This window comes from Homalodisca vitripennis, chromosome 4 (assembly GCF_021130785.1).
Source record: "Homalodisca vitripennis isolate AUS2020 chromosome 4, UT_GWSS_2.1, whole genome shotgun sequence".
NCBI lineage: Eukaryota > Metazoa > Arthropoda > Insecta > Hemiptera > Cicadellidae > Homalodisca > Homalodisca vitripennis.
Window position 1 is genome coordinate 88,908,013 of NC_060210.1, and position 144,179 is coordinate 89,052,191.

At 32.9% G+C, this 144,179-nt stretch overlaps 1 protein-coding gene across 2 annotated transcripts; it reads right to left on the bottom strand.

Annotated features, from left to right (window-relative positions):
* Positions 1–4,603: 4,603 nt before the first annotated feature.
* Positions 4,604–79,492, bottom strand: LOC124359731 (attractin-like protein 1). 2 transcript variants are annotated; one of them, XM_046812719.1, is made up of 24 exons: positions 79,236–79,492; positions 54,713–54,913; positions 50,044–50,172; positions 40,736–40,932; positions 40,226–40,399; positions 37,790–37,869; positions 36,403–36,544; positions 34,585–34,713; positions 33,514–33,697; positions 32,911–33,207; positions 31,769–31,927; positions 31,473–31,659; positions 27,379–27,501; positions 24,631–24,786; positions 23,229–23,412; positions 22,503–22,679; positions 21,395–21,538; positions 20,182–20,331; positions 19,904–20,068; positions 18,913–19,129; positions 16,313–16,391; positions 13,565–13,690; positions 11,345–11,459; positions 4,604–5,778 (listed from the first exon to the last, which is right to left on the bottom strand). In XM_046812719.1, exons 1-24 carry the CDS (start codon positions 79,469–79,471, stop codon positions 5,645–5,647), a joined length of 3,885 nt encoding a protein of 1,294 aa, XP_046668675.1. In that variant the 5' UTR covers positions 79,472–79,492; the 3' UTR covers positions 4,604–5,644. The 2 variants fall into 2 exon arrangements, with proteins under 2 accessions (XP_046668675.1, XP_046668674.1); XM_046812718.1 differs by lacking the exon at positions 27,379–27,501 and having other exon boundaries at positions 79,236–79,490.
* Between the last annotated feature and the right edge of the window lie 64,687 nt (positions 79,493–144,179).

Here is a 144,179-nt window from a genome sequence, read left to right on the forward strand (position 1 = left end):
CAACTTACAAGAATAATTTATAATAAACAAAATATAACTCATTATTTTTCTCCATGTTTCGGCAAGTGAACTAATTCCATTTACAAATTAACTACTTAAATTGAAATCCATAAATGTGTGTGTAAGATTGTTAATATAAGTAACAGTAAATTTATCATAAATTAGTTTGTATAAACGGTACAAGCACTACTCTTAGGGTAGCTTTTATGATGAAAATTAATGCATGTTTTTATTTTTGCAACACTAAAAAATTGTCAATATCTCTCAATAATATAATTTAATACAAAGATTTATTATTTATAATCTTGGTATCAAATTTGTTATTTATTATTCAGTAAGTTCAAATACACTCATTTATTAAATAGCATTATAAATCAATGCAAAGGATTTTTATAAACCACGTTTTGAATCTAGAATATATTTTTGAGTAAATTTAAGGAAGTAACAAATAACAATGATTGCAATGGTGGCAGTTTCCGAAAATTAAAACTAAAGTTTTATAATTTTAATGAGTAAACTATAAAATATAACCAATTAATAACTAATTAGGAAGGAGGGGTAATTCCTTTACAATAATAAAAGTAAACATACATTTGTGTATATAAATAGTTAATTCTGCTGGAGCGACAAATAGTTTTTGTTTCTCAGAAATCTATCCCCAGCACAAACACATACTCCAGATTTCTAGGTCTGCTAGGTGAAACGACATTTAGGCAGGGCCAAAGGCAGGGAATCAAAGAAAAAAATGGAATAGGTAATAGGAAATGTGATATGTAACCTGTCAGTACTCTCATATAGCCTTCTTAGGATACATCCAACTTATACAACCTGCTTAGGCTACAACTTATGTTTTTGGACTCAAATATTTAAGAATAGAGTAAATAATGTATAGACTGTGTATGTCTATTGTGTGTGACCTAATTACATTGTTAGACCAATTGTTCCTTAGAAATAGTCACACGTAAGAGAAATGAGAAATTTACTATTATAATACCAGAAAAGAGTAAGATTAGAGCCATATCAATAACGACATGGTTCAGGATCTTTATTGAAATATTACTTTTTCTAGTACTGATCATTAGTCTATTTCTATATATCAATAAATTTTTTACTGTGCAGTCTAAAGCAAAACAATGTCAAATATTCCAAATTTTATTTGTTATTGAAAACAGAATATTTTAAAGCTATATCAAGAGTAGCTATTATTTTTCTTTATAAGAAGTAATAATGGGGACAGCACTGAATTTTGATATAACACTTCTCTGTAGTTTAGTTCCGGTAATCTGGAGCATGATTGTCATTAATAATTTTCTCATAGTACATATTACATAAAAAATGTAAAATTGTCTTGTTTAAAAATATGTTATAGCTAAAAATTGCTGTCAAAAGGTATCTTCAAAATGACAGTGCTGCAGTTTCTGATCAATCACATAACAATCAAAACAGTATTTTATTTTAATTATCACAAAATATAAGAACCCCTTCCATCCTCACTGTGAGTCAATCACTTTTGCACTAATAAAATAACAATAAATTACAGTACAACTGTAATACAATTAAAACTTAAAATTTAAATGAGTATAACGTCAGGAGAGTTTAACAAGATACGTATCGGCCATTATTACCTAATTAAAATGTTAAATTGCAGTTAACGTCACCAGAAAATATCTAGTCATAAATGCGTAGTGAATACTAAGCTTATGGAGATAAATACACAGCAAAATAAATAGTTCTATAACTTCTGGAAAATATAAAAAACCTATTTTAAAATATCCACACACGGAAGAGCCTTTTATAAAATTGCTCTTTTATATACAAGTCTTACATTATTTCTTATGTACATAGGGAAGGAAAACACACTTATGATAAGACGGACATTTTGTCTATTTTATAAACACTGACGAATTGGTGATGTCCAAATGTCTTAGTGAACAATGAGAACAATGTCATGACTGGTTTGATTGTTAAAACAAATGCAACTAAGCCTCAAAAACACAAAAAAATATCTACCTATCTACATTAAAGCTTAATAAGGTATTGATGCTTAAGCATGCATTAAGAAGACCCCCATTAAAATAACGAATTATTCACAATAAAATTGTAATCATACTAAAATTATTATTGATGTATAAATTCTCTATGTAACTTGTCAAATAACATAGGTACTGACTCAAGATTTTAAATTTTGGAAAATATATTGATACTGCTAGGACAGCAGTTGGCACAAACTGGCAAAAACCATTATATATATATATATATATATATATATATATATATATATATATATATATAATTGATCACAATAAGTTTGGTGGTTGGCACAATTTGTAATTAAAACTCCATTACTTCTTTCAAATTGTTTTACTAAAAAAGCTACATCTGTGAGGACCAATGGAGGTTTTACCCATGAGTGTCCAAGAACCATTAGTGAAGATATCAATAAGTAACACTTTTATCTCACAGCCTCTTAACCCTGGAACTGGCAAACGCCCGATATCGGGCGTTTTAGTCGCATCCTAGATGGCAGCGCCCGATATCGGGCGTTTTAATACGTCTTTTATTTCTCAATATTACGTACTTAAAACACGATCAAAGAGTATCGGTATTGATACCAATCGAAAGAGGAAGGTTCAATTTATGTAAATAATACACTAATAAATCATTTATCGTTTCGTTACACGTCCATACGTCTTATAATCTCTGACTGTTTGTTTACGTTCTCCCGCGTACCACGCTAGTTGCGCGCGCAGCGATGAGTCAACTGGTTCATTCGGCTATTGTTATTTCGTCAGCTGCATGGTGTCCTGTCTCTTTTATTGTTTGTTTGAGTTCTTTGTAATGATGGTTGTGTTTATTACACAATAATAGTAAGTTTTTTGTGCGTGTTTACGTAATGGATCGTAATTTCCACGATCGTTCAAGTGACATTCGAGAACTAGTTGTACATTGATACCAATCGAAAGAGGAAGGTTCAATTTATGTAAATAATACACTAATAAATAATTTTATCGTTTCATTACACGTTCATACGTTTTGTAATCTCTAAACTGTTTGTTTACATTCTCCCGCATACCGCGCTAGTTGCGCGCGCAGCGATGAGTCAACTGGTTCATTCGGCTATTGTTATTTCGTCACCTGCATGGTGTTTTTTCTGGCTTATTGTTTATTTGAGGTCGTTGTAATGATGATTGTGTGTATTACACAACAATAGTAAGTTTTTTGTGCATGTTTACATAATGGATCGTAATTTCCGCGATCGTTCAAGTGACATTCGAGAACTAGTTGTACATGAAATAAGCAACGATGAGGATTCCGATTTAGACATTCAATCAGAACATAATTTAAAAAATATATAATAAAAAATTAAAAAATAGAAAATTAATATAAACTAATAGTTACAAGATTGTACAAATCCAAGTGAGCTTTGAAGTTCTTACTTTTGTTGGTAAGTAGCACTTTCGAATGTCAGTGTATGATTTTTGTATCATTTACCACATGTAAAAATAAATACCTTATAAACTATGTGTTGTTTTATTTTTACTCAGAATGAAATGCTCTTCCTTTTGTATATTTTGGATTTTGCGTATCACTAACAACAACAATTTTACAAATCAAAAACTTTGAACTAACTTTTCTTTTTTCTAAAAAACATTTTTTCTCCGAAGAGGTAGAGTAAGGGTATTTTTTTGTTTCAATTATATTATGTGAAAAATGTTCCTTGAACAATGCTGAATAAAGAAATATATAATAAGTTATAGGTACTTTATAGTAAACATGTAATAATAAAATAAATATAAGGCAATGTATGAAGTACTAAAAAACTCTGCCACTGAGAGAAATATGACCGCCAGTTCCAGGGTTAAGAACCGATAGTATTGGTTCTATAGAGGACATTTTGGTTAGCTATGACCACGCTTCTCAGATTCCTTCTATTATATGGAGCAACATTTGAAAACCGTGTTATAAATTAGAACTTGTTGCAAATTCAAAATGTTTTTCAGACTTTTGTGTTTCTACATGCTAATGATTCACAACTTATATTTTATTTAAATTAAATGATGAAAATATAATTATAAACGATTTATTATTAATTAATAATTGTAATTTTTGGACTTAAGACAAATTTCTATTTTTCACACAGTTTTAAACTAATAACCCCTTGGGATGTGTAGATGGTATCTAACAGCCTTCTTAACAGTCATTAACAAAGTCCATATTTCGGAGTGTATTGCATGTTTAATACCACACTGCTTATCAGCGTAATTAGCTTTTAATTAATTACTACTGCGACAGTAGTGTGACATACTCTAAAGTTACTGATATATAATTAAAAAGGAGAAAAGCATAAATTAGCGAGTCTTTTATTGAACATTACATACATTGGCGTTATGATTTGGCAGAAGATGAATTAGCTATTAACAATTTCAGCTGGTGAATACCAGGAAAACATGAGTAAAACAGAAATATTTCCCACTATTACAGTGAAACCAAACGTTTGGCAGTTTGTATTTATAGTAATTGACATATATTTATAGGGTATTATGTAACTATTAGAACATCTAATTCACAAGTACTAACAGGAGTTAGCTTATATGAGGAAACATTAAATTGATTATACATACAAACGGAATTTTAATAAAAGGACTGATTACAATTAATATTTTTCAATGACAAGGGAATTTTTATTATTAAATGAACGTCACAACAAAGTTGATTTTTATTCCTTACAATTTTACTGGTAACTAGGAAGAGGCCAACTGAATTCAATTTCACTCAAATTGTTTTCACTCACCATATCTCCATTAACCACAATTTTCCTTCTAATATTAGCAAAATTAGAATTTATAATGTAATATATTGCATTGATACTTTGACTTCTTGTCTGGCATAGATTACACACAGAGAGATAAATCACACAATTCTTTCCTTGCCTAATCGATTTAATTAGGATCACCTAATTTAATTTGATTGTCTTGTCAGCGTTAATGCTAGTGTTGTATCCGAAGGGGTAAGAGGATAATATTCCATTATTAAATTTTGTCATCTGCCACTTTTGCTAGCTATCCAGCAACTTCTAAGATTAAATGGTAATAATACAACTTTGTCGTCCGAGCTTATTGATTTATCTCTTCACGTATTTAATCACTGGTTACACTACAACACACCGATCTGTATCATACATTCACCATAGTGCTAAAGGAGTAAATTAATTGTTACGAGGACCAGCTGCAATTGTTATTGTTTTCCTGGTTGAAAACACCAGAGCTGGAAAGGACTTGTCATACATCACCTCCAGTTCTCTGTATATACCACTGACAACTGGTACAAAAGCAATAATCTATAATCAATTCACTAGTAAATAAGTTTAAAATTGTTTGATAATATATTTAAGAAAGTGTTTACTTTTCTTTAATTTAAATGCAAGGACATCACAAGAAGTAAGATTAATAGATCCTCAAGACTAGATTTTCAACGAGTTAATTGTAAAATGTTAAGAACCTTGTACCAAACACTAAAACTCTTAAGAAGTCTGATGTGAGTCAACGCCCAGTTCCAACATTGTTCTCAGTATTCACAACGCTCAACTAACTACATTATGTTATAAATGTACATCAGTATGTTACAATCTAGTATATACACAGGGTTACATGCAGCTGTCAGGGTGTTGACTGGAGAGGGACTTGCGACTTTTTGTTTTATCCGTTTTGGTCGTCGGATCGAGGCTGACCTTACGAGGATTGCCGAGTGTGACCAATGCTGATGCTATCGCCAGACCCGCTGCAAACACAACCAGCAGGATTGTAGATTTGATTACAGATTATACAAGTACATTATATCTTTTTCATCCTCTTCTTCTTCCTCTTGCTATCCACCATGCAAAGAATTACAAATTATTACTGTGCCAAGTTTTATATATATGTATTACAGTTTTTAAAATTGTCTTTACACTTTATAAGATATATGTACAACACAGATAAATTGGATATGGTAAATGTTATATTAGAAAAACTACAAAAAGTCATTTAAACATGGAAATATAACAGTATAACAAATTACCTAATATGGCATGGCATATATATATATATATATATATATATATATATATATATATATATATATATATATATATAACAAACTGTGAATAACAGTGAAATGCTTTATATCTTAACCAAGTGGTGATAGAGTTTTAAAATTTAATAAGGCTTACTGACCATGCCATATTAGGTAATTTGTTATACTGTTATATTTCCATGTTTAACCCTAGAACTGGCGGTCATTTCATCCTGTAGTGTCGGGCTGTTTTGGAGCTTCGCGCAAGGGTTTTTTAAAAAAATTATTAAAAATATAAAATAAAAGCAATATAAATAAGAGTATATATTTTTGTGTTCAGAATTAAACGTAGAATTGCACTATATTGTAAAATTAACCATCAAAAATTTTCTAATAAACACTTTTTTTTAATCAAATATAAAATTTACGAAAAATATTTCTTAAATTTGGGGGGGACCATACCTAGCAAATGAAGTTATAGTGAGAAATATTTATAAGTGAGATAGCCATTCTGTGTCAAATTTTATCTAGTTTCTGAAAAACATAAACATTATACACATTTATGAAAGCATCATAAAGCTATAGAACAAAAAGCAGCGATGCGTATAAATTCTGAAAATCGGGTGTACACGTAAGACTTTGGTAAAACAAGTTTTGCTAATACATTTATCTATGAATACATGTTATTTTGCATATTTTATTACTTAGAATAAAATAGAATATAAAGTAGTAATGAAATAATTACCATAAATTATTTTTTGAAAAGTAAAAAAAAGTTAAATTTTGCCATTATTCAAAAATTTTGCCAAAAATTTTCATTCAGCAAAATATAAAATAGTTTCTAAAGCTTGTACTATATCAAAATTTATAAATTTATGGTTTATAAGTAATAGGAAATATTATGTAGTTAGAAAACTATAAATATAACTAAAGATATTGAAAAAATATAGAATAACCCAAACAGTTATTATATATAACCAAAGAAATTACAGGAAATATATATTTTATTGTGAAAACTATCTATTTACAAAAAATAAATAGTTACTTCAGAGTTAAAAGAGTGCTATAAATAACGTTTAGTAAGTGAAAACAATAACAAACTATGTGAAATGAATTTTAGCCAAGTCATTGTGCCATAGCCTACACAAAGCCGGTAATTTCTCAAACATATTTCAGTAAATAGAAATTGATTTATTCTAAAATGTATATGTTTACACTACTACGACATCAAACAACACACTACACATTAAATACGACACTAAAACACGTGTAAAACTATTAAAATTTACAAATATCCACAGCTCGGCACGAAAGTAATACAGAACGGCAGCGGCAATATGGCGGTCACAACAAACGGCGTCGCGTTTTCTTTTACGTTCAAAATAACAAGCTTGCTACGTCATAACCATAATACAAAGAGGAATAAAACTCATCTGTTCCTTAGCATTTTTTCTTCCCGAATCCAATGGTGCATGAATTATATCGATACGTTACCGGAGTATATTATAAAAAATAATTATACGGGGGAATGTTTGATCGACAAAATTTTGACGGTTAACACCACAAAAGCGGCATTAACCGACATAATTATGTCGATTAACAGTTCTAGGGTTAAATGACTTTTTGTAGTTTTTCTATCACCACTTGGTTAAGATATAAAGCATTTCACTGTTATTCACAGTTTGTTTTATATATATAAAATGATGTGAACCATCAAATTTGAAAAATCTATTAGTTCATCCAAAATATATTAAAGATAAAGACAACAGTCAAAATGTAAAACACAAATGCCATCCATGCAATAAACCACGCTGTGGAATATGCAATATGATGTAATCCACAAACTATTACAAAACCTGCGTTACACAGAAAAAATATTCTATTGTAGAAGACATCACATGTAATAGTGAAAATGTAGTCTATAAATTATCCTGTGAACATTGCCCTAAAGACTACATTGGCAAAACACCTACATCACTTAGGCTGAGAATGAACAATCATCGTGCCGATGTTCGACATCAAAATTTACTTAGACCCGTATTTGCACATGCTGTTGAACACATTAAAACCTTTGAAAATTGTTTCTCTATAATTGGCATCAAGAAGTTTCAAAATTATGAAAATAAAGAATACACAAAATTATTACTAAGAAGATATGAACAAGCAAACATAATGGCTCTTCAATCAAAATCACCAGTTGGATTAAATGTGAGACACTATTAATTTAAATTTATTATTCAAACATTTTATCTATCTCTGTGTTTAGGAAAGGTTACATGTTTCAATACCATATGTTTTGTTGTTTGCAATGTTTTTATAACTTTCATTCTTATATTTGTTTATATTTCATTTTATACAAGCTTTTGATAATGTTACTGAAAAGTTACGAAATATTAAGCATTTCAAGTTGAAGAAACGTGTTTTGTTTTCTCTTATATATATATGCAATATAAACAAGTAAAAGTGATCTAAAATTTTAAATAAATAGTGTTACAAGTACTCACTCATCAATTGAATAAAATGCTTTATATTTTAACCAAGTAGTGATAGAGTTTTAAAATTCGCACAACATTTATTGTAACCTAACTTCTACATAACAACTTTGTGTAACTAACTCCTAGAAATTTGAGGAAAACTAAGTGAGAGTTCTGTTATTGTGAATCGGCGGTGTATATATAAAACGGGTCACTTAAAAGTTCCACACCCCCTATTAACTTTCTTATAAAAAGAGATGGGGAGATTTACTTTAGGAGATGTGTACATGACCAACTGAGGAGTTTTTTGACATTTGAAAATTTTTGACCCCCCCTGTCCCCAAATGGGATATTTTGGGGATTGTCAAAATATATCTAAATAGGAACCCCTAGCAATTGATACCTCATTTTAAAAGAAGATGAATGGCACAAACTAGAGTTCTCTAATGTTACATCCATCAAAATTTGGTGGCCAATTAAAGTTTGAATTTTTTATAAAATCCCCACCGTTCAAATTATATTTAAAGGTATTGTTAGGCAGACAAAACATTCACTCACTAGTTTTTTTGATAACTTAGGACACAAAATCATAAAACAAGTTTTTAAAAGAATCAACAAACATCAACTACCATGATTAACATAGCGTTTCTTAGGTTTTGTTTTCTATGGTCCCACTCCCCTAAAACAAAAAAATATATAAACAAGATTCAAATTTAAAAAAAACAAAATGAATTTTACTTATAAAAGTATACATAGTAAAAAATACAGATTTCAATGAAAAATGTATATATCATAAAAGAGCTCTTAAAACTTCTTTTAATTTTTATAAAATACCCGTAAAAACCTGGAAAAGTGGCCTCCCAATAGAGGTAATTTACTTGCCAGTTCTTGGGTTAATATTTGAAGGTTATGTTAACTCAACCAAAATCAAAATGAGTGTTGCCACCATGTACTAAGGCTACTGTTGAAGTGGATTTGGTGGTCTCAAGCATACAAGGACTCTTCAGAAAATACGGGACTATCGTGACAATTTTGATAATCAATTTTTACTGTCGCTCCTTGTAATTTCACAATAACAGTTTAAAATGTGCGACGCAATGAAAAATCCTGTGAATTGTGAAGTGTGATCGGTTTTTGTTAACTAAGCAGAATAAACCAATTGAGATTGCCAACACTGTGAAGTTTATGGGAACAATGTGATTGCTGAAGGTGGAGTGTGTCAGTGGTGCATTAGGTCCCACCCCCCTAACCACACACCTAGTATTCCTTTGAGTGCTAGTATTTATTGAGTGGGTGTACTGAAAAGTGCCAGGTATTTTTCTAGTGGGTGCACCTAGAAGTGTCAGCCCTTTTGAAGACATTTTGCAAGGTTTCAGTAATAAAATTCACAGTTTGATTATTTAATAAGCTATCAACATACTTTTTTTGTACTTTTCTTCAAAAACTCTACCTAATTAACAGAAAATAATAAAGTTATCATAAAATTAAATTTAGTAATATCAAAAATGGACTAAAATTCCAGAATTTATTTAAATTTAATTTTTTAACCTAATTATCATTACCAAAAAAATCATTTCCTTTTCTTTGTCTATAAATCTTGAAAAATGTATATCATTATCTTCAATAATGAGTGAGTTATACAACATTCAAGAAACTAATGTCACATCGTTTCCAGTAGCCATGTCAACCAAAAATGTTTATATGTGAGTTCTAGATTGATTTTCGTTAGTCATTTAATTGGAAGTGTACTATAACAATTTATTTTGAAAAGAACAGTTCTTCACAAACAATTTAATATAAAATTATGTTAAAAATATAAAGTTTTCGATTTTTAGTGATTTTTTTAAAATCGGTAAAATCGAACGTTGGTACTTTTCAGACAACTTTTGACGTCCAGTAAAATTGGACGTTGGCAATTTTCTGCCAACTTTTGACGTCCAGTAAAATTGTACGTTGGCAATTTTCGGCCAAATTTGACCTCCGGTAAAATTGTACGTTGGTACTTTTCAGGCAACTTTTGACGTCTGGTAAAATCGGATGTTGGCATTCAAAGGGCTAAAAATGGCTGAACTAAAGTGCATGATGACAAACAAAGTCAACGACCAACCATTGTAAGGGATGAAATTGTCTCTTAAGTCAATAAGAAGATTAAAGAGGATCACAGATTCACTATAACAGAACTAATAAGTTTTCCTCAAATCTTCAAGAGTTTGTTACACAAAGTTGTTATACAGAATTTAGGTTACAATAAATGTTGTGTGAAAATCAACACACGGCAAATCGGACTCGATAAGTCCTGGATGCTTTTAAATAGGTGTTTCCATGTCCGCTCGCAGTCCGGACCTATCATCCAGCAACTACCACCTGTATCCAGCAATGAAGACCTAACTTGTAACACAGCACTTTGATGATGACCTGGTGTAACTACCTGGTTGAAGTCTCAAGCAGAAGAATTGTATACTGCTGGAATTTCAAAACTAGTTCACCATTATGATAAGTGCCTACATTTTTATCGTGACTATGTTTAAAAATAGTATTTTATTATCACTTTCAAATGTATATAATAAAATTTGTTTGTTTTACTTTGTTCTTTGTTTATATCAAAACGTAATCTACTTTCTGAATAGCCCTTGTATAACAATTCAACAATCCGATAATTTTTAATAAACTTTACAGTGTCAACTTACTGAAAAAGAGAGCCTTAAATTTTTGCCTTAGTTAAGAAAAACTTTATTAGATAACTATTTAAGAAAGGAAGCTTGGTATACTTTGTTAACATTTGTTTCAACAAATTGAAGTTGATAATAATTTAAGTTTACCTGATTGGCCCGGAGGGGTGAACCTCTCACTCCCTGTAGGCAGCCTGACCAGCAGAGACAAGACGGCAGCTCTGTTTCCACAGCAAGGCTCCAGTGCGATGGGGCTCGGAGCGTCCTATCATAAAAGTAAAAAAATCCCTCTCAATTTATTTCAAAACTTTGAAAAACAGTACTCCAAAGTTAGTACAAGTCAGAATCAACAATACTGCTTTCATTCAAGAGCCTGCATTGGTATCAAATCTAACAATCTACATAACATTAAGTATGCATTTTTATAACAATTACGAATATACAATTGATTCTGCCATATAACCTCACACAAGGTGTTTTTGATACAACAACCTACGAAAACAAGTTTAACTCATGAACTAATTCTATTAACCCTATGCACTCGAAAGCAATATTTATAGTTTGTCCTCGGTGCTCGAATGGCCAGCTGTACTGCCCGCTGACATTTCCGCCTCAGCTTGGTTTTAATTTTTTACGCTATGTCCTGGCTGCTCGAATGGCCACCTGTACTGGCCAGTACAGAATACGACCATTGCTCGTATGGCCAGTACTACTGGACACTACGTAAACACTTTATTATTATTATTTTAATTTATACTTCTATGTCAGGCGAGTGCTGTAACCTATCGAGGAACTCTTAAACTAAATTTGACATCTGCTGACAATGGTTTCCCGCCAATTACATTTCTGCGTAGAAGATTCAGACAACTCATGTTTCGAAGGTCAGTCACCCTCGTCCATTACTACTTGTTGTGTGTTCATTTGACTTGCGTTTCGTACTGTTTGATGTTATTTAGCAGTGAATTTTTATTAATTTGTAAATATTTGTAAATAATAGTTGAATATCTTTATAACACATCTTTCATAATAAAATGGCAGCTGTGCAATTTATTATTTTGTAAATAGTTAGTGTTTACATTTGGAACAGTTCTTTTGTGGTAGGCTTTGTGAACAATACAATTTGTTACGTTTATTATTTTGTAAATATTGTATATTTTTTTAATAAATATACAATGGATGACTGTTTACGTTCTGATGAAGTTAGAAATATATTGGCCGATGAAAGTGACATTGATGAAGACAGTGGTTCTGAATACAATAGTGATTTGGATTCCAGTTTCAATGAACAATTTGAAGATGAACTCTGTGAAGAATTGGGTGAAGACACCGATTATCGTATAATGGAACAAAACATAAATGATGAAGAGGATATTCAAAATGAACACAGTGTGGGAGAGGACAGTGGTGAGTTGTCAGTAGATGATACAGATAGCAGTGAAGAAAATATACGGTAAAGAAAATTCAGAATGTTGATTAAAGAATTAGTGGGAGATGTAAGAAATTCAAGGAAAAGAGGAAGGCCTTCCACTTCAGATGAAGAAGAAAGACTAAACGGAAAATTGCACATCCCATATCCACTTGATGGTGGCAAGACTAAGGACTGCGTAGTTTGTAGTGATAGGAGACTTGGCAAGGACAGAAAACGCAGCAAATTTTACTGCAAAACATGTCCTAACAACTCAGGACTTCACATGGGATTATGTTTTAAAAAATTCCACTCCGCCAAAAAGTTCAAAGACTAAAAATGTTGGAAAACGTTTTATGACTGTGTCATATGTAAATATCAAATTGTAATTTCAGCAATTTATTTTAATTATTGAATTTAAAAATGTATGTATAAAAATAACATTAACAAACAGTTTGTTTATCTTAGAATAAGTTAGTTTCATTAAAGTTGTTCTTTAATTATCTATAAATGGTGTTTACGTCATTTTTAAATACCTATGTTTCTAATACAAAGGTCATTTGAAAAGAATTACGAGCTGGCTGGGAAAGTATACAAACATGGCGACTAGCTGGGAGTGGAACTAGCGCGGCCAGTACTACTGGCCATTCGAGCGGCGAGGACAAGCAATGATGAAACTAATAACGGGCTGTCTGAAGACGTTGCATGGCCAGTACTACTGACCATTCGAGCGCAAGGGGTTAAGTGTAAAATGAAATAAAAAGTTAGTGATAGTGAAGATCATATAACAAAAAATTACATAAATTTTTGGGATACCAGTTGGAGAACCATTTCACTGGCAGCAGGAGAAGTTGGCAAGGTTTACAATCATGTAATTGACAGCAGGGGTAGGTGGGAAGGTTTATTTTCTGCTCAAATTCCTCTTATGATGCCCTCAATAATGTAGCACACAAACTAAAACTTACTTTTTTCCGCCTCCTAAGCGTATTGTTGACGGCAGTGATTTCTGCAGAAACATCTCTCTTCTCGATCTCCACCAAGACCTGAGAGAATGGGCGACTGGCCATCTGTTCCATCTCCACAAACAGTCTCTGCAAATGAACCCAGTAAAATTTACTCACTGACACCCCATTCATTAGTTAGCATGGAAAAGAGAAGCTGGAAAACCAACGATCAACCTGCAATCACATACAAGAGCTGATTTTTCAACCCCAAATGAACTATAAAAAATATTTCATTACTAAAACCTGAATAGAGTCTAAGTTTATTTTACATAATCACCAAAAAGGTTAATGCATTTTTTACTTTGCAGCAGTAATTTTCTCGTGCCCTATTCAATACCCCATGGATGAAAAATATATTAAAGTACTTAGTGTTTATTAAAATATAGGAATTTAAAGGATTACTGCCATATTATTTCTATTTTTTTATTATATTTGTGATATTCATCATCTTTTCCAATGTTTGAATTTAATTATTTTAAACAAATAGTGTTGTTATAAGATAATAATAACATATTTATAACCATAGAGTTATATCATTTTTGAGATGAAGATCCTTTAAATTGACTTTTAATGCTAAATTTCACAAAAACAAATAATTTAAAAATAAAATATATAAAAATAAAGAACTTATATTTTTGGTCTTAAACATATACTTTTTATTTCAATGCGATTTTATTTTTTATCATTTGTACTACGAGTATAAACATTAAAAAACACGCACATAAGACAGAATGTACTTTTACATTTAAGGACATCTTCATAGGAAATTCTTTCTTTGTTTTGCAAATATAATCATAAAACAAATATATTTTCCTATAGTTTTTATAAAATTGGAATAATGAATAATGGCCAAATTGATTTATGTTTTAAAGCCATTATTCATACTCAATTATACTCATTTATTACTGGTAAAGATTACATGGCAATTTGTCATACAATTGTAAACACATCATTGTACACTTCAATGTTAAGAGCAATGCAATCCTCCAGTTCGTCCAAACCTTTAAAAGAAGCAATACATTAAATAACTAAAAAAATCAATTAAAACAAATTAATTAATTTAAAAACCCCTTTACAACACAGATAAAAGAATTTCCTAAGATCAACGATAATTGTTTATTTATTTTAATTAATCCCAAAAAACTCACCCACTTCATAAAATGGGTGTTCCAAGAGGAAAAAAGCTAATTTGCCTTTTGAAAATACCAAATGGCAGTGATCTTAATTTATTTGGCATCGCATTTCATAATTTTGGTCAAAGAGATAATGTTGCTAATGAATATTGTTTGGAAGTCAGTTTTTTGGTTATAATATTGTTTGCGCTCCTTGTGTTATATTGGTGGATGTTTTGATATGTTAAGTTGTTTAACATAGCCATATAAAGCAACAGTTTATACACAACTAAACAAGGGACTATCATAATATGAAGTTCTTGAAATTTTTGTTTACATGAATCTTTATAACTAAAACCAGAAATATAACGTACTGTTTTTTTTATTGTTTTTTTTTAATGTATTTCCTCATATTTCAATACCATAGACCAATTGAGAGTAAAAAATGCATAATATACCATTTTAAGAGCTTTTAAATAATAATACTAGGAGCTTATAATTATTAATAGTAATGTTTTTACTCCCAGTTGTTCTTCAAAATATAAACTCTGGTTTACAAGGCAACTTAGGTTACTTTATTAATTAACTTATTCATACACATATTTATAATAACATACAAACTTACAAGAAATAAAAACATTTTAAAGTGTGTTTATGGAGTAATCAAACTTTTATCTTATTTTTTTTTAATGTTTTGTGACCCACTTTCTTACAGATTGGACAGCAATAGATTGTACCCACGGAGTGCAAAATGGGAAAAAGCCCATCCTTCCCAACTCAAGCCTTACTCACAGCAGCTGAAGCAAGCTGTCCTGTTGTGTACTGTGCTCACTTCTATGAATTAGCTTACGATTTACATAATGTGGCCTTTATGTCAAGATTACATTATGTACTATCAATCGAGACAGATAGAATAAGGCAAACACTCCTTAATGGACAGAACTTGATCAATAGCGTGATTTAACAGCTCTACTACATCCAGAAACTTATATTAACTACATGAATACAAAGTGGGAGAGAATTAGGAACAATTAAGTGTGCAGTTGTCCGGATGTTTTTATTGTTGTAAACTCATGTTGTTGTTATATCTTATACTTTTGTATAAGTGAGTAACACAGTAGAAAAAAGTTGTTAAGGTTTATATTAAAATATTGTACCAATCTGTACAATGTACTGACAGTGTCCGAACACCTGATGAGACAATGAGAACACCGGATGAGACAATGAGAACACCTGTTTATTTAGATTACTCTGGATGGCTGCTGGGTACACCACACAGAGCTTTTTTGTTGTATAGGTGTCTCACTCAGCTGACTTACGGACACACCTGGCATGGCACAGCTGCTTGTTATTCTATCATTCTTTGCTATATTAATGGTGTAGTATTAAAGCTATTTAGAACGATTGTTATACTTATATTTTGGTGTACATTTTATGTTTATTGGTAAAAATAACCACGTAGTAAAAGAAAATATAAAAAGCCGATCTAATCTGTCTGCGGTGTTTCCCGGTCAGAATTCCTGAGCCGAGCATATTGTTCTGTGGCAGTAAAAACGTTAAACACAACGTACTTACTACCTCTGACGTAAAGACTTACTTGTCGCCTCCTGTACATGTCGTACTTTTGTTTGATCTTCCAAAGTACTGCTGCCACTAGTAGCAACAACAGGAAACATCTGCAACAACATTATGAATTGACTGAGAGGCATTTAATAAAGATATGAACTTGAAGATATTATAATGAAGTTTGGTATCGGTTGTTGTTTACACTGAAGAACAACAGAACAGGAAAAGCATTGTAAGATTAAGTTATGACACACTACCTGGTTCTATAGTATGGAATGAATGGCCACTCTTGTTCTCTTACCTTATTGCCCTGGCATGTTAGAATTGATAGCAAATCAGTTTGAAACACCTTATGTAGTTACACCTAACACATAAGGTGTTTGATACACCTTGTTAGTTGACATAATTCAAGATTATGCTGATATATTTTACATAGGCATTGTAGACAAGAGAGGATTAAATACAACTGATTAAATTAAATTTTGTTAAATTAACATCTTTCAAGCCTGTAAAATAAATTTTTATATTTCATAATTATAACTTGTACGTGAAAATAATATATTTAAAAACTTATGAACGATAAACTATAATAGCTACCATCACTTGTATAGTTTAGTTTGGACTACAAATTGTACGGCAAGTGGACCTTATTTCTTTTTTAAATTTCCCAAAGTAATAAATGTCTTTGATTACTCAGTGTTTATAGACTGATTTGCTTCTATAAGTAACCTTGAAAATATTAATAATTATTTGGTAAGTTCTACAAAAATATAACAGACCCTTTTATCTTAGGGCAGTTAGCACTTTCAAGGTATAATAGTTATGAAATATAATTAGAATCAAACATAATTATGATAATATAAAAATTGTTTTACATAGTGGAAAAATGTTTTCATACACAGAAATTACATCCAGGAACAACAATAAATAGGAAGATTTATTTTTTTTCAACAAAGCTTTGTTAATTTGTATGTTTATATTATGATTATTTGTACTGTAATGATTTATATATTTGATTGTTCTGTGATTATTTACTCTTCTAGTTTGCATTTATTTATATTCTAATCTTTTGTACCCTGTTGTTAAACTACTTCTACTGGTTCAATTGGCTTTACCTACTTTTGATTTTTGGTTTGCTCCTTTTGATAGTCATTCATTTAAAGTTGCACTATGCCACATCCTATACTGTTATGTTCTATCTAACAAATCAATACTAAGAAATCTAGTTTTGATTTGGAATTTTAATTATTTTGCTATGAAAAGTAAATCAAGAATCAACCAATCTGTAAAAATATATATATTATGAGGACTGATTTTTTCCCTCTGATCTTCTTTTTCATCTCCATATAATCAAGAGATGAACAGAAGCCCATGTCTGCACATTAAGTGCTTGCCATCTCCTCCCATCCCACACACTTCTGCTGCTGCTGGCAGGTCCATTGTGACAACTGTAGTCAAGCAACAGTTGCTGGATAATGCTGATATGGTCAAGGGTGACCTTAAGAAATTTTATGTTAACAGAAATGTGTATTTCTGCTGAAATTTATTACAGAATGAGCAGTGCGACGAAACAAACTTATGAGTCACTATTTGACAAATTTAATTCAGTGAAATTGTGTAAAATTTCAAAACATCTTTTACACAAATTAATTTCCAATCGAATTTACTATTCCAACTACTCCATGTGTCAGCATAATTAATTATTAAATTTATAATTGTTATGTACACAATGAAATTAGTTCAAGTGAACTGAGCAACATTGACAAGAAAGTATTAAAATAATATTTTGGGGAACACATATTTTTAAATGTAGGTTTTAGTAATTTAATTGAGGATTGAAGTGCTTAGAAGTATTTTTCATAATTATTACTGTAAGGTGTATTATTATTTATGAGAAATGGGTGACTCATGCTGCACATGAATTATTTTGCTTACACAGTCATTTCACAGACATGTACAGGTATGTTCCTTGTTCGCTGCCAATTTTAGCTGCTGTCACTGTCTGCTACATTTTTATATCAGCCTCCAAGCTACAGGGTAGATATTTTTCATGTTTTGGAGCTTTATTGTATATTAATAATAAGACATTTGTCATTTATTGGTCTAAGTGAATATAAAAATAGTAGGTAGCATGAGTGAAGGTGGTTCATGACACTCAAAAGTAAAACACATACATGTGTTGTGCACCCTAAATCAACACAATTTGATAGTTACATCAATTTACTTAGCACTAACCAGGACTAAACTATCACACGCCAAAGTCCACCAAAGTCATGACTCGCCAGTAAAACATATTGCACCTTTTTGAGTCGTGTGACTCAGGTTACAATATAAGATTAACAACTTTACCGCAGCAAACATGTCAACAACTGATGATAAAACCGCATTGTACATTTCAATTTGATAGTTAATTTTTTTACTCAAAAATATTTCTTCACATAAAATCTCACTTCTATAATGAATCTACACAATTACTCCAGGAAAGAAATACCACCTGTTTTCTCATTTTTATAAATATACCTACTATATAAATACTGTTAATAGTGTAATTTAATAAATGTGGTCTTAGTATTCATTATCTAGTTACCGAACTTTAAAAATTGAAGTCTTTAAGTCAATGAGTCTACTTACGATGAAAAAGTTATGAAGAATTGCTGCAGGTTGAGTTTAGGATACTGTGAGAAGGAGATCTGAATCCAGAGCGGGGGGTGGAAGTCATACACGTACACATAGAACGTGGTGAGGGTAACGTTATCGGACACACCAAAGTGATGGTCTGCCTTGGTGAAGCGCCACCGGAAGTTGGAACAGTTCACGGCACTCAGCATAGCCTTCTCCCCATTTGTGGCTGAAAAACAGTAAAACTGAGATTACTATCCTAAAATTGTAAACATATTTAAATGAAAGATAATAAAACAAACTATTTAAATTTTTTGTTCCCAGTGAAACCCTTATTGGTTTTTATACTTGTTAAGGTGAAAATTACTGGGTAGAATTACTCTGTACCTGTCATTTCTGTCAAGAACTCTGTTTTATGACAGTAGATGGGGTAACCAAAAGAAATTGCTTTTTTTTTGTTAAAAAGCTAAATATTTAATCTTTTATTATATGTTAATGTCTGTATGTTATGAAAATGAACAATTTTCCAATATGGTAAAGGTAAGCCTGCTCTTCATATTCTGTCAAAACTCTTATGTTACAAACTGACTTTTTGACCACGTTAATCATTAAAACCCATTCTACAACTTATAATAAACATTTTTGTGGCTTTTAAAACTTAAAAAAAATAAATAAATTATGAGAATCACAATATGTACCATATAGCACAATTTCTAAGAAAATAACGTATTCGGGAAAAAAAGATGTTAATTTCTTCCAGAGATTTTAAAGAGAATTTAAAACTGAGTGAAGGAAACAGGATTTTTCTGGACGTATGCCATCGTTCAGTGAAAAAAAAAACAAAAAATCAGTAACACAACACTGTCATGAAACACAATATAGTTATGAATGAAATACAACACTATTGCTAATACAACACTACAAGCTTGACACCCAGGAACTTGTTTAAAACATGTGAATCACATTAGGTTCTTTGTTATCAATTACTTTATCCTGTGCTTACCAGTTTTGATGGTGATGTTCATCTTGGCCATGACAGAGCAAGTGATGCTGAAGTCAGCATCCACATCAGCCTTGGGTGGGCTGTTCTTGAAATTGATCTGAGTATAGTGGCGGTCATCCTTCTTAGACAAGTTGAATGTAAATTGATAGTCAATTGTCAAATCATCTGGAACAAAAAGGTTTGATCAAAAATGTATCCAAGAAACTTTGCATTTGATTCAATACCAATCAGAGAAATAACAGATTCACTATAAGACTATAAGTCAACACACAACTCACAGAAGCAGGAGCCATGGTTGGTTGGGTCGCCGTGGTAGTGGTTCTGGGTATCACATCTCTCACAGTGATCCCCCACAATACCCTTAGTGGTGCAGTAGCACTTGCCCGTCTCGTGGTCACATAGTGAGCCATGGTCGTTGCACTCACACGCTAGACAAAACATTCATTGGTCTCAAAGAATTTAAATAAATAAATCACTCAACATAATTCTGAGCAGAAACTGGGCAAGCTAGACATCATACTGTTCTGAAAATGGTAAACTTGCACAACTCAAGCATACCTTTTGAATCAGTAAAACTGCAACCCATGTATTTAAATTTCGATATTATAATTTCTTAAATTTGCAGCTATTGTACAACAAGTTTATTATTTACTTGTTTTAACACTTACAGTGCAGGATTTGGAATAGTCAGCAAAAATACTGTATACTCAAAAACATGTAAAGAAATACTAAGAATGAAACAAGACATTAAATTTCTTTAATTTTCAGGTTTGACACTCAAATAAGTACTAAGAACTTCCCACATTCAATGAAACCAAGCAAACTAAAAGAAAACTTTATTTATAACGTATATACTATTTTTTTATTAAATTATCACCAAAACCTTAAATATTTACCATTTTTATAACAACTTGCTATTTTTGTCAACTTGTGTCACTGCTACTAAATGTTCAGCTTTATTTGTACATTATATAAAATGCTTAAGAGAAGGAATGTTTATTTGTAATGAAAACTTAAGTAAAATATGAGTATAAATAGGAAGTTTTGTATTTAAGTATATTTTTTTACATCCGGTAAGCCAGACGTTGGCAATTTATGCATGTTTTTAAAATGACCTGTTATCCAGATGTTGGCACTGAAGGGGTTAATTCAAAATCAGTATCAAAGATTTACCATTTTTCTCTTTAAAACTATCCAGACCATTTAACTTGATTCTGCATTCCAGCTATACCTCTAGTGTTTGATTTACATATATATATATTTGTTAACTTACAATAATTTTGTATCAATAAAAAAAGAAACAAAATATCTTATGAATATATAAAATTTATACTGAAATAGTACATTTGTTTATGCATTGTATTGTATAAACACACTTCTTGAAGATGCTAAACTTTTTACAAAATTTAAAGAGAGAATTCTACAAGAAAAGTAGTATTTGTTAATTTGTTCACATATTACATCACTGACATAGAGATACAGTATACTCACGTATGCAGCGCCCTCCGTTGACAGGGTTGCCATGGTAACCGGGCACACACCGCTCACAGTGGGGTCCCTGAGTCAGGTTGGCACACGGCTGGTTACACAGACTGCTATTGTTGGAACATGTGCTGTGACCATTACACTGGCAGGCTACAACATGCCGTACACTCATGTATTTCAGAGTTTGTGAAGTAAAAGAAGAAATGACAATAATGGTTTGTACATTTTACTTTTCGAAAAGTAACCTTCTTAAAAAGGCTTAAGTCTTCATACACAGCTCATTTTGATCAATTTTACTGGATTTGTGTACTAAATTTAATTGTTATAAATTAATGTTGAAATATTTTACTTTGTTTTATATACATATAGATTGTACTGTTTGATATATTTTCAATGTTTTAGGTAAGTTGACACTTTAAGAACCAATGGTGAGATTTATAATTATATTACTATAAAATATGTTGTTACAAGCTGTAAACGTTGAACAACAATGTAACACATATAGTATCTTTATACACACTGTATGAATTTGTTCAAAAAGTAATAATATTCCATATTTAATAAATTAAAGTAATTAAAATAGTGGGAATAAGACAGATTTTGTGACAACAGAAATATTAGCCTAATAATCTATATATTATGGAATTTCCCTGTAAATCATTATCTCAAAAACCATTTGAGATACACAAACATTGTTTATTACAAAAAGTTTAGGAATTTTATTAGCATTCCTGAACATATTAAAAAATTGTAATGGCCGCAATATTGGAGCAAAATTGCGTAACAAGCTTGCTCCAATAGTGGATGTGGCTAGATATTTATAAGATAAATTTTTGTACAGTTATAACTTGTTTGGGCTTTTTTAGAACAGTTATCGGTTCCACAAACCATGTTAATGAACATTAAGAGCATTGTCGGAATGTTAAACAACGCATAGTGCTCATTGTAGTGCACTAAGGAAATATATATGTATAAATATAATCACAATGCACTGAAATTGTGAGGGTGGGGCCGGACATTGGATTCCTTATATCTTTGTTGACCGTCAGGACAAAATTGGGTCGAAAGGTTTAATAACAGTAAACACCAGTAGAATCATGACAAGGTTACTCACTGGGGCAACATGTGAAAAACCACTTGTTGTTGGGGCAGGTGTGGGGAGGATGTGGTCCCGTATTGCCCCCAGGTAGACAATCCCCCAGCCCCGTACCCGAACCATCATCACACCAGCCACACTCTGGATCATCCCGGCACTGGAAACATGTCCGGAAAAAGTTGCACTGCGAACGACCTGTACAACAGCCAAAATATGTAAACAACATAATCGCTTAATACATACCTTAGGGTGAAATCCAAGCCAAAAAAAGCTATTTTGCATGTTATAAAAGATTAACTGGAAACAAAGAGATAAACAATTTAGAAATATTGGTTGATTATATGATTTTTAGGATAGAGTTACAAGACCGACCATTTATAAATATCAGATAAATTTAAAATATTTTCAGAGGTAAAGGTAATAAATTTTAGTTGTTGTTGTTGAACTATTGTACAGTTAAAACAAATAATTTTTTTACATTTTTTCGTTTACAGTTTATTAATTGATTTACTTGATTTACATCATCATATATATACTTTTTAAGCTGAAAAAATAAACTTTATTCCCTGTATATTGAGGTCAGTCCAGTAAAGTAAGACAATACATTTGGATCATAAGTCCAAGTGGTTCCAGCTAATCTTGCAACAGAAAAATTACACTTTGAAAAGAAATTTACCTCTGTATCGGTTAGAAATTTTGTACTTAATGAAGTTCTCTTTTAATACGAAAGACAATGTAAGAGACCTGCGGTAGCTCTGCAGCGAGCCTGGTGGGTGGTCCACTCTCGACATTGGCCATACGGAAAGCTTGCCGTGTACGCTGTCTTGTCCACACACCTCTCCTCATTCTGACACCAGATACACTCCTCCACTGTACAGTTCAGGCAGGTAGTCAACTGAGAACAGCTGTTGGTACAACCCACCGACTCCTAACAGACAAAACAACATTTTTATATGTATTGTGAAATGTTGCAAGATTTTCAGTCTAAACTAAAAAAGATTGCAGGATTTAACAATATCACTACTTGAACCATCCATTATCATCTGACAGCTTTCTTATTATATGTGATTTCTGTCATTCACCATTTCTGGTAAACATTTCTGTTTCTTAGCAGATATTCTCCATCAGCATATATTACATTTTCTAATATGTAAAGAGCAACTACTGTCATAATTTTCAAGGAATTGAAAAGCATCTCTGCCACTTTCCAGGTGATCTAAACCTGTTAGAACTCTGATAGCTTTTTTCTGGACAATCAGAACTATCTTTAGACTTATTGCTGTTGTTACCACCCCACACAGCAAGGCCATATTTTAGATGAGTTTAAAATTACAAAAAAGGCAAATCTATCAGTGTTTGTGTTGAGAGGATTTATTTTATTTTATTATATATAGTCTAATATTAAGTTTCTAAGTTAACACATTCACGACGTGTACCCATCGGGTACACACCGGGTTTGCGTGAAGTGCATCGAGTGCCCGTTGGAGTACACTATGCTATGTATTTCATATTGTGTTTTTATTGATTACCGTCTTGGTAGTTAGTTAAATTTGATCCTGTGCTAAAATAAATACACAAGACTATTGTGTACCTCGTCAGGCGCACAATTGCTTAATTTTTATGGTAAATTAATTTTGTAGGTACCTCTTAGGGTGCACAGAGAAACATTGAACAAAAATCATAATTTTTTTGGAGCAAAATTGCAAAGCCTACATACTTTTCTTGTTATACATTTAACAAAAAAATTACATTTTTGTATTATTAAGGAATGCAATGGCATATTAAAAGTCCAGAAATAAGCTGTTGTCGTGAACGTGTTTAAGACCTGTATAAGATATATACAAGTAAGATATTCAGGATTTGTACACTAAGTGACTATACGGCATTCATTCCAATTTTAGAAAGAAAAAATGTATTTCCATTTGTTCCTCTTCCTACTTTAAAAAAACCCAAAATCAAATATGTGAGTTAATGTAATCAGTGTGAAAAAACTACTCCCATGTATCACTAACCATCAATGTATAAACAGTGCAAATGAAGAATTAAAAACCAACAGGATAAGATTCTCGATTCACAGGATGACACTTTGGTGGCATTGCCTTTCAGCGCAACCTTAAACATTACAATGAGACAACTAGCAACTGACCTGCTGCTCATCGAGGGTGAGATTGCTGGCAGCCTTGCAGGGTCCACCGTAATGCCAGTGACAGAGGGGCTGGCTTGCACATGCCGGGCAGGAATGGAGCTGGCTACATATAGGGTCTAACGTCACTGGCTGACACTCCATCTCCGAAGTCACCGGCTATCAAACACAACATTTTTAGCTTACTGCTTTAGCTAACTTGTCCACTTCTTTTATATTTAAAAAGATGAAAAACAGTTCAGCCAAAATGGCCTGAATCCACAAAATTTTACATGAATCTAAGAGTATGAATCACATTCAAATTCATCACTTTATGGGTTTTGTTTAACCTAAGAAATGCAGATATTTGAATTTTAAATTATATTATTTATTATTTAAAAACATGTTTGGTACGGAATCACAATTATATTAAAATTCTAATTACAGAATCATATTTAAATTAACAGTCTGCTTTTTTTATTAAAAATATTTAGCCCTACATGTTTAATTTTTAATACTTAGAAATTGATTAAGAAGCGAGTCAAAGCAGAAAATAAACATTTTTATCCTCAAGATTTTTTAAGAGTCATCTTCAAAAATGTCTACATCTTGAAAAATTGTATTATTGCATTAGCAAATATTAATGTTTTTGGATGCTTCTTCAAACAATGAAATTGAAAACAAACATTTCAAAACACGTTATGTCTCTTAACTGACAAAAATAACCCGGGTTGTGCAGCGTATCTTTAAAGTGGTCATGCTCGCATATGAATTGACGGTTTTAATTCAAAATAGTACCAATGAATTGTAATAAAAATTATAAATTAATTATATTTTGTAAATTTGTTAACTATACTGGTTTTTACAGTGACAGGCATCATTTGGTAAATATTAAAGTAAATAACACAATTAATTTGAGTTGCTCTCTTATATGTCATAACCTATGTAAGAAGGTTAGTATCTGTAGCTAATACAAAGTAGCGGCTAGCGGCTAAAAAGCACATTTCTCGACCTATGTTACAAGACTTTTTTGTTTGAAGTCATAAGTATTAACAACCACAGAAGTTTCTAACACCTTTTGACGTGACAACGTCTTAAATTAGGTTGCGGCTCGGAGTCACTCATGAAAAAGTGTAACGCCCGGTAACGTTACGATGCCCGTCTAGTGGGTCCGCCGCACGGGATAAAGCAGATAACTGTGGGTCCGCCGCACGGGATAAAGCAGATAACTATGTTTATTCGTGAAAATGTGGAGTGCTTAGATTCGTCATTTACAACAACTACAACAATAAAGGTAAATAATTGTACACTGATATTTCATTATCGTAAACTATGATTGATTGATTAATTGTTAGATTGACACAAAAGTTGAGAAACTGAGTTTATAGGTTATGTCATACTATTGACAAGTGTTGATAGTGTTAAGTAAATTATTAGTTTAAATCACTCTGCAATCAATCGTAATTCAGTCGATTGAGAAGAAACAGCGCGTATTGCTAGTCAAACATTTAAAATAACAAATTATAACCTCTAACCTGTCATAACAGTGCGACCAAACAAACGAACTAAACCGACCAATCACCACGCGCGGAGTTAGAATTTAACTGTGTTTAGCAAGAATTTCAAATTCCAATTTTAGTAAATGTTTTATTCAACTTTACCATTTACAATAACAAATTTTAATTAATTTCAAATTATGTACAATGTTTTAGTAAACAAAATATATTTCTATAGTTAAAATTTGTGCAATTCTTATTTTCATTCAATTCCTTGTTCCTATTGTGCAATTTAATAATATTCATATCAATAAATATTCTCTACCGAGAAAAAGACGTTGTCACGTAAAATCTTCGCCCGTAAAACCGACTTTACAGGCAACCATAATTTTTTTCTGAACACCCTGTATATCGATATGTGTACAGCTCTTTTGAAATAAAAAAAAATTAAAGTTTCTAGTGTTATTTAAAACTATTTAACTTACTAAATTAATCACAGTAAAAATTTTAAATCAACTATTATTATTTTCAAAATTCATAAAAAAATAAATATTAAACCAATTTAAATTTGTGGAAATCTAGTTATTTTTTATTTAAATCTTTTAATTTTAGTATGATTAATATTATTAATATTAAATCATTATCCTCTTTTATTTTATTAAGTATATTTTGTATTGCAGTTATCAAAAAGATATTATAATGGAATTATATGTTAACTCATTTTTAGTTAGAATCAGTAGAAACATTTACTCTCCTTCTTTTTTCAATGGCAACCAGTAGAGGAGAATCGAGGAACCATTAAATAACTAAATGTTGCATAAATCTTAGAATGTAACATATGACCAAGCAACACACAGCGTCTATTAGACGTGAACACCTCCAAGCATTTGGTATTTTAAGCACAATAAACAAAGATATGGCTTTCAGGACAAAAGCTTACGTATACATCTGCAAGTAGGTTAATATTACTGAAGCGAAAGTAATATGAAGATTCTAAGTTCCATGATAAAAATCAGTTTTTAAAAGCAATATTTTAACATTTATTTAGCAAGATAAAATATCAAAGCACTGTTAGAAAATGTGTTTTAGATCATATTTAACACATATTTATGAAAAGTAATAGAATTATAACATTTTTCAAAATATAAATATGAAGTTTATATTTAAGTAGCCCAGAAGAAACCAAAGATTAGTTTTGATAGAGTTAGTTTTGGTGATTCCCTTGCTTTCATGCAAAACACTAAAAGCACACTCCAAGCACCAGCCTGGCCCATACCTCTATATTACTTCCATTAAAACTCTGAACAGTATCAATGTGCTTAGAGTTGTTTTCAGTTCTGTTCATTAGTTCTGTTGTTGTGCTTACTGAACCGTTAAGTGCTTCTAACACGATAGGACCCTACAACATAATAGGTCAAAGAAGGATGTTTTCCATGAATTCACTTTAGATCCTGCAGTTGATCTTCTTCCACAGCTAACATCTAGAATTTAATATATAATTGGAGTGAAAATCTATTGTTACTTTATGCAATTACAGGACATATCTACACAAGTTATTTTAATCATAAAGAATTGCCAGTAGGCATACTTAATTTTCTAATATTAGTCGAGTGAGCTAAAGTTTTGTTAGCTTATAATTGCACCTAAATATGAAATATATCATATTATGGGAACAATCTTAAAAGAAAGAGTTACAAAAAGAGAATACACCAACAGTTCATAATTATATAAAAATTTATTTTTACAATCATATTTGCCAGTCCTGTTTGCCAACTCAAGTCAGCTCACAAACTCACAAATAGAATGTTACTGGCGGATAAACTACTAACAGTACTATTGTGCTACTATAGTATGTGTTACCAGTGTCCAGCCAACTTCAATCATGAAATTTCTGTACAATTCCCATATTTTTCAAGTAAATATCTTTAAATTTCAAGGACAATCAAAATGAAAACTGTAGTCCTCGTGAGTTTTTCCTAAGGCTAGATTTACGCAGAACACTCACAGCAGTGCATGTACAGATCTACAAGCAAAATATTATTTACTGAACTATGATAATTTGTTACTTAGGTAATCTATCTATGGTTATTCATAAATAAAGAACACAAAATCACGTTTTCGTGATCAGTAATTTACATAATGCTGATCTGCTATCGTCCAAGAGATATGCAGCAGATTCACAGCGATCTATGAACATAAATCTAATACTAACTGCAAACTATATACAATTTAAAAACTCTTAACTATTTATTAATAAGATTATCTATTTACAATTTTTCAAATACAAAATAAAACAAAAACGTTTTTGCAATGGTTAATTTTATACTAATGATAAGCCAATAATGAATGACACAGTGAGTCTTCCCAGATTCTATTGTCGAATTTCGTTGATTGATTTTCGGACCTGAATCTTTCTTGAAGATTCTGTAGATTCGAGATTTGGCTTTGATACATTACTAGTTATTACCACATTGCCAAAAAAACAGATGCTTTAACCCTTTTAACCCCGACGTCCATACTATTCGGACGTCATAAAAAAGGCGTCAACTCCCGACGTCCGTATAGTGCGGACGTGCACTTTTTATTACTTTACTGGTCACCTATTTCACCAAATGCTTTGAAATTTCACAGACTTGTGCAAAAAGATATTTTGCATCGAAATATATTAGTTTGTAATGGTTTGACTTCGTATTTTGTCCGTCTGTGACTGAGCAATTGCAGTTCGTCTCGACTGACTGCTCACGCTTGTTGCAGACAGCTGTATATCACGTGGTTGTGAATATTCCGTTTTCTTCACAGTTTTAGGTTAAAGCAGTGTAAAGTACGACAGTTAAAGTTTAGTTTATTATTTGTTTGATTTCAAAATGAGTAAAAGACATCGTTCAAAGTCTCCCGTAAGTGAAAATACACTAATTAGTGACCTAGTTGCAAATGGTGTGGATGTGATTAGTGACGACGATTTGAGTGATGTATATCTTGAAAATTTACATTTTGTAGTGATGTAAATATTGTTTTAAAACTTTTTTAAAATTTAGATTATGAATAGTTTTAGTTATTTTGTCAGAAATAACTTTGGTTTTATGTTTATTTTAAGTACTGTGAATTTCAAAGGTCTTGTTACATTGCCTTGCCCAGAAATGGCAAAAAGAAAAATTTACACGGCTTTACAAAAACTGATGTTACTCCACTTGTAAATAAGGTAGGCCTATAATTTTTTGTTTTATTTTATTAAGGAGTAAATATATCATAAAGTAAATGGGTATTTTTGTGTCAAATATTTTTTTATCTATATGGTTTCCATGATCAAACTTGAAATTTTTTTCATTTTTATTTATTTTTTATATATGTATATGTATGTAAAAAAATTAATTTCGGAATAATAATTTTATTTGTATATTTCTGTAAGCTACATGTATAAAGAAGTAAAACAAAAAAGAATTACCTAAATATCTTAAAAAATAACTGAGATGAATTTTTTACAAAACCCTTACATTTTGTCTGAAAATGGCTTGGGATTTCTGGCACATCACTTGATTTAATGGCCGGGGTTAAAAGGGTTAAACAGAAAATTTCTGTAACAAAGTCAAAATTCACGATTTTTTGGCAATTTCTGTGAACCATCAATTAAATCTCTAACTTCTCTGAGACTTCCGTGTTTGATAGACACACTGCAAGAATAACCAGAAATTTTTCCCGGTCTATCATGAATAAATCACTTTTCCATTGCTTTCTTCTTATTTTTAAAATTCCCAGACTAATCCCGGTCACTAGACACTCTGCTATAGACATAGACGGACTAAAGTGATCGGCCGGTGGGCCGGCGCGATACCATACTTTCACTGGTGGCGAGTGGCCTTGAACTATCAACTCACCTCACAATCCTGTACCCTCTCTGTCACACAGCCGGTGCTGTCCAATATCTTTGAATTTGATCACAAAAAATCAGCATTAGATGTGCTTTCTTTATTGTTAACTTTTTACACATTTTTCTCAAAATTCTAGTACATAATCCGCATTATTGCTATACATAGCAAATTTAAGTACAATTCTCGCATTTCCTGCATTCTGGACATCCTGATTATGCCATGATCATCCAATTTGCTGTGTCAGTTCAGCTAACGTCAGACTGTGTACACCCAAAGGCTTAAGTGCCCAAGTATGTGTCATAAATTGTCATATATTGAAACAAATTTCAATTGAGTTAAATTATGAAATTTACAACAAACCCACTTTTGAAGACCATACTAGAATCATCTAAAAAAAGTTGAAACCCATTTTAACATTTTAGTTGACCAAAACCCAAAAATGTTTTAATACTGAATCAAGAATTTATCCATCTCTTTTTATTATATGCCACCAATCAATATCCTAATTTAACTTTGTTTTAATTTGTTCTTCTGTATAAATATGATATAGAAAATATATTTAAAATATTTGATTTCCAATATGAAACATCCAAAGATGAGTAGGGCAACACTTGTTGAGCGATGACTCTAACAATTCTTGGTGTATCAAACAGTTAGTGAGTCAACAAATTAAATGATGCTTTTACATTACCTAGATGAATTAAAAATGTAAACTTTTAATTCATATGTAAATATCAATTATAATCTTAATTAATGTAATGCTCATTACATTAAACTATGTATTATATAATTGTCACTAATGTTTAATACCAATACTTTTCAAAAGAAAATTGAATTGAATTTCATTGGACAATTTATATTTTAACTGTTTAATATTTTGGATCTCACATCAATTGACGAATAAACACTTGATTATTTTCCCTGTTTAAGCTTCTTACATGTCTAAAATAAATATTGAAAAAGATTATTTTATGTAAAGTTACACTTCCTTGATTCCAATACCAATGATCAAGTCAAGAGTTTGATTGTGCAGTAATGGAACAGATTCTTTATTTATGCTGTGCAGATTCTATATTTTGTACATGTTAGAAGAATTTATGTGATAGATTTTCTAAGCATACTTAGTATCTCAACGTAATTTTTAACTATGTATACTTTTATAAAATTTATCTGAAATTCAGATTAAAAAGTTTATGGTGAATGAATTGTGCACAAATAAAAACTTTTCTACAATTACATTTTTTTAGTATGAGCAGTTCAAAATACATTTTTGTTAAATATCTATTTTTAGTGACCAAAAAGCCTTCCACTGACTTCCTCAATTATAATTTTAGATATCCGAGGCCATCTATAGGAACTTTTTCCTTTTTCAGGTATGATGAAAATTGTTTAATGTTCTATCAAGTTTTGTAGGTTTCACTTGACGGAAAAACCACAAATCTCCAGGGTAAACCAGAGAGTTGAGCTTGATAGGCTCAGTCTATCTACTATGTGAAGAACTAACCCTGGTGGTGGAGTAAGTGCCGGTATGAGGGATGGGCTCCTTACAGCGCTCCTCGTGGGTGCACGTGTTAGAGCCAGGACACCAGCCGCAGCTGAGAGATGTGTGGACGCAGGACACACAGTCAGTAACAGCCTTACACGTCAACAGTCCTGTGCGTTCCAGCGCTCTACCGTGCTCCGGGCACTTCCTGGAGTGTCATATCACAATCAATCAAATTAAAAGGTATATTCTTATTTCAATTTAATCTCCACTTCAGTTCTTATTTTTATGAGTAGGGATTTAATAGTTTGACTTACAAAAGGATGTCTTTCTCCTTATCGTTAATGACGTTCAAGGGCACGGCACTGAGAGGTTCACAGCGGTTATGTTCCGAGTGCCAGACACACTTTACTCCCACTGTTGTCTTGACACAGTTGGCAGGATTGGTTAGAGCAGAACACACTCCAGGCGTGTACCTGAAAGATAGCCACACTGCCATGTAGTGAAATACCTATAAATTTTATCACTAATTTATTGCTTTAGATTAAAAAAAACATTGCCCTTAACAATTTTAAACAATATCAAAACTAAATTTGAATGATACTTATAAAAAAGAATTAATTTTATGAATCTTAAACTAATTAAAAAATCTAATTTTTACCTCGACATTCTGAAAAACTGAATTTAATCCTAATCAATGAAAAATTAATAGATTTAAATGATATTCTAGAAATAGAAACTGATTAATAACATTGCAGATTCATGGAGCAACTGAACATAATTTAAAACCTGAAACAGTCAGTAATGACAACTATTAAAAATAATAATTGAAAATAGTTATTATTACTTATTGAGAGTAATGTTATAAAGTATATTAGGGCATTACACTTTGGAAACACTCAATTTCTATCACACAACGGAACAAGAGGTAACTGAACTCAATGGTAAATGTACCAAAAGATGAACCTGTTAATGTGTAAGTATCACTTTTATCTGATTATGCTACTTCAGTCTGTATTGCGCTTTCTAAAACATTTCTGTTCAGTGTGTCACGCTATAGTACATCAGTTTCAGTTAGAATCAGAAATTTACTGTCACATCCATCTGTCAGGATGTTTTTTTTTAATCTACCTTGATATTTTGTTCAGGATGAGAGGAGAACATTAATTCAGGCAAGAAGTTCATTCATGGTTTGAAGTTTTTTTTGACAATGGAATGATTGTGAAGGAACTGTTCCAGAATTTGCCATCTTTCAGTGAAACAAAAAAGTCACTAACACTACATTTTGAGATCTGCAACAAGTAAACGAAGTATTACTGATTTTTATGTACCACTGAAAAATGGCAAATGTCCAGAAAAATTCTGTTTCCTTCAGCTTTCACATTGTGAAGTTTATACATATAATTTCAAACTGAATTAAAAACAGTAGTACTTAAATTACAAAAGAACTGTTACTTACTTAAGCATGTCGTTCAGCATTTGCCCGTCAAAACCGCCGTAGATGTACATGCTGTTCTCGAAGACGACAGCGGACTGGCCAAAGCGAGCAAGGTCTGCTCTGAGCTCCACAGGAACAGAGATGGACGACCAAGTGTCACAGCTTACATCATACGCCAAGAAGTCGTGAGAGTAACACTTGGCACCGTGCGAGTGGGCAGTGTCGTTGTGTGTGTTGCCACCGAACACCAACATAAGTCCGTTCAGAAACACAGCAGTGTGGAGGAATCTAGCACTCGTCGCTGGCATCAGCATTGTCCTATTCCCAACATGATTAGTCATTAGATAGTTTGATCTCAATCTTATTTTAAGCTTATTTAAGATCTTTTTATAGCATTTAAACTATGGAATTAATTCCAATTTATTGTGTAAATATCTTTAATCTATTCCTTAGCCCTAAATCTTAAGATTTAGACTTAACAATCGCTTCAAACGATATATTTTGTGAATTTTGTAAAACTACTGAAGGTCACAAGATCTTAGTGCAGTACTTTTTTACCATATCTTCTGTCTGTTTTATGAGCATAAAGATATAGGATTGTACTATCGGAAACTTATCACTCACCAGACATGAGTAAATGGTTCGTACGCGTAGAGAGACTGAGATAGGGCTGGCGTGGCATTGGAGTCATAGACCAAACCTCCGTACACATATATCCTCTGTGTAATGGAGTCCCACGCGCTGCTGTGTCCGTAACCCCCTTTCACTGAGAATCCCTTGGTTTGGACTATACTCCAAGTCCTCGTACCTGTTCAACATTAAATAATCAAATAAGTACATTCAACTTCTATCCATAACATATTATAACATTCAGCTTACATTAAATAAAAATAATTATAGTACGAGACATATTGTTGCAAGCCTGGAGATTTGGCTTTATTATTTATTAATAATGTAAAGAGATCTCAGTTTTATTATTAGTATTAATAATTGTAATACAAGTTCTAATGCAAGAAATTAATCTTCTATACTCAGGTATATATATATATATATATATATATATATATATATATATATATATATATATATATACATACACACACACATATAAGTTTTGTGTACCATTTTAACAATACAATCTCCTATCAAAAAAATCAAAAAGAAATAAAAATTACTAAAATCTTATTTCCAAAACTGCTCAAAATGATTTTAGAAAATGTAAATATTTAAATTTAAAGACTTGAGAAATGTGCTAATTTCAATATTTTATAAATTAATAAATATTGATTTATACAATATTCAAAATTCATTGTAAAGAATTTTTAATAGATTTTAAAACACAAATTTCTTGAAAGTGAAAGACAATACATGTCTTTATTTTGGTTTAAATTATATTTTACCAAGATTTTAAATTTAATATCTAATAACTTTTGAAAGGACATTTTTAGATGTGGTATATTTTTATTCCTTGTCATAATGGTAGATATCTAAACACAGTAGACAAATTTTGCATAGCAGCAGACGTATTTTATAACTACTTTTTAAGCCAGAGTAGGAACCAAGTCTCAACACTCAGGAATTATTCAAATATTTACCTTAAAAGCCAATAATTAATTAATATTTGACTACCCCAAAAAATTCAAATAGAGAAGTAAGAAGAGTTTCTATTAAAAATTACGGTGCCACAGGACTTACCAAAATGGTACTCTTGTACAGTGTTCAGATAACCATATATGGGAGAGTGCCCAAATATTACAACCATTCGTTCTTTCTTCTGCTTGTTTGTGACTAGAGTGGCTGTGTGTCCTGCCGAGTTCAAAGGACCTGTAACAGGAAACAAGTCACTCAAACTTAGGAGATTCCTTTAAATGTGGTATATGCAAAAAATCAATTGTTTTCCATTATGTATGTGAACTTGAAAATAACCACAAGGACAGGTTTTCTTGCGCGCAATATAGAAGCTATAACTAGCTGGTAAAATCGTAAAAATTCGGTTTATAAACACAATTTTTTAAAAATTTGATAAATTCTCAAATTTGCCACTGCCAACTTGTGCTTGCTTACAATCCTTCTATGAACAATTAAAAAAATGTTTATATAGTACTTCAAAAGAGAGCAATGTGCCAAATAAAAGAACAACATGAAAATGAAACTTTATTATAAAAGAATTATGTGTTAGTAGTATTAATTTTTGTCTCAGAGAATATTGCCAAAATGGGTGAAGGTGACAAGGTTAATGTTAAAAGAGCAGGTGCCACAACAGAACAAAACCTGTTCAATTTCTGTGTTGAAAATTAAATACTGATTTACAAAATTACATGCCCAAGATAATGACTTTTGTATACTCCATAATGCAAGAACGTAAACAGGAACAAATTTTGAGGGAATCAAGATGTCTGATATTTTCCCGTAGTGGACAGAAAGTAAGGCATAGTCAACTGTCCATTCCCCATTTTGTTCCTTAAAAAGTTCTTGACCCGTTTCAATGTTAAGAACGATCTTTCAGCAGTAGATGTCAGTAATACTAAATTATTAAAATAATAATAATCGTTTGCTATAAAAGCAATTGAAAAATTTGAAAATTTGGAGGGAGTTCAGACTCCTCGCTGACTACGTCCTTGCCATAATTAGATGCTCTATATATTTGTATTTCTAGCCTATAGTATGCTTATAAATTATCCCATCAGGTTTTGCCAACTTAAGGATCTTCCTCTCTTAAATCATCCAACTAAAAATTGACATTAACCCTTTTCCGCTCGCAAGGCATGAATCGGCACGGCCACCACATAGCCACTGCAGCTTAAACGGCACGCACTGCTTTATCTACTAGAGCCGATAAGTGCTGCTCTCGAGTAGCAATATGTTGTACTACTACGGGTTGTTTGCTATCAGGAGACCATTCACTTTACTTTTACAGTAGATTTATTCCATTATTTTGCTATTTGTATTAGTTGTGCGGAAACAATGGCGGGTTGTAGTCATACACTTCGTGACAGTGAAATCGATCACGTTATTAGTAGTGATTGCGACGATTCAAGTGAGTGTAGTGATGTACCAGAGCTTTGTGAAATGGTTGGTGGCATTGAGAATGTAGTTCGGAGTGATCACAGTGGCAGTGATGGCGAGCCAGACAATGACCTTCACCAAGTAACTGCGCAACAAACAATCCCACGCCACCAGCGCCCAGCTGTCCGTGTGCCCCCTCCCTGGTCTCGTACAGTCAACTTCATTGAACCAATATATAGTAAAATAATTAATATATATAATTATAGTGAATTACAATGACAGAACATGTGTAAGTTGAGGCGCTGCGTATTTTTACCGAGCGCGACCGGCAGAGCGAATTAATTGAGGTTAGAAGCACCGTGAGCGCCTGGAAACAATGTAAGCGGGAGAGGGTTAACTTTAAACTGTTGACACATAAAACACATACTGAGAAGCAAAACGAATTACAGCAAGGCCATTTCTCCTCTTTAGCCTCTTGTTTCTCACATTGGTTATTATTGTACATACCACAAAGAGATGTAGAGTTGCCTAAACATGGTTCCGCCTTGACTGTGATGTTTTCCCAGGACTTAGCACTGACGTCGAACGCCCACAGCTCACGACAGACTTCCCCTCCCAGTTTGACTCCTCCATACATGTAGATCTTATCCTACAAATCACAGATAATTTCAACGGATTAACAACTCAAAAGTAATAAGAGGCTAAATTTATCAGTGAAGAATGAATTTAATTCAAACTAAATTTCAAAGGTGTTGAAAAAAAGAGAGGAAAAGGAGAGCGATAATAAAAGAGAAAGCTACAGAATGATAAGAGATGAAATAGAAATGAAGGAATTGGAAATGTTCAAATTTTTAGCATAGTCCAATTAAATATCTCTTGGACTTTATTTCTCAGGCTTATGCAACTTACACTTTTTTTTAACTCACTTTTAGCAACTTAACTGGGTTTTTTAACTCACACTGCACCAAGTCATTGTTAACACAATTAAAAGCTTAAGATAATATTTCTTTCAGTTTAAAATTATTTTGGTTAACGTATGAAATGATTGAAACATCTCAAATTCTTTTGTACTTTGTTTTAGTTTATTTATTTATTTTTGTAAGGAGAGGTCTATTCCCTTTAAGCCTTATTTTGTTCACCGTCATGGGCCACTGACCCATGCAAGGATCTTATTAAACACAATAAGGGAGAGATTCAATATCGTTCAAGGCTCAAGAGGGATACAGTTTTAAATTTGAAAACTTAAATGATGCTGCCTTGGCAGTCTGTGCATGCAGATAAGCAGCTGCCAAATGTGAATAGTTAACAATACCTGTTTAATTAAAAGGATGTTAAAAGTGGAACATTTTAAATAGAGGTTTATTAAATTACACACCCAAGATAATGACTTTAAGAGCTCCATAATTTGACAAAGTAGTTTAATATTTTTTTATATAATTCTAATATTTCATACTCCAAACAAATTTGTAGCAGGGCTATCCAGTGCAAAAATTAGATCCTATGAATTGTTACATATTGAGTTAAAGTTACAATTTGGTTAAAAAGCACCAAAAACAGGGATTTTTTCATTGTCAATGACAAAAAAACTGGAAGTTACTGTTTGTAAATAATTTTCTTTATATGTCTGAACTACGAAAAAACAAGTTAACTTATAATGTAACGCCCATTAATGCAGTTTTAGTGGCTAGTTTGTCGTTAATTTACAAACTCAGCTACATAAAAGATTTGACCTGGGAGTCTCTTGTACCAAGGATGTTATTTGTTTATATAACTACTAATCAAATATCACTTTCAAAGCTGTTTCGTTTTCTTAAAAAGACCTTGATTATCAGAGTAGAAGAGTAAAAAAATTAAACAAAAATATTAACCAGTACAATAACCGTATTCTACTTACCCCAAACAACACTGCTGAGTGGCCATATCTCGGTTTGGGAATGTTTCTACTTTCTAAATGAGGTGTCTCCCAGACATTACCTGTAAATAATTAACATAGATTGAGATATTACCTATATAACATTAAGAAAACTAGAGATGGATTGGTTCCGAGAGTAAAAAACTGATGGCAACATAAGTTGGCTTCTAAATAACTACATACATAGAATCAGAAGTACCTTGTGGAAGTGTAGTGAGTGTGTAACATGGATTGGAAGGTGTAATCACAAGGTCATATTAAATGTAGAACAATCTTTGCAGCCTTATAACAGATCTAAATTAACCCACTGTCGAATCTGTCAGACTTTTATAAAACAGACATTTATATAACAATTATTATTTTTTTAATAAAATATAGTACTTTTGTGTTATTTATTGACCATTAAGTACCTAAAAATCTTCAATTGATATTCGCACGGTTACAAAAGCGATATTAATATTTCATTCGATAGAGCTGCTGTCAACGAATGGATTGTCAACACAATTTCATTATATTAACTTATTCATAGAATCAAACTTAAAACATTATAATAATATAAGAAGTGTTTAACGAATGTCTGAAAGTTCATCAGTTTATGATAATACCATACAGCTAAATTAAATATTATAGTGCATTATAGCTATATTAAAGTGTGATTATTCTAAAAAAAATAAATTGAAACTTGCTTTAGTTTAGCCCACGGCATTTCATGTTTTAATATATAAATTACATAATTAAACTGAGCTAGAAGTTAATAAATAGAAGTGACTAATAGATGGGTCCAATGACAAATTTCCAAATTCAAATTTTTATTTAAATTGATCTACAGCAAAAAGACTTATTATATGAACTTGTGTCATTGACCACAACATCCTTCAACATCACCAAACTCTAGATTCAAGATTCAAGATCTTTATTGGCCATTAAATAACATTTTCAGTTACAATAGGCTTCGTCATGAAAAACATTTGAGATAAAAACTAATTTACTTACTACTAATTTAGTTACAATAACCAGATGTATTTTGTAACAGATCAAACATGTTGCACTTCATATACTTGTCAACAGAATAAAAAGCTTTTGTCTTAAGCCAAGTTACAATCCTTAATTTAAACTTATTCTTTCAAATATCTTTCAAATTGATCCAACCAGCTCAGGGGTTACAAATACCAGTTTAATCAAAACATCACAATTTGGCAAACTCAATGTAGGGGGCTTCTTCAATCATCTGTGAGACACATTGCTCAACTAATTGAACCATACTAGCCTAATCTTCGTTTTTACATGTCATTTCTGTAAATATTGGTAGTATTGGGTATCAACAACACACGATGTGATGCATATTATAGGTAAAATATTTGCTTTTATCCTTCTTCTTTTTTAAACATTACTGTAATAAAAGTAAACCACCCTTTTCCTTTCTTATCAAGCAATAATAGTTTACCTTTTATTAAATCATTACTCACTTGATGTGACCTAATGATATAATTACATGTTTTGGATACCAGAAAAGGAAAAAATGCAAATTTTTGTCACAGTGGCAAATTGTAAACAGGTAATTTGAGACTCGTTATGGCCCTTACCAAACTTAAATATGCAGAAATAGAATCTATTTTCAAGAAAGGAAGTAGGCACAATCTAGAAAACTACTGGCTAGTATCAATGTTGTCTCATTAATGTCACATTATCACTATAAATACCACAGATTTTACATTGAATATTTTTGGACGGTCAAAACAAACAGTAAATATAACCTACTGACTGCTTCCGTGACGGGTCTGTATAAAGCCAGAATATCAATGTATATGCACTAAGTTGCAGTCAACTTACTCTGCAGTACTCTACTTACTTTACAAGTATGCTTTGCATATTTTGCGTAAGAATGAATGTGATATTATTTATACTTGTAAATTCTTGATTTCCAGACACAGTCATATACCAGAAGACCTCTGAAATAGTAATAATACAACAACAACACATTCTCACTTATTCACCACATTTAAAAAATGTTACCTTACCAATATATGCTTATCTTACCAATACCCTACATTTCAATATTTTTCGAACACATTTTGTAAACAATGAACAGTATTAACTTTTCATATGATATTTAATTGTTATAACTGCTTAAGGAAAACCTGTGTTTTAGCAAGCAGCTGTTTTAAACTAAGCAAAAATACTCTTATAATATTAACATTGAGGTTAACTCTGGAAACTGTAGAGAAGATCCCTGTAATCAGAAATACTTCAAATCCACAAAAGACATCTAGACTGTGAGCTCTCAAATTGATACCAAATATATATATACGATAGTTTTAGATACTTAAAGTTGGCTTACAAAAATCAAGAAATTCTTTTAATAATATGGTTTTTGGATAAATTAAAATGTATACTTTTCTGACATTAGTCCACGCTTACCATTAAAATCGTAAATGTACATCATCTGAGAGCGGTTGTAGGACTCGCCCCCGACAATGTACAAAGAGTCTCTCCACACCACCGCCGTGTGGGAAGCTGACCCTTCAGGTTGGAAATCTTTCGGTTGCACCACCTCCCAGTAGCCAAACTCTGCTACCTGACTGCAGTCTTCCCCTGTGTGCATATAATAAACTTAAAACTGATAGCAATAATATCTCAAGTAACAGTGTTCCAATTCTGAATATTTCGTGCTCCTCAACAATCCAAAAAAAGTGCTTTAGGAAAAGCCATCACTCTAGAGACACCAAAAAACACTAGTGAAAGGTGAAGCAAAAACATTTTGTCATCATCGAGTTTATAAAAATTGTTCAAACCATTCTGTGATCATCGAGTATATGAAAATTGTTCTAATATATTCTGTGATCATCAAGTGTATGAATATTGTTCAAAAACATTCTGTGATCATCGAGTGTGTGAAAATCGTATAAAAATATTCTGTGATCAACAAACCTTTGTACTTGTCGTCACAGTCACAGCGGTGAGCCTCTCGATTGCAAACACCATTGCTGTAGCTGCAGTTATTGGGGCAGATCTCCAAGTCACATGCGTCACCCATGTACATGGCGTCACAAGTACACACGCCGTCCAGGCAGACCCCGTGACCTGAGCAGTTGACTGCTGACTTGCTGCTGGGGCACGAGTTGAGTCTGGAACACACACCAGATCTCCTTAACACTTTGTACCCTGAGCCCGAGTATAGGTCGGGCCGCGTCGGCAGCGCCTGCTACCGGCGCCCGAGTATACCTCGGGTCTTGTTATTTAATTGTATTATTTAGCTCAGTCAGCTTATTTTTGGATTCAAACATTTTTATTATGTTCATTGGTTGTCTAAGTTCGTATTTGTTGGTTTTGAGATCCCTGGGTCACGTTTTAGTAATGAAATACGTATATTTATCGTCGTATTACAAGCGAGTCTAGACAGCTGATCGTAGGCGCCGCGGCTGATCGTCGGTACTGTCATTTTGCTTTGTAGTGTTTCACGTTGTGTTTTGTTGTGAGTCTTAGTGATGCCTGACTAAGTTTTCTACAAATCTTGCTGACAAATACTGAAGCAAATGTTATTATAATGTATTCTAAATGTGAATTTAACTGTTTGAAAAAATCAGAACTTTAGTTTCTTACTGAATGAAGTAAAGGCAAATGTAAGCAATGTGAGGTTATCCGTGTGTTTTGTTTTGTATTTACACTCGCTTTGTTCTTTCTTCTCGACTTTCCGTTGATTTTTGTTTATATTCTTTACTTATTATGTTCGAGTTTAAATAATATGGGTGATGAAATCAAAAAGTGATGCAATTCGCGATCTTTCGTTTAACTCCGAGTCGGAAAATAACGATGATTTTGAAACACGCCTGGTACCAAATATTGATTTTATGAACGATCTAAACGAAAATGTGCGAGATCCTGTATTTCATTCAGACCATTGTGCTTTAAAAATTACCATACTAAGGCGAACTACCTGAACTAACAAGCTATGTAGCAAAAACTTTTTTGTATTTTTTTACATAACATTCAATATTATGTAATAATTTTATTTTGAAAATAAACTTTATATTTGTATACATTAAAAAAAGTATGTATCTCTGTCTTTAAAAAGATATATAGTATGAGCTTATAACATAATTACTGTAATAACACAGAATTCTTTTAAATCATCATAAAACCCCCAGGGTGCCACGCCGAAACATGTATTAAGGGCCCAGGGTACAAAGTGTTAACAATCGTTTGCATGAATTGCTAAATTCTACAGATAGATATTTAACATCTTCAGGTAATAGTTCAGCACTCAAGTTCAAGATGGCAATTAAGCTTGGAACTTTATTTTAAGCATATTACAATACAAATATGTATACACTTGGAAAACCGCCATTTCTTAAACTATAAACTACAGGAATTCAGATCTACAGGAAGATTGAAAAATACAAACGGCCCTCGTATAGTTACATTCACTCAACAAAAATCTGTATTTCAGTAAATTAAATTAGAAATAATAATAACTATTGTGAAAATATTTGTATGAGAATAACAAATAATCTAATGCAAATTTGCTGTCCTCTAACAATTACTGTGGCATCAAAGCCTACAAAAATTTACTGGTACTCATGCAAGTATCATTTCTAAAGTGGCCATAAACAAAATCTTTAATTTAAAAAAAACACTATTAGGTCTAATGTTGAAATCTTTTAGATTATGATAACAATGTTTGGCTTTAATATGAACCGTTGAAAACAAAATCATTAACAAAAAATGTTTTAAACTAACATCAAAACGTAATAAATATTTCTAAGCTATTTACAAAACAACATTAATTCATTACTGTGGAAAGAAAATTGGCGCCCGATGGAACTATATGTATAGACAAGGTTTTTGGTATTATAAAAGCTAACGGTGGCCAATTATTCTATTAGTACAGAGGAAAATTGTCTTGTCACTTAACTAGTTGAGGAAAATGGTTATCCAACCACTGAATAGAACTTGATTGCTGATAAGTATGATGTCCGACAGTGCCTGTCTATCAAGCGCTTGGCATGGAAATAGATGTATTGTAAAAGGAGACATGTAAAGAAAGATAACAAATGACATAAATCCATAATTAAAAGATAATTCTTCAGTTTTATTACATTTTCGGCTAAAAAGAAAATATCCCCATTTTTACCCAGATTTTCAAATGTTTATGCACAGAATTAATATTTACAAGTTTCATGATCAATTTATTTTATATATAAATATATAAAATAATAGTACATATATAGTTACAGTTTTATATATATATATATATATTTCTTGTGTGCGTGTATGTCACTGAACTCCTCCTAAACGGTTCGACCGATTTTAGTGAAATTTGTTGTGTCTTCAGTTGGATTCGAGAATGGTTTTGATTTACAATTCAGTCCAATTTAAATTATATATTTAGTCAATTTTTATTTCTAAACTGTTGTTGATATTGGAGTGTTTTATATTGGATTTGACAGACTGCGCTACGACACATGATACAATGTGAACTGATACTTAACAGCTGGTAACACTTTCAGCTAAAGTTCAATAAAGAGGCAGAAAACTTTGTTTACATTAAAATTTTAGAAAATGTTTATTATTGTAAACTGCTTGATCAGTAGTGTAATGCAGATTGCAAAGACGAAGTTATTATCTAATTTTAAATTTTGATTGCACCAATTATCAATAAACCATCTAATGCCATTGAAATGCTATTTATACACTGTTATAAAAACTAACTACCTTATTGTACAAAGCTGTGAAAGTTTGCACATAAGGTAATCGAAACTGGTTAGCTCCTTTGACATTATGAATGGCATTTTTACTGTAGTTGAAGGAAAGCAAATGGTGATAACACACTCCTGCCCTTTTACTAGAAGCATATACTCTTATACATATTTATTAATCGGTAAAAATATCAAAATCACTTAAGCATCAAAATGAATCTAAGTTGGAACCCGAAACCAACATGTAAGACCATTTTTTTTTGGTTAGTGCAACAGCAAAATTCAATTGTGGAACCGTAAATAGATTAGACCAGGAGTGAATTTAAACGACTGGAACAGACTCATATTGACTGCAGCAACTTTTTAGTTGTATGATACACTTACATTGAGACAAAGAGGCAAACTTTTATTGTTATTGAAATCATAGGAGAACTTCAATAAATTATTATGGCATGTTGGAGGGAAATACCAATCTTATAAAAACTGTTTCACTTTACGACTTCAGGATCCCAAAATACTGTTCTTAAAACTTACGAGTGACTCAATAAATTGTCTCAGGACTGTTTATTATGTCATAAAACAAGAATACATGAATATATTGTCTGATTTTCCAAGAGGAAAATGCATGTGAAACCGCGGGTAACTGCTAGTGTATGTATATATTAAAGACATATGTACTATAAAATACCAGTCATATGGCTGAAATAATATACAATATTCCATATTTAAACATTTTTGAAGAATCACAATAGCATGAAATATTGTACACAAATTGTACAGGAAAAACGTTTTAATCAATATATCACTATCAGAAAATGAGCACTTTGAGTATTGAATTTTGATTACTATTAAAAAAACGATTCTGAATGTTTAACTTGTTCTTTCATTTTTTATCTTTCTGTAATTGTCACAATTTTATGCTAAGAACATGAGAATACAGAGATCATATTGAATGCATTGAATGAAGGCTTATCAATAAAAACCTTTCAGATGTAAACTTGCAAATATTTTGTCACATTCTTTTGTAGGACTTAGTAGTAAGAACGAGTTACATTTTGATCAATTACAATCGTTCTGATTTCAATTTTATTTGAGGGAGTACCTACAAGTTCCCAGAATAGCTCTACTGTGGGCGGGGCTTGTACAATGCAAATTTCTTCCACTCCATGTTGGTAGTGCAACTAATCGCCATTTCAATGCCACCTGGATTATAAACCTAGCTTCTTCTGTAATAACAGTTTGTGCTGTTGTTAGTTTGAGCTATTTTCTTTTTTATGATGACAGGTTTGAGTGAACAGAGCGCAATTGTGAAATTTTGTTTCCAACTTGGTAAAAATACTATTGAAACTGGCTTAATGTTGAACACAGCTTACAAAGATGCTGCTTAAAAAGTGTACAAGCGGATTTCTCAGTTAAAAAATGGCGTCCATTGAGCCTCGTTCCAGCCTTCCTCAACTGCCCAAACAAATGAAAATGTTGAGAAATTGTGTTTTTTGATTGTCAACTGACCATTGATCAAATGTCAGAGATTAGTGGGTTATCTTCGAGCTCAGTTTGCAGCCAATTTTATCTGAAGATTTGGGAATGGGAATTTTATCTGCTAAATTTGTGCTTCATGTTCTGACTGACAATTAAAAGGAACTGTGAGTTGATTTGAATATGTCTTGACTTGAAAGAATAACTTACAATCGATCCTGACTTCCTATTGAAGGACATTACTGGCATTAAGTCACGGTGCTACGTATATGACAGAAACAAAGCAACAGTCAAGCCAATGAAAGACAGCATTGTCACCCAGACCAAAAAAGTCATCAAGTTACATTAAACTTCAAGACAATACTATCTTCTCTTTGATGTGAGAGGGGTAGTTCATTCAGAGTTTAGTTACTCCAGGTTGGATCGTTAATTAAGCTTTTTTGGAAGTTTTAAGAATGCGCTGTAGTATTCATCAATAAAGACCTGATTTGTGGCAGACTGAGACATGGCTTTTCCATCATTAACATCACACCCGCTCACACAGTAATTCTCTTAACAATTTTTTGACAAAACATTATATGGTTCTGCTTCTCCACGCACCTTACTCATCTGACCTCACTCCAAGTGGAGGAAACAGTATGTAACTTCAACATGTTACTTGTGGAGTGCCTCAAGGCTTTGTCCAGGGCCCCTTCTTATTTACAGTTTTTATAAACAACCTACTACTTGACTTTGTGCCTAACAGAACCATACTCTCTGCAGATGACACAACTCTTTTAACATCTGGTAATGATTATGACCTGAATAATATAATATTGGATTACATGAGGGAAAGATCGCACATACAGTTTCATGCACATATACTAAAGATGAAGGAAACAGGATTTTTCCGGACATTTGCCATCGTTCAGTGAAGATCAGTATTATTACGTTTCGAGATCTGCAATCTGATCTCTTCTTCAGGTAAATAACTAACCTAACACATAAAATTACAAACTAGGTTAAAATAAACAAACCATATCAGTGTTGTGACATGCCTAAGTCAGGAATCACAACCAACATGGTGTGTGTCAACTTCACTAACTTAAAAACATGCACTTAATAAAACACTAAACACAACACTAATTATTAAAACTAAACTACAGAATACAGGTCACAATACGTCTGTATTCGTCGACCTACCACTAGAGGCCAATAGCAAATTGTGATCGTCACAGCAGAAACATGATGGCGGCAATAAAAAGGAAGGGGGACAGGAATGGGTCCTTTTTCATTATCGTAATGCAATACTAACATTGCCTAGTATCTACATTTTACAGAGCATAGTTTATATCAAAGTAAATCTGGTTCATGCTAGATGAACTTCTTAAAACCATACTGTGACTTCACATTGGTTTATTAAAAATATCTCATCTGTTTAATACTTTTGGTTTTCTTTTTGCTTCATTTTTTAGAATTGGCAACCAAAGTGGCCTAATCCCAGGTGACTGATGGTTGACTGATTAGTTGGTCTGCCAATTCAATGCATGTTGCCTCTATAATTTCCTTTAAAAAAATTTGGTTTCTGATGTATTATGTTGGCTTCATCCCAATTCATATGATGGTCTTTGGACCAAATAAAAAAATATACTAAAGGTCAACCAAGAAAAAACAGAAACAATTATTTTAGTTTAAGTAGTAGGACAACAGACTCTGAAAATAAATCAGTTAAGCTTTGAGGACTTAAGATTTTACGCTACCTGGGGTGCTCATACCAACTTTTTCTGCTCCCACCTTTCGAAAGTAATTTTTTGTCTAAATAAACTTAAGTTATGTACAAGTTCTAATTTACTTATTTACCTATTTTTCATTTTTTCACTGACACCTTTTATACAGCATTATTCTTTGGGGCAATTCTGCTGGTGCAAAGAAAGTTTTTAAATGTAAAAAAAAGCTATCCATAGTATTTATTTCTTTATAGAATTAGACATACTAACATTGCCTAGTATCTACGTTTTACAGAGCATAGTTTATATCAAAGTAAATCTGACCATGTTTAGTTTAAGAAATTCAGTACACTCTCATAATACCAGATCTACAAATCTAATTGATGTGAGATACACTAGGTTAAGAAAGTCCCGACATAGCTTTGTCTACATTGGTACAAATCTTTTCAATAGTTACCTCATAATGAGGAAACAGTGTGCACTGAGAACTTTAAGAATGTTTTGGTTCAGTGGCTGAAAATGAAAGCCTTTTATTCAGTTGAAGAGGTGTACCTAAATTATTTTAATGATATTGAATTTTAAACTAATTTTAAAGAAATTTTAAACTAGTATTATAAGTAAATACTCGCCTTCGGCTCGCTGGGGGCTACGCCCCCAGGCCCCCATGATGTGCGCTTGCAAATTTTGGGATGAGCGGTTAAATTTACGCTTGCATATTCGGGGATAAGAGGGATTTGGTGAATGTTAAAATTTGGACATGAGGTCATGCCAGGAAATTCCCTGGGGGGGGGGGGGGTTTAATGTTACCAGGGGTTAAGACATCAGGGGGTTGTCTGGTCATACCAGGAACGTTCCAAGGGTGGGTAAAGAGATTTGGTGAAGATTATTAAAATTCGGACATGAGGTTATGCCAGGAAATTCCCTGGGGAGTGTTTAATGTTACCAGGGGGGGTTAACACATCAGGGGGTTTAATGTACTCAGGAGGTTATCAGGTCATACCAGGAAATCCCCGGGGTGGGGTTAATATTACCGGGGGTTTAATGACACACTTGGGCCTATTTTAGAGGGTGTTGTGTCTGTGAACATAATAAAATGCCTCTGTCCCTATCTACTATTGATGCTTAGCTAACGCTCAGCCAGTTTCTAACGTGGAGTTGTATTCACTCGTTAACGTAGCAAAGCAAGTGCAAACTGAATCTGGAATGAATTATACAATATTAGTCACATAATAATTTAAAAACTCCAAAAATTGCCAATCTACGACAAATATTTAGCTATTTATAGCGTTTTTTCTGGCTTATTAAAGGGACATACAACAAATAGTTGAATTACCTTTTTTGTAGATCCCATCAATTGTTAGTCATAAAAGTTTTTAGAATTAAGGTAGAACTAACCATTTGGCCGCTATCGACTCTAGAAACAAAGTTATTAAAAAGAAATTACGAAATATTTACATTTATTAGCCGAACCAATGGAGATAGAGCAAAATGTCACTGGACCTTTTTTGTAGATCGCGCGTTAGTTAGTAATAAAATCAAATTTTTATTCTGTGTGCTACAATTAGGAGTTTGGTGGCAATAAAAACCCAGAAAACAAAATCTCACGTAAAAACTTAGAAAATCAATACTTTAAAAACGCGTTATACGGCCAAAACCATTGAGGGTAGGGCTTAAAAGTTACATAACCTTTTTTGAAGATCACGCTATTTACTAAATCCCACTGAAAATTTGTTTTGAGCTACGACCAAACCGTTTAGCCGCTATCGAGCCCGAAAGGTAAATTTTTAGGCGAAAAATGTCAAAATATTTTAATGTAATCGCGTTTTGCGGCCAAACCAATTGAGATAGAGCAAAAGGTCACTGGACCTTTTTTGTAGTTCACTTCATTTCTGGACCATGAATTTTTCGTCAGATCGAAGCTAGCTCCAACGGTTCGCCCGCTATCGGGCTTCAAAGGAAAGCCTGCAAGGCCAAAAAACAGGGTTAACTTTGCGAATATTTTTTTTTTGAGGGGTTCAAAAGTAAAAAAAATCCGGTTTTCAGACTTTTCCCGGAGGTTTAACCCTCTAAGTGGCAAGCGACGTCTCAGACGTTCTATTTACGCCGCCGTGACCTGGCAAAGCGACGTCTTAGAAGTCGCTTCACATTGCCGCTTATTTGCTAGGCAACCGATAATTATTTTTACGCCTAGTTTGCACAGTTGCGTTCACCAACTAAATTTCAAATACATTTCATATAGTATCATCAACATCACGATGAAATAATCAATGGTACTAACTGAAATAATCCTAAGTTTTCTCCCGCGGTCTGTGGCAAAAACTAGCTGAGTAGGCCTACGTGACTGTTTCGTTTCTCTTGGCTTGTACATATAGCTATATATTTTCTTTATTATTATCACATTGTCTATCTTTTTGGTTTTTAATAAATTTGGCATTGTTTTTACGATCTTGTGTTAGTTTGTTTATTCACTGTTTCCTGGTACCAAATTTCATTTTCAAGTTTGATCACAAACAAAAAACTAAAAAAAATAATAATTTACTGTAATAAACTGATCTGGTAGATCTGTAAAAAAACTCTTTCTCTTCAAAGTAAAATATAGTATGCAAAAATTCTACAGCATTTAGGTTGTTTTTTTACCAGTTTCAACAAAATAACTTTTTTGCTATTTTGCAAAATTTTTTTATTTTTTTTAATTTTTAAATTTATTTTTTTATAATTTTCAAACTTTTTCCTTTGTTATTTGTAGGTAATTATTGTTTCTACCTTTTGTATATAATGGATTTTCTGTAACTATGTGTTTGTTATTTTTTACAAAGTGTCAAAGTTACAATTTTAGTTTGGTCAATCAAAATTTTTTGGTTTTTCACATGATAAGTCCAATTCAGGTTTCAAGAAATCATTTTATTTTGTCATAATATGAAAATTCAACTCTTTCCGAAGAATTCAGTATGCAACATGACTAGGTTAGAGTAAAAAATATATTTTTGGTGAATTTTTAAAGAATACTCTTCAAAGTGGCCAAAAAGAGCTTGCCACTGTGGAAGTTTAGCATCGCCACTTCTAGGGTTAAAGATACGTGCGACGTCGTGCAAAATTTCACGTTTCCAGCACTTCTGGAACTATGTTAGAATTAGTATAATTATATGTCAGTGAGTTACACATGCGGCTGTATATATATATGGGATTAATCTAGTTATAATGAAATGTGAAAAATGATGTAGTCTAATTCATACCAATCCTGTGACATTGTTAATGCTTATTGTGAGACAATAATAAACATTCTTGATTCTGGATGGTAAACAGGATATGAAAGAAGGTTGGATACATGCCCCTAGGTCAGTCAACTACGGACACATACCTGTAGGAGATGTTAAAGCCAGTCATGTTGTACGCGACGTCACTGTAAAAGTGAAGGAGAGCCGAGCCCGAGTGTGCCACCACCTCGGGTATCCTGCGTATCGCGTACGCATCCTTGTACATGAGTCCACTGTAACATACCAGTGCACAAACTAAGAACATACTGACTACAACAGCCATACACAATATCGTAAGTCAACGCTGTTACAATTAGATACCTACTAACCACACACTTTACTTTAACTGTAATCAGTCTACTGATAGACAAGGACTAATCATACTACTTAGTCTACAGTGATTGCAACATGGTAATCATAAATTTTAATAACAAAAATTACATTTTACTGCTTGAAAATGTTTAGTGCTTAGTAGAAATAAATTAACCCATATGATTCCGATTTATATTGACTGGGTGTCATGCCAACAACTTTCTGGTAATTTCCTGACAGGCCACCTATAGAGAGGTGGACGTATATTAATTAAAATAATATAATATTTTAAACTAAAATATTACAAAAAAAATGTATATTAAATAAAATTTATTAAATTATGTTTTATAGGAAAACATATTTGTTTCATCTGAGACAGAAATTCATTTGTGTTGCACTTGTTATTCTTGTTTATGTTAAACAGGATAATTAATAATTAGATTATAGTTCTCGAAAACTAAGCAGTTTACGACAACCTTTTATATATTTTACACACTGATAATGCATTTGAATTTTTTTTGTAAATTGCATTATTTAAAAATACAAATACAAAGTTTTATAATAGTATTATATTACAAGGTAGGAATATGCCACACCAAGTGTTGCATTCGTGGCTTCGCTGACGTAGTACGTAAAATTTCAAATTTATGGAGTGCTTATTTCATTTTTGAGATGTCATGTGGCAGATAAACAGACACGCAATCATACAGAAAAGAGATTGTTTACTTTCCTGACAGACAAAGGAGAAATTGTGCCAGCCTACTAAGTGATAGGCTTGTGATGCTCAGCAAAAAAAAAAAAAGAAAATGGATAAAAACAGACCTGGTATTTTCAGCATAATTTTATACACGCTTACTATAAAGGGTTACCAATTTTTTGTAACAGCCTTGGTTAATGCAGCGGCTCGGATAATCAGACTTCTACTTTACTCAGCACGTTGTTGATGAAAGTTTTTAAAAGCCTACCTGAATGTCTAAAATGGTTAAATACAAAAATCACCAATGGACTTTTTATTACAAAAATAATATCAATAACCATATTAAAAAACAAAGAAATTGCATGAAGTAAAAACACCAATTAATGTTGTGTTTCACTTTGTTAATGAAACAATGATACGTGTTAACTTAAGAAGTATGGAAGATATCAAACAAAATTCTACTTACAAGAATACATGAGCTAACAACACTACTTTCCCAGATAATAATCATTCCTATATCATTAATAAGGCACTTGCAGTAACTGACATGTGTTTTTCTGTTCCAGAATATACTCATCTGCCATCAATGCCTCACCTGTTTCGAAGACATGATATTATTCTATTATTCTACACCAATTTTAAATATTGCCACCATTCTATACACAAGTTTCTGGGTAACACTTGTATGTACGCTACCTTATCTGACTATAATAATTAAAACATTCTTTTGTAAACATTCTTCTTTTGGATATGAATAAACAATTACTTTTTAACAAGCATGACAACATGGATACGCAACAATATATATATATATATATATATATATATATATATATATATATATATATATATATATAACATCTCTCTAGCATTACTGTTGGCATATATGTATATATATATATATATATATATATTGCCATTTGAAGTTGTTATGTTGTGGTGTTACAGTGTTACATGTAGTACAACAGTGAACGTGTCAACAATAATGCTAGAGAGATGTTGTAACACAAACACAGGTGGCATCAATCAGCCTCTATACAATGCCACAGTGAATATGTTTACAGAATGAACTACAACTAAAGTGGTAATGTTTTAAACAAACTGATAGGAGTGAACATGTCTAGTTATTGTTCCAACCTTATGGCGATAATGTCAAAGCTATTGTGGAATGTGTTGAAGATATGAGTAACGTTACATTTTGAAATAAACACTTCATGTGAATAGTCCATATTCTTCACAGACTTTTAAACATGACTTGATTCTGAGAAATTACATAAAAATAATAGCACACAAAGATATTTTTTAAAGCCTAATTTCGTTATTAGATAGATTTTTAATATGTTTTAGTACACAGAACCAGTACATTTTGAAATAAATAAATATATATATATATATATATATATATATATATATATTGGTGTTTCCTATAACCTTGAATGTAATAAAATTATTCATTTTCAGGATATTACAGTTTGGTTTAAGACACATGTTTACTAAATACTTATCACAAAGTATTTCAAGAACGCTTTTGAGGGTTTAAAATAACCAAGCTTAAGCACCAAAGAGGGGCAGAAAACTCAGAAGCCTGCGCCAAAAGGACGTAGGTGGTGCTCTTATTAGTATGCTAAGTGGGTACCAAGGTCGCTGCCATGATTTGTAATCATCCGAACACCTAATGAATGCTGCCCACTGGCTTCAATCAAGTCAACAACAGCAAGAAGCACCCATCCCTACATATTATCATCATTCTCTTCACTACAATATTTTCCTAAATCATATAAAGTAATAAACTTCATTTTTTAAATTAAAAGGAGATTTGGTTTTACTTCATATCAAAACATGATTATGGCAAATTTATTTATAGTGCCATATTTAATTTCATAAGATCTGTGAGAGAATACTAATGGTTTAATTCTTAATTTAATTTAGCATTCATCTTTTCATCTTACTACTTTAAATATTTTACACTAAAATAAATAAGCTTTTTTAAGTAGCAAACACATTGCACAACAATAATTTGAGATGTTTAACAATTTATCAGCCCAACACACCATGTTAAAATACACATACAGAACATTAACTCTGTTACTAGTTCAATTATGGATCAATGGAATGTGTAGCCATCAACCAGAGATAACAGAGTGTCTGGTAACTGTTTTTGTGCTCTTAGGTCAGCAGTAAATCAATAACAGAACAGATAAGGAGGACACAAAACATGATAGCTGACTTGAGGTGGATCGTGGATCAACAGACATGGATAATTTTAAAGTGATGTTGGGTATTCAATTAATTATTGTCCACTCAAACCACCGCAGTAACTAATATAAGTAATATAAGGTTACACTTATGGCATTATAAAGTAGCGTGGGCAATAAGCATGGCACCATTGCTATAAAGCATTGAACACTTTTATGACACAATATTTATTATTTACACATAACACACTACATTTACTATGACAGCTTTCAGTTACCAGTTTCAGAAAACAACAAAACTGTTACGGGTAATAATTTAGACACACCATTAGGTCTGAAAGATAAGTAGAAAATAAAATTGGCACTGAGAGTATATTGAAATCTAATGATTACATTGTGGATATTTAACAAACATTTAGTTTCAAACATAAAGAGAGTTGATGTTCTGGATTTACCTTCATATATTTTTGGAAACAATTTTTAAAATCAAACCGTTCTCCTTTATTTATCAATTTTATAAAAAAAAGGGAAACATTAGCAATTTTGTGCCAAATTTTGAATAAATATATATTGTAGGATAAAATAAAGTATGTGATATATAATCTAACAAGGTGATTGTGTTGATTTTATAAATTTACTAAATCTGCAACTACTAAAATAATAATAATATAAAAAATCAAATAAATATATAATTATATATTATCAATGTTGCATAATACATTAAAAAACTCCTCGAATTGGAACTTATTTATCCCTGACTTTGGCATTTAAATTAAATACCAATATCCATTGTCAAAAACGACCACAATTAATAAAAATGTCATCAATTTTTTTAATTCCCCATTTTGACAATAGGTTACAACAGCTGCTACTTGAAAATGCTCCAATTTTGAATAAGATCTAAAATAATAAATCTAATATCAGCCTCCAGTATATGGAATGCAGCCACAGTATTAGTCAACAAGCTGGATCACTTGTGACTCCCTTTGAGTGTGGAGCTGAGGCGCTTGCTTGCTTGCAACTTAAAGGACATAGTTTATTATTTCAGTGAATTATTTCCCATAGACATTCCTCACAGTTTGATGTGTTGTGTTTTTTGTGTACTTGGCTAAAACACGTACAGTTGTCATGGTTTTATGTAATATGATCATAGTGTATTTACTTAAATATAAGGTTTTAGAAAAATTGTTTTGCTTTTTCATTAATGAAATATTTCAAATCCTTATGAAATTCTAAGTGTAAACTTTTAAATATTCAAATAAAATGAATATTAAAAATATATATATTTGTATATGAAAAAAAAAAAAAAAAAATTTCTTCAAAATAAAATTGCAAGACTTTATTGAATCAAAATAATTTTGTTGGATGGACTGGTATACATTTTAGAGAAATTTACATCAAACTCATCTGGCTAACAATAGCTAGGCCCTATCTATATAGATTTTAGAAAACTATAAAATTTAAAAGAGTTAATTAAATTAACTATAAAACTAGAAATTTAAGGTTATGATGATATCTTTTGTAAGTTTAAAGTGACATTCAGACACAATAAAGTTGCAACAAATATACCTGAAAACAGCCAGTAACGGCGAATGGACAGAATCACCATCAAATACATATAAATGGTCCCAGCCGCATTCAGTAGCAAACTCCTCAACATGGAGTCGGATGGAGGCATTGTAAGGCTTGGCATCCACCAGCCAGCTGCATTTGACATCAATGGAGTAGTTACCAGCTCCATCGTGGATATGGCCAGACAACTGTGATAATCTGTGACAACAAATAAGTATAAGTGTTCAACTTGCGCACAATATAAAAACGAACTTATACGAAGTTAGATGCTCGAGTGCATTGTAAGGGTTGGGATCCATCAGCTAGTCATACCTGACATCTATGGAGTAGTCAACAGAACCACTACAAAAATTAATTTATAATATTAGCAATCATATAATTGTTAGGAATCAGCCAATACAAAGAGATAATTTTTACATACGTAGGTGCTCTAAGGCTTGTAATCTGCCAGCCAATTACACTTGTAAGAATGGAATTATCAGCTTCATCAATATTATTCAAGGTGTGAAGATTTTTACAATTTTTGTCAGGAAATCTTAAGGAACCTAATATTACTAATTAACCGTCACTGAGGTGTGTAGACCATTAGAATCTGCCTGCACAATTCTCACAACTATTCTCCTACGTTTTGCTGGGATGATAAGCAATTTCATTTTCATAAAAACGACAATAGTTACTGAATAATTTTTCTGCCTAGGAGCAAGTTGGGGTTGTTTATTTTTACAGAATAATTTAGCATGATTATTATTATTTTATAATTATAATATATGACAAAAGGTGTGGGTTTCTCCAGGTTATTGAACCTAAGGAGTGAATGTAAAATCTTAAATATGAGCATAGGCTATATTGGAAAGTGGAATTTCTACAAAATTTTATTTCTATAAGTTAACTCATTACATAGAAATAGCATATATCCATTTTGATACATCATCCTGACTCTGGCTACTCTCATTTGTATGATTCACTCACTATGTTCAGCCAAGCAAAGAAATAAATTATTTCAAACTTATACAGTTTCCAAACTTTTTTGACAACTGAATATGTTTGGATAGTTTTAAACATTTTAATGATAATATTTCAATTTAAATTAAAATAAATATTCTTAAAAATTTTATTTCAAAAATACTTTTTTAAAGTTTTTCTGTTCCCTGTTTTAGTTTATTTTTTTACATATAATGTAGGTAAGTGTCATTAATCCAGCTAGTTATCCTTTCATATTTTGTTAATAATATGCTTAAAGCAAAGATATTTTCAAGAAATGGTGTTTAAACAGAAATTTTTACAGATGGGTTGTTAGAACCAACTAAGCTATCAATCAGTGTTTGTGTAATCATCAGGATTGTTAGCTAACAGTGTGCGTGTTTGTGTGTGTATGTGAGGCCTTCTACACTGTAAGTATGTCATGTTACAGGATGAATAACAATTGCTGTTTTACCCATGACTACACCGTAGTAAATCACAATACAAACAACTGACCAGTTTTTCACATTTATACTACAAAAATAAAGCTATGCAGTAGAAAAGCACAAAGGCATGTACATGTATACTTCCAAATTACAGTACGGTATTATAACATTCTACAATGTTTAAATGATGTTGAGCATATTATTTCCGAGACAGTACAAATTTTTCATTTTGTGAGGTGTTTAGTCATAAAAAGTAAGGTAATGAAACGTTTTCAGTAATATGTACACTTCACAAGCATTCAAAACTTTTAACTAGTAACATTGATATGTGTTGGTTGACCCTCCTACTGGCCAACGACTCATTTTAAGTTCCTCTAGGTTTATTCTGTAATGGTCAGCATCTCATTTTGAGTTGTTTCATCTTCATTTCTATGATGTATTTAACCATCGAACCACAACAAACATGATATATTTGTGTTTCCAATGAACTAAACTATACCAACTATACATGTTATATGCAAAAATACAATTATATATTTTGCCGAAGTATGTAGAATTTGAGTTCAATGGCCATGTATAGTTTTTTTTTTTTTTACCAAAATAAGCAATATATGCAGAATTTATCATACAATAATAGAGGGTAAATCAATGAGAACTCCACATTTGTATTATATCACAAATTCTTTACTTTTAATATTTTACTGCTAAATAACATATAAAGACATGGGCAATACTATGTATACAATTTTACTTTGTCAACTTTGTAAAAGTTAATTTTTTTAACAATATCCTTTAAATGACAACCGTGAACCCGCTGACATTCCTCAAGATGGCTAAAAATGCTGCTGAAAATTCATTCCAGCTTTTCTTGAGGAACTGCCTAAACTTTCTCTGTAATCCTGTTCATGCAAATTTCTCTGATGAGTTTAAAAAACCTTGAACTTCAAGTAGCCTCATAGGATCACAAACAGATAAATTTGGTGATCGAGCTGACCAGTGTATGTCACCAAATCTTCTTCTAAGAGTGGTCATGGATAGGACTACAGTATGCTCCATCGTGCTGACATTACAGAGCATTAGTATCAATATCCAGCTCATTTAGTAATGTAATAAAAAAGTTATTTAACATTACAATATACCACGCTACGTTCATAATAACCGTGTTTTCCCAGTTATACAAGTTCAATGAAGTAAGGTCCAAAAATACGCTCTGTTGTAACTCCACACTATACTGTCACTTTAGGGCTATGTAAAGGCATGGGTTAAAGTCCTATGGGGTTATGAGCACTCTAGTAACGCATGTTGTGTTTGTTGACATGGCTAGAAAGGTGAAAATGTGCTTCATCAGACACAATCAACAGATTAGAAACATTAGACAACTCATTTTTTAATGTACATCATTCATTGCAGAACAACACTCTTCTGCCATAGCCTGACTCTTTAAGTTCTTGCACAATTTAAACTTTGTAAGGATGACAACGAAGATCCTGGTGCAAAATCCTCAGCAGGGATCTGTTTGAAAACACAAATGCCAACGCTTGCTTCCACGCTTTCCCCTGGTCGACCACTCTGGGCAGTGAGTAACTGCAACTCTCACATTGTTCACATTCCACATTGTTTGGTATGCGAAAAGTTTTTAGACTTCCCCCAATTTACTTTTGGGTAGAGCTCGTATTTATAAATAAATTTACCAAGTTTTGAATTGTTTTTTAATCTGGAACAGCACCATATCGACCAATGTTGAAGTAAGGTATAAGCAATTTTTGAGTTTTTACATAAGTATCACTGTTGTTAAAAAATGTTTCTACAGCAAAAGCAGTGTGTTTAGGACTCCAAAATGCCATATTTACTAAAATGGCACTGTTAAGGTAATAAACACAGCAGATGTTTCATTGCTGCAATATTTATCATATTTGACAGCTTAAAACAAATTTTGGAGTTCTCATTGTAAAACCTCACCCTGTAAAACATGAAACAATGTATAAAAATATACAAGATGTAGGGAGAGGGGGGCACTTGTGGACAGGGGCAGAAGTGGACAGTTTGAATTTCCCGCTTTGTAGGTGCAGAATTTAGTTCACAGTTTTACCACAGGATGGTACTAGTGTATTGTCTCTACGAAGGAAGTTTGAAGCTCATACACACACTCTGAGACAGGTGAGAAATTTTTTAGTTTTTTTTTATAGTCTAAAGTAAAATTTTAGCACTGTGTTTGAAGGCAAATATTTTTTTGTGTTTACGTTTTTATTTAACAAAAGTATATTAGGGTGAAATCTCCACTATTTTTAGCAATAATTTGATGTATGTATTGTGTACCTAAACCTAACCTAAAACTAAGATTGGGAGGGAAATATAATAAAATGTCACTTGGGGCACTTGTGGACATTAAAAATGGGGCACATGTGGACATGTCCACAAGTGCCCCAACACTCCAATTTGTATGTGTATTTTTAGCAAATATGTTGTTTTAAAACAGTTCCTACATTTTATAATCTATTGGAATTATATTTAATGTAATAAAGTCCCATTTAGAATAGCAGGTTAGGGGCCTATCGAAATTTAAGTAGGTCTATTAGAAACGAGTTGCGTTTTTATTTGCGTAAAACCCATGGTGTTTATAGGAATGAATCAAAGGGAAAAAATATTAAAATTTTTTATTTACAGGCCTAACCACTGATGTCAGTTTATATATTACAGGTAGAATGGTGAGAACCTACACACCTAAGACAGACCGAGCTTCGATACCTGAAGATGCCATCCAACGAGCTCTTCAGGATCTCCTTAATGGAAACTGCTCTTTTCGAAAGGCAGCTGCTGATCATGGAGTGTCCAAGTCGCTGCTGCATAAGCGGTTTAAAAAGTTAAAAGAGGAAAATAAATTAGAAGAAAATGAAGTACCAATCGTGGGATCTCCCGTCAGTGCCGTTTGAAGAGGTACTTCAAAGTACAGCTCCATGCAGGTCTTCAGCAAAGAAGAAGAAGATATGTTAGAAGACACTACTTGATTCACTCTAGTAAATTGCAATATGGATGACTTACAGACAAGTAAGAGATTTTGCATATTCATATGCCATTAAAGTCAGCAGTAAAATGCCCAAAACATGGGAAGAAAATAAAACTGCTAGCATTGATTGGATGAAAGGATACATGCGTCGCCATCCTAGACTAACACTACGGAAACCAGAAAATACCAGCCTTGCAAGAAACATGAATTTTAATAAACAAAATGTAGATGCTTTTTTTGATAACCTGTATAAAGTAACTCAACAGTATAAATTTTCTGATGAGAGAATAATAAACATTGATGAAATCAGGTTATTACGACCGTATTGCAGGCACCAAAAGTTGTTGCTGCTCCAGCTGGAGTAAAACAAGTTGGACAGACAGTATCAGCTGAACGAGGTGAACTTGTAACCATCTGTGCTATTGTAAATGTATTGGGCAATACTATACCTCCAGTCTATTGTTTTCCCAAGAGTTTTTTTTTAAAGATGCTTTTATTGCAGGTACCCCTAATGGTAGCATTGGTTTTGCAACAAAGTCGGGATGGATGACACAGGATGTGTTTTTGCAAATTATGAAACATATTCAAAAACACACTTGTGCATCAAAGGAAAATCCTATCTTGGTGCTTCTCGACAACCATGAAAGGCCACGTCAACATTGAACTGATAAATTTCTGTCGTGACAATGGAATTGTGTTGCTCACGTTTCCGCCTCATACAAGCCATAGGCTTCAACCTCTGGATGTAGGTGTATTTTCATCCCTTCAAGAACACCTGCAAGGCAGAATTTAATCATTGGATATCACAGAACGCAGGAAAGACGATTTCAATCTATCATGTTGCAGGTTTGTCTGCTAAAGCCTATGATAACGCTTTTCACCGAGGCCGAACATATTGTCTGGGTTTAAAAAAAACCGGTATCGTGCCATACAACAAGATGATTTTTAATGAAGATGACTATGCACCATCTAAAGTGACTGAGCAACCTTTGCCTCAGACCTTTTTAACTGAAAAAGAAGGTTGTGGGGCTACCCAAAATAATGATGAAATAGAAAATCCTTTTTGATAACGACGGTGAAATTTGGGCCAATTGCAGGGCCTTCTGAAATAGTTTCAAGACCAATGTGTGACGTTAGCTTAGCACAGCTCAACTCTCCTACAATATTCAACAAAACAACAAACAAAAATACTGACACCTGAAGAAGTTAGGCCTTATCCTAAATCTCAACCAAGAAAGGAAAGCTGCAGAGGTAGGAAAAAAAAGGCAAAACATGCATATTGACAGAAACGCCGGAAAAAAATAGAATTGAAGAAGAAACTAAGAAAAGGAAGATAAAAAAAGAAGCTAAGCTTTTACCTAGTCAGAAGAGTTGTAAGAGAAAACTTAGTTTGGAGAAAATTAAGCAAGGGATTTGTAAGAAACTTAAAGTTTTACCAAGAAGTCTTCAGATAAAACATCCGACTCAGAAGAGGAATCTCAGGATTCGATAGATTTTGGTGAAGGAACTGAGCCCTCTTGTTTTAAGTGAAGAAAGTGGAAACGAAGAAGAGTATGAGGAAATTAATAAAGATGGAAGCAATATTAACCTTAACGATTTTGTTTTAGTTAAGTTGAGTGGGAAAAAAAGCGTTAAGCACTATGTTGCTCAAATAAGTGAAAAACATGGACTCACCGAATTCACAGTAAATTTTTTTCAGAAAAAAAGATTTGTTTGATTCTTTTAAGTTTGTGAAGCCTGATGTTACAGATGAGAGTATTGTGGACATAAAACTGACTTAGTTTTTAAACTTGCTCAGCCCAAAGTTGTAGGGGGTACTGAAAGAGCTGTTAGCACTTTTATCTTTAAATTTTATTTCAATGAATATAACATGGGATAGGCCTTTATTTTTGGCTAATAACTTAACGTTTTTTCAAGAAAGCATTCAGTTTAAAGGAGAAATATAAGAATTTATTGCAAATTTAGCTTAGGCCTATTGTTTTTCAAAAGATTGTAAACATAACATGAGTAAAGACTTGTAATATTTTACGTAATTTTGTTCTTACTGTGTGAAACATTTAAAAATAATGACTTCACTAATTAAAAGTGTTTTTGATATGTTAAGTTATATCAGGGAACAATGTAGTTTTTAAAAATATACTCATTTAAAAATTATTTGTGCTTTTTAATTCTATTTTTCCATGTGTCCACATGTGCCCCGTAAAAATATTGGTACGTCCACATCTGCCCCGCATTGGGGCAGTTGTGGACAGTGTGCATTAGTTTACTAAAAATTTTATTATAAAAAAAAACTATTTGATTAGTTACTCTTGAAATGCAGTTTATTTAATCAGTAATTAAGCTAATGAATCTATAACAAAATATATTACTAAAAAATAAATGTTAGAAAAAAATACAAAAAATAAAATCTTGAAAATTGTCCACAAGTGCCCCCCCTCTCCCCCATATATAATAGTACGTATTCATAGTACAAGACCAAAAATACAATACTTTATTTGATTGGTCAGTATAAAATATGACTTTACACACAAACACAACAAATATTGTATCATAGTAATCCCAAAATTATGTTCTATTAGCTAAATACAAATGTATAAGCCATACCAAAAAAATTAAAGATTCATAAATTGAACTTTTAATATATAAAAAGTTTTGTTAAATTTATGTTGGTATGTTTAAAAATGTTTTTGACAAGTTCCATAATTGTTTCAAATAATGTAGAATCTAAGCTTTTTATTGATATAAATATATTATATATATATAAACATACAATACAAAATGAAAATGTTCAATGGCATGTTAGTTACATGAGAACAATATAACATATTTATTTACACATTTTATTACCATTTTATACATATACCAACTACTCACAAATATTGGTCAGGTGGTAGTAACATTGTTATGTCATGTAGAGAACAATACATATATTATCACGCATTATGTGTATTTATATTGACTGCTCAATGATACAAAAAATCAGTGCAATTTTTTACTTTTCTGTTAGCCCTTTTCTCGTGTTTTTTTTTTTAATGTTCCTTTATCCGTACATTTAATGATATTTTTGTCTCGCCTATGTATTCCCTATTACACCTACATTTTATAATATAAACAGTTTTTTCAATCCAGTGTGCCATTTTTTGTTTTGTTTTCACTAAAATTTGTATAAGAGTATTGTGTGTTTTAAACACGAATTTTATATTGTATTTCCTACCTACACTTCTTTCTCGTATAATCTCATTAACATACAGGATTGACATAAACGCTAATTTATCTTTATTCTGATTTACTAACTCAGGAATGATTCTTCTGGTTCGTTTGCCACTTGTTTGTTACTGACTGAGAGTATCCATTGCATTTAAAGATCCAACTGAACTTTGTTAAATTCCTCTTTTAGTCCATCATTATCTGACCATAATCTCTTTGTCCTATTTAATAACGAGTAGACCACTCCTTCTCTAACAGATGTTTGATGGTTTTATTGATAATTTATATCCGTAAAAATCCAGTTTCCTTTACAATCCTTCCATCATCAAAAATAAAATAAAAAAAAGAAATATCATGTTATACAAGTACAACCTTACTATTCACAAGTATTGGTCAGTAGTCAGCTGACATTGGTATATTATGTAGAGAACATAATATATTTACGCATATTATCATCATGTCATACACATACCATAAACTATTCCCAAATTATGGTCAGTAAGTAGTTGCCATTGTTCTATCAGGTAGAGAATAATACAACGTATTTAAACATTTTATCACGATCTTATACACATACAAACTATTCACAAGTTTGAATGTTGAGTTAATCTCCGGTTCACCTTCCTCTTCACTGGTCTCAAAACTTCACTTCTGGAATCTGGAGTCATGTTCACCTGATCCAAAAAAAGTCGGCTAAAAAGCTCAAAATGAACCTCTACATTGTTTTGACATTAGGGATGTACCTAGACTACAAAATACAATAATGTAGTGTAATCTAGGTAAAGTGAAAGTCTTATTGTTTGATCAGGTGCCAAGTGGAGTGCACTACAATGTTTCTGGCACGATCACTAAGCACGGTGGAGCAACCGAGATTCCTACACATAACATAACTATGGTAGGAATAGTTGATTCAATTCCTTGTATTTTGCAGTCTAGGTGTCTCTGATATCAAAACAATGTTAAGTTTCGTTTTGAGCTTGTTCCTCGCCAACTTTTTTTTACCTCTTTAGACGAACATGACTCCAGATTTCAGAGTCAAGTCTGAGACATTGTCATATACCAGATGCTGAAATAAGAGGAAGGTGAACTGAAGCTTAATTCAACATTCAAATTGGATAAACCCTTCCTAGGTATTTACCATTGTTATATTATGTATTGAATAATATATATACATTTTAACACCATGTTATAAACATATCAACTAACTATTTACAAGTTTTGGTCAATAGGTAGTTACCATTGTTATATTTTGTACATAACAATATAACATATTTACACATATTAAGATAGATTTTCCGTTAACAAATAAAATTAGGTAACATTACTAAAACACACACACACACACAAAATAAAAAATAAAGTATTAAAATAAATGTAAATGTATGTTTTTTTTTTTGTTAAAAATGTTTATCAGCTTATATCACCACTATTAAAACTATATATATTTCATAGTCAATTTAAAAATGACACTTTTTGTCCTATTCCCCTACAAATTGTTATTATAGAATTTTTCAAAAATTATTTTTTTATGAAAAAAATAATTACAACATTTTAGTAAGATAAGATTATTTATCACTTGGTACCCTGTAAGGCTTCATGACACAATATACAAATAAAAAAATAAATGTCACTTGTTTATAATATGGACTCCTGAACAAAATAATTTAAAAAAATACTTATTTTCTGTTAGCACAGCATTTTAACTAAATCAAATGAATTTAATTTAATTGGAAGTACAACAGACTGCTGTATATTTTTTAATATGGACTACAAGAATACAGTTTTGAAATGAGACGGAGTGATGTTTTGATATATCCCTCTTCTTGTCTCCCTTGAGATTTCACCGCTCTTTAATTAGGTCCTTAGACATAAGCAGAGCCTAAGAACCCTTGTTAAGTAATATATTCTTGTTTTGCTGCGTGTCTTCTTGTTTTCTCACTTGTGTCAGGCTGTATGTTTTTAATTCCTAAAAAAATTAAACTAAAAAATAAATAAAAAAACAATATTTATTTGTAATCTTTAGTAAATGAGCAGTCGTAAACTTTAAAATAGTCTTCATTAATATTCAAACAAAATAATTATCAAATAAGAATTGTTTTTAAATATAAATATGCCTGATATGTACCTATTAAACAAGACTCTCGATATATACATAGCAGAACCAATAATTCATTCATTGACTTATCACTTTATTTCCAGAACAACAGGCCTATAAAATTGGAATTTGTTATTGTAATTTTTCATTGTAGATGTACAGTTCAAAAAAATTCATTTTATTGTCATATTAATTGGTCTAAATTGCCATATTCATTAATGTCACTTTTGACTGAAAGTAGCCACTTTAGACTTACTTTGCTTGTCTACAAAACTCTGAAATAAAACAGAACACACACACACACACACACACACACGCACGCACGCACGCACACGCGCCCACACACACACACACACACACACACACACACACCTGTGCTCGTGTTTGGTTTTTTATGGTGCCTTTAAAGGGCCATACCCATAAGTGTGATCGTGACCACCCAGTGCAGTGTATTGATGGCACCTTAAAGGTTCATACTAACTGTCTTAGTGGAGCAAGGCTCACTGTGCCATATTGCCTGGCAGTGGGCATTTTTGTTTTGTTATTGTTATTGTATCTCATATATTACAATGCAACTATCCATAAACCTCATTTATGTTTTAGTTTTGTGTTAGTCATTGTTGCTAACTTATTATTATATATATAAATTATTATGCCTACTTTTGTAATGGTTGATCCATTGGAAATAAAATTTTAAAAAGATTACGGTATAAAAGAACAAAATCAATTCTATGGAAAACGCTACAATTGTTTGAAATTTTCAACTATATGATACAACCTTTAGAGTTACTATTACAATATATTGCTACAAATAGGTCAGAAATCCATTTGTTTGGCATAGTCTGAAAGCAGTTTTTGAGGTTTTTGTGAATAAAAAAAAATAGAAGTTATATCTAAGAGAAAAAACTACATTCTATAAAAAATATTAAACTTATTGGAAATAGCTATTACTATTTCAAAGGATATGACCAAATTCCTGATCAAACTACTGTACCTTTGTGATTGATTTTCCAATAGTCACAGTACTATATTTAAAAATTAACAATGTCTATGTAGCTAAAACTTCACATAGATGTCTCCCTTATGCTCTCTATATGTGCAAAGAGGATATGTTTTAATAAATGTATCATTAAAGTGGTTTAAACTGTGTTTTCCTTAAATATAATTTAGTTGTAATATTTCACAAAACTTATTGCCTTTCTTACAGGCAACTATTATAACTTAAATTGTAAATAATTATATAAAATGGTGAGAGCTTCAAAACCTGATTTTATAATCTTATTTGAAGATTTTGCCCACATTTCAAAATATTTATTTCAAACATTAAATGGCCTTTGATGGTGACTGAAATGTTACCATGGAAGTAGATAGTAAGTACTTTAATTTTGTAGATAAACAAGGTAAGAGGTCTAAAAATGAGCTCAGTAAATTCATTCAAACTTCCAATAATTTCTGTAATATATTACATGAATAATCATTTTTTTAACTTTGTAATAACCAGCTGAAACCATTTTTGTCTGTACATGATGCAGAATATTTTACATATTTACATGGACAATACCAATAAGAAATAAATGTAGCATATTCAAATTACTTAACTTGAAAATATTATTAACATTAACACATACCTTCACAAACACCTAAAACAGTAGTCATAACGTGCTACTATAGTTTCGACTTCTAATAAGTTATACTCTAGCATCAATAAGAAGTAAAAGCATGAATTATCCATCTGGAGTCATCATAGTTTAAAATTTACAAACACAGCACAAAACACAATAAATAAAAAAATGAAATCAAAACAGAACACACACTTGATAGGCCTGACACACACGGATATTTAACATGACATAACATAACAGCCGGCAGAAGACAGGAGGACAACTGACACTACGTGATTCCAGTTCCAGGTGCATCAACGTTATCAGCTGATCGGTCAATTGACAAGGCACTGTTGTATCGTTTGAACAAATAGTGGGAACTGAAGCTTCTCATTTAATGAGTTCGTCAAAGGATTCCTTTTAAAATGCTCATAAATTTTGTAATCTTCAAGCGTGTTTAGTCTTCTGCCCTAGCGATATTGGTAAAAAAAACTTATTATTAAGTCCATTTATTGTATGGTTCTTATCCATTAAACGTTGAGCAAACGGTGAAATCTGCTTAATTGTAATTTAGGTTTCGGGCAACGCTCTTTAAGTCTTTGGCTAAACAACCTTCCTGTCTGTCCTATGTAAAAACTAGGACAAATGGAACACCATAGTGTTATTATAGCCTCCACAATGTTTTATGATATTTAATTACTTGTTATAATTAGTTAAATTCAATGGTACTTTGATAAGTTGGTAAATCAAAGCATTATAAGCGGCCATTTTTGCATGTGATGTATGGATGATATGAAGTGGAATGGATGGATATACTAATTGATTTATATTATTGCTAGTTTATAATTGCTCCACTAACTAGTTTAAACAATAAATTAATATACTAGATCGTATTAACAAGTAATATACTAGCCAGTTTAAACATCTGAAATTATAACTAGTTTAAACAATTGATATAGGTACTGGCTATTTTAAACAATTAATATAGTAGCTATTTTAAAGAATTAATATACTAGATTGTTCAAACTATTAATATACATATGTAGCTATATTAATATTAATATGTTGTATGTTTTCAGTAAATACTATATTCGAAACTATTGTTGCTTTTGTCTACGGTGAGGTCTGATTTGATGTTTCTGTTTCAATAGTGAAACTTAGATTGGGAACAATGTTGTTTAAACATTTATGGAAAAGATATACGTAACTGTGAACATTATTAAACAATACATCGGTGTCATCTACATATCTATAGTACAGCATTATTTCTGTATTTTTTACGATCAGACATTATGTATTCGTTTTCTATATGTTCAAGATTACTAGGAGTAAAAGCTATCATAGTGTTGGGACTACTGTTTCAGATGTTTAAGGAAGGTTTATATTAAATTCTTATAGTCAATTCACAGTTCAGAGCTATAATAATGTGGAAAATGAAAACATTAATTAACTATTTGATTTCTGACCATGAGATTAGATTGATGTAACAAAACAAGAATTGTCTGTATTCAGATAATATTATAAACTTATTAAGCCTAGTTTTAAAATTGATAATAAGAACTGATAAATTAAACAATACTCCAAAACGTGTTCGACAATTATCGTACAGTTTAACTATTATCACCAAACAAACTGCTTAACACACATGCAGTGTTTTCCATATTAAAGATAACTTTATTACTGACTAGATAACTAAGGTCGTAGGCGCATCGAGGAGAGAGGGTTTTAAGGACTGTTCCCCCCATTCATACAATTATTCAAGGTACGAGTATATTTTTACTTACGTTAAAGTGAAAGTACACTTTTAGTCAAATAACGCATCTTAGTTTTGGTTCATTGTTATTTGTTATGATATTTTAACTGTAACAGTATAGACTTATAGTAAAAAAAATCCAAGCTTTTTAATTTTTTGGAATGACGAGTCTGAAGGGGTTGACAAATATAATACAGACAATGTCGCTTCTACACATCCCACGCTTTGGACGAGAGAGATAGCACAAGTAATGGCAATGAACACCTACCAGTCATCTCTTTGAACTAATTTAGTCTTACATAGTTCTCATTGCTCTTGCTGTTGGGCGCTATTCGTGTATTAGTGACTTTTATTACTAATAAATACAGATAGTGTTGTAGTAATGACAAAAACATGAAAGTACAATACGTAATTAGGATATATTTTATGTATTAAAAGTGATTAAATTTTCCTCTCTGTACTTCTACTGTAACATTTTTCTTGTATTGCTTCAATCAAAATTGTGGAAGATATATTTATACAAAATAAAATGATTATATCAAAACGTGTTTTATAATTAACCTAAACATAAAAATAAAATAATGAACTTTCAATCCTTTGGTGGTGATGTGCTGATATGTCGGGAGTGATGAAATAATGCATTTAATTTACTTTATAAGATATTTTTATCAAATATTCACAAAAACTGTAAGTCCACAACAAAGATAAAGAATTAGAATAGAATAGAATAGAATAGAATATATTTATTTCCATCTTTTTCATTTATGTTACATAATAAGATGACAACTTGGAAAAGGCAAATAACCACCATTTGCCAGTATTCGGTGGTTATTTTGGTAATTTAATTATAACATAATTACAACTTAAATTAGTAGTCTTCCGTAATAAATTAACATTTTATTTTTTCGGCTTCTGTAGCGCATACCAACTAATAATAATAAAAATAAGTATGTAAGAGAACGAAAAAAAACCATATTTAATAATTGCACCTATTTTACAGTTACATCACCGTTAAAGAGAAAATAATTGAAGAGCATCACATTAAAGATATACAAAATTTATAACAATATAGATTAATACTAAATTAGATCGTAAGCTAGACAGTCAAAGTTAGGAAACAATATACAGTAAAATGCCTAAATCGTCAATATTATTGAGCCAAATTTTAACCTTTTTGGAAAACAATTTAAAACTAGTAATTTGTTTTATATTATCAGGTAAAAGATTGAAGCATTTTGGACCTAAGTATACAAATGTTTTTTACAAAGAATGATCTGTTTACCTTTGGTCTAACAAAAAAACATTGCTTTGGTCATTAAAATATCTTACTTAAAATTCGTATTTTTTTAATGTTTTATTTTACACACTAGAATATGTTTTGTTTACATGAATTTCAGGAATAAAATATAAATAAATAATAACAAAATATTACTAAACAGTAAATGCTCATATTAAAATAAACTCGACAACTTCAAGCAAACAATAAAATTGCTTTCCGACCAGATTTGACTATTTAAATAATTTAGATATGCAGTGGACATTGACCACTTAGCGGCAGTATAAAACACACAATTACTAATTTTACTTATAAAAGTTTGTATAGTATATACAGTAAATATATTTTCTTTCAAAATACATATCAATTTATATCCCTATATTGTTTATCAGAGATGGCATGGTTTGAGATTGTTTTTAAAAGTATAAATGTAAAATATATATTATTTTAAGTAATACATATACACGTCTATATTTTCAAGTAAAAGATAAGTATACTGGAAGGCCATTTTAGAATGTATAAATTCTAGGTCGAATGTGGAGGATGTGTCATGGAGTTCTAACGTTATAGCCATTTTCCTGAGACCTTGATATTCTCTTTAATACAGTTTAATGCTTTTTAAATTCTTTTGTATTATCGGATGGTCTTCATAAGGTTTTAAAATTCTTGCTTACGTTACATAAGCATTCAAAAAAATAATAATAATGCTCTCAGACAGCTGCCAATCTTAACATTTTTAATATTATTAGCATTAAACATACTCCAGGGCAGGGAGACGAAGTGCTCCTATACCCTAGCTTGAATGAGAGGTACGGAAAATTTGTAGTGGCAACCCCTTCCATTAGGTCATCCTAGATACACCTATGACTAAGGTCACTTCACTTGAACACTGTAGAAATAAACTTGTTGATACCATTAATATTAATTAATATTTTACATGTGAATTTGTGGTAATAATGCAATAATAATACATGCAAATTTACTGTTACACCGTTATTATGTCGAATTTTTTAGGTTCAAATAAAACAACTTTAAGCATACGGTGTGTACTTCTTTTGTATCTTTCCATCTAATGAGAACTTCACATCTGTTGTGCCAGCCCAGGTGAAACAAATTGGCATGTCTAGCTAGTTTCAGGATCCCTAATGTTGGAAAACGGCATACTTTGTACTACAAATGCATTGACAATAAAACGGTTACCAACAGAAACAAGAGAAAGCAGCTGAAAGTTTTGTGAAAACATGTGATGCAATACAAAGCTCACATGAATGGGTTGCCCACTTTGACCATATCATGGTTTACTACTCTAGTGATAGTGCAGTCATTGAAGCAAAAAATACGGCCTTACCTCTGAATTTTTGAACTGTGAACCGATTTGCATGAAATTTTGGAATTAGGCTCATCTTACCCTTCACTTCAAAAGTGAAAAATGATCTGAACTCCGCCTATTATTTTTAAGGGGTTGTAAACAACCCCTTAATGGAAAAATTGACATTGAGCCATTTCATCCCTAGAAAACATGTCTAATAGTAAGTGGTGAAATTGTAAAGTGTTTTCTAACACAATTACCTCATATTAAAATCATTTTCAAACCCCTTTAAAAATCATACAACCCTTGCAAACAACCCCTAAATTGAATTAAAAAATTACAAAAAATACTTTGGTACGACATAAAAAGATGGAAGTATAGAGTAAGTAATATTTTATATTCTCTATAATAATTATCAAATTTTTAACCCTCTTTCAACCCTTGAAAACTAGCCCTTGGTAAAAAATTGTTAAAAAAGTTTTTTTTTTTTATAAAATGAAAAGGATTTATATTATTCCACACTCTCGAAAATGATTATCGTATTCTTAAGCTTTTCTACCCTTAAAACTACCCCTAAATTAAAACAGTAAATATTTATGATTACATATTTAAAAATAATTTAATTTTAGAGTAAAAAATTGCCATTTATTGAATAAAATATTTACAAATTATATAAAATTCACTCAAATGTGTTATATATACATATAAGAACGTTGGTATGTATTCATGCCTACGATTCCAAAATATATGAGCCATATTATGTATATATAGACACATTACAATAGTTTTGGGTCTCTATTATACTGCGTACTTTCACATTGCTCCAAATATTCACACTCCGAAATTTTTCAGTTACTAAGTAGAAAAAAATATGATAAGTTTTTGGACCATAACTCCTTCAATTTTCATGCTATCAAAATTTATAAAAAACCATTGTAAAGTTAATTAAGAGAGCTACAACATCCTTTATTGCAATATATAGTAAAAACCTTTTTCACAAACGGTGAAGGTTTAAAGGGCTTAAGAGAGGCTGTGATTGCGCTGCCACGCGCTCTTTAAACAATCATATCTCCGTCAATTTTTGTTTTGACAGAAAAAACAAAAACACCAATTTGTTTTTCAGAAAAATACCTAAATTTTTCATCCTTACACTTTTATACGTATCTGTCGTCATTTTTTAGATATTATGAAAAAAGGTGGTTTTTTTTTTAATTTGATTTTTTTTTTAATCGTGACTTTTTTGAAAAAATATGTGTCTTGAAGCAGCCAAACTGATACAATCTATCAAAACTCTTCATGATAAAGTTAATTCTAGGCGGAATAAGATTAATTTTAAATTTTGGTGGAAATGGCACTTATGAAACCCATTGATTTAAAAGAAAAAAACATTAGATGCTCCTCTTATTTGCAATACAGCTCACTTATTTTACGTGCAAAAAGACTTTTAATACTGCTCATTTTAAAGCTTATTTCAAGCACTACAAAACCCTTTTTTATTAGAATGCCTAAAAATGCATCTGCTCGCCGCTATATTGCATTGACCACCATCGAGTAAATTTAAGACAAAATAAAAAACGGCTTTGATCTTTAATATCTAGCTTAATATTGCACTTAGACTACTTTATAAAAAGCCAAATTGTTTAATTTTTTACCTGCTACAATTTTGATTTTTATAACATTTTCGATAAAACGTATATTTTTGGATATATTTACAAAAAAAACCGATAAAAAAACGTGAAAAAATTGCGAATTTTCAATTGCCAATAACTTGAAAAGTATTAGATTTTTCGAAAAAACTTTATAGATGATTTTTTTGCTTAAAAATTAGGCCTTCTATTGATATCCGAGGTTATTTTGAAAAACAAAAAATCACCCCCGAGAAGGGGTGGCAACCACCCCCAGGGTGGTTGCGGAGTACAAATAATTTTCACTTTTGAAGTTAAGGGTAAGATGAACCTAATTCCAAAATTGTATGAAATTCGGTTCACAGTAAAAAAATTCGGATGGAGCAATAATGCTTCAATGACTGCACTATGAGTGCAAAATCCTCAGATGGCATAAACATGTTTTTTTCCATTTTCTGTTCTGTTCATTTACAAATATTTGTATAGTGTGAATAGTGTTTATCATTTTTTATTTGGATTGTACGAACTAATCACATTTTGTATGAACTAACTCAACTACCTCAATGAAGACAGCCTCCACCGGGTGGACTACATTATTTAAGGTACTGGGAATTAAATCACTGAGTTTGTCCAATATTGATGCCTGGACAATTTTCTCCTGATGATATTTTAATGAGATTTCCATAAATGTTTTATGAGTAATCTATAATAACATGTGTCAGCAATTTAGGTATACATTGTTCAGCATTTTCAGCACTTAATCTGTTAAAATGTGCACTACAATTGAAAATCCCACCACTTGTGAAGTACATTTATAAAAAACTACAATTGGTATCTATGTCATGTTTAAGGGAATGGAGTAATGAGTAAAAAGCATGATGAGACAGTGGTATACTGATTTAAGAAATGACCGGACCAATGTTCACGACAAGGATCTCAGTGGTCGGTGTAGCCTGGTTATTGAAGAGTTGTTGACAAAAATCAATTTAAAAATTGCGAAAATCATTGACTTACACTCAACTTTCACAGCATTTCACCCAAATTTTTCAAGATTAGTTCATGAAATTTTGTGAAGAAAATCTGGTAATCACCAATTATTTTGCCAGGTGGGTTACGAACATCCTTAAAGAAGACCTCAAGACACAAAGATTTGCTGCATTGCTGAATTTCCTTTAAAGACTATGTATGATAAACATGCTAAATAATCTTGACTGGTGATTAAACATAGGTGAAGCGTGGTAATTGTGAAACAAAAAGCAGTCTATAAAATAGGGACATACACATTCTTCCAAAAAATCAGGAAAATTTATCTAAATTTGGTAACGATAAAGATTAAGAGATCTGTTTTCTGGAAAAATAATAGCGAGATTCTGATTGATTTCCTTGAAAAAGGATTGACTGTCAATTTAGAAGGGTTTTGTGAAACATTATAGAAACTAATGCAGAAAATACAACCAGCTTCAAGGAAAACTGAGCTCAAAAATGTTGTTTCTTCATGACAATGCAGCAATCCACACACATCAATCTTACTCTGACAGCTCATAGATCTATGATTTTGGATGGCAGATGTTTAATTGTCCACTGTACAGCCCAAATCCAATGTCATGTGACTACCATTTTATTCCAACAATGAAAACCTTGCTTGGAACGCAGTGTTGTCCAGTGGTTAAGATCTCAAGAGCGGCATCTCAGGAACGGATTCAAAAAAATTGTTTCACGCTATGACTGGTGCTTCAATTCGAATGAAGATTATGTTGAAAACAGCCTAAGAATGTAGCATTCAAATGTAGGTTATATAATAAACTTTTTTTTCTTTCACTTTATTAATTTTGTATTTAAAAATATCTACCCCTCATATTAAAATAAACCTACTGAACATGTTTACCTCTAAATAATTTTAAAAAACCGTTAACTTTCAATTCCTTATTAATCACATCTTATTCTCTTATTACATTTTCAAATGATTATCTGACTTGATTTACATTGAGTTTAAAGACTGTGATGTATTTAATGTTATTATTCTTTATTTTGACTTTTGCTCTCAAAAGAACTTTTTGACTCCCTTTAAACAATCCTGTGGGCCACATCTAGTCTGCAACATACACTGGTTATTTCAGTTTGCCTGCAATATGCTGACTTGGATGATCAATCTGATTCTTGAATTAATGAGGACCACTGATATTGTTCCCATTGTACGGAATAACTCACATAGTTGTCTACTTACTTTGGACCAATTAATACTGTAAATACTGTGAAGTAGAACCCCTACTACGAGTTGACTAGATACAACTGGCAGGCTGTTGTTTGATACGTGTCGTCTAATGTTAGCTTAAGCAGACAAATTAGCAAATGGTTGAATGGCAGAAGAAAATTGTTCATTAGCAAGTTTTCTGGTTCACACATCAAAACATTGCTTACGTAATTAACTTCATGAAATATTTTTTCCTTGCTGTGGAAAGCCATCTTCAGCCATCAACAAAACGTTAATCCATAACTAGACCTACCAATAATAATGATATCAATTAATTTTCACAGTTTCAGTTACCATCTGTTCTCTGAAGATTACATTTCAATTTCAATTTTCAATTTCAATCTTTTTATTGTCGTAGACATGTATTACATGTATGACAAAAGTCAGTAGTACATTATTAATAAATAACATATAAAAATACAATATTTGTATTGAAAGTCAAGCTGAGTAGGAACAAATTTTACATTAAATAATAAAAGAATACAAATGATTATTAAAATAGAGTTTAGGCTAGGAACTCCCCAACCGAATAAAAACAACCTCTAATAGGTATTCTTTTAGTTGTTTTTTTAAAAATTGTTTTTTTCAGTTATATGTTTTAAATGACTAGGGGAGCTTCCAAAAAAAAACCTAGCCCCTGAATTTTGAGGCAGTCCACCCGCCAGAGCCGAGCGATGTTGGGTTTGTCGCAGGTCTACTCGGGCTCGCGTGTTGTGGTCATGTATAGCAGCTCCATCTACTACATTTGCACAATGAAACCTGGCATAGATAATGGTCTCGTAAATATACAAAGATGGAAAGGTTCAAAAATGCTGTGCTCTTTAAATGCATTTCTGCATGAACTTCTGCGAGATATGCCAGCCACAAACACGCACAATTCGTTTCTGTAAAACGAAAACCCTTTTTAGTAAGTACTGAGGTGCCGAGCCCCAAACAAAGAAGTCCATACCGCAACCGTGACTCTACCAAACCAAAGTATATTATTTTTAATAACTGAACATGGCGATATTTTGCAAAACTGGGAGATCAGGAAGGACGATGAAGACAAAGAGGCACACACAAAGTTTATGTGGGATCGCCAAGTCAAGTCATCGTCCACCTGAATTCCCAAATATTTTACTGATAATTGGTGTTCTATATTTTTTCTTCGTTTATTTCAACACATGGAGGCTGAAGATGATTATTTTTTTTAAATTTTGTAAATTGTGTTTTTTTTGAAATTAAGATGTAAATTCAGATTATTTAAAAATTGATAGGCCTGTGATAAGACTACGTTACTGTTAATTTCGAGTTCTTCTGTACTGTATATTAGAAAATATTAAGGCAATATCATCAGCGTACATAACGGTATTTTCGTGGTTTATAGTGAGCACTAAATTATTTATGTAAAGGTTAAACAAAATTGGTCCAAGTACTGATCCTTGGGGGGACTCCAAATTTAATCTCAATCAGTTTCCGAGCAGTGGTTATTGAGTTTGACAAATTGTTTTCGATCCCTAAGATACGACTCTAGCACCTCAGTATCTCATTTGCAAAACCTAGGCGTTGCAAACCCTCCATCAGTCTGTCATGACTGACACAGTCGAACACCTTAGTCAGATCCATCCATTACACCAAGTGTCCGCTGTCTTCTCTCAGTCCCGTGACCACATGGGATATAAAAGTCGCCAATGCCTCACCAGTAGAGCGGCCCTTGACAAAACCGAACTGCTTGTCTGTTAGAATATTATTTGTGAGCAAGTACGGTGATAATCTATTTAAAAAAATAAGTTCAAATACTTTACTTAGACTTGAAAATTTGTGTAATTGGTCGGTAACAGTCAAGAGACGTACTGTCCCCTCCTTTGAATTACAGGTATCACTAAACTAGTTTTTAGTAAAGATGGAAAAGTAGCTTGCTGGAAAGAAGAGCTTATTATATAACAGACAGGGGTTTACATATTGCATATGAACAAGCCTTCAATAATCTATTGGATATGTCATCAGCTCCACTTGAATTCTTTATTTTTTAACATTTTGATGGCATTTACAACCTCAGCAGGGCTCACAGGATGTAAGAAGAAGGGATATTCAATCTCGCCAAGAAATGATCATTATTAAGTGGTGGTTTCAGTTGATTTTTCATTTAAATTAGCTCCAATTGATACAAAATGGTTATTCAATATATTACATACTTCCTGTTTATCTGATTCTATTCTGTCGTTGATACGTTACAGAAATGTTATTATTAGCATTGCTACTATTGTACTTTTCCTTTATTAGTTAGCTTTAGCCTGCTTAATTGTTTTAGAATATAGGTACGTTCTTATACTTTTTATAATGAGCTTTATTCGCTTTCACTGTTATCCAATTTTAAATTTTCATGTAATGTTTTTCATTGTTTGACTTGACACTTTAATACCTGTTGTTACCCATCCTTTATCCTGGTTTCTTCGACCTTTGCGTATTTGTTTCTTAGGGCAAGCAAAATCAAGAGCATAATTAATAACACTTATGAAAGAATTAAAACTGCTCATCTACTGGCTCGGTAACATCGATAGCGTCCCAAGTCTCCTGACTTAGTATGAAGTTCAGAGTAGTCAAGTTACTGGATGTTAGACAGCGCCCTAATACACGGAACCGGTGCGGGCTCCTTCAGGAGGTTCATGGATATGGAGACTAGCTGAGCGAAATGGTCAGATAACCCAGTACCCAAGACATCAACACTTACATCTTCGTCGACTATGTCAGTCATGACCCAGTCCAGCAATGATTGGCGACCAGCAATAGGATCCACTTGAGTTGGGGAGTTAACTAGCTGTCTTAAGTTAGAGGAGGTAAGAAGGTCCTGCATCTCATCTCGCGCACTTGAACCAGCCAACCAATCAATATTTATATCACCAGTGATAACAGTGTTGGTTTTATTGAAGAGTACAAATCTCTGAAAGAATTCTGCAGTTAGGCGTGTAAAATCTCTACAATTACCACTTGGAGAGCGGGTATACACCAAAAATGTCAAATTTCAAGTGATTGTTCAAAGAAGAATTTAGCACCTGCAATTTCAAAATTCATTTCTTCGGCTAAGGAGTGCAGATCAAAGACTTTATGTTTAATTTGATTTTTGCAGTATATAAGCACTCCGCCTGATTTATGGTCTCAGCAACACTTAAATATTTCAAGAAGTTATTTTATATAAGCAATTTTTAAATGTGGTGTGAACTAGAAGACTTTGTTGTTAGATAAAACAACATGTAATTCCTACTAGTATAAACAAAAGCAAATTTGGAAAATAAATTAAAATTAACCATAACTTTTCTACAACTACAGTAAATGATAGAAACAAATATAACCAAAGCTTTTATTAATTTAATAAATGGGGAAGACTAACCTAACAATAACTTCCTATTTGTATGAAGTAGTATGTATAACCTTTGATTGTATTATTTATACAGGAGGTAAATCATTCATATGGGCCAGGTGTGCTGAGGTCCGAGGGATTATTTTAGTTGGTTCTGGAGTCCAAAGTTAGAGCTCTACCATGTAACTTTGATTGTTACTATTCAATTATTTACCATCTGAGCTACCCAAGTATTTCACTTCACAGAGGACAATCCGAGCGTCCTCACTTTTTCCATGCCTCAATCATAACATTCAGAATGAGTTACCTCTTGTATAGGTAACTAATACGGTATAACCTACTTACAAATCACGTACTAAATTCTTATCGCAACTAAATATCAGTTTCCTGATTTATAAACAACATTACTAACATGACACACTCTGACTCTTATAAACACAATTTAGGCTATACATTTATTTCTTAATATATTAAAATCCTCATATAGTCTACTCAACACTTTGAACACATACATAATTTACCAAACTAGTTGATGGTATTATAGCCAAGTTGAACTTGTGGTAGTTGAGTTACGGATGTGGCTATCTACACACAAGGCACAGTTCATATAGTACGCGTATATGACACTGTATAATAGAGCATTGACCATGGAGTACTCAATCTATTGGCAGATAGGGCTGCAGTACATTAGTGGCCACCACAACAATCAAATCATCGGTATTTATGATTAGGCCTATCTAACTTAAACAACCAAATGTCGAACCGAAATAAATTACAGGAATTTCAAATTATTGAATCGTTCACCTATACTTTTTAGATCTAAAAAGTAATAATTTAATGACTAGATTACTTAAACCATATATAATGTATATTTATGAAATGTAACAAACAAAGTAATGAAAAACTTACTACTTTCGATTTTAAATGATAAAGATGTCTGACAGCTTGTGACACAATTAACACATCTTCATCGCCACTGTACTTGTGGCCATTACTCAAATAATAAACATATGATTTTACTTAGTTTTAATTCATTTTATACAATATTACAAACAATACATTAAACAAGCTGGCAAATTAATTGTAAAAAACTAAAGTTAGAATGTTTTAGTATTTGGTTGTTTAGGTATTTTTAAGCAATAATTTCGTTCATTCGTTCAATTACCTGGTGGCCGCTTATTACACTGCAGCTGCAGATAGCACTGAAAAATACTATAACACAAAACACAGTAGGTAAATGTAACAAAAATCAATTTTATATATTGCAAAGCATCATTACAGTGTTTGTAGATCATCAACCGCTAAAAGTATACTTAGTTTTATTCATAAGAGTACATTGTGTTAATAAAATTAAAATTATGATTGGCATCTACAGCCTTGTACACACTGATACTATAAATTAACTGCTAGTGTTTTAGCACATTGCTTTGTAACTTACCTATTTTGTGTTAAAGAGTCATAGACTTTTCTAGATAAATTTTTCTTAACTCTAAATTAAGTTAATGGTTACCTATTTAGGAAGTTAATTCTTGAAAATGATATGATTCATGGATCCTTCCAATATAACTCAAACAGGTTACTTTTGTAATTAAACGCTCAACGTAAAAAATACATTGTAATTTTAAATGTTAAAACAATTTCAAAAAGCTACCTTACCTTACTTTACCACCACAAAATTGACAAGAAGGCCCTTGCCACCCATCAAAACAAACACAAGTCCCATTTACACACTCTCCATTCATACAATGGACGTCACTACACTTAGCACTACACATAACATTGAACACCCAAGAATAAATAACTACTAAACAAACTAGTATTTGTTGAATATGGCATTTTCGGCGATATTTTGACTTAAACAAGAATAAAAACATCTGCAGATTAACTGCCATGTCGTCTGAACCATTTCCGCGATAGTATGGTACTGTCGGATGACGTCACTATCTGCCCTCAACAGTGATGCCTACACCTGGATCAGGTCCAACAGAACCATAACAACCCTGCTTTCTATTTCAGTGTGTTTATGGATATATGTAAAAATATAAGTATTTGTGTTTATCTAAAATTAGTTATATTTTCCTCTTAAGTTAAAGAAATTTAGTTTTATTATTTTATTTGTGTTCCAATAATGCTTCTTTTACTATCCTGCTTGCAGCACAGCTAGATACAATCGAACTACTTGAAAATTAGACAGTTGGGATTAGCATAGTGAATTTGATTTGACTTAATTACGTTTTTGTGCTAACCAGTGTATTGTAATTGAATTTGTATTATAAACAATACCAGATAATAGCTTTTTCGACACTGAAATTTATATTTCTACAGTGAAATATTAACGACTTGTAACACAGTTTTTAACTTTAGCTCCAAGATGAAAGCGGAGTATCTGATATGTGGATGGCAGCTGGCAACAATTTCCCCTTAAGATGGTGCAAACTATTTCGGGTTTGGAAAATAGTGTTATGTTAAACTGTGCTGAAAACAGACCTCTGCACGTGAAATTCCAGGTATTTGAAGTAGGAAGTTTTTAACATTTTGTGATTAGGCCAAAATACAATTTTAAATCAGCTGTACAACATAACTTGCCTTATAAATCACAGTTTAACCCATTTTGGACTTCTACGCGCTGTTCCAATCTTGGAACGTAAATAAAAAAGTGTTATGGGGTAGTTTATCTATAAAAAAGGTGTTATGGAGGTAGTATCTTTCGGTCAAGATTTCGGTGGTTAAATGTAATATTTTATGTGGCTCTTGTCAAAAATGTGTTAAAGATAATAGTCAGTCATTTCGGTGTGAAGGTTTTTTGAAATTAGATTCATGCGACCTGCATTGGAATTAGTGATGAGGAACATGATCAAATTGTCAATCTAAATGAAAATTCTAAATGGATTTGTTGATTCGTGTATGGTTCGTTTGGAGTCTATACGAAAGAGTGCTGTTAGTGCAGAAAACTATTCTCAGATTTAAGTAATAGTTAGTATGTTTATTAAGCACGTGAGAGGCATTACAATCATTAAATATTAACAAAAAACTTAACTTGTCTGTACCTGTATTAAATGCCGGAATTTCGTCTAACATAACCTAAATTCATATGGTTCAGCTCATGTAATTAAAGGCTAAATCAAAACGAAGAAAAAATCATATGTCAGTGTGACGGATAGCAAAAAAAAATCAAGCACAAAGGTGGATAATATACAAACAACGGAACGACGGATCATTAGATCCAGATCCAAGCAACAACCAAATGACGTGAGAGGATCTTTCAATCTGACAAATGGCAGCCAAGAGGCCGCTTTTAGTTCATGATCTGGCTCAAACATCAGAACAAAAGACTATCTACCATCTGTTGAAGTACCAATGGAGTAGGAAGGATGGACTGCGGTAGAAAGGAAGAAGACAGTGGACACCAAAACGGGACAAACGGATTCAAGTCATTCCATACGTGAAAATAATATTAGTAATGTCCAAACTCAATCTAATCAATGTGCTTACCAAGATAGGACTAGTGGAAAACGTATCAAACTTCGTAAATCTCTAGTAATAATAGGTACAGCGGAGCCTGTAACTGACTGTGGACTAAATGATGCAAAATAACCCGACATCGACTTTGAAGTTGAGAAGCTAGATACGAGAGGCAGAAATAATAGCTTAAATTAGCCCTTGCATTTACCCACAGAGGTAAAATAATTCGGTGACATTTGTGGTTTAAAACTATCACGATTACACATTTTTTATTCGGGAAGTTCTGAGTCAGTTAGGCTAGACAATCTCAAACTCTTAAGACTACACGTTACCTTAGAATGACAAGGTTCCAACTAACACCAACCTTGTTTAGAGAAAACAGCAGTTAAAGTTTTTGATTTGTTACTGTGCAACTATTAACAACAATAACCTAATTATTTTTTGGCATGTTTTATACAGGTGTTATATAGTTTTATTGTGTATGTTTTTTCTTATTTTTGTTTCATAGCAACCGTGTTATAAAATAATAAAAATGCAGATGGATCCTTGTCACTCACAAGTTTTCTGATTTTGTGAGTGAAAAAGGTTCCAACTGCCACATGGAACCCTGTTTTACCAAACATTATATTTTCCTAGGTATTACTGGATTATAATAATAACACACGAAAATAGTTAGTAGAATATTAAGTTTTAATTATATTGTTAAATATTGACAAACAAGTAATGGAGTGTGACCATAAGTTATAAATAAAAAAATAAATTTTAGTTTTTGTCCATAGCTAAAGTTTATATTTTTAGAATAATGGAGTAAAAATCACGGTCTTGGACTGGCATGAACTTGAACATTTCTTTGATGTCCTTGATTTTATCATTCGAAAGGGTTGGTTTACACTGCAAGGCATTTGGGGCGATCATTTTCCAAACTGGCGTGAAGCCTGAGTCTGAAGTCTTCGCTTTTGATGAACATTTTCTTGATTTTGTTGTCATAAAATGCAAATTGACCACAGTTAAGCTTGCTTCTGCAAATGAAGTTTTTATATGATACTTCATGCAAAGCTTGGCTAAATTCTATGAAAGAAACTTGAAAAAAACGGTATCAGTTTGAAGTTTATTGATTGTGATGCCAAACCGAAGTCAAAAAAGTCATTTTCACCCATCTGTAGAACCCTAAGTGGATGTGAAGGCTTTAAATTTTTTCAAAATTCTCACTAACCCAATAGGGGAGTAAAACTCATTGCTTTTCATGCCTTTCTCAATAATACTGTGGGCATTATCACCTCCTGGATACAGGAATGGCCTGGTACAGAATATTTCATAGTTACTTTCTGTACATACGTGTGATGAAGTAGAAAATTTTTGCACTGCACATGATATGAACGAGTTCCTATTTTGGGGAACACATGAATCACTCCATAAAATTAATTCAGTGAACTCGTGCTCTTCAGCTACTCTATTCAATATTTTATAGAGCACTTGCTAGGTCATTCCCACTTCGGCCTGATATGGCCTCGGTCCACAAAAGCACAGTAGATGGTTTTACTCTGGGAGAAATGTGCCGTCAAATTGTAAGTATTTAATTTCCTTCTATAAAAAAAAGAACTAATTTCCGCTCTAGGGCAGGCAATTACATTTTGTAGATCAAAACACAAAACAGGTATTGCTGGATTGTCTCTGTCTTGTTTCCTATTTTCGCGCCTTAGCTTGTTTTTCTGTAATATGTTTACCATATTTTTCTCTAAGTTCCTCATTAAGGGGTGTTCTGTGATTCTGCCATTTTGAATTCTTCACAGACATCACATCTGTCTGATTTCCTTATGTGAAAATCAAGATTGTACTCAGTCACAAAAATATGCCTGTACATAGACAACTTCACTGGTTCCAAACCATCATCTTGACACTTTTCCTTATATAAGTTGTACATCTTAGTCAAGGTCAGATTGGAGTCTAAATATTTACGTTCAGTGGTTGACCTACAGTAATGTGACTCCACTGCTGGGAAAGAGCTAATATGGTCTTTAACTCCTTTTCTTTGTTCTTCACTTAAGCGCCTACTGCTGTTAGAACTCTTTCCCCGCCCATCTTGTTTGGGTGTACTCGTCAACTCATCCTTTATTTTTATGAACATTATAGACAGGTTTTTGTGAGATGCTGAGAGTACCCAAGTAAAACTTCTTGCACACTTGTATTTTGTTACTTCCCACATTAAAAAAAAAATATTTGAATGAAAACTTTTTGTAAGAATTTACAACTTTACTTTTTGGCCTTTCTGTTTGTTTGATCTCTGTTAGTAGTATTAAGAATGAAATGATACTTTTCATTCTGAGACATTTTATAGAAAGCCTTAAACAAGGCTTCCCTATGATATGGACCGACTGATACACCACATTTATATTTACAATTATTTACACAGTTTTTGAAGTTTTTGATCTTTTTAGCAGGCATTTCAACACCTCTGCGGCTTTATAGGCTTTTCCAGCCTGATAGCATGTGGGGAGCGTTTATGACTTTTCCAAGATGCTATGTCCCGTATCTTTCTCTTCACACTAGCCTTACCTGCTGGCACATCAATTTCAGGAGGAAGGTTTTCTGCTCCTGCATTATCTTCCAATTCTACTGTGACAGATTCATCTTCTATTTCTTCATGTATGTTTGCGTTTTCCTGCTGGCCTGTAACATCACGCAGTGGTTGGGCCGTAGCAAATGATGGTTGATGGCAGTTGGTGATCATTAATACTATTCCACTTCTTCTTTGATAGCCTGAAACAATTCACATACATGTAGGCCTTGTGAATATAGATTTTAATACAAAAAAGATAAAATATGGGCCGCTTATTATACTGCAGCCCGTAGTTGGCCTATATTTGATATTTGAAACAAATTGATCTATTATGACTTTATTAGCAGCCGTATATAAGTATTGCGTATTGTATATTGCTGTATGTGTATTGTGTTTAGAGCCATGGAGTTTTATATTTATTTTCAACAAATATGAACCTTAAGTGGTGTAGCTTCCTTATTTTAAAGAAAGTTATTTTAATCAAATATGTAGAATATTATTCTTGGTCCAATCTTACAATAGATATCAAACAAAAGTAACATGAATACAACATTGTGTACTGATAATTTTGATATTAGTATTCTTAAGGAAATTAACCTTAACCTAGGTAATGTGTTTATTTTGTCTTCTTACCTAATATCTTCGTCTGAGGTTTCTTCGGAGCTCTCAGGATTATAGGAGTCACTAGAAACTTCAAACTCTTCATCATCCAACATATTTTTAAGTTCTTCTAGTGAAGTCATTATATTAATAAATGCAACAAACAGAAACAGACTAGCTAAGTAAATAACTAACCTCACTGTGCTCACAGTCACACTAAGTTAACATCAGCTATTTCCCACCAAAAAGGATCAGCTGATTGCTAACAATACATACAGCTGGTGTTGTCAGTTGGAACCTTGTCTCACCAAAGAGGAGACATGTCGATTATTTATAAGAATACAAGGTTCCATCTGACAGTTGGAACCTTGTCATTCTATATTAATTCAAATTTACCTTGCAGTTGGAACTTTGGCATTTTACTAACTCAGGAATTCACCACCAGAATGCGCTAAAATTTGGTACAATAATAGAGGAGCTCAGATGGAAACCTTTTCATGCTAATAACTAAAAATACCCCATTTTGTTAGTTGGAACCTTGTCATTCTAAGGTCAAATCTAGATATTAATGTAAACGGCCTAACCATGATTTGTGTCAATTTACAGTCTATAAAAACCCAGTTTGAATCTGTTACACCGCAACTAGGCCTTATGCGTAAATGGACACTGGCTGAATTAGAATGAGTGTGCTATTTACTCTAGTCTACACTGTTTTTCTCAATTCAATATGTATCGTTGTAACACTTACAAAAATGGTGGTTCGGAAATTTATGTCGATACTGATGTAAGTTCCCGTGCAATAAATTTAAAGCAATTCCGTGCTGATAAAACTGTTGAACTTGCAGCCACTGAGATTTTATGTAGCCATGGATTGCTGTTGTCTCTGTGTATAGATCTTCAGATGGAGACTTTCATATATTTCTGCAGCCACTTGATGTTTGTCTTAGACATTTGTCAGCGAAGGAAAAGGACATCATACTAGGAGGTGATTTTAATATTCGTCTAGAGACTACATCCAAGGAAGAAGCTGCTTTTACAAATTTAATTCACGGACTTTTTATATCCAGCCGTCAACCTACAAGAGGAATGGCATGTTTGTACACATTCGCCACAAACCTAGATAGATGAAACTTTGAAGTATCTGTAGTAGAGCCATTCATTGCGGACCTAATCCCAACAGAAGGGCTCTACTGGACTCCCAACGCTATAAATATAGGAACATATAGAGGCTCAAAATGCCAGGAGCTAAGAAAGCAAACAATGCTTCATATATCAACTCTGCTATAGACTGATGCAAGACAGCTTGGAGGTAATCAACCAGAATAAAGCCAGATTGCTTAATATACTTTTCCAGGTAGCCCAGATAACTTCATCGATTTTTCGTTGATGTAGTGGCGGAAACAATATGTCAATTTCATCAGACGTGCTAATAGTATTGAGATCGAAAGAATCTCTACTCACATTGTGCTGTCTTATCCTGGAAAGTGATAATCCCTAAACGCAAAGACATAGTTAAATATTTTAGATCTTAAAAAACTCAAGATGTGAATGGCTTAACATATGATGTCCTCAAGTCTGTAATCGATGCAGTTTCAGTAAAAACTCCTCCACGCAACCTTTGTATAGCATCATAAGGTGCCTCCCTGTCATACCCCTATTGGCTCTTGCCTATCCTGCCAGTTTGGCTTAGACTCCTTTCATTTTATCGCACACCTCCTCCACATGTTTCCCAAAACTCATCCTCTGTCCTACTGCCACTCCTAAGTACTTCATTTCCTTTTTGCAACGTATATATTCTCCTTTGACTAATAGACTAGGTGGTCTTACCAGCTTTCCTTTCAACATCACTGTCACTGTCTTTGCTTTTGAAAACTTCAGCTTCCTTTGTTGTCCCCATTCTATTACATTTTCTACGGCCCTGCTACCTCTATTAGCCAACTGTTGTGTACTCTGTCCTCTGACTATCAGCAGTGCGTCGTCAGCATATGCAGTGATTGTTACTCCTTCCCCTAGATCCAATCTCAGTAGGCTGTCGAACATCACATTTCACAGGAGTGGTCATACAACTGATCCCTGTCGGCACCCTCGAGTCATCCTCTTCCCTGCCTCTCCATTTCCTACCCTGAGTAACACATCTCTACCTTGGGAGTAATCTCTAATTAGGCAATACAAACTCCTCAAGCAATTCCACATCCTTAGTACCCTTCAGATTTCTGCGCCCGTTACGTCCAGAGAGACGGCCAGCACATATTTCTCTACGGTCTCCTCCACATCCGTCTTCACTTTCATCAACGCATCCACTGTTCCTCTTCCCTCCCTAAATCCGAACTGCCTATCACTTAATAAGTCTTCTTCACTGAGCCATCTTCTCATTCTTGTTACAAAACACTTTTCGCCCAACTTTCCCAAGACTGAAAGCAGTGGCACTGGTCTGTACGATTTCACCTCACTGGGATCCTTGTCCTTATTTTTCAAAAATATCTTTACCACTCCCTTTATCCACACTGATGGGAATCCTCCTTCTGCCAACATCCTATTGTACAGGATGAGCAGATGCCCTTTTATCCGTACATCCTCTTCACTACCTCTATCTTCACTCCATCGTGCCCAGGAGCCTTTCCGTTCTTCATTTGCTTTACTACCGCATCCAACTCCTCTTCTGAAAATTCTGGTTCCTCCAACCCCCCGCTAACTAGTTCCATTTGTGCTCTTATAGTTCTTTGTTCGTTAGTATCCTCGTCCTGATTGTCATCTGGCAACAGACCTTGCAGTATCACTCTCAGCGTCTCGTCTATATTTTCCTTCTTTGATATTTCCATTATGATCCTGTAGGCCTTCCCCCAAGGATCCCTTTCACACCGTCTTCATCCAGAAGCTTAAACCACGCATTCCTCTTTTCCTTCCTGATTTCCCATACATAAGCTGTCCTCGCTGTGACATAAGCTCTTCTGTCTTCCTGAGTCCGTGTCTTTCTCCATCTTATACCATATCCTCTCATCCTTAGCCTCATCTCACTTATTGTTTCTGTCCACCAATGTACTTTCTTTTGGCCCTTCCTCGACTTGGGCACCTTCCTCTCCATCACCCTTTTGATCACCTCTTGAAGCTCCTGAGCACATATTTCTGCTTCTTTTCCTTCTAACTGCAGCCCCTCAACTTCCTCAACCAGAACTCCGTCAAATCTCACCCAGTCAACCTATCTTAGGTTCCACGATCCTTCAGTCATCTCATTTCTGTAAGTTCTTCCTACCACCCTTTCCTTCACTTCAAACTTTATAAGTCGATGGTCGCTCAGTGACTCCTCTACAACTTCCTGGTTGACAATTTTCCTCGCTGCGTCCCTCGTTCCTAGTGTAACATCGATGTTTGAAGATCCTCCTTGAGTGTTCTCGAAGGTTGTCCAATGCTACACCGGTTTCTTATCTCTAACTCACAGGCTTCCACCATTTCCTCTACTTTCTTCCCTCTCCTATCCGTCCTGTCACTCCACCACAACCTGGATCTTGCGTTTAAGTCCCTACCGATGATGACTCCTTTTCCCCTGCTCTTCCGGATGATCTCCACTATTTTTCTCAGATGACCGTCAATTCCCTCTGACGGCCGACAGTATAGGCTGACAACCTTCAGTGACTTCCCTCCTCTTTCCAGCGTCACACTCATGCAAGTATTATCAGATTCTCGAGCGACTAGCATGGCAACGATCGAGTTTTCCAATACCACAATAGGACTTCCTATCTCAACTCCTGCCCTCCTTTAAAAAAACCACCTCCCCCCGCATCCACTAATCTATCCATCTTTCACATAAGGCTCCTGTACGAGCAACACCTCAAGACCCTCCTGCCGGCTAACTCTCACCATTTCCTCCATAGCTATTCTTCCTCTTCCCACATTTATCTGTCCCAGTTTATATTCCATAGTTGATCTGTTCATTGTACCTCTTTATTGCTTCCTCATACGCTGGGCTTCCTCTCCAGCTTACAGGGTATCTCGCATCTAGCCTGCCTTCTCTGCTGCAATTTTGCACACCTAGCCCCCTCCTATTTTATATTCTTAGTCATTGAAGATATGCTCCTTCGCGCAGTGCGAACAACTTGGTTTGTCATTTGTGCAAAACTTTGCCACATGCCCAAACCTTTGACACTTGTAGCACCGTGCTAAGTCCACATAATCTTTAATCCTACAGCTTTCCCACTCAATGTATACCCTACCCTTCCTCCTCAGCCAGTTCCTCACCCTCACCGAGCATTCGGCTACCATATGGTTCCTCTTTACTTCCTTTCTCCTTTCAGCTCTTTCCTGGTATTTGTGCTTCACCGTGAATTCTGTGTTGAAGTCCTCTTCCTCAATCACACTTCCCTGTATATTCCATTTATATATCTCTGCCTTAACTGCCTCATTACTTAATGCCAGGTTAATATCGTACACCATTACCATGGGATTTTTCTTTGTCGGCTTTTCTACTGTCCTACCCGCACTTTTCAGCGCATCAATTTTCAAGAGGTTCTCCACCCCTTCCTCAGATTCTGACTCTATGATGACTCCGTTTCGGATCATTCTCAGTCCTCTAACATTAAGCCCTATTTCTGAAGGCTTCACAAGCTCCTTCAACTTCTTTTTTATCCCCTCGTTTTCTTTATTTTCCTGCTTTACTACGACTAACTTTGGTACTGGCAGCACTGGACCATTCACCCCCGTGATCTTAGGCATTTCCTTTCTTCCCAGGGCCTGTGCAAAGGTAGCCTGATTCCTTGCTTCTTTCCCTTCTTGCCCCACTCTCAATTCTTCCCCGACTGCTGTCCTCTGGATCTGTACCATCCTACCACCTTCTTCCTTTACCCTAGCCCCTAAGACTACTCTCTCTTCCCTCGCCAATACTATCTGCTCCTGGACTTCATCCATGTACTCCTCAAACTTGCTAGCATAGCTTTTCTTTACAATCTTTAAAATCTGTGGCAGCTTAAACCAGTTTCGCATCCTCCTTAATGTATTTCCAAGGTTTTCCAGGGTGTCCAGCCCAAGATGCAGTTCATCGTCATCATCACTTCCTTCTGGGTCTTCATATTCTGTTTCCTCCACTTTCCTACTTTTTACTTTATTCCCCCCATCATTTGGGCTCCATCTGGTCCTCTTTTTAGTAGTGTCTGTCTCTGACTCTGACCCCATCTAACTACTGGCTGCCGAGACCGCGTCTCCCCTGACAGTTCTGCTCAGTTTTCTCTCCTTGTAATGCCTTTCTAAGAACTCCTTCTCCGCCTCCATCCTCCTCCTTTCCTCCTCCGATACCAGTCCATCACCCTCGTCTTTTCTCGCAGTCCTTGTACCAGCTATATTCGTATCCAAAAATTCAGTTTGTTTGGTGTTGTCTCTTATACAATTCCCACGAGTATTGAGGTCCTATACGTCAATCACCGCAGAGCCTCTTGCGCTGACAAGCCTACATACTCGTACAAGGGAGGACGGCAGGTATCCCAGGGCATATACTGCTCGTGATGCCTCAAGCCCGGCACCATGCATCCCCTTATCAGTCACCCTTTAAATATCAGTCAGAATGAAACTGTGACAAACAATTTGTGTCATGTAAACATGTCATTAGAAATTCATTAAAATCAAAATATGCATTGCAAGACGTATAATTTTAAACATACAATTAATAGGCATCAATACTCTTTGTAATGTTTCTTTTAAAGTATATGTTTTATAAATACTTAAGCAATGAAGTATACACCAGTTTGAGTTTATTATTCTGAATATCCACTTACAATACAGAAAATCTATTAAGCTTTAAAAACTATAATTTGGATGAGTTATAATCATTGTTTTAAAATTAGACACCACCCATAATTGTGCATATATAATGTTAACAATTATATAAATATTAGTTGTTGATATAGAATTATAATTAATTTAAAGAAGGAATCGGGAGAATTTAAAGATGGATTTATTATTACAACCGGCTATTATCGTACTAACTTATCATAACCAATAAAAAACGAGAGACTTTGACTAGCGCTCCTTTTGGTGTACCCAACTATATAGTGCTCATAGCTGAAAAATAAGAAGAAGAATAAATAAATGTCACCATATAAATGAGTTAACCGCATCCTTGTAGAATCGAACAGATTTCACCATACTGAGTAAATACATTAGGAGTAACGACTAACTACTGAATAAGAGAATAATGTTATCAAATAATATATAAATGTTATTATACATCGGATAATACCTATAACATGAATGTTGAATATCCGACCTCGCAATTACTGTATTAATTGCAACTCCATGCAGTTTCTCGACGTTTTAATGCGGTACCATTATCTGTATAGTGTCGTTGATTGGAGCCACGAGGGTGGTCGTTAACGTACCTTCATAACTTTTATTCCTCCAGTTTTATTATTTTAACACCGTATAGAGTTAGTTTTATGCGTTCCGCTTCAAGTATATTTTTACAAAAAAAGAACTAGCTTTAAAACCACTGTTTCAGAAATTCAAAACATATTTTGGTGACAGAAAACCTTCTGTAATGCAGAGGAAAAGCATTTCAAATCTTAATTGTATTTTTCATAAAACCAGATTATAAAAATAAGCATTTATATAAGGACTGGGCCTTAGTAACATTGTATCAAAGACAATCCAAACCCAAACGCCTCGCTAAGGTTAATGACGGATTAGTATACTGAATTCTGTAGTGATGTCCCGCCAGTGTATTTCCTAGGTCCTAGGTCCTTGGTATATCGGGACTACTCCAAAAGATACTTTGTACCGGATACTAGTCGTCCTAAGAGTACAAGTCACCGAAAACTGAAAGTACTCGGTACAGGTTACTTTTACAATACAGATACTTTACATATTTACCGCCATTCCTCGTACAAATTACTCGGACTCGCTTAGCAGTAACAATAACTGGAGTATTTTAGGAGTGCTCTGTAACGTATGATTTTAAATCAGTACATTTTGCACTCGGTTACTGAAAGTACCAAATACAGGTGGAAGCCACAAGAATTAGTAAGAACTAACCTCACTTTAGTAATTACTGCGTAGGAGTGAAATATTTAGCGTTTTGAACTAAATTTAATTGTATGTACAGTGTTGTGTGTTTCGTAAATTAAAATAGTTATAAATATTGAATTTATATATTTGATTATAATTGATTTGAAATTTCCAATATAAATGTTATTTTTAGTCCAACATAAATTAATAAGGGGTTCATTTTTTAAATAAAATGCTCTTGAGGGAGGCCGAACCCTTCGTCCCTGCCCGTCGGTGCGTCCCTGCTCAGCGGTCACCCATCCAAGGAGTAGCCACGCTCTACGTTATTTGACCCGGTTTCTAGAGATCTAGACTTTGCCCTTTATCTTGATCTTTTGGTAACTTATTTCTAGTAGTTAACTCGCTCTCTCGGAGACTGACTGCCTAACTTGGTTATCACGGACATGTTCTTCTTCCGATATGTTTGCTTCCCTGTTGGTTCTCCATCATTCAATTAAAAATTCAGTAACTATGTTTATCGCCTGCTAGAGATAGGATAACGTATTGTGCTTTTATAAACAGATGTTAATCATAAAAATTAGTTATCGTCACAGTACACGGTCACTGTATTCTTCGATCCTTATAAACTGTTCTGTTCAAGAACTGCAACTTGGCATGAAGAGTTCAGATGATGTTCTGATGACTTCCCATATATTGAGCCTCATGCGTTAAATGTGCAGACTAAGATTATTGCACAATAATTCCTGAAGATTTCCTCCACCATGTTCTTCATATTCTTGCAGTTCAAATCGCCGTATCCGCAGTCCAACTTCGGGATGGTAAGCTTCTGAATTCCGCTGATATCGTAAACAGGTCCTTGTAATCCAGCGTTGTCACACGGCGTCATTGACTCCGTTGTAAGACTTCAGATGGTCAAAGTTTACTTGAAAGCGTAGGCTAAACCTGCTTATGTTGCATTAATATTTACAATGGTAATTTTATAATACAGATATACTCATCTCGTAAATAACTGTTGGGAATGTCCAAATTTAAAAGTCAGAGTATATCAAAGGATAATATTGAACTTGAAATCCACATCAATGCACACGTCTCACTGCATTGATTGAGGTCTTGATTTGTTCTAAATTTCAATGTATAATACGTTCAAGTTATTATACTCTTATTTCGCAGATCTGCGATTAGAGTATTTACCGTTATAGTCGCCCATACCATTTGGGAATTCGTTAAAACTGCTTGGCATAGACTTCGTTACGTACAAAATAATTGTTTCATACAAATTTTGTTAATAGCAACTTCACGACATAGCTCTAGGAAACAATGTTATCAGTTTACATCCTCAGACTTGATGACAGAGAGGTTGCGATCGAAAACCTCAAAGTGTGATGCTGACGCTTGACTTGCCTAAGCTTCCTTCCTAAGTGCTGTCAAAGCACATCTAAGTGCCGTGGTCTGTCGAGCGCTAAGTGCTCTCAAAACTGTCCGCATCCAATCGTTAAGCTGACAATTGACACTCCCGTGCCTCGTCACTTCGTAATTCCCAGTTACGCGCAAGTCTCGAGTCCGCTGAACGAGATATTTGCTATGTAAACACAACAACCAATTGTTGAACAAATTAAATGATTAATTCTACCTTTTTATATAATATAATGACAGCAAATATGTCTCAACAAGAAATTAAAACAATGGTCTATTTACATAGAAAAATAATATCGGTTATGACGCGTTGTATTGTTAAATTTAGCTATGCTATTGGGAAATAATGGGACACATGAAATTACTTACATTCAAGAGTGACTTATGTTGCCTAATGAAGAGACTATATTTTATAGACTTGTAGAATGCCAGAAATTCGAAAGATTTCGCATATAATCATTAGTTTGTGAATGATATCAGATGAAACTATTAGATCATTATGTGATAAGAGCATAGGTAAATGGATGTACTTATGTATTGGAAGTTATAACGTTCAAGCTGAAATAAACTATCCACGACCAAACATGTGGTAATAACATATGGTATTCCTCAGGGATCCATTTTAGACCTTATAAATTTACATTTGTATGAATAAAGATTAATTACTGCATGATAATAGTCCGATGTCACTTGAGGCATTGTTGCCATATCACTGCTGACCAACAGCTGTCCCCGTTATAACGTGTTTACTATATGGTCACATACCGTCTGCTTGATGTATATGTTGTCTGGAAAACAAATGAATAAAACCAAATGTACGTATGTTTATTTTCGGTAACATATGATGATGCATGTTATTGCTACATATGCTGGGACGAATCAATAAAATTAAATACATTATGTAAAACTGGCAACAATGTTGGGTCTGGGGGGAGGCATTCACCATCGAACTATTTTCGTGCGGGTTTCTCTAGTAGTCCGTTGATATACTCAAATTTTATCAAATATACAGATAACTAAATTTTTAGCTTAAAAATAATTCTATTAAAACGTTTCGAATTTGCTGTTTAGTAAATGAATAATAACATAAAATATCTTTCCCACAATATCGTATTGACAGTTGAGTTTACAAACTAATGTCAACGAATTACATCTATTTGAACTTAAATTCAATGAGTAATCAAGAACACTCTTGATTTATGTTTGGCAACAGACTAGTTAATAAAATTACCAATCTTAGTTCTTACACTTACACGACTGGTGCTATAACTAAATCTAAGTTACGCTTTCCGGTTCACGCCGTATCCAAACGTTGCTAACTAACTCAAATCAAATACTCATATATGACTAGGTAAAAGTCTAGATATTACTAAATATCTAGATATTACTTCAGGGTATCTTTTAATATAGCTAGGTCAGCAATGTTTCGATGTAATGTGAAGCGGATCCTTTGCAATGAGATACAAATTACAAGGAATACTCTGATTGGACCAACTATGTTGACTCCTTTATGATCCAAGCCTAAAATTATTTACTACTGCCGCATGTGGAGAGGCAAAACTCAATATCAGAGTAAATCAAAACCTGGAGCTGTTGATTTTATCTATGAAAACACTTTGTAGCGTGAACAACCGAGGCCGCCGCACAGAGAAAATCCGTGTTGGCATTGTTGTAAGTGGATGAAAACATTTAACGAGTTGTACATTCTAAACCTATTCCTTTAGATAACAGTTGAAGTTTGTTAATTTTTGATCAGATTTTAAAATTTTTACTCGTGTTGGCTGAATGTGTTTTTTTTACTAGTCTCTATTAGAAGTTCCTTAAATAAAAATCCTTGTTGGTAAAAGTTTTTTCTAAAATTTAAAAGTATCATAACATTTTGTTGTTATGATACGTAGCTTACCACACACTTAAATTTTCCGAATGTTTCCAAATTTCTAAAAGACATCTATTAGGCATCGCAGAGAAAAGTAGTTATAGTTGTTAGATCTATGGTAACAACTTTTTTTATGATTTTCGTTATTTCGTTACGTTTTAATATTTTTTCCGAACAAAGGTTTCAGAAGTAGACTGCAATGAAATAGCAGGAATTCGAGTGAACAACATCTCTCTATAATTTTTAACCGATTATAACACAATCTGGCACGAATTTTAATATATCCTGAATTTTGATAAGCTTGATTTTATAAGCTACACGTATACACTTAAGAGTTGACATATAACGGCCATTTATTTATGTATTTGAAACATTTACATTTCTTGGTTATTTCCCAATAAATACGGTTAATTTAAACCATACAAAATAGTGATTGTTTAGTCTCATATGAAGGTTATTGGCCTATACAGAATAAAGATACAAATACAACAAACTTAGATAACTCTATATTTTTAAAGACTACTAACAGTTTTTATACATAGTTCAATTTTAAACTCTCAATATGTTGAGGCTTCCAAACTTTGTTTAAAGAGTAATTAAAATTCCAGCCATTTAAGAATTGCCATATAATCAAACTCTCAGACAATTAATTAGATTGAAATCGTTAATACTTTTTCATTTCAGATTTCAAGATGACAGCCATGCATGAAATCTACCTTTCTTACAATTACGAATAGATACTTTTAAATTATATAAATGTTTTCTCTGTTCAACACTTTATCAACGGTTATTTTTATGAAATAATAGCAATACTAACAATCAAAGTAAGTTTTACAGCCATCTACATCGTCACAAACATTATCTTTTCAGTTATCTGAAATACTTCAGAGGCTCAGAATACAATTCAAATTGTAATCGCTTCCGTGAACTTGCACAACAAATTGACATTGACAAATCAGTCACAGATCTATCTTTAAGTCCCATCGTAACATTATTAGCCCATGGTAGCTGAATGATTAGCGTCTTCGCTTACACACCATGGACCCTGGTTCGAATCCGGATGTTCCAGACTAGCAAATAATCTCACCTGATCTTAGCCTGAAGTAATGTAGCAAATAGTATCGGATCTTGTTCACTCGGAACTCACCATTTGGAATTTGAACTAATACTGCGTGATTTACCCAATCAGATTGTCTACCTTAAAATTGTAGAATCATTTGTTAGATTTTAATTATTGTATTTTCGAAGTCAACTAGAAACCTCTAGGCCTACAGCTTTGAATAAAAAATAAGGTACATCAAAACAGGTTTAGAGCTATTTAACTACAAGAATGTTATGCATTTTAATAATAACTAAACTTTAACATAAAGAATGTTATGCATTTCAATGTCCAAATACGGTACAAAAAATGATATTAAGCAGCATTTGATGTGTCATATTTGTTTAAACCTCTATATACATTACAATATTCAAGGTGTTTTCACTTATGTGTGATGTTAAAACAGGTATACCTTCAACACCGTAGCATTGCATTTCAAAACAATCTTTCCACACACCACGATTTTTACCGTACTTTTTCATCGATAACCAAAAGGTGGTGTACGTCAGTGCATCAGTCAGTGAACAGTTTATTACATTACTGATTACAGGACTGACTATGGGTTATTGCTACGACTTTGTGGCGTCGACAAAGTCGATGGCTGAATCCCTTTCTGCGGATGGATCCTATAAATTAGAGCAGATAGGAAGTAGGTTTCCGGTGTAACGAGCTCAGAAATGATAAAATCACATTTTCTAAAAATATGTTTTCATGTTCATTCCCTCTTTTAATGCGTTATATGTCCAAAGAGAAATTAAAATTTGTCTTGCAACGTGAGTCGAACCTGATCAAATACTTATAATAAAACATATATTGTGTAATATAATATATTGTGGTAAATAAGATTCACTAAAAAAATAATAACATTTAAGTTATCTATTGGAACGGTTATATCGGACGCCTAATGTACAAGAATAGTAAACACCCCTTACTTCACTTCCTTGTTAGAAATATTGAAAACTTTAATTCTACGCAGTAGTTAATTGAGTTAGAAGTCCTGGCAGCGGTGTTTAGTAACAAAGATTACTATCGCTCTACAAGAGGAAACAACTATAGTAATGATGCTGGCTAGAACTTTTGTTAAACTTCAGATTTAATATTTACATATTTAAATATGTATATTACATAACTATTTAACTGAAAAATCAACTTCATTAAAAATTGTGATTCCAAGTTTATAAGGAATAACAGGCTTTGAAAATTCGGCATGCACCGCTTCAAATCAAAAATAGTTAACAAACCCAAGAATAATTTCAATAATTGAACTGTATTTACTTAAGTGAATGATAGCCTATTATTATGTTTGAAAATGTCTTACGCGAAGCTGAAAAGTCTATGAAGGAAATTGAAAAAAGGCCAAGGAGGTTCTCTCTAATGGTATGGATCTCTCTAATGGAGGTTCAAAGCAATTATTGTTTTTCAAAGTCTATAATCAATATATTTTAGTTTTTTTTAGACCTACCAAAAACTATAGTTTTTTTTATAAACTACGTACTTAGGTACCAATACTACCCAATCTGTTCAAGCTTTTTTAACAAAATTTTCACAGGTCACTTATAGCATTATTTATAACAATAATAAACAGTTTATAGGCAACTTGGGTAAACACATAATTTCTAAAACGTTGATTTTCTTATTTTTTAAGTTTTATAATATATATATAAAATATTTTAAGACGTTATTGTAGAGCTAAAAATAAGAAAAAAGTGTTATTGGACATAAATAAATAAATAAGGACTTTATTTTGGAGCGGTTTTCAACAATAATTGCTGGTTTACAAAACGACTTATGTCTTATTATAGTTCTTAAAAAATTAAAAGCTTATTTTATAGTTATTAATAAATAAAACATAATATTAGACATACAGTTATATATGGCTATATCACCTTGTATCGTACATTAAATACTTGTACATATTTTTTTTGTATGTCGTTTCAGATACACCCTGGCCTGTTACGCTGGAGGACAGTTCATTATATAATTTGGGAGCAAAGTACGCAAATCGCTTTCTTTCAAATTCACGGCGAACGCGAGGCATCTCCAACACTTGATCCTGTCTAGTACTGCGAGATCGGACTTGAGACCTGCTTTTTAGTTTTTCTCTCAGATATCCCGGCCTGCCAGTGGTCAGGATTCTGTAAACCAGGCATGAGGAGCGCAGGGTACAAGTAACAGCTACAGTCAACAACAAACCCAGCGATCGTCGAGCCTCCGAAACATGGTCAAACCTTCTTAAACCACATACATACCTTACACACATATTTTGGACCCTCTGTAATTTTTCTAAATCTCCTTTAGACACAATGTTGCCATAGACAGGGAGGCAATAATCGATCACAGAGAGCACAAGAGCCCGGACAAGGCGAAGCCTGGTCTCTCTAGGAAACATGTGCCTATGCTTGTATAGCATTCTCAGTCGACCAAGTGTTCGCCGACAAACAGCACTTACATGACCAGATAGTGTGAGGCCACTATCAAGCATGAGGCCCAAGAGCTTTGAGGATTCACACTCCTTCAGTCTGACACTGCCAAGCAACACCTCACTCACTGTCTCCGAACCCACATTGGAAGGAATCGACAACACACTACACTTTTCCTTGTTCAGTTTAATCCCATGCCTCTCAGACCAATCATGGACAATGCTTAAGTCAGCATTCAAAATGGAAACTGCTGAGTCAGCTCTTCCGGCTTCATATGAAACACACAGTTGAGCATCATCGGCGTATGAATACAAGCGACTATGTTGCAAGTCTGAACCCATAGATGCAAGACATCAAACATTTAAGACGGTATTTTTGTTATTAAATTTTTGGAAAATTTCATACTTTTTTTCAAAAACTGTTCACACTACAACCTCTAGAGTGGTTTTATTTGATTTTTCAGGTGATTTTCCTTGTAAATCCACCTTATTTCAGTTAAAAAGTAAAAACAAAACATTTCAGAATCACTTACTTTCACCAGGTGAACTGAAAACAAAGCAAAATCTTTCGCCAGCCATTACTCACTTAATGGAGCGTTTCCAGGCCTACCTTTATGTAACATTTTTTCTTATTTTTAGCTCTACAATCACGTCTTAAAATATTTTACCATATTTCTGACTCACCCTGTATATATATATATATATATATATATATACTTATATTATTATTATATTATATATATTATATTATTATTATATTATATATATATATTATATTATATATATATAATATATATATATATATATAATATTATATATATACCTGTATATATATATATATACTAATTGATATTTTAATAAACATAAATCCTCAAACACCCGTTTTCTACCTGTTACCGAAAGTACACAAAACAAAGATATCACCACCTGGCCGTCCCATAGTCGCCTCAATATCATCTCCCACAGAAAGAATATCAGGGTTTGTAGATGTACACCTACAGGAGTTTGTCAAAAATGTACCATCCTACTTGAAAAACACTGATCATTTTATTGAAAGATTAAAAGAAATAACCCCAACCTATTGCAACAAATGTGACGTTAGTTACAATTGATGTAACTTCCTTATATACTAATATTGACCACAATAAAGGTAATGGAAGCGGTGAAACACTTTTTAGATAAAAGACCTGGAAATTCAAAACCAAGCTCTAACTTCATCATTGCTCTCATAAATTTTATATTATCTTCCAATTGTTTTTCGATTTCAAAACAAATTTTATTTACAAAAGAAAGGAACAGCCATGGGTAACCCGAATGGCCCCATCATACGCAAATCTTTTTATGGCAAAATTTGAACAAGATTTTCTACATTCTCAAACATTTAAACCTGTATTCTGGTCTAGATACATAGATGACATTTTTATGTTATGGACAGAGAGTAATGAAAAACTTTTAGATTTCCTAAACGCATTGAACTCCTTCGATAACAATTTAAAAATTTACTTGGAAAATTTCAACAGAGTCAGTTACATTTCTGGATATTGACGTTTACATCAAGAAAGGTTACTTGAAACACAAAATTAATGTAAAACCTACAAACACTTTTTAATATCTACACTACAACAGTTGTCACCCTGTATATGTAAAAAAGATCAATTCCCAAAAGCTTGGTTACACGAGCAACCAAATTATGCAGTGAGAGTGAAGATCTTAAAAATTACGTTAGTAACATATATGATGCTTTTTTAAAACGAGGATATCCTGAGAAGCTATTAAATGAAAAGCTACAGCTCAATGAAAGCAACCTTAATAATAATTATGCCAAAAAGAAATATTACGATGAGCCCTAATTAATAACACAATATCATCCTGGTCTCTACAAAATTAACAACATTTTTAAAGTAGCTTACAAAATTCTTCAAAATTCTCCACTGACAGACTCATTTCTAAAAAGTATTCCACGTATTGTTTTTAAAAGACCTCCTATTTTAAAGGACATTATATCGAAACCAAAATTACCAGCTGATTCTGATGTGGAAACTAAATTTAAAGGAGCACATCCATGTAATAAATCAAGATATATGGTGTGCAATCAAATACAAGAGTCAATCAAAATTTGAAAGTAGTTCAACTAAAAAAGTATACAAAATTATTGGAAATTTGACATGTGATACAAAAAATGTAGTAATATCAAATTCAGTGTAAACAATGTCCTAAAGACTACATCGGCTCTACAACAAATATAATTTAAGAATAAGAATGACAGGTCACCGTTATGATTATTAAGCATAATGATGAATCAAAACCATTAGTTATTCATAGTAAAATACACAAAGAATCTTTTGAAAATTTATATACAGTAAAACCAATACGATCAATACAAAATTCAAATACATCAAAATTAAGAAATTTAGAACAAGCATGTCAAATTGTCACAAAATCTAAATTCCCCTATGGATTTATTGGGATTATCTTCGATAAATTTTGAATCAATCTGGACACTCATCACATCTTTACACCCACAGTCTGAACATATGTTTATCATTTTCAAGAATATTATGCTTATTAATTTATTTATCTGTTTACATGTATGTTTTTGATTATTTTATGTGTTTCGTTATGTTGTTTTGACCTGAAGAAGCGTAATGCGAAATATAGTTCATCAATATTAATATGTTGGCCTTTTTCTACATATATATATAAAACGACAAAATGTTTATAATGAATACAAATAAGGAATAATCGTATAGCACGATATATTCCTGTGTTTTAAGAATAGTCTAATCTAAATAATTACATTAATTTCCACATCTAAACTGTCTACCTGTTCTGAGAGTAGTCTTGACTCTTCTTGTCCCACCACTCCATGAAACTTAGCCACGGTTTAGATAAGATATACTGGAACGCCGATTGTCTAGCGGTCTAAGACGTACCAAGGTTTGCGCTAGAGATAGTGCACGTTAAAGTTCTGTCTGTGAAGTAGCACTTTCTATCAGTACCATAGAATAAATCTTAAAAGGGAAACGGCCTCTTCCACAAAAATCAAGTATCTTATGTATAATTCAATGATTTTTGGGAATCGTTCAGTAACCTAATTGTAGTAGGCCCTACTCATGTCGGAAAAGAAGTTTACACGCTTGTAGTATAAAGGGGTAGTAGAAAGTTTATACGGTAATTGGAAACCATGAGGAACACTTTCAGTAATTTCCCGCCACCAACTGACTTAGAAAATAAATGACGTAATCAATCACCCAACATCATTATGGGCATTGATGGATTTGGTAGGTAATAAGCCTGAAAATATTTCCAGTAACATTGAGTAATTAAAACTAATTACACATTATATATTATTAATGAAAATTAAAATTTAGAATTCAAATAGAACACCAGCATATGTCAATTTATAAATTATAATTAACAATGTTATAATTAAAATGTGTCGTGATGTAAAAAATCTAAACGTGTGTAATACTATTTTCCCTTTTACAAATCTGTCTAAAGACTTCAGATAATATAAAATATTTTTAATTGTATATATTAAATGTCACATGAATGTACTCAGTTTATTTATAAATTTATTTCATTTTTTTTTTTTTTTTGGTTACTGATAAGACCAAAGTAAATATGCTTACTAACGCTCACCCGATTCCTTTGGAATAAATGTCCCATGATCAAACTCGATGTTGCCTATATTGAAATGAAGCTTCTTGCAAAATTTCAACTTCGTGTAAATACGATCGTTCTCGACACATTATGTGGATAGACAGAGAAAAAAAATGTTCCAGCCCCTCGAGTGGTAGGTTTCGGTAACCCTCAGGGAGTAAGCTTTTGGTAAAAATATTGCTGACCGTCAATAAAAATAACTACACACACAAGATTGTAATTTTCAGTTATAAAATGGTTCCAAACCATATTTGGTTGATGATGCGCTTTTGATATTAAATTATATTATGTACGTAATGTCTTTTGCATTAAAATCCAAATGATGTCCAAACTTAGGTAGGTATACCACAACTTCCTGATGACGAAATACATTGTTCAGCATGTAAAATTGTTCGTGTTACGCGTTTACTGTTATTTGTGTTGTTTTCTATGCAATTCTATGTAACTTAAGTAACGGCACAAGATACTGATATATTACTCATTTAATCCTACAGATTCTAATAGGTATTCACTAATTTATTCTTCTGTCATGTGACCAAGGAACTGTGAAACTCATTATTCATGTGATGAAGGAACTGTGGAACTCATGGTTCATTTGACCGAGGAATTGTAGAATCATGGTACATTGATTTCCATCGAGTTCTCGCGTGACTGGAAAACACGAAATAAGGAGTAGTAATAGTTAAAGAATAAAATGAAAGTAAATTTTGAGCTTATACAGGTAAGGGAGTATATAGCCTTAAGGTTGTGCTTGCGCCAGTATCACAATCTCTGACCTAGATCGCACGGTTGTAGTATTGTAATATTGTACAATAATGAGCAATATTGTATTCCGGTTTTTGTACCGTTCCTAAAATCTAATCGTCCACTTCAGTACCGGGAATTAGTTATCTGTCCCACCTGCTCAGAGTTCTCTCAATCCTCCAAAACCCCAGATCTGGCAGTTTATAAAGTAGCAGGGTACTATTTCATGTTTTTCATGCGTTATTTTAGAAATTCACAACAAATATTTTTATACTCAATACATCAAGTAATTGGTATTGCAATATTCATAAAAATATGAAGTTTATTTATGTACAAATAACTATAGACTTGTCTTGTCATATATTAATTTTATGATGTTGAACGTACAAATGGAAAATTTGTAAACAAAAACTTCAAGTTTGGCAAAACAATGCGAAATAGCAAAATTTTGTTAAAATTATTGTTTAGAAATAAAACACTAACAAAAAATTAGATATACAAGGTAACCTCTTGAATCACAAGAAAAGATATCCAAGTTTTAGCTTTAGTCCTGATTTGTGATTTAAACTTAACCATTTTGTTAATGTTGTAATTAAAGTTTAACATATTTTTCATTTTAGTTTTGTTTTATTTTATGATTGTTTTATAGATAGTTTAATATACAAAACAAATATATTTAAACTTACAAATTCAATTAAACAAATTTTATAATGTTATATGGCACATGGTTGTTTTTTCCATATTTGATTCTTATACTAATACAAGTTTTGAAATATTGGTTTTTGCTCCATATTTTACGAATATACTACGTTTCACTGTTGTTGGCAATTATGAATAAAATCAAGACTATTTATGAATCTATTCACAATTTAACAACTCCAAATTTTAGATATCATTCTCCCAGAGGGATTAATATATTTGTAATTAAAAAGTACGCCCATAACACTTTTAAAGTAGTGGAAAATTTAAATCGTGTTTATAAATGGTTTCAGACCAGTTATTTCACACCAAAACAGACTTTTCTAAAACTACGGGTTTGATAAGTAAAGTGCTAAATGATATATTTTATCCAGATGAGAGTTTTATTTTTCCTGTAGCCGTCATCAACAATAAAAAATTAAGGTTTCAGCTCACCTGGTTAAAAAGGTTCAATTGGTTGGCTTATTCTAAGGTTAAGGATGGAACTTATTGTACGTTTTGTGTGTTATTTGCCAATGAGATCACTGGTAAAGGCCAACACCAAAAATTGGGTAACCTTATAGAAACCTTATACCTTAACCTTTCTGTACCTTATAGAAAGTGGAAGGACGCAATAGAAAAATTCACCTCTCACAGCAACTCTGAGTACCACAAATTTTCTTGTTTAGCTGCGGAAAACTTTATGAAGGTCGATTCTGGCCGTGTAAATGACATCAAAGTGATGTTAGATTCGCAGAAGAAGAAAGGAAAGAACAAAACAGAGCTTCACTCAAGCCTATAATTGACACAATTATATTCTGTGGAGAAAATGAAATACCCCTCCGGGGACATCGGGACAGTGGACCACTGACGGCCCAAAAACCTATAGAAAAGGAGGGCAAATTTCGAGCCTTGCTCAGGTACCGAGCAGTCACCGATGAAAGTCTAAAAAATCAAATGTTTAATAGTGCACGAAACGCAACCTATATTAGTCCTGAAGTCCAGAATGAAATTATTGACATTTGTGGAAAACCTATACAGAAAAAAGTTGTTCAAGCTGTAAACAGTGCAGATTGTTTTTAAATTTTAGTAGATGAAACGCTTGATATGTCTGGAAAAGAGCAGTTTTCACTTTGCATTCGATACATTTCAAATGAAAACAAACCAATCCTGAAAGAAGACTTCATTGCTTTCACCCACATAACTGATTTGTCTGCTGAAAGCATTTATGGAACCATTTGAACCATTTGTGCAAGTGTAGGTCTGAACATGGATAAAGTCATTGGTCAAGGGTACGATGGCTGTTCAACTTTTAGTGAACATTTGTCTGGCGTTCATAAAAGATTTCGGGAATCATACCCCAAAGCTATTTACGTGCACTGTGTTGCCCATCGTCTAAATTTGGTTTTGAGTGACTCCTTAGACATCCCTTACATAAGGAATTGTTTGGGAACTATAGATGAAGTGGCCAATATGATGAGAAATAATACTACAAGTGGAGATATGCTAAAAAAACATATTGAGAATCTTGTACCGGAAACTCAAAAAACACGCCTCCTTCGCCTGTGTGACACAAGATTCATCGAAAGACAAAATTCTGTTAATACATTTGTCGAAGTTTTTCCAGCCATCGTTGCTACTCTGCAAGAGTTATCCACTTCTAGTAGAGTGATATCGTCTTCAGCTGCCAATCTCCTAGCCTCTGTAGAAAAAGGAAGTTTCCTTGTTGCAATGGTGGTGTGTGAATTCATATTCATCACCACTCTTCCTCTTTCAAAGTACCTCCAAAAACCTGATAGTGACATATCGTCAGCCCTTAAATTTGCTGATGACACGGTTGAACGACTAAAGGATTTACGTAGTCCGTCTGAAATTGAAGGTAGCAGTGATATCGAACAATTCACTTCTTTATTTGAAAAGGCTGAAAGAATATCTCAAGATAATTTTGGAACAGCAATATTGTTGTGCCCCGGCAAGTGGGGAAGCAAACTAAAAGAGACAACCCTCCTTACTCGACTCCTGAGGAATATTATCGTCGGTCGTTATTCATACCTAGTATCGATTCATTATTATAAGTTTGGTTGACCGGTTCGGGAAAAACAGAGATGTTCTGGAAGCTCTAGATTGTTTACTCCCAAAGAATACAAAAGCAACAAATATCCACAAATTGAAAACACTGAAACTGTTTTACGATAGTCAGTGGTCTGATTGTGAGGTCGAGGCAGAGTATATGCTGTGGGGTACAAAATGGAAAAGAATCTGAAATTCCTAAGAAAATCATGTCAGTTCTAGACGCCTGCGACAAAAACTTCTACCCTGCTATCAACTATTTACTTCAGGTAACTATTTATTATTATAAAACTAAGTAGGCCTATTTAAATATAATTAATAGTTGGTAGTTTTGTTTGTTTAAACGATACAAATTTTTAACACTTTTTTACATACTATTGAAAAATATTTAATTCGACACGATTTGTATAAATACAAGTAGTAAAAAGATATTTATCGAAAACTAGCGGACCCGGCGCGCTTCGCTGCGCATTTCAATAAGTTACCCACGGCTTCGCACGCAAATCTTAAGAACCGAAGTCCTTATATTACTTAGTAAATTTTTTTTTTACTATAATAAATTTTAGATTAAATTAGTTATATCTCCGATGCCACGATTGAGCTTGCTTTGTTGTCTCGATCGAGAGAATATGTACACACGGAGTTTTGAGAACCATACTTCTGTCAAAAAAAAACCACTAAGGTTGATTTTATAACATTCTTTATATTTGTAGCCAACGTAAGATAGTAATTATGATATCTGCATTGCTCTTCTGATCAAGCATGAGCATGGTTTATATTAAATAAATATTGCAGTTAAAGGTGAATTTTTACGTCAAATTTGAATTGTATTATCTGGATAGTAAAGTCTATGTTTAACAGTGATTGCAGAAACAGTTTAAACAAAATTTGTCGTTTCTCTTAAGCTTACTCTATGCTTTAAAACTATAAGTGTAATATATGTTTACAAAGAACAGCTGATTAAAAATTTGAAAAGACTCTTTCACTTAATAACATATGTTTGCTGCAATGCATTTCTTACGGGTATTTCTGTAACCAGTGGGGCGGAATCCTGAATCGGGAAAGGGATAAAAAGTATCCTATAACCTTCTACAGATCAAGACGAACAAATTAAAAAAAAAATTAGGCGAATCCGTCCAGCCGTTTGTGAGTGATGCTGTTACACACGAACAGTTTCATTTTTATATATTAGATAAAACTTTCAAAAATTAAAACAATCTCTAATGATTTCTGGTCGAAACTAAAAGATATCAAATAGAAATAACTACTAAAACTTTTTATTGCAGGTGCTTGCTACATTACCAGTTTCAACAGCAGAGGTAGAGAGATTATTCTCATCTCTCAAGAGAATTAAAAGCTACCTGAGGAATTCTATGAGTAATGAACGATTAAATGGGCTTGCCCTTTTGTCAATTCACTATCCAGCTCCAATCAACAGTGACGAAGTTATCGATGAGATGATCAGAAGTGGAAATAGTAGATTAGTGCTGTAACTTATTATTTTGTTAATTATTCATTTACATAACGTTAAATGTTAAAAATATATTTTAAATAATGCTCTACACTGTTGATTTTCTAGCCTTACTCATCTTTTTGAAAGAGTTTGAGCTCTGGATAAACTTCAACACTATATTTATGTTTATTTGGATAAAACACAATTACTTTGTTTCATCATAAAAGAAATGAAAATATTGAAAAATATTAATTTATAAAAGATTCCTTTGAAAGATGAATTTTTTTATTATAAAAAGTGTTAAAATTAATCTAAAACCCAATATTTAGTCCTCCGTCTTCGAAAATTTTCTCGGGGGATACCCTCAGCCGTTCAACCGTCTCATCGGCAAATTCAATTGCAGACAATATGTCACTTTTAGGATTTTGGAGGTAATTAAAGAGGAAGAGTGATGCTAAATATGAAATCACACACCACCAGTGTATTGCAACAAGGAAACTATCTTTTTTAACAGAGGCTAGGAGATTGGGAGCTGAATATGATATCACTCTACTTGAAGTAGATAACTGTTGCAGAGTAGCGACGATGGCTGAAAAAACTTCAACAAATGTGTTGACAGAATCTTGTGTCACAAAGGCGAAGGGAGCGTGTTTAGTGAGTTACCGGTACAAGATTCTCAATTTGTTTTTTTAGCATATCACCACTTGTAGTTTTATTTCTCATCATATTGGCCACTTCATTTATAGTTCCCAAACAATTCATTATGTAAGGGATGTCAAAGGAGTCACTCAAAACCAAATTCATACGGTGTGCAGCACAGTGCTCGTCAATAGCTTTAGGGTGTGATTCCCGAAATCTTGAACGTACAAGTTGAACAACCATCGTACCCTGACTTTATCCATGTTGAGACCTACATCTGCACAAATGTTTAAAATAGTTTCGTAAATATATACCTACGTAAATAAAATAAAGAACCCACGTAAAAGTAATAATTCTTCAGGATTAGTTTGTTTTCATTTGAAATGTATCGAATGCAAAGTGAAAACTGCTCTTTTTAAGACAAGTGGTTCATCTCCTAAAATGGAAAAACAATCTGCACTGTTTACAGCTTGAATAACCTTGTTCTGTATAAGTTTTCCTCAAATTTCAATAATTCCATTCTGGAATTTAGGACTAATAATACATTTCGACACTATTAAAGATGCGGTTTTTAAACTTTCATCGGTGACTGATCTGTACCCAAGCAACGCTCGAAAATTGACCTCCTTTTCTAAAGGGTTTTCGGCCGTCAGTGGCTCAATGTCCCCGAGGGGGTATTTTATGTTCTCCTCATTATATAATTGTGTCAATTATACGTTTGAGTGACGCTCTGTTTTGTTCTTTTTTTCTTCTCCTGTGAATCCAACTTCACATTGATGCCTTCTACTCAGCCAGAATCGAACTTCGTAAAATTTCTGTAGATATACAAGAAAAGTTGTAGTACTAGAGTTACTGTGAGAGGTGAATTTGCCTTTTACATCTTTCCAGTTTCTATATAGCGTAGTTACTAAAGCTCCAGGTACTTTGGGATTATACCGACCACACCAGTATGAAGAACACAAAAATATAAATTTATAGAAACAAACATGACAGAACGAAAAAACAACTCTTTAATTACAAAATTACAAACTTACAAGCATTTCCAGGTATTGTGATCGGTATTGTTGTCGCTGTTATCTAATCTTTCTCGAGAATCCCGATTACGGCAGGCCGCGCGGCATCACATGATTATTTTTTTTTTGCACGGTACAAAATTGCCTTTCCATTACAATTCAATTTATATTTCTGATCAGCCCCTCTAGAATTTGATATTTTACTGATAGGTACTATCTCGAGGGATGATTTTCTTTCGTCGACGGTGCTGCCCCGCGCTGATGGCCGGCGGCACTCGCATTTTGGGTGGCGGAGTGTGATCAAGAATAAAAACAAGTTTTGAGTGTTTTTTTTTTCAATAAAGAGTTTATTTTTTGTTTGGTAATGTATGTTTTTGTTGAATTTTTGTGTTTGGAGAAATGTAGGTGTAAAACACGGAAGTACAACAAAGCGACGCACCAGATGAACGGAAAGCGAGACTGCAATCAATCACGTTATCTACTAGACCGCTCGACTTTGACCTCTGTCTGAGGATGGGGAGGGGTTTGCGTTAAGACAATTCCTGTTTTATTTAGACGAAATATTGTTCTACGCTAATCTAGTAATCAGTAGAAGCAAAATGTCAAATAACGATTCATGTCTGGGTATGGTCGGTATAATCCCAAAGTAACAAGCTCCATATTTTTGGTATTTACCTTTTACCAGTGAACTTATTGGCAAATAACACACAAAAGGTCCTCCGGATCCCCCTGCTTTCGAACCCCCCCGAACGAAATTTCTGGCTATGCTACTGCCCATTAGTGACAAAAAATATACTTAGTTTCTGTGGTAAGAAAGATATTCGTCAAAGACGCCTGCAATATTTTTAAACGCATTCCGGTGCTACAGTATTGTGAATGCAACGAATGAAGGCGCTATTAAGTAAGTTGATATTACTAACTACACTACAAACATCCTGCCGTATGTATATACTAGGATTTATAATTTATGCCTATACTCGGTAAATTACGTAGGGTACTTAAATTACTGATTTAATAACCTAATAAAAGATTGGCAAAAACAAATAAATACTTCAGAACTGTCCATTATTGTACAACACCTGGTTAAGGCTGCAATGGGCCTACAATTATTAATTAATTATTAAAAAAAACCCATAAAACTGATAAAATTTATTTCAAAAAAGGACTTTATTTCAACGCAGACCGTGGTGTGGAAGCGGTGTTAAAGTGCTATTACCCTGCACACATTGTTGTAAAAGTCTCTTTATTTTCAGCCAATTAAAATCCTCGCCTGCGACCGTTAAAGTCCATATCTCTGTTTACCAACCAAGAAAAATTCGCTCCATCCATTGAGGCCGTTGTCCGTTTATTAGCGTTTCTGGTGCATTTCTAACTGTTATTACACCGTACCATTTTACTGTTTCTGTCAGCTTTTATAACAATTTGTGTTGATCTATTATTTCAGATATAAAGATGGATTACCATTGATTTAACTAATGACGTATCTTACTAAAGTTGTAGTCATAGGCTGAACATTAGCTAAGGGACGGGAAAAATAATTCGAGGGGTTGGAAAAGTTTAATTTCTGCCTGTCTGCCCATACCAGATATCGAACCAACTGACCAACGAAATGTTGCATGAAGCTTAATCTCTATATAGGCAACATCAAGTTCGATGATTGTGCGTTTCATTCCACTGAATTTGGCTGAGCGTCATTGAATAGTATAATCAAAACTATCACTCATTTGGCTGGTACTATTTCTCTTTTGTCTGTCGGAGAAATAAAGTTTTCTTTTCTATATGGTTGGTCTGTCTGTCTATCCACAGGAAATGTCAAGAATATAATGATCTATAGACTTGGAATGTTACGAAAAGTTGTGTAGCGTACTCAAACTTTTTTATTAATTTTGAAATGAAACTAATAATATATTATTTTAAATTAAGTTATACATAACTTCATAAGGACGGCGAATAAAACACATATGCTGTAATATTTATTTCAACATGTTTATCAATATGTAACCACTATTATGGATACAAGTTCCTGGAAAATAGCTATGAATGAGACTTTATTAATTACAATACTTATTAACTAATTTTGTTGGAATAATTTCACTAGATGTTGCTGAACAAATATCTATAATATTCTTAACAGAAGTTTTGAAGTTTTTTTGAGGTTATAAACACAATAGAGACAGATTTAATTCTGTTATGTTACCATTTTAGTTTTAAATATACTATGTTTTAAAAATATATTTAAGTAATAAAAATAATAGGGCTCGTGGATATCGTGAAAATATAAAGGCTGTACATAATTCCAAGGAACAGAGTATTGAGATTAGTGAATCAAAATTTAACAGAAATAACCAGGTAATATTAGGTCCTAAAAAATTCTAACCTAACCAATGAATAGTTACAAAAATTAAAAACATCGTAGATGGTTTTGCAATGCAGTGTATATTACCTATAAAACATTTGCCCTTCTTATACGACTGATATAAAACTTAAAGTTGTAAAATGAAATAAATTAACATTGAAAACACCTATCATCGTTTCCAGCCGCATTCAAATTTCAATAAGTTTAGATTAATATACGATCAGAATAGTTAAGTAACTTAGTTAGTGAATGAATGTTTAATGTACTATTTAGTTTTCCAGGCTAAAACAGCATTACTTGTTTATTTGTTACATTTATCCAAATGACAGTAATGAGAGGAAACTCACTACTCTTATACATTAATTTAAATACAATTACCATCGGAATACAGCAGATATGTGTGTGTGTGTGTGTGTGTGTGTGTGTGTGTGTGTGTGTGTGTGTGTGTGTGTGTGTGTGTGTGCGCGCGCGCGCGCGCGTTTGCACGCGTGCGTGTGTGAGTGAGTGTGTGTTTTTTTATAAAAATTCAAACACTTAAGTGTTCTAGCTCAATATAAAGTTATTGCTGTGTATTTTCTAACGCTATTATCGCTAGTTATACAAATATTTATTTGCTGCTCCACCTGCTTTTTATGAATGGTTTAACTTTAACCAAAACTGCTCATACTATTTTCATATCCATTAACTCATCCTTAAATTAAATTCATCCAATATTACGTCTGTACCGATATTTCCCAAACGCGGTTGAAGGAATTTTATGCATTACACGTATCCCATTTCGGGAGAGGACGTTCTTTTATCAAGATATCAATCAGATATCAAGTCGACGAACAGAGAAACTGTCGGGTAGACAGGAATATTTCCCCCGGGCCTGCCGTGACGCCGCGCCGACCAATTTTCCACCCCGTCACCCAATACATTAATATACAGCCCTGGCTCCCTTTGAATGCGGCATAAAATGAACCGAATATACTTTATCCCTGTTTTGAATACATTGTTCCTTCTGTTCACTCCTAAGAAATTACAACAGCATTCCACGCCTCAGAGGAATTTCTCCTCCTCTATCCTGCCGAATATTCTACGTTGTAAGTTTGCTACTGTAAGGTTATCCTACCCACAGATTAGTAGAAACAGTAAAGAATAATTAATTCTGTGCAAATTAAATATAAGAACTTAATTAGCAGGTAATGCTAATAAGAATGTAATTTTTAATTCACTCTACAGCATGAAAAATTTAATTTATGTCCGCACGATATCTGAAGAACGGACTGATCTGAAATGTTCTATCTAATATCATCTAAATCTATTATGGTACGTGTCTGAAGAACGGACTGATCTGAAATTTTCTATGAAATATCATCTAAATCTATTATGGTACGTGTCTGAAGAACGGACTGATCTGAAATTTTCTATGAAATATCATCTAAATCTATTATTGTACGTGTCTGAAGAACGGACTGATCTGAAATTTTCTATGAAATATCATCTAAATCTATTATTGTACGTGTCTGAAGAACAGACTGATCTGAAATATCCTATGAAATATCATCTAAATCTATGATGGTGCATGTCACTCCATCGGATTTAACTGAACATTAGCGGATATTTTTACATTGGCCTTGATTCTTGATGGCAACGAAAAAGTTTCAAATTAAATAAATTTGTAAATAAACTTAGTACAATCATATGACATTTTAACATGTGCCAACTGCCTAATGAATGAGCTAAATACTTGAAAGTTTGCATACAAGCTCAGCAAAACCTGTTACGCGACACGTAATGTACCATACTGAATTTTGTGCTATTCAGCTCAAGAAATTGAAAAATGTAAACCTTAAAAAAAATTTAAGTGTCTGTTATTTACCCCTGTAAAATAACTGTCTTCTAATGATTACAAATAACTGTGTTTACAAAAAGTTAATTCATATAAGTAATTTTGGATAAGTTCTTTAAGTAATGCTAATGGATTTAAATGATACAGTTACAATTGTTATAATCATTCATTAAGTAATTACAACTCGTGTATAAAGGGTAAAAACATTTTTAAGATTAAAAATAATTTATGGCCAGGGGTAGTAAATATTAAAAGTAATTTAATTTTAGCAACACACTTTTTAAGCACTACACACAATCTGAAATAAAAAATTAAAACACAACACACATAGTTCTATATAGAATAAGAGATGAAAAATGTGGAAGTACAAAGTAATTTAAATTTAAGGACGGTGCACACATCCCCAAATTTCAAGTATTCTTTTGGTCAGGTGTACAATAAAAATTGTTATTTAAGGATGTTATAATAAGGGGTTTATTTGTACTACCAAAAGTTTCTTCAAATCTAGAAATCCAAAAAGGATCAGAAATTTCAAAATGTGTGTTCAACGTAACTTCATTGAAAATGAAGAAGTATTAACGTTGAAATAATAAGCAATGCAAGTTCTTATATGTCAACAAATGTTCCTTTAAAAATTTGAAAATTCCTAGGGAACAATTAGGACCATTTTGATTATCTCGTTTCACATACAATTTTTTGGGATAATAACAATCAATTCCGTCAATATAATCATATAATGAATAATACAGGAAAATCTGGAAAGTATTTATTGATTCTCTATTTAAACACAGTTTGATAAAGTACATGTTTTCTCCGTTTGACAGCAGCACTAGATACTTTCCTTGCTAGAACGTGTTTTATTCGTAAAATCCAACTATTTTATACAAATACATTAATTAAAACACTGCAAAATGTCACTTGAAAACTAAAAAATAAAATGTATACTCTTACTTGAACTATTGCTTTAAAAATATACAATAACTTTAGTTCCTTAGTTTCTGTCATGTGTTACTGACTATGAATCTTGAAATACCGATCGAATACTGTACACACTTAAAACTTTAAATAATAATATTGTACAATACAGCAACATTATTTTATAGTAAGGGCTCCTTTAGAAAATGAAACTAACACATTTTAAATGCATTGGTGCGTATAAAAAATTATTATAATGATTAAAATGGTAGTATATTTTTATTAAAGTTTCTTAAAAGGAATGCCAAAATTGCTTGCTCTTTATACAAACTCAAAAACAAATCTTTAATAGTCATGTCCGGTAATAGTAAATAGTATAGTTCACAAGAGTTTAACATTACTGGGCATTGGAATTGTAAGGGTTATCGTTTACAAAATATAGGTGTCCCATAATGAGTGTCTTATATCTCAAAATTGGTTCATGGATTAAAACATGTAATAGAATAAATGTCCAAGAGTTCTTAGTTGTCTGTCTGTACGTGTTCTATAACAAGGGTTAATTTTGTAAACGATTTAAGCCCTTACAGATTAAAAATGTTTTGGCTTTTAAAATTGTAATACACAATATCATGGACACTAAACGTTTATACTAATGCAATAAATTAGTAAAATATTATCTATTAATAAAAGAATCAACAATACCAAATTTGTAGAAATCAGTCAAGGACTTACTACATTTATAGCAATTAAAAACCCTTATTATAATGAAATACTAAGTGTAAATATATTTCAAAGTTAGCGTCACTGTAATCCCATATATAACCTTGTCACCAGTAATTAGGATGTATTAATGGCAGAAATTGCTGTATAACGGTAAGAAAGAAACTTAATTTTGAGTTAAAAATAGAAGTACAGGATCCGTGACAAAAATTTGAATTTGCGATAAAAATATATATTTAAGTAAATTTAAGATTGTTTAAATAGCCTACAGCAGCAGGAAAATATAATTAAGAAAATGCTGCCTTTTAAGGTATCAAGTATAGCAGTACCCCACACCACGTGACGTGTAACTGGTTTTTTTTTAGGCCGCTTGCAAAAAATATAATTAAGAAAATGCTGCCTTTTAAGGTATCAAGTATAGCAGTACCCCCACACCACGTGACGTGTAACTGGTTTTTTTTTAGGCCGCTTGCAAAATTTCAAGGCTATAGTTCACTTCTTCCATTACAATACTATATCACGTGTTGAAATATCATATGATTATAAGTAGCTTATTTACAAATATATTTATTTTGCTATTTTTCTCGTTACCATCCTGGTTACCTATTAGACCAAATGTAAAAATGTTCACGCTCCAATGTAAACTCAATGTTACATACACAGAAATTAAGTTTCGTGCAAACTTTCTATGTTCCTATAGGTCACTTCGTTTTCAAGATATCATGCAGACAGACAAAAACAGAAATGAAAGTTTTCGTGCTCCTCAAGAGACAGGCTGAGTGTTAGAGAAGGAATAAGTTTTACGAGGAAAGTTTGTTTATACTTATCACTATATCTTTTCAATGGTTTCAGATATTTTGTTTAATTTATCTGTTATATCAATGCTTTGAATTTTAAAATTACGATAAGAGAAAATAAGCCGAATTTATAAAATTGGTGACATTTTTAATCATTAAATTCTCATATGCCTAGAATATTTATTACAGTTATTAACTTTCCGTGTTGGTATGTCTTCTTAGAATATATTTATAAAAAGGAGTTATTTTTCTTTTTTTTATTTGGTACATGCAATATACAGAAAATCCTACAGTATAAATTAACTCGCCTTCGGCTCGCTGGGGGCTACGCCCCCAGGCCCCCAAAGTAAACGCTTGCAAATTCGGGGATAAGCGGAATTCGGTGACTGGTTTAAGTCCGGACATTAAGTAAATGACAAGGGATTTAAAAATTGACCTTTTTCATAGATTTTTTTCCGGATTCGTAAAAACTTTTGACTTTGAGGGCATTTTGCGGTTAAAAACCGTTAGAGATACGACAAAAAGTGACTGGACCTTTCTTGTTGGAAATTTAATTTTGTCTTTCGATGGTGCCCTCAGATCTGATCTACGACCTATGGGTTTAGCCAGAAATGAGCTCGGAGAAAAGTCTGCACGGGTCAGCTATCTTGAATTGTTTAGTATAAACATAATAAAAAACCGACCTCAAGGCAGTATTTTAAGTCGAACAGGGGTTTAATATCACCAGGAGACTATCTAGTCAAGGCGAGAAATTCCCTGGGTGGGTGATTAATGTTAAGAGGTTAAGACAAGAGGGGGTTTAATTTCGTCAGGATATTGTCTGGTCATATGAAACAAATTCCCAGGGGGGGTTAAACGTTACCGGGGGATAAGTCTCCAGGGGGTTATCTGGTCATACCAGGATCTTCCCAGGGGGGGGGGTTAAGAGATTTGGTGACTGGTAAAATTCGGACATGAGGTCATGGCAGAAATTCCCTGGGGGGGTTTAATGTTACCAGGGGGTTAACACATCAGGGGGTTTGAAATGTACAGGAGGTTATCAGGTCATACCAGGAAATCCCCGGGGGGGGTTAATATTACCGGGGGTTTAATGACACACACTTGGGGCCTTTTTTAGAGGGTATTGTGTCTGTGAACATAATAAATATTCCTCTGTCCCTATCTACTATTGACGCTTAGCTAACGCTCAGCCAACTCCCGAAGTCACTGAACCTTTTCTGTAGATCACGTGATTTCCTAAATCCCGTTTAAAAATTTGTTTTGAGTTACGACCAACCGTTTAGCCGCTATCAAGCCCGGAATGTAAATTTTTAGGCGAAAATGTCCAATATTTTCACTTAATCGCGTTTTGCGGTCAAACTAAGGGGAAATATAGTAAAAAGTCACTGGACCTTTTTTGTAGGTCATCTTATTTTCTAAATAAAACGTTAGTCTTATTTTGACCTCCGACCAATGGTTTCGCCGCTATCGACCCCAAAAAACAAAAGTTTCGCGTAAAAGTTACAACAAAATTGTACATAATCACGTTTTCGGCCAAACCAATCGAGATAGGGCAAAAGATTACCGGACCTTTTCTGTAGATTTGCGCAATTTGCTAATTTGATGGGTCAATCAGATTTGAGCTACGACCAACGGTTCGGCCGCTATCGGGCTTGAAACATTATTTTTATCGAACTACGACCTATGGTTTAGCCAGAAATGAGCTCGGGAGAAAAGTCTGCACGGGTCAGCTATCTTGAATTGTTTAGTATAAACATAATAAAAACCGACCTCAAGGCAGTATTTTAAGTCGAACAGGGGGTTTAATATCACCAGGAGACTATCTAGTCAAGGCGAGAAAATTCCCTGGGTGGGTGATTAATGTTAAAGGAGGTTAAGACAAGAGGGGGTTTAATTTCGTCAGGATATTGTCTGGTCATATGAACAAATTCCCAGGGGGGGTTAACGTTACCGGGGGATAAGTCCTCCAGGGGGTTATCTGGTCATACCAGGATCTTCCCAGGGGGGGGGTTAAGAGATTTGGTGACTGGTAAAATTCCGGACATGAGGTCCATGGCAGGAAAATTCCCTGGGGGGTTTTAATGTTACCAGGGGGGTTAACACATCAGGGGGTTGAATGTACAGGAGGTTATCAGGTCATACCAGGAAATCCCCGGGGGGGGGGTTAATATTACCGGGGGTTAATGACACACTTGGGCCTTTTTTTAGAGGGTATTGTGTCTGTGAACATAATAAATAATTCCTCTGTCCCTATCTACTATTGACGCTTAGCTAACGCTCAGCCAACTCCCGAAGTCACTGAACCTTTTCTGTAGATCACGTGATTTCCTAAATCCCGTTTAAAAAATTTGTTTTGAGTTACGACCAACCGTTTAGCCGCTATCAAGCCCGGAATGTAAATTTTTAGGCGAAAATGTCCCAATATTTTCACTTAATCGCGTTTTGCGGTCAAACTAAGGGAAATATAGTAAAAAGTCACTGGACCTTTTTTGTAGGTCATCTTATTTCCTAAATAAAACGTTAGTCTTATTTTGACCTCCGACCAATGGTTTCGCCGCTATCGACCCCAAAAACAAAAGTTTCGCGTAAAAGTTACAACAAAATTGTACATAATCACGTTTTTCGGCCAAACCAATCGAGATAGGGCAAAAGATTACTGGACCTTTTCTGTAGATCGCGCAATTTGCTAATTTGATGGGTCAATCAGATTTGAGCTACGACCAACGGTTCGGCCGCTATCGGGCTTGAAACATTATTTTTATCGAAAAAAATCTCTGGAATTTCAAATGTTCGAGCGTTTTGTCGCTTAACCATGGAAGATAGAGCAAAAAGTCATTAGACCTTTTTTGTAGTTCACTTCATTCCTGACAATGAATTTTCCGTCAGATCCGAGCTAGCTCCAACGGTTCGCCCGCTATCGGGCTTACAAAAAATGCCTGCAGGGGTGAAGGAATGCGCGATTTTTTGGGAATTTTTTTGAGGGGTTGAAAATGAAAAAATTCTCACTTTTCGGGATTTTCCTGGTGGTTACACGTGGAAAGCTATCTGTGTACCAAATTTCAAGTCTCTAACTCATCTGGAAGTAGGTTAGAATTAGTATATACGTGAGTCAGTCAGTCAGTCAGTTACACATGCGGTTGTATATATATTAGATATGTTTCATTGTAATGTATTTAATTATAGCCTACATAGATTTTATTAATTGCATATGTGATATTTACTTGAACTTGTACTTTAAATTTTGAACCTGTTTTAGATATAAATTACTTTTAATTTCCCAACGTATTTTTATATCAACTCAGCTAAAATCTAATATACTATACAGCCGCATGCGTAACTGACTCTGACTGATATATAGATACGAATTCTAACATAGTTGTAGAAGTGCTAGAAACTTGAAATTCGGCATACATGTACCTTTTGCAATATGACCCACAGGAAAAGTCTGAAAACCGGACATTTTTACTTTAAAACCCCTCAAAAAAAATTATCAAAAAAAACGCGCATTTTTACTCTTTCAGGCCTTTCTTGTAAGCCCGATAGCGGGCGAACCGTTGGAGCTAGCTCGGATCTGACGAAAAATCGTTAGTCAGGAATGAAGTGAACTACAAAAAAGGTCCAGTAACTTTTTGCTCTATCTTCCATGGTTAAGCGACAAAACGCGGGAATGTTTGACATTCCAGAGATTTTTTTCGCTTAAATTAATTTTTCGAGCCCAATAGCGGCCGAACGGTAGGTCGTAGCTCAAATCTGATTGACCCATCAAATTAGCAAATTGCGCGATCTACAGAAAATTTTCAGTAACTTTTTGCCCTATCTCCATTGGTTTGGCCGAAAAACGTAATTACGTGCAATTTTTGTGTAATTTTTACGTGAAAATTTTGTTTTTGGGGTAGATAGCGGTGAAATCATTGGTCGGAGGTCAAAATAAAACAAAAACTGGATTTAGGAAATGAAGTGATCTACAAAACAGTTCTAGTAACTTTTTACTCTATCTCCATTAGTTTGACCGCAAAACGCGATTAAGTGAAAATATTTGGAAAGTTTCGCCTAAAAATTTACATTCCGGGCTTGATAGCGGCTAAACGGTTGGTCGTAGCTCAAAACACGTCATTTGATAAGTTTTAGTAAATGACGTGTTCTAAAAACAAGTCTTATAACTTTTTGCCCTATTCTAAATGGTCTGGCCGAAAAACCTGTTTAAATGGAAATATTTTATAATTTTTACGTAAGAATTTTGTTTCTGGAGGCGGTAAGTAGCCAAACCATTGCTCATAACCTAAATCCTACATTTTCAATAACTAGACAATTATAGATCTAAAAAAAGGTCAGCTTGCTTTTTGTCGTATATCCTTACGTAAACCCTAAAATCTCTCTTAATGGAAAGTCTTGGTCGCAATTAGCAATATCAGTTGTAAATATGATTTGACTACAATTCGTGCTATGCGTTCTAGTTCCGGATTTAACTTGTGTCACTACGTTAACGAGTGACTACAACCCCACATCGTCAATAATAGATAGGGACAGAGTACTTTTTAATTAATTTAATGAAATAGTGATTCATTGTCAACACTCTGGTATGGAATGATAATTTCCTAAGTAATTTAAACCCTCTGATCAACTTTTTACTTTGATAAAAATTACTGTACACATATTCTCGTAGCACAGACACACATTTCCCACAAAAGTACCTCGCGTACTTATAATCCCCCGACAACATAAATCCCCCTCTCAGTAGATGAACTCCTGATTAAGTTAAACCCCCTGATCAACTTAATAATCTGTAAGTACAAAATAATGCGATCTAAAAAAAAGGTCTAGTGACTTTTTGCCCTATTGCCATCGGTTTGGCTAATAAATGTTAATATTTTGTAATTTGTACGTAAATATTTTGTTATTGGAGACGATAGGGGTTGACCCGATTGTACTAGCATGAATCTCAAAACGTTTATAAATAGATATTGATACGATCTACAAAATAGGTTCAGTAGCTTTTTGTTGTATATCTTTCCGAAAACTTGTTTACGCTTTCAATGGCAATATCTTTTTTGTGAATTTACAATTTTTGGGATTTTTGATTTTTCCGACTAAAAATGGTGCAATTTATAACAGTTGAGATTGAGTTTGTATTACTGCGTATACGACTGACTAGTATACGTCTATTAGAGCATATCACGAATTGGCTGAGCGTTAGCGAAGGTCAATAGTAATTAGGGACAGAGTGAATTTTCTTTATGCTCACAAACATAAGACCCTCCAAAATAGGCTCACGTGTGTCTTAACCCCCGGTAACATTACCGCCCCCCCCGATTTTAACTATGTTCACAGACACAACACACTCAAAAAGAGGCCTACATGTGTCTTAACACCCGGTAACATTAACCTCCCCCCTGGAATTTCCTGGTATGACTAGATAAACTCCTGATCAAATTAAACCCCCTAAACAAGTTAAAAATACTAACTTAGTGTTGGTTTTTTTATTATATTTACACTCAACAATTCACACTAGCTGCCCAGTGCAGACTTTTCTCCCAAGCTCCATATCGAGAAAACCAGAAATCAGAGCTAAAATCCGAGGCCAGAATCGAAAGATAAAATTAAATTTCCGACAAGAAAGGTCCAGTCACTTTTTCTCTAATGGTTAGGCTACAAAACGCCCTCACAGTCAAAAGTTTGGTTGAATCCGGAAAGAATCAATAAAATAGGTCTAATTTAAACTTCCAGATCCCTAATCTGATTCTCGGACTTAACCTGTCTCAGAATTCCGCTTATCCCCGCATTTAGCCAACTTCCCAATTAGGGGCCTGGGGGCGTAGCCCCTAGCGAGCCGAAGGCGAGTCTGGATATATAAACGTACATTTTGTTCTATCTAAAGGACATTTTTGTGTACGTTTTTAAGACACAATATTTAATACACAACAATACGGTTCAAGAACATGAAATATAATTATAGTTACAACATAAAGGACTTATTTTCAGGACACTTTTGGGTAGCATTTATAAAAGAGAATCTGTATCGGAAACTGTTTTTTAAGCTGAATAGTACAAATTGTATTTTAGTTCAGATTTGACTCGCAAGTAATGTAGTATGTGAGTACTTATCTGATTTTAGATTGTACATTTTGAATTTATTCTAGAGGCTACAAACCGCATAAATAGTGTAAATAAAATTAGAACGTAAAAGCAAAATCCTTCTGTTTTTTTTTTTTTTTCATTAGTGTATTTATGAAGTGTGAAAGAGTTTGTGTTTAATTTGGTGGTTTTATATATATATATATATATATATATATATATATATATATATATAGTACGTTTCATCGATGATACATTTTTTTCATATGGCATCATGGAATGGAATCTTTGCAAGAATTTTTGAAGAATCTTCAAGAGCTCTCTCCTTTGAAGTTTACATGGAACTATTCTGATGTTATGATAACTTTTTTAGATTTAAACATTTTCTTAGAATCAGGCTACATAAAAACAAAATTGCATGTTAAAACAACAAAACACAATGAACTATCTAAATTTGTAAGTTGCCATCCAATATAATATATAAAAAAGTCTATTCCAAAAAGTTTATCTATACGAGCCAAGAAGCTATGCAGCAATGATATAGACTTCTTAAATTACATTGAAAAAATTAAGCAACACTTTTAAAAATTTAAATTACCCAGACAAAATTAAAAAAATCAAATAAACAAACCAAAACATCCAGCAAGCTTCAATTATAAAACACAACCAAAGTTTATTACACGGTTTTTCCTGGACTACACAAAATTAACAGTATTATGAAAATTGCCCATAATGTCCTACTTTCCTCTCCAGATACCCAAACTTTTATGGCTAAAGCACCTAGAGTAATATTTCTAAAACCTCCAAATTTGAAAAAAAAACTTGTCCAACCTAAACTACCTAAATTACACCAACCCGTTACTAATGGGTGTGAACCGTGCAACAAACCACGTTGCGGTTCTTGCAAAATTATGAAAAACTCTAGGGAATTCAAAAGTAACGTAACAGGTTTACCTTATCCCATCATTGGCAAAGTAAACTGTGACTCTAAGAATGTAATTTACCAAATTAATTGTAAATTTTGTAACAAACAGTACATTGGACAAACAGTACATCTAACTACCTTAGAGTCAGAATAACAGGGCACAGATTTGATATTTTCCATAAAGACAAGGAGAAGCCATTGGCCAAACATGCTGCTGAGCACAAAAAAGACAAAATTGAAGAATGTTATAACCTTAAAGGAATTAATAAGGTTTTCCCTTGTCCTGCAGAAAATTTAAATAGACTAAAATAAAAAAATCTGGAACAAGCACATTAATTACTTTTAAAATCAAAATACCCAAATGGTTTAAATTTAAGATAAATTTAACTTTTCCAAATTTCCATCTGTGCCATTAATGATATATCAGCTGAGTTTTTGAATGTTTTAGTTGCGTATTTACAATTTTGGTTATTTTATTTGTTGTGTTTCTTGTTTTCTTATATTATGCTTCCTGAAGATGTGGATATTAAATCCCACGAAATATATAGAAGCCTTATAATCTTTGTTTTTTCATTTCAATTAGTGAAATAGTATATATATATATATATATATATATATATATATATATAAACTTGTGGCTTGTGGAAGTACAGGCATTTAATGTATAAAATATGTTAATCATGCCTAAATAAACACGGCTGAAGATAACAATTTGACATTTTTTCAGTGTTTCAATGAGTAATAGCTTTAGGAAGTAAAGTACTTTTATTATATTATATATTCATAGGCATATTGAACAAGTTTGATATTCTTATAGTATCCATATCTAATACATTAGTTGGACATATATAATATTAGTCCTAATTTATCAAATTTAACGTGTTAAGTTAGTCAAGTTGTGTTGTATCCTAGAACCTCCCGAATAAAGAAATTAAGCACTAAAACCAGTTCTCGAAACATTGCGTTATTTTTTAGTTGTTTTTATAATACCTTGAAAGAATTTTAATTTACGCAAAGAATAAAGATATGACTTCTAAAATTAAGATACAAAAATAAATTTTTACAGTTGAAATCAATATTTACCTGTATGATATGCATATACCGTGCGCCTTAAAATCCCCCTCCTCCCATTAAATTTCGTATAAAAAGAGATTGAGTGATTGACTTTGTGGAATTTTTATATGAGCTTATAGACACTCGGTATAATACTTATAGATTAATAATAATTGAGTAGGCTACTAAATTGAAATAATGTCTGTACGAAAGAATCAAATTTAAACTACCCAGAAAATCTATTAATTAATTCATTAGCCTTTCGTTTGTGTTTATTACTTGTCTATAGAACTAAGCCGAAATCACTACAAAACAAATTGTATCAATATATTATATAATCTGTAGTCATAGTTTTTCGGTTGCATTCCATGGGCTTCTTGTGCACGAGGTAGTTTTACTGACAACACTCCAGGCATCAGGCTTATACAGTTTTTGTATTTTCCTCTGGATTTCTGTGGTTTCCTGAAATCACAATGCTACAGAAACAGTCACTGTTATATCAAGTTACTTAATGCAAGCTCAGTTATCAGTTAGCAATAATTTTCCACGAATAGTAATAGCAGAAGTGGAACATTTATCTTATCGCCTTTAGTTAAGATTAGTTGGTTGCAGCCCCATCCAGTCATGCAAACCGACATTTCAATATGTCGCGTTCATGTGGTAGAAAAGGATGTCCTAAGCTTACAAAACTTTCCGAAACTTCGACGATCGAGTGTCCCAAGTGTAAAAAGTGTTACCACGTATATTGTACGGATATAGGGGATATTGCGATTCTGAAGATGATGGCTGAATCATACAAGGCGATGTGGCGATGTAACGACTGTGTCGACGTCTTTAGCCCCCAAACCAAGCTGTTGGTGCAGAAGTTGACACAACTGCAATTGTCTTACATGATGTCTCGTGTGTGAAAATGTAATAAACATATCTTACTAGTGCTATACAGATAAAGGACGGTATGATGTGAGTTTTTTCATGTGCAATTAAAACTGTTACTTTACAAACAACAGTGGAATTTCAATATAATAAACGTGTCCAGTAATCGTTTTATGGGATTGCTAAAGAAGTATAAATGTGTTTGAATAAAGTGTAATCAGTAATGTATGTTTAAAAGTCTAATATTTTTATCCCCTATACGGTGTTTCATAACGTACGACAATGATCAGGGATCAGTTCTTGCCAACATAGATGCAAAAAGAATTTCCGGTCTTTTCTGTGTTAAGATAATATTTTTATGTTTGATTATTTATGATTTCAGACGGTATCCAAGTTTGTTCCACGTATTATTAGGTAAGTTAATTACAACTGCACAGAACATAAAATGTTCCCGTTGGCCTTAAGCGGGGCTTAAAAAAACTTATGTTCAAATTACGTATATGTTGACCTTCATAAAAAATGTGTGATTTTACCAATATGTTTAAGTTTCTAAAATTTGTAAGATTTCGTGTTTGTAAATGTTTGATAAGATTTGTTGGAAAATTACATTTATTTAACCAGCTCAATACTGTATTTGACCCTAATCTATAAACACAGTTACATGAACCGAGCGTTTAAATTTATCACACCTGTCAAACTTACATGGCTTCCACAATAATGAATGTGTATGTTCACTCCATACGCTACAATAATGAGCTGTGCAAATAAACCAAAACTGTGCATATTCATGTAAGGAAAACTATTCATAATTATTGATATACAGGGTGATTCTCATAAAATTACGCACCTTCTTAGGTTTGATAGGGAATGTGAATACAACAATTTGTGTCCAATACGCAATTTTGGGTTGGAAATGTTTTGTTTCCGAGAAACCTAAAATTTGTGGAACGCCTTTGTAGGCAACATGTAGGTACTGAAACTAAATGTGTTTTTCTTCTTAATTACAAACAATGGTTCTTTTGTTCATGCAAAACTAAAATGTAAAAAATATCATTAATTAAAAGAATATAATTAAGTAGCAGAAGTGGGACAAAAACCCCGACTCTTTCAAAACGTAAGACAATCGATGCTATGAAGTGCTCAGCTTTGCATCGACATAAATGGGAGACATTTTGAACATTTGCTGTAATAATAATATTGTTTGTTCACATTCTCATTCACATTTTGTGGTTTTTTTATGTGTTAACACAAAGAAACTAAAACTTTGTTTCTGTAGTTTAGCGTTTTTTTTTTTTTTTTTTTTTTTTTTTTTTCTGCAGAATCTCAAAGGGGACAACTACGTGTTGCGTATCTGGTGGCGTTTCACAAATTCTCAATTTTTTAGGAAACGGAACCATTGCGACCCCATATGTCCTGGACAAAAATATTTGTATTTACATCCTGTATCGATTCTGAAAAATACGCACTTTTCTCAGAATCACCCTGCAAAAGATTTTACAATGTGTGTTTGTTTGAAACCAAATACAATTTCATACATTCATTGTTATGGGGAAATGTGTTGTAACGACAGGTGAACCACAGTTTAGATGTGCCAAGAAGACAATCCATGAAATATTAGTTTTTTATACGACTACAAGATTATGTGTGAATCGTGAATTGTAAAAACCCCATAACTTACATTTTGGTCAAAATAGTTTTTTTTACATATTTGTATAGAATGAATGCAGATGCAAGTTGTAGTGTAAAAACAACACATCTGACATACTCACAACACATTGAAAAATGGCCTTGAATTATGTGTTTGTTGGAAAAACCACACAAGTACTTATGTTGTTTTTACAACAAAGCAGTTGGTGATCCTGTAAAATCAGCTGTTTTAATGTATTGCTTTTATGTTTGTGAAGAAACACTGTTGTTGATGTGTTGTTAACCAAACCTCTGGCTGTTTTCTATGAAGAATAAGCAATATGAGTGATTCGATAGATAGTGAAATGAACACTAATGAAGTGTTGAAAAGAAAACGAGGCATAAGAAATGATGATAAATAGCAAAGAAATGATATTAAACATAAAAGGTTGAAAGGTGAAGAGTACACAACAAAGAAAGAAAACCTTGTGCCGAAGGCCACTATTGGACCAGATTGGAAGTAACACAGTTGCTGGACTTTGTTTCGACTAAATGATGTGTGTTCAGCTACCTGACATACCATTTCAGGATGTATTTTATCTTAGACAGTCAACAGTAAATGTTTTTTGTGTGACCAACTTAAAAGACAACAGCTCTAAACTATATGTTTATCACGAAGGCACATGTCATAAAGGGCCAAATGAAGTGACCTTCTTCATTCATGACTACATTCAAAATGAATTAAGAGGAAATACTAAAATTCTGTATCTCTTTTCTGACAATTGTGGAGGTCAGAATAAGAACCATACTTTGGTCAAGTATTTTAATGCTCTGGTTGAAATGGGGAAGTTTGAAAAAATTGAATTATCCTTTGTGGAGCCATTCTTTTTTGCCTTGCGACCGAGCATTCGGTACAATAAAAAGAGCAAAGAAAAGAGTTGATAGCATATACACAATAAGAGAACTAACCGAAATTATTGTAAACTCTTCCTCATTGTTTACAGTAAACTTGGTTGAAAAAGAAAATGTACTTTATTTAAAAAATTGGTGGCAAGCTTACTACAAGCAATCATGTATGTCTGACCGCTCTTATGGACGCAATGTGCCAAAACATGACAAGGTTCATTTTAAGACCTCAAAGTTCAACCACTTTCTGAACACAAAAGAACAGAAAGGGAAGGTACTGTGCAATGAATTCATTGGGGGAGTTATTCCTCATGAAGTTTTCACCATAGGCTACGTCTACCCGTTAGAAGTTCTTCTCAAGATATTATTATCCCATCCATAGCAGCCTACAAAGACCGAGTACTTATAAACATAAAGAGATTATAATGATGCAGAATGAAAACTTGAAAAAAAATATTCTGTAAAAAATATGATATAAGACTATATCAAGAATCTTATGTAACATAGTATTTAGTAAAAAAAAATTGTTTTCAACTTAAATTTCAGTAAAATGTTATTTAACCCACCAATTCAGCATAAACAATATGTTAAATAGTGATTTGTTGGAAAAACCCCATAAGTGCAACACAGTTAATTATATAATTAAAGAGATGCTTTTAGTGTTAAATTTAAAAAAATATGTGATAAATATGTCTTTTTGCATGTACTAAACACACACAAAAATGCAATAGTATTGCTTAATAAACTTAATAAACTATTTAAATGGTTTTTTGTAGTTTACCGAAAGTTTACTTTTTGTTACTTATGGGGTTTTTACAATTCACGACTCGTGTAAGGTTTTAAGTAAAACTCTGACATTTCGGATAAATCTCATCAATATGAAATGGATTTGGTATCGTTCTTATTGTAATTTCTATTGAGGAACGTCCAAGAATAAAAACATATTTTATAACAAACCATGTACAATCAGGTATACATTTTCCGGCATGTGTTACATTAAAAGTGTTTCCTTATTCTGATGAGCTGGACTGATTCCTATAACTTAAATGGGCAGTTCCTGTTATGACACACTTTGTATGTATTATGCAACGATTTTATTTTGTATACCTATTATGATTTTACTGAAATATACTTACATATCAGTCACTTTAAAACTCTGATTATACATTTTCTTTATAATCCTGGATAAAGTGAAACAAGTTTTATGGAACAAAAAAATTATCATTTCGATATATATCTTGATACATCTTATTCGTAAGGCCAAGTTCAAATAACTAAAGTTTTCCCGAGCTTGGACAACCAAAAGTCTAGAAATTTACATAAGAAATTTTCAGTTAGTTTTATACGCGTTTAGTAAACAAGATAAATTAAAATATTACATTTTTCAAACAATAGCTGTATTAAGGTTATTTAAAAGCTGGTTGCTAGTATTTAGGTTTTTTATAATTGTACATCAAACTAACGAATCTGCCTTCATTTTAACGTTATTTTAATTTTTCTCAACATTACTTTAAATACTAGTAACGAGAATATAACAAGGCTCTGATTTAAAGCGTATTTTATGAGGTACAATGTTTTAAGGTGGAATACATTTAGTAGCCTATATTATAGATTGTCCATAGCACAGTACTGATTATCCAAAGATATTCAAGAAAGACATCCATCTTTCTGCGTAGTCGCACTACTAATTGATTAGATGGTTCTTTAATCGACGGTTATTGATATGTAAACTCGAGTAAATTTCTTGTACTCGATTAGTTTCTTATTCTCATGTAACTCAGTAAATTAGCTCGAGTACTCGTTTTACAGTAGAATCCTCGAAGGACTAGAGTACTTCAGTACTAAGGAATTGTACTCGTTATCGTAATGATAGTCATACTGAAGTAACTTTGCCTAGGTGTAGAAAATGTTGCACAGTTTACGTTGATAATAACAAATACTAGAATGTTTATTTCGTGTAGGACATAAAGATAACGTAAAAGGAACTCGCATTAACAGCATCGAGGGAGTACACGCAATGGGAGTTGTAGAAAGTATCGGAATAGTCAGTTACTGAGACTATGGCTTGCTTTCAGAATTACATTCTTAAATAATGTTTTAGTTTTATCCTGCGTGATCACTTAATGCAAAATGTAATCGTATCACAGCACAAGATACGATAAAAGACATTTGATCGTCTTTCAGCGCCGAATTAGATCGTCTTACAGCGCCGAATTAGATTGTCTCAGAAGAGCAGAGTTCGATCGTCTCAGAGCGCAGAATTTTATCGTCTCAGAGTGCAGAATTGTACTGTCTCGGACTGCAGTACTTTTAATAAGATTAGGTTTTACGCCTAGCAGCCGGCTTAGCTATTAGGATTTTTCCGTAGCAGACAAGAAGTTTACGACGAGGGCCAAGATGATACTCAGAGCTTCAGGAGCTGCACGATATTGGTTAATATGTCAATCCATTCTACGTGTTGTAGTTAAATACATTAAATTAGTAAAGAATAGTGTACGCCATCACTATTCTCGTTATTGTCATCTTCTTGTACCACACTTCCTATCTGTTTTTAATTATTTAATTTTAAATGCCTGTTGGTGTCAAAAGCATTTTATTCGCTAGAGGAGTTTATGATGAGTCGCTGGGATATCTAGATATATATCTTAAATTACCAAAATTTAAAATCTGGATCCAAAGATAGTGTGAATTAGTGTGAATGAGTGAAATGTAAGTCTGACTGTGTGTGAGTGTGTAGAGTATTTGCTGTTTGAATATATGACGACTGCTATACAATGTTATATATTGTCTAAAAGCAATAAAGAAATGATTTGATTTAATTATGTTGGAAATTAAGAATAAAACAAAAAGGAAGTTTTACTAAATGAGCCATTTTGTTTGTCTGAGCTTTTTGTTATAATTTGGTACCATGTGTGCTGTTCAATTAATAGGACAAACAATGTTTAAAAAGCAGTATTTATATAAACTTATAGTTTAAGCTCCATAATACTTCTAATAATTTGTAAAACAATAGCATTTCTCTGTAAGAGTTGTAGATTAAAATTTAAGTCTGTATGATCTGTAACATATAGTTTAATCTCAAACAACTAGAATTATAATTTCTATTACGTTAATAATTCTTGTATATATTTTAAAATACCACGGAAAGTTATTATGAGAGGATATAGTTCAGGTCTATTTCACTGCCTCCAATTCCACATAGAAGAAAAATGCTCCAGAAAATAATTGCTCCAACCTGCTGGATTTGCTTCCCTCACAAAGGCAGTCTGTGCGGATTGCAATCTCCCGCTGAAGATTGTCATTTATCGGGAGAAAAGCGGGAGACTCAATCCATCTCAGTTAAAGGCTGACAATTATTTTCAGGGAAGCGCTTCAACGATCGAGTGAAATGAGTCGCCATCGCCACTAGTCCTCAGGGAAATATCAGCCCGGCCCACCGTACCTCAGAGTTACGTACCGTACAGAATCACGGTCTGGACTTGATCAACTACTTCCTCGTTAATTGTCAAGGCAGAGAATGAATAAAGGCTTTATAAAATCGATGGGGGAAAGTTAATAACACAGTACAATATTCCTGTGATCTAATGTGACGATTCAAATTATATTATTGTTTTTACAAAACTTATAGACTTTCACACTGGAAATTGTTTTCCTCAAAATATTTTTTCCTAAATTTGTCTTATAACAATTTTGAACATATTTCATATGTACTGGACTTTATCTCAAGTCATTTTGGCTGACAAATTATTAGATGAACAATTTTGGAGTCAATATCTCACAATGGAAACATTAAAAAATTGTTCATGTTTATTATTTGAATTGTGAAACACTTTAACTTAACGCAGCTATGGTAAGGAAGGGTTGATTCAACTGAATTTTGAGTTTAGCTCCAGTTCACTTTCCTTTCATTGCAACGCCTGGTATCTGACACTGTCTCAGAATTGACTCCTGGATTCATGTGCATCTGAAGAGATCATGAAGTTATGAAAGTTATTTTATGGTATACTTATTTTAAAATAAATATCCTAAACTAAAACCAAACAATCGAATTGTCTTATTTACTGTAGTATGTTAAAAGGACAGGAAAGGTTTTTGACTCTATACCTTAAACGGAAAAAAGTATCCCATTTTTTAAATCAAGGAATTGTGTATGGTCAATTTTTAGTAACTAAAAGACTTAAGCATTATTTTTTATCCAATTTTCATAGAGCAAATAAATTAATAAGATAACCCTCATTGTAAATAAATATATAAATAATTACATAATAGCAGTTGCTCTTTGTTTGATTTAATGACTGAATTTACGTTTAGGTGATGGTTCCACCCATAGTACGATTTGCGATATGTATCAGAGATTAGAGCAGAGGTTCAGTAATTATTATTATTATTCGAAGAATTTTTAAAAGTTGGGTTAGTAATTACAAGTATTTTAAACGAGCTTCCAAACTCTTAGAAATACTTACGAGAATGTAACTGAATGTAAAAATTATGGTTGCCTGTAAAGTCGGTTTTACGGGCGAAGATTTTACGTGACAACGTCTTTTTCTCGGTAGAATATTTATTGATATGAATATTATTAAATTGCACAATAGGAACAAGGAATTGAATGAAAATAAGAACTGCACAAATTTTAACTATAGAAATATATTTTGTTTACTAAAACATTGTACATAACTTGAAATTAATTAAAATTTGTTATTGTAAATGGTAAAGTTGAATAAAACATTTACTAAAATTGGAATTTGAAATTCTTGCTAAACACAGTTTAAATTCTAACTCCGCGCGTGGTGATTGGTCGGTTTAGTTCGTTTTTTTGGTCGCACTGTTATGACAGGTTAGAGGTTATAATTTGTTATTTTAAATGTTTGACTAGCAATACGCGCTATTTCTTCTCAATCGACTGAATTACGATTGATTGCAGAGTGATTTAAACTAATAATTTACTTAACACTATCAACATTTGTCAATAGTATGACATAACCTATAAACTCAGTTTCTCAATTTTTGTGTCAATCTAACAATTAATCAATCAATCATAGTTTACGATAATGAAATATCAGTGTACAATTATTTACCTTTATTTTTGTAGTTGTTGTAAATGACGAATCTAAGCACTCCACATTTTCACGAATAAACATAGTTATCTGCTTTATCCCGTGCGGCGGACCCACAGTTATCTGCTTTATCCCGTGCGGATCCCGTGCGGCGGACCCACTGGACGGGCATCGTAACGTTACCGGGCGTTACACTTTTTCATGAGTGACTCCGAGCCGCAACCTAATTTAAGACGTTGTCACGTCAAAAACGTTTAAGCGTACAATATGAAAATAGAAAAACTCCAGGTCTAAGTTCAACAAACTTTAACACTACACGACACAAGATATTTAAATCCTAATTAAAGAAAGAATACTTATACTGGTAATATATTTACTAAAACTACATTATAAATAATAAAGATTGTACTAATTTCATTTCCCCAACTCAAACTATATATTAAATAATAATAAATAGTCCTTTTACAGTTGAATAAATAAATAATTGAAAAAATGAAACAGGATGAAAAATGAATAATCATTGGACACTTGGTATGTAAAATGAAGGATGTGACATCAAGTGTCGTGAGTTTCAATAAACCCGGCTATACTCAGCAAAGCCGTGTAACTGTATGATAGACAGTCCTAATACATATACACTTACAAACCTATACAGAAAAATCTACAATTTTAAGACTTTTAAAGTCATTGAAATCTAAAAATGATACATATTCCAAAACTAGTTCCCATTTGTATAACTGTGCAGTAAAATGAATAATAATAAAACTGCTATTTTAAAATTTAACAATACTTACATATCTAACACCCTAATTCAGAACTAAGGAAACATTTATGAAATTAAGAAATATCATAAGTTTTATTTTCATTTGTCTCAGTATAACTGTACGTGATAAACAATTAAATAGTGTGGCCCTCCCTTTCCTCAAATACTTTTGAAGAAAATTCAAAATTTAGGAAGAAGGGGAGAACGTGAATGCAGTAGTCACAAATTCTATTTAACCTACCACTTCTAGACGCTGCTTATTATGTAAAACAGTACTCCATATTCTTGCCTTTAAGAATGTATCAATCATATATTCACTTTCCCCGAATTGTTTGATATTTTTGTTTTGGACCATTTTAAAGTGGAATCCATAAAGTATTGCTGCCCATTGAGTACGTACGTGGAACTAACCTTTTCAAGCTAGAATTCTGGCGGCGTTAATTATTTTATTATTACGGGAGAGTTTATTTAAAGATTTTGCTCTATTTTTGATCTTCCTATGTCCTGTTATTACTTTTGGTAGCTTATTTTACAATTGTGTTTAAGTGAATAAACGTCAAACCTGTAAAAGTATAGTTGTCGCTCTCAAAGTACGGTACCGTGTATTCCAGATTTAGGATTTCCAGATTTTTCTTTCTGTTTAGTACTGTCGGCACTTTTTAAGAATTTCTGGAGACATTATTGGTTTAATAATTGCAGAATGGATAATAGGATTTATGACATTAGCCACCGTTGTAAGCTACAACAATGTATAACACTAAGTTTCGAGGATTGAAATCTACCACGACGTAGAGATGAAGTTACACTTAAAAGTTCAATTCGCTCTTAGTGACAGCTAAGCAAAATTTCTCTAGTATTACTTTTTTACCATTTATATCTTACGATAAACACGCAAAAAGTATCGCAGGTAGACCATGTCGTCCCAAAATTCTTTGTAGAATGTTTTGAGTATTTTGGGCCAATAATGTGTCAATACTTTAACCACAGTACATTTTAAATATACTCGTATTTAAGTGTGGTAATCCGAAACAGAACCCCTTTTTGGGGAAAAAATATAACATTACTTTCCCAATAGTTTCAACCTTCACATGTTCAATACTTGAAACGTAACATCTACTATAATTATTAGACAAATTAAGCAAATATAATTCAGCCCTATAAAAATTAAATCAAAATATGCATCAAAATAAATTATAAAATGGGTTTTATAGTCAATTATTTAATTATTGCAGGAAAAATTAATACTTTGATTTGACAAGTAGTATAAATTTTATTCTTAACGTAATATTATATTGAAAATTAAAAAAAAAATGTGCTTAACAATTTAATAAATACTTAATTACTGTCTTAAATGATCTTACTCTGGCTAGAACCGATGGATATGCCTCAGTAATCCGGTAAAATGGGCGATGTTTGAGCAGCTCTTCGGTATTAAAGGAGCAAATTAGTCACGTGACCTGTAAAGATCATCTGTGGAACGGATGATTGCTACTTCAAAGCCAAACATTAATTCTGCGGTCCTAATAGTGCGGGCGGGCGGCGGTTTTTGTGATTTGATCTGGCAAGATAAGCTCCAGAGGAGCGTTGGGTGTGTGCGTGTGTGCGTGCGGGAAATATTAACGTGTGTGGTCGTGGCGAGTGTGCGCCATGCATGTATTGGCAGATAGGCAGATCGCAGAGAGATGGGGAAGGTTTGGATATTAGAATGTCAAAATGAATTATGCATTAGAATATAATATAATATACACAATGTCCCACGAAGAGCCTTTGGTAATACAGTACATGACGTTAAACTATTTGGAATATTATTCAAGTTCTTAATATTTAAAATATTAAATATCAACAAGCTGAAATGCTTTATTTCTCTAGAATATGACTATAAATAATTTTACAAAACCAAAAATACTCTTTTTTATTGTTTTTAAAGTACGGTTTTTCACAATGTCACCATTTTGTTTCAACAATTGCTAGAGACCTAAAATTTTCACAGAATATTTTTAAAACATATTTAATGAATTGTGTAGAGTTTGAAAATGTTCGGTGCATAAATGAGCACGTTTAAACCTCTTCGTGGGACACTCGGTATATACCAAATTTCAAATTAAAATTAAGTAATATATATATTTTATACGGTACTATAATCAAACCACTTGCCTACTGAATCTAATTTTCCAAAACTAATTATTTTTCTATTCCATTTAATAAATGTCATTGATTTAAGAACAATAACTTTCTCGCGTAGACAAAAATGCTTAAGGTAAAATGCTCTTAGATATGAAAAAATCTTTTTCTAAACGTTCATTTAACTCCAAAACTTTGTTATGTGTTGTTTTATATTCCTAAAACACTCTGAATCGGAGTGTTATCAATAAAACTACTCTAATCAAGCGCCTTATCTTTATAAAGATAACGATAACAAATATGGGTCTTCAAAATTATCAGTCGGCCTTGAAACTGAACGCAATATTCTACGATAAATTTAATAACATTGTAATACAATTCTATGAATTTCCACGATTAATTTCCGTTATTTCATTGAACAAAAAATCTGTGAATTAAAACACAGTGGTTAAACACCATTTTCAACTCCAATATCTGAATTAGAGTTCAAAATACTTTTAGAGAAGAGTTACTCTGTGTGCTTTTCTAAAAGTGTTTACCCTTAAAGTATTTTAGAGAATTTCTTCCTAACTGTTAGAAATACAGTGAACAAAAAACGCAGCAATAAATTAACGCTGGCGGGAGAAAGCTGAACAAATTGAGATGTCACTTTTGAATGTGATAGTTAATGACCAAATAACTTGAATGATTGTTGGGTGATTACTTAAGGGTTTCCTGGGGCTAGATGACTGGAGTGGTGCGTCTCTTGAGAACGAGATGATTAATTGTTTATTTAATAACCCCGAGGTGGTCGGCGCGGAAGAAACGGCCGAAGTGACAAATGGGCGTAACTGATAAGACAGGTGCAAGAGTTTGCAGGAGGCCGCCTCCGTCTGACGCGGAGCGGTGCTGCTGATTTTACTTTATGAATAACGAATTACTTGTTTGGTTTTAACGAATAACGAGGATTGCATTATTTGTTTTAAACGAAGGTTTGTACTTAGTTTATTAACGGTGACACTCTTACTCTACAAGACGTCTTTCAGCTTTCGAATAAATTGTTTGGACCTTCCTCCATTTCACACTTGAGACCTGGCCAATCTATTTCAGCAAGAAAACTCTCTTAATTCTAAACTGTAAATTGCCCGAACATTATTTTGGTCGTTTCATTTTTTTAAGTAAAATGTGCGTGTGTCCGCGTGTGCGGTGTATACGTGTTTGTGTGCGTGCGTGCATGTTGAACATGTTAACAATGCAATAAATGTTTTGTTTTTCCGTTATTTCAAGATTATTTTCTTCAATAACTTCATCAATTACTGATTGCTTGGTGTATTTGTATTATATTCATTCTATAATTTTGAGTTGTCATCCTCTCACATTCATTATTATAAGATAGCATTAATATTTATGTTTTGTACCATATACTGCATTGTATTTACAAAATGTTACTTTTGAAATCTGTTTTGCTACTATCTTTCAATCTGTGCTAATCTTCAATAATTTTCAATGAACTCAATCTCCACCCGCAGACTTTAATCCCATATGGGGTCTTCTCGGGCAAAGTCTATTTATTATATTTCACATGAGGTGAAAACTTGATTTTGAAAAAAAAAATGTTAAGATTTGTTGGTCTGTACCATGCCGAGATTATTCTACTGATGGTGGACTCAAGAATTATGGTATCGTTTGCAACACAAGAGGTTTCATAAATATTTCGCCTACTTTTGCTATACAAATTAACAATTAGCATCTGTATCAACTTTTATTATATTCCTCACTTAAGTTCATTTACATATATCACAGTTTCAGCTACATCTAGAAAAACCAAGCGAGACAATTTTTTGCATTATCTCCAAACTGCCTCTATGCGTGTAAATTGCAAACTACATACTTTGTCTTCATGTTTTTGTATTTAAATACATGTAACGTCTTGGCGGGGAAGATGAGAGGACCGATATCTTGACTGTATGGAAATAGTAAAACTGTTCATATGTTTGGGAAATACTCTGGATTACGATTTTCGATTTTATCACGAGTACGTTAATGGAGGAAGCTACGTGCACATACATGGACATATGAATTTCGAAATTACTAAAGTGCGTAATATCTCTTACTTCTGGAAAATTTGTCTGTGAGTAAGACGTAATGCAGTTTTAGTGAATGCTGCAATTGCATTAAAAGTTTCTTCAGTAAGAGCTCTGCTGTAAGAATCGGCATCTGCAACTCTTTGCTACAATTTGCTACATTATTTTAAATCCTTAAACCCGCTGAAATGTGGATGTGAAAGACTCTATATGAAATGCACGAGTAAAATAATCAAAGTCAGATGCTTGTTATTTGAACTATTCGCATTATTTAATGTGAATGTTAAACCTTGCCCGCGCAAAATGAAAAATATCCCAATCTGCAATACTTGTACAGTTGCTTACTTGGTAATAAGCTGGTTTCTAGTAAACGGGTCACGTGGAAAATTAAGGCATATGGTAAAAAGCTGAATCCCCAGTCATAAGATAACCACATGACAACTGCAACAGTTCAATTGATAATTACATAGTCCTTATCAATTTTTATTTAACAACCTATAAGTATTATTGAACACCAATTCTCTGGACTATACGTTGTCCTATGTATTGAAGGAGGGTATTGATCTGATTGTATGTATCATTTGTAAAATTTGGACTCACATAGTTTTTGCTCGTAAAAATAGCGATTAAAATCTTCTGAAATAAACTTTTGTGCTTCAGAAAGTGAAATAATTTTACATTTGTTTTGTTTTTTACAGTTGCACAATCCAACTGTTGTGCGTGATGGGGTTGAATTAAAAGAATAAAAGTTAAAGCAAATTATGATGTTCTTTCGATTTTATGATTTGCTAGATGATACGTTCCGCCCGACTTATTCGTATGAATTTGTTCATATTTTAGCACTAATGATAAGTATAATCAAAAGAAGTGTGATTAAAACTATGATTTATCTAATGAGTGTTATTGAATATTTCGGTAAAATGTTCATGGTGTTTACAATTATATCATGGCTGTATTTTCAATTTCTGATAATCTCCAACAACGCATAACTTACAGACAAGCCACAGGCATGTTTATAGTTGTATATGTTCCTAAGCTATACGATATTATTGAAATATTTTTGTATAGTATTAAACGAAAGTAAATTTCAATTTAAACGCCTTTAACTTAGCCAATTTCATGATAAATACTATAAGATTTCGATGTAAGGGGCGGATTAGAACGTTATAAACTTTGCATTTTACAAAATTGATACAGAAATTTCTCTTGGAAAAGAAAGCGTTAGTAAGTCGCGCTAGTATTGGTAAGGGTTAAGCATATCAAAATAACTTTTTTCTCAGATAGTGTTTTTGTAGTTAGGCACACTTTAATCCAACAATCAACTGACACACGTAAGCTAAACAAATTCAAAACTACTATTTTGCTGAAAACTATAATTTTCAGTCTCTATCTCTTTGGTTAACGGTTAAATAATTATTCCTCCCATTTCGATCTAACGCGACTGACAATAGACTTTTCTTAGGGTAAAGAATTTTTCTTCCATCGATTTCACACAAAACTACTTGTGCGCCCATACAACGTAGATTAGTTCACGGCTCCTACATACATAAATAACATTATGAACTAACTAAATAACCCACATCTGTCAAATAAAAATCTTTATTTTTAATATCTGATCGCAGCCTCATATTCCGTTACAGTATTAGGAACTCACATGAAAGGTCTTATTGTAAGAGCTTTTGCACTGCAATGTGTATGTTAAAAACCTGTAAATGCAAACTTGATAAGGAACTTTTTATTCAAATGAATCGAACCGGAGTTTTCGAGTAGCTGTGGCTTCTCGGATTGGGCGAGAGCCATAAGACCATCGTTGATGTATATAGGTTTGCAATATGTAGGCTAAAGGTGTGGTTAAATACAGCAGTTATGCCATTCCTATGCAGCCAGTTCGTCAGTGAAGAAGGAATGGAACTGAGATTTCAATCTAGATACGATATTACAAATACCATCCGATATTTTACTATATAAGGACTGATCATAAACCCCATACATTGATTATGTATCTTTTCGAACTAAATAGAGAATTGAAGTTCGGTGTATGTATATGTAAATATAACTTTCTTTCTAGCTTATTCAAATGTTTCAGAAGATTTCCGCGAAAGGGGAAATACTCCCAGCTCTACCTATCAAATAACAACGCCCACACATCAGTAGAAAGGGACCAAAAAGGAATTTTATTGACAAAGAATATTGTATGTTTTTATATATTCTACAAATGTTATATAAATATATTTATATTTAATTGCTGTCTGGATATATTAATCTCAAAGTTTAGTTTTAAATAGTCATATAAAAACATTTATTAGTCACATCATACATTTAGAAAAAAAGGTAAACCCTAAGGTGGATTTAATCTTTCGTGAAAAATTCCAAACGTGATATCAGTGGTTTAAAATATATAGAGCTTTTTTAAATAAATAGTATCGTCACTAGCGCTCCAAGGATTTAAGGATAGCGTAATATTATATAATATTGTCTATAGACTATATAGACAAAAAGTCATAGCCGTTATTCTTGAATATAAGACGCCTTTTCCTTTCTTTATTATTCTAACGGAGTTATTTCTACATTAGAGGTATTTTAGTTTTTTTATACTAAAAATGTAAGGAACGGTCAAAACATATTTACAAATGAGTGTCCCTTCCCGAGAATTAAACCTGTAACCTCTTGTTTACATGGCCGCCATTTTGAAATGCAATGAGATATTTGTTTTATTTTTTTCACTGAAAAGGACCAACACTAGGTTAACATAACTGTTAAGTTTGAATTCTGTATCTTAAGTTGTTTTTGAGTACAGTGATGTTTTTCCCAAAAAACACATACAGACAGACAGACGCTAAACGAAGCGAAATAGGGCACCTGTTATATAGCATTATTTGTTAGTTTTGGCCTGCTGAACAATGTGGCAAAGTTTGTTCGAATGGTTGCTGGACACCCTGTATATATATAGATCTCCGTTACGTGTTTACATATTAAAAAAACGTATACAAAGTGAGGCGTTCAAGATTTTGATTTGAGTGATTAAAATGAAAATGAAAACGTTTTTAAAAATTTTTTATGCCCTTTATTACTTTTAGGATTTCTGAGTTTCTATCACTCTATGGTTCTTCTGTGCACGTGACTGTTTAGTTGAATCGGTGTAGTCTCGGTGTCGAGATAAGAGGTTAATATTCATGTTTAGGTTATGGAGGGGGATTTTCAGGTGAAACTGAGTTGAATATTGAAATTACCTCGCTCTCACTGCGTAAAATCGTACCATTGTGGTTCCTAAGTGTCAAGTGTTGCGTCCACTTTGTTGTCTAAATTATATCTTATATCTTTTGCACGGCCTTCGTCGCTGGTTCCGGCGTTAATCTAATCTTGTTCGGCCCGAAGAAGGAAGTCCACGGTTCAACTCCTGGTGTTATTTTGGAATAATTCATCTTATACCTGTGAGAACAGCCATACATACCTGGCTTTAGAGTCTACCGATGCTGCAAGGTCAACCAAGGTCATTCTCCGGTTTTGTTTCAAATGATAGCTGGACGGAAATATGTTATTTACAGTATAACAGTACCGTTCAATCGTGCCGCCACGCCAGCTGTGGACCGAAAGTAGGTCAACCCGGACATAAGATTAAATTTTAATTTTTAAACGATTTCAAAAACTGTACGAATGGGTTATATAGTAGTTTCTAAAGAGTGGAAAATATCAGTAATGAAACCAAACCCAGCGATTTCTTGTATTTATTTGTTTAGAAATAATTTATAAATAAAATGTATTACTGAGGTTATTTTTATAATACATTACCTTAATTCAAATCAGCAAAATTTTGTGTTTTTATTATTATTGCTCTATTTATTAAACTTTTATTGAGTACCGGTACTGAAAAATATCCAACGGAATAAAATATTATTACTGGAGTCATAAATTTAACAACGTTTTCTCCCACATCAACATTTTTATTGTTTTTCGCTCATAGCAAATCTCGTCCGATGAACGACCTGACTTTTAGTGCTTCTTTATACAGAACATCACTCCGCAAGAATCAGGTACAGGTTGGCGCAGTTTTCGTATTTATTTGTGTTCTAATAAAAGATAACGTGACGCGGTAAACTGAACAAATTCCATTTCAAGCGTTAGTATTCATGTAACTATTATGGATAGCCTCACCGAAAAATGTTTGGTCAAATTATGGGGTAGTTTTATTTTCATGTCCATCGTGTTTAAAACCAATCTTGACATTTTCAACTTTCTGAAAGAGCCAACTGGCAGTGATTATAAGGAACTAATTAGTGATGAAATACGGGTATTTGCGTCAATCAGGACATGTGTCTAGCGAGTTGATTCTTTTTGTTCTTATTTAAGGATAAAGAGGCGTGACTGTAATATACGTATATGTTAATATACATTTCATACTGTAATAGACAATTTGTGCTAAAACATTAATTGGTTAGATATGGAAATCATCTAACCTGAGGGGTTAATGGGGAAGTCCTATGGCAAGAATTAACGGGCATTTAAACGTCAGCATGTCTAGTTTATAGACATAAACTTAGGTAAGTGGACAATGTTAGAAACAATTGTTCGCGGTGGAATTGCTTTTTTGCAGCATAAATGAAGTTGAAGGATGAGGGTAAAAAAGTGTTGGAGGATTGTTAGATGATCTAGAAAAGCCTAAATTAAGTTGAGAGTTTTGTGATTGTGCTTAGAGAAAGCCAATTAGCTTTAAGAAAGAAATAAAATTTGCCTTAAGTCCTCACTTGACATAATATCAAAGTCTCAGTATAATATTTTAGGAACTACATGTAAGATTTAGAGGAAGTGACCGAAATTTACCCTTCATACCATGAAATTCAGAGAGCCAAATTAGATTGCTAACCAGGCAAACAGTTTGTACAAATTTATGAATTTTCTTTAATCAACAAAGAAATCATTATCTCCAAGAACTTTTAGATCATTCAAGTTCTAAAATACTTTCAATACTCTGTAATGACGCTTTATATGACATGCAACACTAGGTACTAATCAGAAAATTGAGATACTATGGTTCTTCTGGACAGAGCTTACAAAAAAACAGTTTACTTCTCGACTGGCCAAAGAACAACAGAAGATGATTCTTTAGTATTTATGACATCAGTAGTGTCCATAAAGCTCTTTGATCCGGCTGACTCAGTATGGGGAACTCCAATACCTTCGTCACGGGGTTCAGACGCCCCATCCGGTTCACATTTTGCAAAGAGACTTCGAACGTAATTGAGAGAAAAATTATACGAACAGAAGTTGAAATTATGTGTCTGAGTCCAACTCGAGTACTGATAAAACATGAGATATGCGTAACAGTGATCGATGGGAAGTTACGCAATGCTGTTTCACATAATATATCGTATCAATGCGATGTTATATCCGCAACGCCTCATCAAAAGAAATTATCTTGGAAACAGTGAAAAAGACTTCCCAGCGAAAAATACTCATATATACCTTATCTGCACTATATGTTTTTTTGTGTCTTCTGTATGTTTCATACATCAGTTCATGTAACTACGCTATAACAAAAGCTGAAAAAAGAAAAAAAAGAAATAGTACAAGAACATTTTTGAACTGTGCTAGGACTTTATGTTGTTCGAGTGAAACATAGAGTTGGTAATTTCAACTATGGAAATTTGGCTGGAAAAATGTTCAGTAACCCCAAAGTAATACTGAAACTAATTGGAATTGATGGAAACTTAATTACCAGATACGCAGTTGTATTACAGCAAATAAGTTGTTGCCAACAGGAGAGCACACAAAAAGTTGGCACAATACGGGAAAGAAACAGTTAACTTGTTTGTTTAACTGTTTGGTTGGTACTACATGCTTCCAGCCGCGCATAATATATTGATACATGGAGCAGTAATTATAGAACATGATATAGTCCAAACTGTAATTTTGTCGGAGGATTCATAAAATGATTTAAACAACAAATCTAGACATGCAAGGAATGCATGACTCGCAAGATTAACAGTCTTCAAATAAGGACATATTACACAATATTCTGATACTATCGGATTCATACATCACTCACATTAGACAAAAGTACAGCAACAAAGTGAGGAGCGACCTTTGTCCCCTGAACCCCTCGGATTGTTGGAGATAATCTGTGATGAGCCACGATGGAAAACGAACCTGATGAATCAAACAGTCCCATTGATTTGATGGATGGATGTAGAGTAGAAAATATTTTAAACGAGTAATTGTTTAATCAAAGTTTCATATTGAGAATTTGCAAATCAGTACTCTTCTAATCTATTTTTTTTATTTTTACCTTATTCTAGCCGTTCTCGACATTAGGGCTTAACAACATATTTTGCGATTCATTTTTATTTATAAGAATGAAATATTGACGTGATTCTCTGAAGGGAAATGATAATTTAAATGTAGATATTTTGGTCAAGGTCATTGAGATAGTGGAAATGATTAAAAGTTCTCAAAGTGGAGTTTATCACATGACCCTTGCCCTATAAGCGGATCATTTGAACTCGTTCTCTTATTGTTAACCTTTAGTAAATCCAGTATTTTTATAATTCATGTTACTTGTTCTCGGCCTATCAAAATATAAAATTATAATTTTGGAATTTTTTATGTGTTACTACAAATCCTTATACTAGACAAACCCTAAATAATAGTAAGATTATATAATATTTTTACTTAAATACATTTGAAACATTTACATAAACTGGTTACAAATATATGTACCTCTAAATTTTTCAGGCGTCACTATTTCAATTTATCAAAGTTTTTTATTTATTTATTTCTGATTGAACTAAAAAACAAGGAGCGTCAATATTTTTGCAAACACGATGTTTAGATTTTCAATATAAAAATAATATATAGAACCTCTCGTTAACTACAATATACAACACTGATTAAATACAATTTTCAGCTATTATTTTATTTTACAGGATTTAATGAACTATAACGTTTTTTATACATTTTCATTACGCGATAGTCACGATAGGCCTGACATCTCGGAAAAGAAACGTAGTCCCGTTCTCTGTTCCAAAATATATATATACACAACAATAGATTCGTGTTTCTCCCCATAAAATCCATATATCTTGCTAATTCTTTCCCGTACGTTTATTCGAATGTGTCGTTGCAAGCAATGCCCAGTTTTACACCGGCCGTTCCACAGTGCGGCCGTTGCGTGTTCCTAATGCGACAACTGTTTGCTGATGACCGAGTAAAATGCTCTTTACTGTAATTGTTTTGAAATATTTAATCTTGTCCTCGACATGAGTACCTTATCTATGACAAAAACTGCTCCAGTTTAAATAATTGTTTTATCTTTACGTTAATACGCTCACTAGCGTGTTTTACAAAATGCGTGCTGTTATTATTTTATACATGTTCTACTTTATTAAATGAAACACTTTTTATTTGATGTGATTATAAGCCATTACTTCAATTTAACCTGAGTGGTGTTCAAATTGCAAGTGTTCAAAAACAATGAATTAGGCGAATGTAAATTTGGAAAGTAATTTCATTTGAGCTATTCACTATTTAGAGGCTACTTCATGGGATACTTCTGCTGGCGTGTCTAATCATCCCTTTGAAAGTCTGTAATTAGTGTCTATTCATGCTTTCCTTTGTTGAAATTGGATATACAGTGTGAATAATAGTCAAGACCTCCCCCTCTACTCTTCCTAAAGTTTATAAGGAGATATTATTTTGAGTAGTAGTGCAATAAGGAAGGAAGTTTCATTTGATGATTTTGAAAATATTTTGTGTCCCCCAAAAATGTGGGAAAAAGGTAGCAACTCAAACGTATACCTCTCTCAAGTGACCCCTTCATATTGAAGACCACAAAAATACTTCGAGTGGTGAAAAC

Bases quoted from the DNA above. Each gene is read 5' to 3' on its own strand.
- LOC124359731 (XM_046812719.1), bottom strand. From the start codon at position 79,471: ATGGCAGTTAATCTGCAGATGTTTTTATTCTTGTTTAAGTCAAAATAT. The intron at 36,545-37,789 runs GTAAGTAGAATA...TGTGATTTGTAG, and splicing joins ACTCAGCAGTGTTGTTTGGG to GATAAGATCTACATGTATGG. The intron at 31,928-32,910 runs GTAAGTAACAGT...GCTATCTTTCAG, and splicing joins ATGCTGAACGACATGCTTAA to GTACACGCCTGGAGTGTGTT.